General features: G+C 47.0%; 3 protein-coding genes and 3 non-coding genes across 6 annotated transcripts; 4 read left to right on the forward strand and 2 right to left on the reverse strand.

The window, feature by feature from the left end:
- Positions 1–17,901: 17,901 nt before the first annotated feature.
- On the reverse strand, positions 17,902–61,628 carry VNN1 (vanin 1). The gene is made up of 7 exons (XM_056856489.1): positions 61,416–61,628; positions 61,200–61,330; positions 39,444–39,636; positions 37,933–38,230; positions 34,270–34,643; positions 18,840–19,010; positions 17,902–18,021 (listed from the first exon to the last, which is right to left on the reverse strand). Exons 1-7 carry the CDS (start codon positions 61,626–61,628, stop codon positions 17,902–17,904), a joined length of 1,500 nt encoding a protein of 499 aa, XP_056712467.1.
- A 12,218-nt stretch (positions 61,629–73,846) lies between these two features.
- On the reverse strand, positions 73,847–102,728 carry SLC18B1 (solute carrier family 18 member B1). Its single transcript, XM_056856610.1, has 13 exons — positions 102,621–102,728; positions 98,959–99,054; positions 93,948–94,021; positions 93,113–93,260; positions 88,465–88,621; positions 86,090–86,226; positions 85,243–85,344; positions 83,983–84,074; positions 80,193–80,288; positions 79,074–79,148; positions 75,781–75,874; positions 75,641–75,690; positions 73,847–73,952 (listed from the first exon to the last, which is right to left on the reverse strand). Exons 1-13 carry the CDS (start codon positions 102,702–102,704, stop codon positions 73,886–73,888), a joined length of 1,272 nt encoding a protein of 423 aa, XP_056712588.1. The 5' UTR covers positions 102,705–102,728; the 3' UTR covers positions 73,847–73,885.
- A 16,720-nt stretch (positions 102,729–119,448) lies between these two features.
- Positions 119,449–123,806, forward strand: RPS12 (ribosomal protein S12). The gene is made up of 5 exons (XM_056856477.1): positions 119,449–119,492; positions 121,315–121,431; positions 122,541–122,643; positions 122,942–123,043; positions 123,720–123,806. Exons 1-5 carry the CDS (start codon positions 119,479–119,481, stop codon positions 123,780–123,782), a joined length of 399 nt encoding a protein of 132 aa, XP_056712455.1. The 5' UTR covers positions 119,449–119,478; the 3' UTR covers positions 123,783–123,806.
- LOC130484046 (small nucleolar RNA SNORD101) lies at positions 122,126–122,205 on the forward strand. Its single transcript, XR_008933686.1, has one exon. It is a non-coding gene; the product is annotated as a small nucleolar RNA SNORD101 (small nucleolar RNA).
- On the forward strand, positions 122,786–122,874 carry LOC130484050 (small nucleolar RNA SNORD100). The gene has a single exon (XR_008933690.1). It is a non-coding gene; the product is annotated as a small nucleolar RNA SNORD100 (small nucleolar RNA).
- LOC130484049 (small nucleolar RNA SNORA33) lies at positions 123,433–123,566 on the forward strand. Its single transcript, XR_008933689.1, has one exon. It is a non-coding gene; the product is annotated as a small nucleolar RNA SNORA33 (small nucleolar RNA).
- Positions 123,807–143,683: the final 19,877 nt, after the last annotated feature.

The raw sequence follows: 143,683 nt of genomic DNA on the forward strand, positions 1-143,683 counted from the left end.
TCCTCAAACTGATGGTCAAACTGAACGTGTCAATGCTGTACTTGAATGTTATTTGCGTTGTTATGTTAACTACCACCAGGATAACTGGGTGGAACTGTTACCTTTAGCAGAATATGCCTACAATAATGCCATGCATCAATCCACAGGTTTTAGCCCGTTTTTTGCTGTGTATGGACAAGATTTCAGTCCCATCGCTCCTACAGATGATGTAGAGGGGGAGGGGAACCCCGACATTGCCTCCTGGGCACACGCCCTCCGTACCACTTGGCCCTGGCTCGTTAGCAACCTCGACCGGGCCAAACGTAAATACAAAGCGCAAGCTGACAAACATCGCTCCCCCGGGGGTGATCTGCAAGTGGGTGCTTTGGTTTACCTTTCCACCAAAAATCTCCGTTCCACCCAACCGTGCCATAAGCTCAGCGCCAAATTCATTGGCCCTTTCCCCATTACTCGGGTCATAAACCCTGTCACAGTGGAACTGGCTCTCCCCAAATCCTTGAGGCGTGTGCATCCTGTTTTCCACATAAGCCTCCTCAAACCCCATGTTGCTTCTCCACGGTGGCATCCGGACCCACCCCCTGCGCAACCCATCATGGTGGGGGGGGAAGAACACTTCGAAGTCTCCAAAATCCTTGACTCCCGCATTCACCATGGCAGTCTGCAATATCTAGTTCGTTGGAAACATTTCCCCCCTGCCTATGACGAATGGGTGCGCGCACGGGACGTATCCGCCCCCGACCTCGTCGACGCCTTTCACATTGCTTACCCGAACAGGCCAGCCCCCTTGCGAACTGGGAGGGGGCCTTGAGGGGAGCAGAATGTCAGGCTGCTATCTCGGTTTCGTTATTGCCTCTGTCTCTGTGCTGTGTTGTCTGCTCCCCAAGGTCGCATGCCTAGGCCTGGGAACTCAGCTCCTGGGAAACTGTATTCATGCGTGTAATCTCCCGCCTTGCCTGCCTTATAATATCTCCCAGCTAGTGAGCCTCTCAGAGCTGTCATTTTATCCGTTTGCACTGTATGCCTATTTGATCAGTAAAAACCATCTGTTTGGACTCTATATGACTTTGTGGTGATTTCTGGTTCTGTGGGCCAAGGGCTGACAGATACCAAGTGATGTGAGTCATCTCCCATGATAGATTGTAAGTATATTTTGATGGGCTTTCAGCTTTGAAAACTGGCGACTGTCACTGGATGTTTCAGGAGAACTTGTAATGCTGCCCAGACATTTGGGAAGGCATCAGTTCAGTTTCATGGATGTACTTGCAGGGCATCTCTTGGTAAGCCTTTTCTAGGAGGTGGAATGTGCTGGAGATGGTCCAGCTCTAAACAAACATCTGCATCATTGATGTTGGAGTTGCCGCCATCACTGAGGGCTCTGTGTAGATCCATACAGTGGATGGTGTCTCCTGTGGTAGCTTTTCAAAGTTGTACAAGAACAACTTTGATTGTACGTGTGGACATCACCAAATGGCCAATATAAAAATCAAATAGATTATATAATAAGAAGCAGAAGATGGAGATGTTCTATTGTTTCTGCTAAAACAAGACCAGGTGCTGATCATGGTACAGACCATGAACTGCTAATATTGAAAATTAGAATAAAACTGAAGAAAAACACCAAAAAATTCATAGCGCCAAAATGCAATCTAGACAACATTCCTAAAGAGTTTAAAGACCATATAAAGAACAGATTTGTATTAGTAAGTTCAAGTGAACATGAGCCAGAAGAACTATGAGGTAAAACCAGAGATATTATCAAGGAAGAATGCACAAAAACTATTCCTGTAGCCAAAAGAAATGAAAAGCCTCAATGGATGACTGACAAAACTCTTAAAATTGCTAAAGAGAGACAAGAAGCAAAAGTTAAAGGTGACAGAAATAGAATCAGAAGTCTAAACGAAGCATTCCAGCAACTTGCACATAGAGAAAAAGAGAACTATTATAAAAACCAGTGTAAAGAAATAAAAGAGAACGACAAAAAAGGAAGAACAAGAGATCTGTTCCACAAGATCCAAGAAATCAAAGGGAAATTTAAAGCATGGTTAGGCACGCTGAAAGATCAATGTGGAAATACATTCACTGAACAGGACAAAATAAAGAAAACATGGGAACAATACACTGAAGAACTATGCAGAAGAGATGAAAGGATGACAGATTCCTTCCAAAAAGAATCTTTTGAAGAAGAATCTGCAGTTTTAGAAAGCAAAAGCTGCACTGAGAGCAATTAGGGGAAACAAATCATCAGGAGCAGATGGGATATCAATAGAGCTATTCCAAGCCACAAAAACCGAGTCCATCAAAATATTAACAAAATATGCCACCAAATATGGAAAACAAAACAATGGCCCACAGAATGGAAATGCTCGATCTACATTCCAATTCTGAAAAAAGGAGATGTTAAAGACTGCAGCAACTATTGGACTATCATTTTAATTTCTCACACGAGTAAAGTAATGCTAAAAATCTTTTAACAAAGACTGTCAACATATATGGAACAAGAAATACCAGATGTTCAACCTGGATTCAAAAAAGGAAAAGGCACTAGAGATCATATTACAAATTTATATTGGTTATTGAAGCATACAAGGGAATTCTGGAAGAAAATCAGCTTGTGTTTTATAGAGCATTTGACCTTGTGGCTTATGAAAAGTTATGATTGGTTTCAAAAGAAATGGGTGTGCCACAACATCAGATTGTCTTGATGAGCAACCTGTACTCTGGACAAAAGGCTACTGTTAAGACAGAATATGGAGAAATGGCTTCTAATTGACAAAGCAACTGCCCTATGAGGAGCGGTTAAAACATTTAGGGCTGTTTAGCTTAGAAAAAGGCAGGTAAGAGGAGACATGATAGAGGTCTATAAAATTATGCATGATGTGGAGAGAATGGATAGGGATAAACTTTTCTCCCTCATAATACTAGAATGCAGGGTCATCTGCTGAAGCTGAAGGGTGAGAGATTAAAAACAGATAAAAGGAAATATTTCTTCACACAACACATACTTAAATTGTGGAACTCCCTGCCCTAGGATGTGGTGATGGTTGCCAACTTGGAAGGCTTTAAGAGGGGAGAGGACACATTCATAGAGGATAGAGCTATCCATAGCTACTAGTCAACATGGATACTAGTCATGATGCATACCTATTCTCTCCAGTGTTAGAGGAGCATGCCAATTATATTAGGTGCTGTGGAACACAGGCAGAATAATGCTGATGCAGTCATATTGTTTGTGGGCTTCCTAGAGGCACCTGGTGGGCCGCTGTGTGAACAGACTGCTGGACTTGATGGGCCTTGGTCTGATCCAGCATGGTTTTTCTTATGTTCTTATGAAAAAGGTGTTGGACAAGGATGTATTTTATCTCCCTTCTCTTCAGTCTATATGCAGAACATATAATAAGGAAAGCTAGATTAGATCTAGATGTAGGTGGAGTGAAAATGGGTAGAAGGAACATTAACAATGACACTGTGAGGGTCTCTGTCTATGTGTCTCTGCTTCCCATCACCTGCTTTGTTATCAGTGAACTCGTAAAAGCAGTTCACACCTTCTGGTCTCAGGCGCCAGGCCTGATTGCCCCGAGTATCTTCCCCCCCGCTGTTCTTCCTGTCAGTACTCCCTCAGGCCGATGCGGCCTTGGAAGTGTGATAGCTTCACCAGACTTCCTGGGACTCGTCTGATGTTTTGTATTATGCCAAGCTTGTAACTTCCCATAACAATAAGTGTGAACCCCAGTGCCCCAGTGCCCTGGAGTCAATATATTCTGTAAACCCGAATAGCCCCTCATTTGCAACTTTCTACCTGTGCCTGTCTCATCTCCTGATGTCTTCAATAAATCCTTTGTTTCTTTACCACCGTCTGAACATTTGATTTGGAGAAGCAAACTCAGAGAGAGGGGATCTCTCACATTAAGTTGCAAGTCCTTGCCTCTCGGACTGCTGCTGTACCTTTTGGGACAGAATGCAAGGCGACGAGGAAAACACCCCTACTACCCCTGTGGCACCGAAGGAACCGGTGGTGCCGGAGAAACCGGACCCCAAGGAGGAGGGTGCCAAGCCAAAGAAACCTCGGGATCCCATCCCCGACCAAGGCCAGGACGGACGTCCCCGAGGACTTTTCAACAATTGGCTGGACTCCCCCAAGGGTTGGTCTCTCTCCCGAACCGCGGCGAAGGATCGCCGATTAGCCTTCCCCAGCACGGGACTCGAAGGGGACCCGGCACGCAAGGAGGCCCTGATGGAGGAAGAACGCAAGCAGTGGCAGGAGGATCGCCAAGCTATGCAGGAGCAGATGGAGACCATGCAGCGTGTGATGGGTGAGATGGCAGCGGCCCTTGACGCACTGAGAGTGCAACCGCCCGCCGGCAATCTCCCGGACGGGGCACCGGCAGCCCCTCCCGCACCTCCTAGCCTCCCGTCCCGTCGGGACCTGAAAGTCACGTATGACGGTTCAGGGGACCAGTTGACCTTTTTCATGGTCCAAGTGGACATTTTTATGCGAGAACAAGGCCGAACCTTCACTTCCGAGGAGTCCCGGGTGCAGTACGTGGCTTCCTTACTGCAAGGGGAGGCGGCCGCCTGGATGGTGTTGCAGTATGAACTCCGCTCGCCGGTGCTGCGAACCCTGGACGAGTTTATGGTAGCACTCCGAAACCGCTTTGAGGACCCGACTCTGGGTGAGCGGGCTAAAGCCTCCCTGATGCAACTGCGCCAAGGGACCAAGTCGGTGGCGCAGTATGCAAGTGAGTTCCAGTCACTGGCCAGCCGAATCCTGGACTGGAGTGAGGCCACTTTGGTACAGTGTTTCAGGGAGGGCCTCAACCCGGACCTCCAACATTGGGCCTTTATGCAAGGGAACCCCCCGGATGTGGAAGGTTGGGTTCGCCACGCTGCCGACATCGAGAATCGCAAACAACTTCTGACCTTGTCCAAACAACGCATTGGACGAGACCCGAGACCCCGGAGCGACCGGGGCCGAGACTTCCGACTGGGGGGCAGCGGGGGTCCCTCGGCCGCTGAACGCCGCAAGCGTTTTGAGACCGGTGTCTGCCTGACCTGCGGAGGTAAGGGACACTTTGCGTCGCAATGCCCCTCTCGTTCGGGCCGTCCCAACCCCCCACGCCAAGCCCCGACCGAACCACAGAAGGCGGCTGCCGAGGACCAGCCCCGCCGCAGGAGCGGACCACCGGGCCGACGTTCCGGCGCACCCTCCGCTCTCCATGCGCGCCCCCAGGACGGGGTCTCCACTTCTACTGGCCCAACGGGGTCCCGGATTACAAGTACTACTTTTGATTCGGACGGGTCCCCGACCGCCACCACTCCTTCCCCCTCTTCCAGCGAGGAGGAGGAGTGGGAACAGCCGGCAAAAAACGCCGTCGGTCTGCTGTAGAGGGGGCTCCGCAGCAGACCGCCCCTGTTGTTGTGCAAGGAGCTCCACCGATGGTAAGCGCCCAAGAGGACAATGTATATGTGCGTGTTCACCTTTCCCTACCAAAAGGGGGTCCCAGTTTAGAATTCCCCGCTTTGGTTGACTCGGGGTGTGCCCGCACCATGATTAGTGAGGACACTGCCAAGAAACTGGGAGTCCGGCACAAGCGGCTTCCGGGGCCCCTCCGTTTTTCCCAAATGGACGGGAGTGATTTTAAACGGGGCCCGGTGACCCACAGAACTGCAGCCGTGATTATGTCCGTGGGGGAGCATTGGGAACGCTTGTATTTTACCATCGCCCCTATAGTAACCCCTGTGGTGTTAGGGATGAACTGGCTACGGGGACACAACCCATCCATCGACTGGGTTGAACGGGTGCTCTCGTTTCCCGAAAACCCCTGTAGGTTACATGACAAGGAACGGGTTGTCCGGTCTCCGGCCGCCGCTGTGGTAGGGTTCCCCCCCCCAGCCACCGTTCCCCCTCAACTGCCCACTGAATACTCGCAGTTTGCGGACGTCTTTGATGTTAGGGAATGTGACGAACTACCCCCCCACAGAGAGACGGACTGCGCCATCGAAATTGTGGGGGAAGGCAAACTGTCTAAAGGGAAGATCTACCCCATGAGCCCTAGTGAAAAGGCGGTATTACGGGACTATCTGGATGCCAACTTGGCGAGGGGTTTCATACGCCCTTCCAAGGCTCCTTATTCGGCCCCAGCCTTCTTTGTGAAGAAAAAGACGGGAGATTTAAGACTGTGCATTGACTTTCGTAGGCTGAACGCCGTCACCCAGTCTAACGCTTACCCTCTCCCTCTTATTCCCGACCTTCTAGCACAATTAAAGGAGGGCCGAATCTTCACCAAACTGGACTTAGTGGAAGCATACCACCGCATTCGCATTAAAGAAGGAGACGAGTCCAAAACAGCCTTTTCCAGCTGTTTTGGAATGTTTGAGTACCTAGTCATGCCTTTCGGACTTTCGGGGGCTCCCAGTGTGTTTATGCAATTAATTAATGAGGTTTTACATGATTTGCTGTTTCGGGGGGTGGTGGTATTTCTCGATGACATCCTTATTTACTCTGAAACCATGGAAGAACATGTGCGCCTAGTGCGAGAAGTGCTCCAGCGGCTGCGGGAGCACAAACTGTATGCTAAGGTATCCAAATGTGAGTTCCACCAACCTTCCATTACATTTCTTGGGTACGTGATTTCCCACCAAGGGTTAGAAATGGACCCCGCAAAGGTACAGGCGGTGCGGGATTGGGAACCCCCCACTACCCGCCGCCAGCTTCAGCAGTTTTTGGGATTCGCTAACTTTTACCGAAACTTCATTCCCAACTTTGCCCAAGTTGCGCTTCCTCTCACTGCCCTGTTGCGTACCAAGGACAAGGGGGCTAGCGCCGCGCTTCCCTCAGCCCGTTTGCAATGGTCCCCCCAGTGCCAGCAAGCTTTTGAACGTTTAAAGCTGCTTTTTTCATCCGAACCCGTTTTGGCTCACCCGGATTGCACCAAGCCTTTTGTGGTGCAAGTGGATGCCTCGGATGTGGCCATGGGCGGGGCCCTATTGCAGAGGGATGAAGGGGGGCGGTTGAGGCCATGCGCCTACTTCTCCAAAAAGTTTTCCCAGTCCGAAATCAACTGGGCTATTTGGGAGAAGGAGGCGGCGGCGGTCAAACATGCCCTCACCATATGGAGGCACTTTTTCGAAGGTGCCGAACTGCCGTTTGAAGTGTGTACCGATCACAAGAATCTCGAGGCTCTCAAGGGAGCTAGAAAGCTCAACGCCAAACAAATTCGGTGGGCCCAATTCTTCGCAAAATTCCGGTTCACCCTCAAGCATGTCCCTGGCAAAGAAAATGCCCTAGCCGACGCTTTGTCACGACTTCCCCAGTATCGCAACGATTTCGATCGCCCAGTCGACTCCCTGTTCACTCCCGAGCAGCGAGGGGAGGTTCCTACCTTAGCCGTCACTACCCGGTCCCAAGCCCAACGACCCGAGACCCCCCCTACGCTCAAAGGTATCCCGGAAGCCTTCCAACAGCGGCTCCGGGACGCCTCCTTACAGGAGGAGGAGCACCATCTCCTCCCCACTGGCTTGGAACGAACCAACACCTGGTGGGTGCAAGGGGGAAAACTATATGTCCCATCCTCCCTTCGCAAAGAGGTATTGGGACTTGTACATGGTGCCAGGTTGGCGGGTCATTTTGGTTTCATAAAAACTCTTCACCTGGTACGAAGGCAGTTCTGGTGGCCCGGTATGAGATCCGACGTAGAGCTGTATGTGCGCAGCTGCCCCACTTGCGCCACAGCTAAAAAACGGATGGGAAAACCCCCAGGGCTTCTCAAACCGCTTGAGAACCCCTCCCGTCCCTGGGAAGTCATCGCCATGGATTTTATCACCGACCTACCTCCAAGTCAGGGAAAGACGGTTCTCTGGGTTATCATGGACCTCTTTTCCAAACAGGTCCATTTCGTTCCATGTGCAGGTCTTCCTTCAGCCCAGGGCTTGGCTAAACTGTTCGTCACACACGTCCTCAGGCTACACTCTATCCCGAGGAAGGTCCTCTCCGACCGGGGGGTCCAGTTTGTTGCCAAATTCTGGCGAGCCTTCCTAAAGCTAATGGGGGTGGAGGAACAGGGCCTTTCTTCCGCCTATCACCCCCAGACGGATGGTCAAACTGAACGAGTAAACGCGGTGGTAGAATGTTATTTGCGTTGCTATGTAAATTTCCACCAGGACGACTGGGTCGACCTGCTGCCATTTGCCGAATATGCGTACAACAATGCGCCTCATTCCTCTACCGGCTTTAGTCCCTTCCAAGTAATATACGGGACGGAATTCGGTCCTTTCGGTTCCGCTCCCGTCACGCCTGATCTCCAGTCCACCCCTGATCTTCAGGAGTGGATTCAGGTAGTCAAATCTACCTGGCCATGGCTGCTCAAGAATCTTGAGAGGGCAAAAAGCAAGTACAAGGAACAGGCAGACAAACACCGGTCTCCGGGATGGGAACTTAAGGTGGGGGAGCAAGTCTATCTGTCCACTAAAAACCTCCGCTCTCTTCGTCCCTGTAAAAAACTGAGCGACCGTTATGTGGGACCCTTCCCCATTACCAGAGTAATCAACGAGGTTACCGTGGAACTGGAACTCCCAAAGACCCTCAAGGGGGTCCATCCAGTCTTTCATATAAGCCTCCTCAAACCTTATGTGCCAGCTCCCCAGTTCCACCCCCCTCCCGCACACGAGATTCCTACCGTGGTAGGGGGGGATACCCATTTGGAAATATCCAAGGTTTTAGATTCCAAATGGAAGAAAGGGAAACTGTTTTACTTTGTTCGTTGGAAAAACCTTGGGTCCGCTCACGACGAGTGGGTGGCCGCACCCCACATGGCGGCCCCTCGCTTGATCCGAGAATTCCACCTCGCTTATCCCGATAAGCCTCGCCCTCTCGAGGACCCGGGAGGGGGGCCTTAAGGGGGGCAGAATGTGAGGGTCTCTGTCTATGTGTCTCTGCTTCCCATCACCTGCTTTGTTATCAGTGAACTCGTAAAAGCAGTTCACACCTTCTGGTCTCAGGCGCCAGGCCTGATTGCCCCGAGTATCTTCCCCCCCGCTGTTCTTCCTGTCAGTACTCCCTCAGGCCGATGCGGCCTTGGAAGTGTGATAGCTTCACCAGACTTCCTGGGACTCGTCTGATGTTTTGTATTATGCCAAGCTTGTAACTTCCCATAACAATAAGTGTGAACCCCAGTGCCCCAGTGCCCTGGAGTCAATATATTCTGTAAACCCGAATAGCCCCTCACTTGCAACTTTCTACCTGTGCCTGTCTCATCTCCTGATGTCTTCAATAAATCCTTTGTTTCTTTACCACCGTCTGAACATTTGATTTGGAGAAGCAAACTCAGAGAGAGGGGATCTCTCACAGACACCAGATTACTGGTAGACAATAATAAAGACTTGAAACAACTATTAATGAAGGTTAAAGCAGAAAGTGCCAAAGCAGAATTACAGTTGAACATCAGGAATACAAAATTAATGACTACTGGGGAAATGCACAACTTTAAAGTTGACAATGAAGAAATTGAAATTGTTCAAGATTCCTTCGCTCAATCATCAACCAAAAGGTAGACTGTCTGCAACTGAGAAATCAGAAGGAGATTGAGACTGGGAAGGGCAGCCATGAAGGAGCTGAAAGAGATCTTAAGTGTAAGGATGTGTCACTGGAGACCGAGATCAGGATAATTAATTCCTTAGTATTCTTCATTACTATGTATGGGTGAGAAAGCTGGAAAATGAAGAAAGCTGACAGGAAGATAGTTGATTCCTTTGAAATGTGGTATGGGAGGAGAGTTTTATGGATACTGTGGACTGCAAAAAAGATTAATCAGTGGGTTCTAGATCAAACTCAAGATCACCAGGATTTTTTTTTTTAAATGTCACTCTGCAAAGAACCATCTTAAATAAAATAAGGGTAATATTACTGCTGCTGCTGCTACAACTACTATTAATTATAAAAATCCAGTGAATCCAAATAATAATCAGTGTTTTGTCAAAATGCTACTAAGACCACTGGCATCATTGAAGTTTCCAACTCTGCTTGAAAATGAGCACACCAAACAGCGAGGGAACTGTTAAATATATTAGAATATAACTTCAGCCTCGCCGCACATCTCTACAACTTTAAAACAAACAGTTCAGAACATTTTGCTGATATATAATTAACATAGGTTTATTACTCATTGTAAATGCTTGAGTAAATCATATCTTTCCACATTCAAGACTGCTAAGCTGATTAATTAAATGCTTTTTAAAAATATTGCAAGCTAACTATCATGAGTTTTTAGTAGCTTTGTTCATGATGTTACAGATTCAAAAAATTTACATACAACTTGCAAGCATTAAAAAAATTAACTGTCATTATAATTTACCCAGAAGTCCAACCATTTGCATTTTCAGCTCAGTGTCAAAAAGCTTTTGTGGGAAAAACTGAAAAAATCATTTTTGAAAGCCCCAGCCTTGTAGACGAGCAAAAGTACCATTGACAGGTGTGCCTTGTTTGTCTTGGCAACATCCCAAGGTTGTTAAGTGAGGATATTGACAAGAGGAAAGCAGATTTATTCCAAGCAGTCGGGCAAACTGGCTTTAAATAGGTTCAGGAGGAGGGGAGACACAGAAGTACATGCATCATCCCCCCCGATGCCCAGCCCATGCAGGAGCCCGTTCCTTGTGCAGCAATAGGCTGCAAGGTTAAAGGGGGCAGGCAGAAATGTAGCCACTTGCCTGGAAGTGGCTCCATTTCCACAGCCCAATTGCCCACAATGGGTGGCCCCAGTGAGTTTCGTGGCTGCTTGCTTTGCTCTTCCCTCAAAATCAGCTCAGAAACTGCAACTAGTTCAGAATGCCATGGCTCAGCTATCAACAGGAACTAGACAGAGTATGCATATAACTCCCATTCTGAAGATGCATCGTTGGCTTCCCATCTGATACCAGACTCAGTTTAAGGTATTGGCTATCACATACAAAGCCCTTCATGGTCTTGGCCCCTCTTATTTGCGGGACTGCTTCTCTTCCTATGCTCCACGTGACAACCTTGCTCATGTCAGCTGGGGCTTCTGCAGGTGCTAACCTCCAAATGGGTAAAATCAACAACAACTCATACGCGTGCTTTCTCTGTTGTGGCGCCCACCTTGTGGAATGGCCTGCCCAAGGAGGTCAGGAATGCTCCCACTCTCCTGGCTTTTTGCAAACTATGCAAACCTGAATTATTCAAGAGGGCTTTTCCACATGTGTAATGGGGTTGTGGTGCACAAAATTGTTCACAAACCTGGATTCATGAGTGGGACAGTGGTCTACACTGGTGCATATAGCTTACTATAAGTAGGATCCTATTATGTAATTTCTGTATCACTTAATGTGTCATGTTAATACTTCAGTTCTTTCAGGGGTTCCAGACTTCTACAATCACAGTGCCTTATTTACTGAACATCCCATTTTGTTGATTATGCTGACTCACTATTGGGAATTTTACCTTGGGTTTGACGCTCCCTTGACCCACACTTTTCTGATTTGAATTCTCAAAATCCTATGCATGGTGGTCGTTTGCCCCAAAGAAAGTCCTGGAGTATCAGGAGTAAGTTTTTGTGCTGCAGAATCACCAGCACAAATCTGGAGCGTCTGAGTCCTTGCCCCTTGAAAACATTGCTTTGTAATTGGCTGTAGTTTTCAAAAGTATGTACTCAAAGGGATGACAGGATAGCCCACTGGAAACAATGGGAGAGGCTGGAAGGCCCATTGAAGATCATGGGGACCAGGATTGCCAATTGACTTACATCAGCTCCATTTAAATACATTACAGTACAAAAACAGTTGCAAAGAAAATGCAGAATTGATTTTCCATTAAGGTCACTTGACCCAGATAGACTACTCTGGCACTGGATTGACAGCCCCCAGAGTGCACCATCATTCCACTCTGGGGCTGTCATTCTGGGCTAACTTATCTTAATGGAAAATCCTGTGCACGGACAAGGCCTTATGCATTAATTTAATCATGGAAAGATGTGCATTCATATTTTAAAAAAATGTTATAAAACGAACTCAGAAAGTTCCATCCACTTTCATTTGTTTTGGAACAAATATGAATAGGAATCAACTTCCCATTGGTTTCAGTGTGAAGAACTTTTTTTTTCACTGTTAACTTTGTTTTCCATCCAATTTAGATAGGTTTTTCACCCTTTCTCCTTCAAATTTCAGATACATAAAAAAGGTCCCAGTTTTATAAACAATTAAAATAAGGCTCATGAACCAAAGAAGAAGAAGAAGAACAACAACAACAACTCAGTAGTATATCGAAAGCTACTTACACAATTACTTTGAAATATGGGGAGATATTTGTTTTCTTCAAAGGGATTCTCATGTAAACAGGAAGCATTTAATAAATCATCAAAGTAAAATAATCCCTTTTCTTCAAAGGGATTCTCATGTAAACAGGAAGCATTTAATAAATCATCAAAGTAAAATAATATTTTCTTGTGGTCAGAGGGGGAGAGGGAGAGACAATAAGGACAGATCCAAATTGGTTGGAAAACAGAAAATGTTTATGATAAAAATATGTTTTCTACTGAAAGCAATTGAAATGAAAATGAATGCAACATCCCACTTTGATTCAAGGCTACTGTAGATCACCCTCTTTCTTCAGATAGTCATAAGTGAAAGCTTTTGTAGAAAAGCTCACTGGTCCACAGAAAAATTCCCAAAATAAAAATTGCACTACCTTTTTTATTTGGACCAATCAATGTATTTGTGCAAGCTTTCAAGTTTCCCAGAACTCTTCATCAGTACAAAAAAGAGGTGGGACAATCCCTGTGACTGCAGAGTCTTACAATGGAATATTGGGAAATTGTGGGCTTAATTGGATTATTTACTATTATATGCAAACAAATTTCAGGCAACCTCAAGGCTATTGGGACAAAGAACTGGAAAAAATGGCCACATCCTCTCTGAAAAGAGGAAACCCAGCCATCCATAATATTTAATTAGCCTTTTCTTGGCCAGTTTTCCTTTTCCTTTGTAATGGTGTTAATTCACAGAGCTCTTAAGTGACATTTCACCATTGACTAATTTATCAGCCAGGAATCATTCAGACCTTCCCCTTGAGTCACTTAATTTCTGTCAGACTCCTACAGTCTCAAAAGTTTCCATTCAGTCTCCATCTTTCTGAAGGACTGATTAGACACACTTATACACATGGAATCTAATTTACCTAGTGTGCTCTACCCTCAATACAGACTTTTTATCATTTGCCTGTTTTTTTATCAAGAGGAAAATTAAGAAGTTTGCTCACTCCCAGAAACAGATCCCAACTTAACACATCTGCTCTTCCAAGAGTCAGGCCTTCCCTGTAAACTGCCTGCATGTTTCTCAACATTCCATCAGCTGCTCTCGGTAAGCTGATAGCATGTTGCTTCAACAGGAGACGTTGAACCTAGTTGTCAATCTTTCCAACTGGATTTTCACTGACCATGAACTAAGGCAGCAGGAAAAGAGGAAGACCCAACAAGAGATGGATCGATTCTATAAAGGAAGCCACGCCCCTCAATTTGCAAGATCTGAGCAAGGCTGTTAAGGATAGGACACTTTGGAGGTCATTGATTCATAGGGTCTCCATTAATCAGAAGCGGCTTGACAGCACTTAACACACACACATGAACTTAGGTTTGGGCTGTGTTCCCAAACCAAAGTATTCTGCATTCCAGACTTGAGTGGTTATTTTTAAACTCATACAGCTGCTTAAACTAAAAGATCATTTTAAATCAAATGATACTAGGACTACCACCTTCAAACTTAAATCCACATTTGTTCCATCAGTAAACAATTGCCTCATCTCCACCTTTCACTTTCTAGTACTTAGGGACTTACAGCGCATTACTGAGCTTTCGGTGCGAGGGGATGGCGTGGCAGAGGCGCTCACTAAAACCTTGAAAAAAAGCCTTTTTGCAGCTTTTTTCTTTTAAAATGGGGTTTTTTGCCCCATTGAGAACATCGAGGCTGCACCAGCTAAAAAGCAGGAGCAGTCTTGCTCTTCTCCCCGCTGACATACCAAGGGTGAAAGGGGACAGGAGGCTGCCTACAGGCAGCCCCGCCTCCCAGAATGCCCTGGGAACACCCCCAGAATGCCTTCGGAACGCCAGCATGGGCCTTTATGCTGGTGGGATGCCGGCAGAAGGCCCCGCTGGCATCCCGGGGCAGCCAGGCCTCCCCACCAGCGTTGGAGCCACTTACGGTGGGGTAAGTAGCCTGGATGCCGGCATGGGGGCCCCCAAGCTGGTGCAGCCCCTTCCTGGCCTCCTGAGGTCTTTCATCCTCAGAAATCAGAAATGTGCTGTTAGAACATCTAGAGGAGAGAAAAAGAACTGTAGAGGGTAACTTCAGTGCATAGGATTGGGAAATCATTAATAACCTGGCCAGTGATACCTCAATCACCATTAAACAGGCCGACAAGGGTGGGGCTATTGTTGTATTAAATACAGAGGACAACATATAGCAGAATTTAAGACAACTTAGGGACACATCATGTTACCAAAACTTATCTCAGGATCCCACTCCTTCTGTCTCTCTCACCATTCAGACTGTGGTCAATGAGGCTTTAGCATTAGACTATATAACTAAGCCCAAGGCAGATTTTTTGATTAACTTGCATCCAAGGATGCCTATTTTTTTATACATTGCCAAAGATCCATAAAGACATCAAACCTCCCCCAGGGCAACCTATCATTTTGGGTTCACAGGCATTTTAGAACCTATATCTCAGTATTTAGAATACCATCTACATGGGTTTTCTACTCAGGCTCCTTCTTTTGTTGCTGATACACAACAATTTATTCAATACATTGAGAAAGTCCAAATTCCAATGGATGGTGTGCTGGCTACGTTAGACATAAGTTTATTATACACCGATGTACTGCTGGAAGTAATCTGTACACAGATCATAGACTTATTAAATATGAGGACCTCCCTAGATCCACCTACACATTTTTTGGTTGATCTCCTTGACATTGTTTTTGAGAGCAATTTTTTTAGATTTGGAGAACAGATTTATTTACAAGTAAAAGGGGTCTTGATGGGGTCTGCCTGCACCTCATCGATTGCCAACATCTATATGATTCATTTTGAAAACAATTTCTTTTTTTTTCTGAGAATTTGTTTAAGGCACATATTTTAAGTTATAAACGATATATGGATGATTTATTTTTCATTTTTGATAATTTGACTACTTATGTTTTTTTAAATTGGATTACTACCAGGGATTACCGTATTAGGTTTTTGGGACAGGTCTATTGCAAAGAGATTGCATTTCTCGATCTTATGATCTATATTAAAGAAGATCGGACTTTAGGTGTACATCCCTATAGAAAAAGCACGGATAGGAATGCACTACTACATAATGATTTTTTTCATCCAACAGACCTTAAAAACAACTTACCTTACAGGCAGTTTCTCCGATTGAAGAGAAATTCATCTTCCATGCAGGACTTTGTCCATTCAGCATCAATTTTAACTACAGCATTAAGATCCAGAGGTTACCCAGCCAAGCAAGAGACAGGGCAGAGAAACAAGAAAGGTCCGCTTTGTTTATAGATAGGAACAGGTCAGGAAATGAGGTTATAACCTCATCTCTGCAGTATACTTCTTTAGCTATGGACATTAGAAAAATTATTCATAAACATTGGCATCTGGTTAGTACTATACCAGGATCCAGCCTTACACCTAGGTTTGGACTTAGAAAAACATTGTCCTTGAGGGACAAGTTAGTCCATACAGATATGATCCATAACAATATAGGAACTATGCCCATCGGACATTTCAAATGTGGGGGCTATTTAGCCTGTCCCTTCTCACTTCCTGTTAAAGAGTTTAAGTGTCTAAATACAGGGTTCTGCTTTAAGCTACGTCAGTTCAGTAACTGCAATACCAAGAATGTGGTTTACATAATACGATAACCATGCGATCTCCTATATGTTGGGAAGACCTCTTGATCCATTAAACATAGGATCGGCGCACATTGCTCAAGAATCAGAAACGGAGTGATGGAAGTTCCTCTTGTGCAGCATTATAGGGAATTAAGACACTCTGATATGGACTTACAATTTTTTGTCGTGTGGTGATTTCAGGAAAACCATATGTGAGGCAGAATGTAGAAAAGATTTTATTACAACAGGAAGCCAGATTTATCTTTCTTTTTGATACTGTGATCCCTAAGGGCTTGAATTCCTTATTTGACTTAACATGCTTCCTTTGAGGATGTAGCTTCAAGAAGTGTTGAGCTATGGGATGGAACATACCTGTTAATAAGTTAAGTCTCCAATGGTAGGCTTTCAATGTCACAGGCTTACATGCCAATCAATGGAAGACTGCTAGTGAGCGTCTCCGGTTAAGTGGTATGTAATTTACAGCAGCATTATTTACTGTCATGTATGTAGAAGATATGTGAATTTGTCTTTGGATGTGTGTTTGTTATGATTTCTTATGATGCATTTATCAGATTTATGAACAAAGCACACCTTGGAAACCAATCTGGGTCCGGAAACATATGAGCATTATCTTGGAATATTGCCAGAACCAGGAGAAACACGACTGATGAAGGCTGTATGAAATGGGAGAATACCAGATTCCTATCTTGCCTTTCGCTTTGGTTTTTGCTTCATCGACTATTGCACTTCAAAGACTGCTTTGGTTGTGGCTCCATCTACTGCTGCGTTTTAAAGACTGCAAAGCATTTCATTGTAGTCTGTGGTTTGTCTACTATTGGGCCTTTGTGAAAGTTAAATGTTACTGAATATTCATAGCAAGAATGAATAAATATCAACTGAGAACAAACTGCATAATGGTGTTTATGAGAATAATAGTTACATATTAAATTCATAGTACCATTTAAGTCAATAAAGATCCTATATGTGAAAGAGAAAGATAAGGGCTGGTAAATGCAAAACTTGGAGATTAATAGTTTAATCTTATATTAGCAATCATAAAATGAAAACAGCAGTTCAGAGATTATTTCAGCAGTTAGAAGGGTGAGTTCCCCATTGGAAGGAGATTCAAAAATAGATATCAAGAAAGATGCTATCAGGCTTAGCCAAAGCTATTAAAAAGTATACATTACCAATACAAAGCTATGTTTTATTGATGAAAGACAATTACTTGAATGTGGCACTGATCCTAATGTCAATTTTGAAAACTAAAATCAAAATGCTCTGGATCCTGTGGCATGCACACATAAGAACATGTACAAGTTCTACTTTTTCCCACCCACTCACTTCCCTCAGCAGCACTTGAGACCTCCAAGAGAATGATGCTGGAGACTACAGTTGTGTGAAAAGCCACATGGCCCAGTGAGAAAGGAGATCCAAGCTGGCACCACTCATGTTCCAATAGCATTTCTTATAATACCAGAAGATGCCAAAAATAAGTCAACTTTCCATCTTTTCCTGGAAATGTTGCCAGTGTTTTATTGCTCTCTTTAAGAGGAGGCAGGGAGCTGTTCCTTTTGACAGCAGAGGACTTGCAATAATGGGTTTAAATTGTGGGTGGAAAGGTACCAGCTGGATATTAGGAAAGAATTTTTTACAGTAAGAGTTGTTCAACAGTGGAATCCCCTACCTAGGGAGGCGGTGAGCTCCCCCTCACTGGCAGTCTTTAAGCAGAGACTGGACAAGCACTTGTCAGGGATGCTCTAGGCTGATCCTGCATGAGCAGGATGGCCTGTATAGCCCCTTCCAACTCTTATGATTCTATTATTCTACTCACATTTCATAACTGAGAAGGGCTTCTACAACAAACCTAGTTTGTCTTACAATGTAATAAAGACACTGTTCATCATTACTTCTTCTGGCATACAACCCTCTCAGAACTTAAGTAACAAGAGACATACTACCAGTGACTGGATGAATGTTACAGAATGCTGGTGGGTAAAGTTAATGCAGGGCAATCTCATGGGGAGGCTGCCTGTGGATGTGGAGAGTCCTTTTCAAACCATCTCCCAAAAAGAGCCACAGATAAGACCGGCTTTGACAGGCCATGATTGCTTATCAGACGTCCATCAGTCAGTACCTAGGGAACAGAACAATTAGATGAAAATTGTACACGTGGAAACATGTTTGTATGAAAGACAACAAATCATCCCTGTGGATTGCCACAGGACAGGGCCATGCTCAGAGGTGTAATCCCTGGCAGTTCTCAGGGACAGGAACGGAAAGACAACCTCTCTTTACCTGCAACCCTGGAAACCTATTGCCAGTCAGAGAAGGCGATAGTAAGCTAGATGGGCCAATGGACTGACTCAGAATATAAACAAGTTTCATATGTTCATGCAAGTTCAGTAGCTTGAAAGCAACTGCTGCTTATTGCCGTCCCTGCCATGCAGCCAATGCAACTATCTCTAATATGCAAGAGGTTCCATTTACATTTCTATGCATAGCCAACTTCTACAACACAGTCCACAAACCAAAAAAAGGAGATAAGATTCATAACTCTCCCTTTTTTTCCAGGAGGAAGAACTGGCCAGGAACAACAGTCTGCCTAGTTTACTTGCTTGAAACAAAAGTGATGTCACATTCAAAACACAGGATTATTTTAGTGGTGAGCAGAACTGCAGCTTGTTTGCTATTGCTAGCAAGTATGGCAGACAACCCATTTCTCAAATGTAGGGCAGTTAAGTGCATCACCCTCAACCTACCTCTACTGTCTCAACAGAAGGTACCAGAGACCAAATCCCTTCCCGCCCACTACAGCAGGATGCTTTTTAGGACACGTAGAGCTAAGTACAAAGACACAGATACTGAAAGTTTAGGAACATTTCTGTTTTTGTACATATATGTATATTTAATAACAATCCTCCACTGAAGTTTGAAGTTTTAGTTCTTTTTTACCTCAAATTCTCCTGGAGCCAGCTGCGTTCCTGTCAGCAAGACTTCTGGAAACACGTAACTAGTATTAAATGTACCACTGAGAGAAAAATAGTCAAACTTGGTACGAGCAGTATCTACTCCCTGCCCACATGATTTCAAGTCTGTGGTATTACACTTCACTAGTGTACATATCTATGGGGGGAAAGAGGAAAAGGGATATTTAAGACATCTTTAAGAAGAAGAATAGCCTCATTTACATAGTGTGGCAAAAATACTTGCCATACCATTTTAGTAGGTGCCAGAGGGCTTTGGAACAGTACACTGTTTTTTTTTTTAAATAAACATCACTTGTGTTAAGATTTAGGCAAATCCTATAATTTTCAGATAACTGTGCCAGTTTTAAGTACGTTTTAGGACACAGCAGACTATTCTTTCTACAAGAATGAGTATTTTGATGCCTCAATCAGGAAACACAGGGATTACTCTTTGGATAAGCAAAGGGCTGTGATGCCTTTTTGTTTATACATAGGATTATGCTTTCTTTGTAATATATATATATATATAATTCTGTGACATTGCTGGTTGGACTTAGTATTTGCATGGTGCTTTGCTTGATTAAAGAAAAACAAACTCAAGATTTAATACGTTACTCAACACGAGACCACTTGGTGGCACTATGGACTATTAAATTGGTCAATGACTTAAGCAGGCCATTTCAGTATCACCTTAATTCTCCAAAGAATATTAGGAGTTAAAATATCATTTCTGTCCTTTAAGCATTGATTCATAAAATGGGGCATGTCCTGGTATCATACATGTCTCTACAGGTAATTCTAAAAAATCCCAAGGTGCTACAAGAAACTTTTGAGAACAGACCCCTGAATACTTACTGTGATGGTTCCTTCTACTCTGAGGTAAGGAGGGCATCTGGAGAGATGGGTGATTCCCCTTCCTGTAGTTAGGGTAGGCAGAATCAACTTTCACTTCCTGTTCCTGCCCGGAATCGCCTTCTCTCTTCAGTTTTAATACTTTCAAAGCTAGGACTCTGGCAGAATAGTTAAAAACTCGGCAGAGCTAAGTGTCCACGTGGGCCCCATAAATAAGGGATCATGACAGGAATGAAGATGAACAAGTGTCAACTTTATATAATATCAACAGTCAACAATTAATAAAGTCAGAACCTGTTAACTTAAGAACAGTGCAACAAGAACAGTGCAACAGTTGAGTGCCATCAAGTGCCTTGGCATGTGATCTTGGGGATAATATACCCCTTGAGCAAGCACACTGTTGTGGGTTGGGGCCCCTACCCAATCCATTAATGCTTCATCCTTCACTCCAGGTGGGGACCAGATGCCCTCCTTACCTCAGAGTAGAAGGAACCCACACAGAAAGTATTCAGGGGTCCATTCTCACTCTGAGGGGGAGGGCATCTGGAGAGACGGGAGGTCCAAGAGCTCCAGCATCCATCAGGTGGGATTGTTCTTCGTCTGTGCTGGAGCACTCTGCGGCCGAAGGCTGCGTCTGTGGAGGAGTAGGTGTTCAGATGGTAGTGTCTGACAAATGTGGACACTGAGGACCACGTGGCAACTTTGCAGATCTCCACCGATGCCTGCTTGTCGGACGCCGCTGATGTGGCCATGCTCCTTACAGAGTGTGCTGTGATACCCTCAGAAACTGGGACATTGCAGGCCCTGTATGCTTCCTCAATGCAGCTTTGCAGAGTGCAGCTATAAGCCATGCTGGATAGCCCCTTGTCCTTGCTGGGGCCAGAGATGGAGATGAACAGCGAGTCTGTCCTCCTAATGGGCTGTGAGCAGCAAGGTATATGCATAGGGTGTGCCTGAGGTCTAGGGTGTGCCACCCTTCCTCTCTAGGGTGCTGAGGCCTGGGGCAGAAGGATGGAAGGTGGACCTCTTGTTGCCTGTGGAATGTGGAGTTAACCTTAAGGACAAAGGTGGGATCTGGTCGCAGGACCATTTTGTCCATGTGAAAGACGCAGAGGCTCTTTCTTGCAGATAGGGCTGTGAGCTCTGAGACCCTGCGCGCTGAGGTGACGGCTGTGAGGAAGATTGTTTTCATGCACAGGTATTTCAGTGTTGTCTCCCTCAGTGGTTCCAAGGGGGGCCTGGTCAGAGCTGTCAGCATGATGTGGAGTCACCATGTGGGAAATCTGTGTACCACCAGAGGCCCCATCTGTGTGGCTCCCCTGAGGAAGGAGATGACGTGGGGTTGCCTCGTGAGCTGATGGCCCTCGAGGACTGGGTGGATCGAGGCGATGGTTGCAACATGTCTGCGGAGCATTGCAGGTTTGAGGTTTTGATGTATCCCATCTTGCAAGAACAGTAGGAACTTAGAGATGGTGGGGTGTAGCAGATCAGCCTGCTTTTGCCTGCATCAGTGCTCAAAGGCCTTCCATGTGGCGTTGTAGATGCATCGAGAGGATGGCCTGCGACATTCCAGGATGGTGTTGATGACGGATGGATCATATCCTAGATCTAGGAGCCTGCGCCTCTCAAGAGCCAAGCGGTTAAGTTCAGCCAACCTGGGTCTGGGTGTGAGAGTGGTCCCTATTGGAGCATGTCCCATGAAAGGGGGATTCTCCATGGGTCCTGGATCAACAGCTCCCTGAGGGTCACATACCACAGTCTATGGGGCCAGTCCGGTGCTATGAATATGACCGTGGCCCTCTCTTGACGGATCTTCCTGAGGGGCTTGGGGATTATTGGGAGAGGTGGAAAGGCGAACAGCAGTCTCCTCGGCCACGGTGACATGAGGGGGTCGATTTGTTCTGCCTGGTAGTGGGCGAACCTCGTGAAGAAGAGGGGCATCTGATGATTGGCCGGGGAGGTGAAGAGGTCTATGATCGGGTCCCAAAGTGCTTGGTGACCTGCCTGAATGCTTCTTGGCTCAGGGCCCACTCCCCTTGGTGTTTCTCTGCCCAGAAGAGGATCTCTTCTGCTTCCTTGTGGAGTGTCAAGGACCTCAAGCCACCCTGCTTGTTGATGTGTGCTTTGGCCATGATGTTGTCCATCCGGATCAAGAGGAAGGGTTGTGAGCGCCCATGTATATAGCCCATAGTTCCAAGCGGTTGATGTGCATCTGTTGTTCTGTTGTGGTCCATTTACCCCGGGTCAATTGTTGGCTGATGGTGGCCCCCTATCCGCCCAAGTTTGCATCTGTGAAGACCTGTATGGTGTGGTCGTGGATGTAGGGTTGCCCTTTGTTGAGGTTTGAGGGCTTGGACCACCATTAGAGACTGTTGAAGTGTCTGGCATGGTTAAGCACAAGTTCTTCTTTTGCAAAATCAAGTTTTAAAAGGGTTTGAGGAACCACTGTAGTGGTCGTGCATGGAGTTGAGCCCAGGGTACCGCCCCTATGCATGCAATCATCATGCCTTGAAGCTGTGCCAGGGTGGACAGACCTGTGGACCTGGATCTGATCACCTGCTTGGCAAGGTGCGAGATTTTGGTGATCTTTTCCTCGGGCAGGAGGAGGGTGTTCTTCCGGGTGTTGATGATCATGCCCAGATGGAGGATGCGCTGAGTCAGAGTGAGAGTACTCTTGGTGTAGTTGAGGAGGTACTGATGTTGCTCCAGTACTTTGATCACTCTGGCCGTGTGGCTGATGGCCATTTGTGTGGTGGGAGTGCAAACCAGAATGTTGTTCAGGTAGGGATGAATGTGGATGCCCTCCTTCCTGAGGAGTGCAACCAGGGTGCTGAGGACTTTGGAGAAGACCCATGGGGATGACGATAGACTGAATGGGAGCACCCTGAACTGGTAGTGTTGTGTCCCATGGGCAAAGTGGAGGAACCTTCTATGTGAGGTGTGAATTGGGATGTGTAGGTATGCTTCCGTTAAGTCGATTGATGACATGAAGGTCCCGGGCCAGAGGGCTTCCACGATGGATCGCAGAGTCTCCATGCGGAAGCATTTAGTCTGGATAAACTTGTTGACCAATTTGAGGTCCAGGACGGCGCACCACTCTCCATTCTTTTTGGGAACAGTGAAAAAGATGGAGTAGACTCCAGAGGACCTCTATTCCGGAGGGACTGGCTCAATGTCAGCAATGCTTTGAAGATGCTGGATTGCTTTCAGTGTTCTTTCCTGTTTTTGTGGTTGGTTCAAGGTGGGCGACAGGACAAAACGGTCTGGCGGGGTCTGGTGGAACTCGATTTGGTAGCCCACTTGAATGAGTTGTCTGATCCATTGGTCCAGATTGGCCTCTTCCCACTGGAAGCAGAAGAGTTGAAGTTGCCTGCTTACCTGGGCCAGGCTGGCATCACTGCCACTTGGGTTTGGAGAAGCGGTCGGGCTTGTCGGGTCTCTGGTACTGGCCAGGCTTGTGGAAATGGTTTCCTCCTCTGAAAGTGCCCCATCTGCTGGGCCAGGGCTGGCATTGAGATTCATGACCTGAGCGTGGCAGGGCATGAAAGGATCAAAAGAACGGAAATGATGATGAAGATGAGCACCTGTTGTCCTTCCTGAGACTGAATGACATGGCTTTCTTCTTTTCTCAAGTTTCCACCAGGATTTACTCTAGCTTGTCCCCGAATAAGTGTCCGCCCTGGAATGGGTATGCCAGGAGGATGGATTTGGAGCCATAGTCCAGCTGCCATGCTTGAAGCCACAATGCCCATCTGGAGACTGCATTGGAAGCCATTGCCCTTGCCCTCAGGGACATGGAGTCCAGTGTGGCATCTGACAGGAAGGTAACGGCCTTTGAGATTCTGCTGAGGCCCTCTGCTGCCCTGTGGTGCTCTAGTGGTAAGAGAGTGGCCAGCTTCCTTGTCTAGACTATGGTTGCCCTGGCAATTAGGGTTGCCGTGGCTGAAACCTGAAAGGATATGGCTAGGCCTCATGAGTTGTTTTCACTGCCAAGTCAGACTTCCTATCTTGGGGGTCCTTGAGCATGCCCATGCCATCCTTGGACAGCAGTCCAGATGACTGTAGTGCTGCGATGGATGCATCCACTAGTGGGGGTAGGAGCAGCTGCATGGTGTGAGGAACTAGGGTGTACATCTTCCTGGGCCCCCCTTGGGAAAATGTTTGTTGGCCAGGGGTTTTTCCCATTCCTTATCCAGAATGATTTTGAAGAATTCTGGACAGGGCATGGCCTTGGATGGGTTGTGCTTGCATGGAAAGAATTATTTGGGCCCCTTGGGCCTAGACCCCTCTTTGGCTTCCTCCCTCTGCTCGGCTGGTTCAGAGAGATCAAGTGCCATAATGGCCTTGGTGAGGAGGTTTTGGTATTCATCTGCTGGGAAGAGTCTGGTTTGTTGCTCTTCTGGAAGGAGGTCTTCCTCATCTGAGCTCAACTCTCCCTCCTCCCTGTCTGACCCATCGTGGGGTAGGGAGGTGCCTGGGCTGTAGGGGGGGGTCGTGATAGGCCTGGGAGATATCTGGAGACATGGGCCAATGCTTAAGGCACTTCCTGCTTGTGCTGGGCCCTCCCCCCCTGAAGGAAAGGGAACTCCTCCCTAAGTGCCCTTCTCATCAGTGCCAGCAAGTCCTCACTTTGCGGGCCCCCTATGCCCTCGAAACTGGTGGCGCTGTGCTCATCAAGTTCCAGTGTGGTCTGGCCTGGCCGCTGGTTCTGGTGGTGGCTCCCAGGGTCCTTTGTCCCTGCATGCTGAGTGGGCCACTCTGGCCCCTTCCGGGGAGTCCTCCTCATGCTGTGCCTTCTTTGCGGCTTTTGCAGACGTTTCCGGCTTCTTTTTCTTTCACTTGCTGGCCCAGGGATCTTTCTCCTTTGTGCAGCCACTGTCGCAGGCACTGGAGGGGTGAGTTGCCATCTGCCGCGTGCTCCCTTCCGCTGTGGCACCATTGCACTCACAGGGAAGCTGGGTGGCTGTCCGCCGCTTTGTTCCTGCAGCTGCTGAAGTCCTCTCCTCCTTGTTGCTGCAGCCACGGGCACTGGAGGGGTGAGAGGCCATCTGCTGCGTGCCTTCTTCCATGGTGCTGCCATCATGGCTGCAGGAACTATTGGCCACCATCTGTGCTTTTCTCCCTCCATGTCGCCGCACTCGCAGGCGTGGGAAGGTTGTGAGATCGTCTGCCGGTCATCTCTCTTGTGCCGAGAGCCTTGCTCAGCTGCTGTCCATGCTGTGGGGACAATCCCAAGCATGTGGTCCTCAGGGATGAGGAACTCATTGGCTCTGGTCTCAGCCGTGGCCATGTCTTGTTGGCAGGGAGGCGTAGGTTGTAGGGCTCCCTGCTGTTCCAAGCCTCTCTGCGGTCCCTCTGGTACGTCTCTTCTTTGGAGAACAGAGGTGGGTAAGAATGCTGAGGACTCTGCCTCCACATGGGGTTGCTTCTCTGGAGCAACCACAGGTGCTGCCTTCCCCTGTGCGAGGCAGGAGGAAAACTGGAGAGGGCGATTCTGGGCAGGAAGAGGCCTACCCTGACTACAGGAAGGGGAATCACCCTCTGCTCTCCAGATGCCCTCCCACTCAGGGTGAGAATACAAGTCTTACATTCTAATAATGAAGTTGGCCAAATCTTTGGATACTTAAATCTGATTACTGGAGTTGTGAATGGGCAAGACAGATCTTTCTACAAACCTGAAAAGGGCCCCAGATTTGCAGAAAAATGTGAGATCTAAAAAAAAAAACCATGCACACATGGGAAGGGAGGTTAAAAAACCTGAAAATGATAAAAGGAGTGCCTCTGGCTTTAGGCAATGGATTCCCTCAGTGGCTTTTTCTAGGCAACCACAGCATTTCAGGCTTCAGTTTCTCTCAGCAAAAAACAAGGGTAGGGGGCAGGGTCCTTTCTAGGTCTATTTTGGCCTTTGAGGGAGGACTCACTGGGAACAGGCCTAGGGTCGCCAGCTCCAGGTTGGGAAATAGGGTTGCCAGGTCCCCCCTCCATTGGCGGGAGGTTTAGGGGGCAGTGCTGAGGTGATTGTGGTTTGGGGGTTGGGAGTTTGAGTGCTAAATCAGCCATGTCAATGCAGCACTTCTGGGGTAAACTCATAACTCTGAGGATAGAAGGTTTTGGGGAGGAGAGAGGCCTCAGCAGGGTATAATGCCATAGAGTCCACTTTCCAAAGCAACCATTTTCTCCAGGTGGACAGATCTCTATTGTCTGGAGTTCAGTTGTAATTCCAGGGGATCTCCAGGTCCCACCTGGAGGTTGGCAACCCTAGGCCTGGCAACAACCTTTGGGTGAATGAATACTACCTGACTTGCATGACTCAACTAGGCCTGGCTGCTTGCTACAGTTGAACAGCAGCCACCCTATGAAAGCCAGTATGGTATAGCAGCTAGATCTTCAAAGTAGTTGCACCCTCCCAAGCAGAGAGTAAGAGTGATAGGGGACAGCATGAGAGAGAAAGTGACAGGCATGGGGGAGAGAGATTAAGGGAGAGTGAGAGACTGAGATAGGGTTGTGCATATCGATAAACCCAAATTGAAGATAAACCCAAAATTAGCAGTTTCTGTAATTTTTGGGCTTGAAGAATCGTTTACTGAATGCCAAAACCTGGCAGTCTACCCGAAGCCGAATAGCCAAACCCGAAAAAGCCTTTGCTCAGAAGCACAGCTCTGTGCTTTCTCCCCCCTTTCTCTCTCTCTCTCTTTTTTTGACTGGTTTTGTTAGGGCCCCATAGTTGGGGCCGTGTAATCGGAGGTCGGGGTCGTGTAATCAAAGCCAACTTTGTCTGACCAACGGTATATCACCCAACAGAACATTAGTCTGCATATCAAAAGAGTCATTTAAAAGATGTGATATACCCTCCAACTAAAAGCACCAGCTTCAACAGCTGCTGACCACCAGGCTTCCAAAGGAGACTCCCTCACCTGCGCAGATGCGCAATCTCCTTCAGACAGCCTCCGTGGTTGAGACTTCAGCCAGCTCCAATATCACCCCCCCTCTTGAAAACCTGCTCTGAAACTGAAGGTTGCCCTGAGTAGAGGCTTCATTTCCCTGTACTATGACCATCACTGTCAGCCCTTGGCCCACAGAACCAGAAATCACCACAAAGTCATATAGAGTCCAAACAGATGGCTTTTACTGATCAAATAGGCATACAGTGCAAACGAATAAAATGACAGCTATGAGAGGCTCACTAGCTGGGAGATATTATAAGGCAGGAAAGGCGGGAGATTACACGCATGAATACAGTTTCCCAGGAGCTGAGTTCCCAGGCCTAGGTATGCGACCTTGGGGGGCAGACAATACAGCACAGAGACAGAGGCAATAACGAAACCGAGATAGCAGCCTGACATTCTGCTCCCCTCAAGGCCCCCTCCCAGTTCGCAAGGGGGCTGGCCTGTCCGGGTAAGCAATGTGAAAGGCGTCAACGAGGTCGGGGGCGGAGACATCCCGTGCGCGCACCCATTCGTCATAGGCAGGGGGGAAATGTTTCCAACGAACTAGATATTGCAGATTGCCATGGTGAATACGGGAGTCAAGGATCTTGGAGACTTCGAAGTGTTCTTCCCCCCCCACCATGATGGGTTGCGCAGGCGGTGGGTCCGGATGCCACCGTGGAGAAGCAACATGGGGTTTGAGGAGGCTTATGTGGAAAACAGGATGCACACGCCTCAAGGATTTGGGGAGAGCCAGTTCCACTGTGACAGGGTTTATGACCCGAGTAATGGGGAAAGGGCCAATGAATTTGGCGCTGAGCTTATGGCACGGTTGGGTGGAACGGAGATTTTTGGTGGAAAGGTAAACCAAAGCACCCACTTGCAGATCGCCCCCGGGGGAGCGATGTTTGTCAGCTTGCGCTTTGTATTTACGTTTGGCCCGGTCGAGGTTGCTAACGAGCCAGGGCCAAGTGGTACGGAGGGCGTGTGCCCAGGAGGCAATGTCGGGGTTCCCCTCCCCCTCTACATCATCTGTAGGAGCGATGGGACTGAAATCTTGTCCATACACAGCAAAAAACGGGCTAAAACCTGTGGATTGATGCATGGCATTATTGTAGGCATATTCTGCTAAAGGTAACAGTTCCACCCAGTTATCCTGGTGGTAGTTAACATAACAACGCAAATAACATTCAAGTACAGCATTGACACGTTCAGTTTGACCATCAGTTTGAGGATGGTATGCACTAGACAATCCCTGTTCCACCCCCACCAACTTGAGGAAAGCTTTCCAAAACTTAGAAACGAAACCACTTCCGCGGTCACAAATTATTTTACGCGGAAACGAATGTAAACGAAAGATATGCGTCACGAAGAGGCGGGCCAGTTTCTGAGCAGAGGGGATCCCTGCGCATGGAATCAAATGTATTTGCTTAGAAAACAAATCAGTAACAACCCACAACACAGTTTTACCCCCACTGAGAGGGAGATCAGTCATGAAGTCCATAGCAATCACTTCCCAAGGTCTGCTGGGCGTTTCAAGAGGTTGTAGCAGTCCCGGGGGTTTGCCCTGCGATCGTTTCGCAGCGGCACAAACGGGACAGCTGCGGATGAAGGAGTCAATGTCGGAACGCATTCCCCCCCACCAGAACTGTCTGCGCAATAAGTGAAGGGTCTTCAGAAACCCAAAGTGCCCAGCTGTTTTGGCTCCATGAGCTAAATGTAAAACGTCCTTCCGGAGAGCTTTGGGTACATACAATTTTGAGTCTTTGTACCAGGACCCCCCTTGTTCCAAAACACCAGGAGGTAGGGTATGAGCGGAACGTTCTAAAAGGCACTGGTCCCGAAGGACAGTTAAAAAGGATTCGGAGATGGGGATTTTGGAGGGAGCCCCCCCGTCGGTCATGGAGATCTGAGAAACAGTTATAGGGCTAGTGCTTACGTGCGGCGGCGCGCAGACTGCAGGCGGCTGAGCGGTCGGAGGGGTAGGAGGGGCGGGAACTCCGGTCTGTTGCGGTGGCGGCTGGGCAGCCGGTTGGGCTGGCGGAGCTTGCGAGTTAGGGAAGGTGTGCTGATGCTGGGATCGGGTTTGCACAGCCAGCATAGGTAGGGCCCCACGTTGCATAGGGGTGAACAGAGAGTTGGTGGGTCTTTCGAGTTTTACCGGATATTGTGGTAAACGGGAGAGGGCATCCGCGAGAACGTTCTGCTTCCCAGGGACGTGCTTCAGGGTGAAACGGAACTGAGCAAAGAACTCCGCCCACCGTTGTTGTTTCGCCGATAGCTTATGGGACCCCGTGAGGGCAGCTAGATTTTTGTGATCGGTCCAAACTTCAAAGGGTACTTTAGACCCTTCCAAGAATTGCCGCCATAAAGTCAGTGCATGATGAACTGCAGAGGCCTCTTTCTCCCAGATGGGCCAGTTTAATTGAGCGTGCGCAAATTTTTTTGAAAAGTAAGCGCAAGGGTGAAGAAGACCGTCCGGTCCTTGCTGGAGGAGAGCCCCTCCCATGGCTACATCGGAAGCATCGACTTGCACAATGAACATTCGATTTGGGTCTGGGTGCCGTAGCACCGGCTCCGAAGTGAAGAGGCGTTTGAGGGCCAGAAAGGCGGCTTGGCATTGCTCAGTCCATAGGATTTTTGCGGAGGGCAAGGCAGCCGAGCTTACTTTTCCCTTAGTTTTCAGCAGGTCCGTAATGGGTAGAGCCACTTGGGCGAAGTTAGGGATGAATCCCCGATAGAAGTTTGCAAATCCCAGAAATTGCTGTACTTGCTTACGGTTGGTGGGGGGAGTCCAATCGAGGACGGCTTGGACTTTGGCGGGGTCCATGCGAAGACCTTGGTGGGAGATGATGTATCCCAAAAACGTGAGTTTGCTTTGGTGAAATTCACACTTAGCTAGTTTAGCGAACAGTTGATGGTTACGCAGGCGTTGTAGAACTTCCCTGACCAGAGTCACATGCTCGTCCACAGTTTTCGAATAAATGAGAATGTCATCTAAGTAGACCACCACCCCACGATATAGAAGGTCATGTAGGATTTCATTGATGAGTTGCATGAAGACCCCCGGGGCCCCTTTTAATCCGAATGGCATTACAAGGAATTCATACATTCCGAAACAGCTAGAGAAGGCAGTGAGGTGTTCATCTCCTTCGCGGATACGGACTCGGTAGTAGGCTTCCACCAAGTCTAATTTAGAGAACACACGGCCTTCCTGTAATTGTCCCAAAATATCCGATATTAATGGGATAGGATAGGCGTTGGTCTGGGTAACCGCATTGAGCTTTCTGAAGTCAATGCACAGGCGAAGGTCGCCCTCTTTTTTCCGGACGAAAAACGCGGGGGCCGAGTTTGGGGCATTCGAAGGGCGAATGAACCCTCTGGCGAGGTTTTTGTCCAAAAAGTCCCGGAGGACAGTGCGCTCGGAAGCGCTCATAGGGTAAATCTTACTTTTGGTTAATGTGCAGTCCTTTACTACTTCAATCGCACAGTCTGAGGCCCGGTGGGGGGGTAAGGCATCACATTCCCTAAGGTCGAAGACATCTTCAAAGTCCCGGTATACAGCGGGTAGAGCCGGTGGTACTGGGGCAGTAGAGGTTAATGCTGGAACGGGCGGAAATGGCAGAGCAAAGTTTTGCCGATGCTGGTCGCAGGTGGGACTAGCGAAAGAGATAGTGTTTGTTTCCCAATCAATACTGGGACTATGTCCTTTAATCCAGTTAATTCCCAAGACCACTTCAAATCGGATAGGGGCTATAGTGAAGTCTATTTGTTCCCAGTGGGAACCAATTCCCATTGCCACCCCTATGGTGCGGTGATCAACTGGACCCCCCTGGAATTGGCTCCCGTCCATTTGAGCAAATTGGACGGGGGCGGGTAAAGCCTCTGAGTCGGCTCTGAGGGCAGCAAACGTGGCTTCGCTTATGAGAGTGCGACAGCAACCGGAGTCAATTAGTGCTTTGACGGGGATTTGTGGACCTCCGTTAAGTTGTTGTAAAACTGCATCCACGTAGACGGTGGAGTCCACTTCTTTGATTTTGGTAGGAGCATTTGGTTTGATAGGAAGATCCTGAGAGGTCTGTGGAGATGCTCCATTCACCACAGACCGGAGCCGTTTTTTGACAAGTCGAGGGGAGATTCCAGGTTTAAGGCTGGAGAAATCCAAGGGTTTTCCTCATCCGAAGAGGGAAAGCTGTCCCCCAATGGGGCACTTGTAATCCGAGACCCGGCGGGGTCGTTGGAAGCAGGCAGGGAGGCTGGGTCCCCGGCATGGAGTGCAGAGGGTGTGGGCCTTCCCGGAGCTGCGCTGCGGGTGGCCGCGGTGCCTCTGCGTGGTGGACGACCTCGGGCGCGGGTTGTCGTGCTGGGACGAAATAATTCCTGGCGGTGTGGGCAAACGGCTGCAAAGTGGCCCATTTCTCCGCATGTAAGACAGGCACCCCTCTGAAATCGGGCTTCACGTTCCTGGAGCGGACGTGGGGGATTTCGTGGGACGAGCAGTGGTGCCTTGGGTTGAGGCTTTTGGGTGCCCTTCTCCTTGTGCTTTTGACGGACGAGAGAAATAAAGCGGCGGCGGCTTTCCACTTCCTCGGCTAATAGGATCCAGCCTTCGAGGGTATCGGGATCGCCCCGCATGTAAGACCAGTTCAGAATGTCAGGATGCAAGGCTTCCCTGAAATGATGGATTAGGGTGGTCTCGGGCCAACCTACAATTTTACTTGCCAGTCGCTGAAATTCATCGGCAAATTCCCGAACTGTAGCAGAGCCTTGTTTTAATTGTAAGAGTTCCGTTTTGGCTCTTTCCCCCAGGAAGGGGTCCTCAAACCTCCTTCTCAGGGCAGTCATGAAGTTGTTGAGGGAACGAATCGCACGAGAGCGGGTGTCAAACTGGAGGACCATCCAGTCAGCCGCTTTGCCTGTCAGGAGGGAAGCTACGTACCGCACCCGGCTATCTTCCGTGGGGAAAAGTTGACCTTGTTCTCGCATATAACTGTCCACTTGATGCAAGAAACAAGGCAAAGTCTCAAGAGATCCGTCATACGTAGTCCTCAATTTGAGTTGCTTCCAAGGGCCGGGCGCGGGTTGACCCGGTTGCACGGGTGGTCCGGGCGGAGGAGCAACAGGAGCTCCAGGAGGCAAGGGTGGAGCAGGCACATTAGCAGGTGGTTGCACGGGTGGTCCGGGCGGAGGAGCAACAGGAGCTCCAGGAGGTAAGGGTGGAGCAGGCACATTAGCGGGTGGTTGTACGGGTACCCCCTGACCCGGTATCGGAACGGGCTGTCTCTGAGCTATCAGGGTTTGTTGTAATTGCCTGTTCTCTTGAAGCATAAGTTCCATTACTTCCTGGAGTTGATCAACACGGTCGGAGAGCTCCCGATTCTGGGCTCGTAAAAGATGAACCTCCTCACTTGGGCCACCAGTAAGATGAGGCTTACTGGTTCGGAAGCTCGTGGCCCATTGAGAGCTATCCCCATATAAATCCTCGTCTTCAGACTCATCTGAGTCTCGACGTCGGTCAGCCAAACGGCGTGCGCGTTGGGTCGCACGCGACGGGACAAACGCCGGGGGAAAAGTTAGACCTGATAGTCCCAGTACATAGTCCTTGGGGCGCGTGTCCACGTTCGCCTGATTCCTAATCCTTGCTGCAGCCGCCCTGGCTGCTTCCGCCGCCTCTCTCTCTCTTGCGACCCTAGCCGCTTCGGCGGCTTGCTGATCCGCAAGAACTTTGGCGTTCTCAAGTCTTAGGGCAGTCTCTGCCGTAATGCGCGGCAAAAGTTCTGTCTCGAGGAGCAAGAGTATGGGGTCAGGTTCCCCGCCCAGCAGAGGTTGTACTCGAACCGCCAGTGCGGATGCCTCGGCTCCAAACGTCGGGGTCAAAACTTGAGCCAAGGTGGCTACCGGGGTGTCCTTTGTACATTCCACAAGGAGAAGAGCGGTGCTAATAGCGACTCGCTTGGCCTCAGCCTGGCAGCTGGCCGCATCCGGGATCAGGGAAAAACCCTCCGGCGGGGCTCCCGCCATGGTAGAAAGAGTTTGTCGAGAAATAAGATTATCCAAAAGTCCAGTTAATATTTGTAAATCCTCAGTCGCCAATCGGGCATCGTCCAGTAATTGATCCAAGTCCTGAAGATCTAAACGAGCATCAGTATCCTCCGATGTTAACATCCAGAGACGTCCTGTAAGAGATTGCCACTGCGCCTGTACCAGTCCCCTCAAGCGGCAAACCTCTCGGGTCGTCCGGAAAAGTTCAGCGATTAAGTCTTGTAACAGAGTAGGGTCCTCTGAGAAGGGCTCCAGGGTAGTAGATCACCTGGAGAGCTGCACAGCTCCCATCCAAGTGGCAGGCGAACCCCCCTGGGCTCCAGCCTGGCTAGGAGAACGGTGAAGATGAGAGATAGCTGTCATAATGTCAGCCCTTGGCCCACAGAACCAGAAATCACCACAAAGTCATATAGAGTCCAAACAGATGGCTTTTACTGATCAAATAGGCATACAGTGCAAACGAATAAAATGACAGCTATGAGAGGCTCACTAGCTGGGAGATATTATAAGGCAGGAAAGGCGGGAGATTACACGCATGAATACAGTTTCCCAGGAGCTGAGTTCCCAGGCCTAGGTATGCGACCTTGGGGGGCAGACAATACAGCACAGAGACAGAGGCAATAACGAAACCGAGATAGCAGCCTGACAATCACTTGGAATCAAATTTTTGATGACCACAATAAAGGACTGTTCACACGATGTCATTTGCCACCAAAAGAAATGTTTTCTGTGCCTTATTTCTTTTGCATTTAAGCCTTTTTTCTCAGTTTGGAAGCTCATTTGTATGGACATCATGCAAAGTGACCCAGATATGAAGGCAGCCCCCAGACTTTGAGGTGCCAGGCTGCTAATTGGCTCTTTCCGCAAGTCCTCGGCAATGCTGAACTTCTGAACCTGAAACCAATGGACAGCCCAGCTTGAAATGCCTGGATGATGGGGGCGACCCCTTTGTGGGCCCATAAAATTGGACCCCCTGTTCCAAAGTTCACCAAACTTTGGCGACCCTCCAAGGAAAGACCTTTGCAATCATGCAAATTTGGGGACTCTACCTCCAAAAATGCCCCCCAGGAGCTTCGAAAAAATCCCCATAGACTATAATGGGCCTGAATTTTTCGGTTAACCTGGAAATAAACTGAATACCGAAATTTACTGGTATGGGCATTCAGTTTATTCCAGGTTTACAAAAAAAAAAAATCTGGCCCAATAAACCTGAACCCAAAATTTACCAAACAATTTTTTGGCACAACCCTAGACTGAGAGAAGTGGGGGAAGAGGGGAGGAAGCAAAGGTGGGGGGAATGGGATAGCTGCTTCAGCAAGTTTCTTGAGGGTCCCCCCTTATACCTTCCTGTTTGTCACAAAGGAAGAATGTACCAGAGAACTGACAAATACAGCACCCCTCATTTGTGAACTCATGCTTGTCCATTATGTCTGTGAGTTTTGTCAAGTCGTGACATATAGTGACCCCAATCTTCCTTGGTGGTTTCTCATCCAAGAACCAAGCCTGCTCAGCTTCTGAGATTTGACAAGATGGGGCTATACACCCATGCCACCTTCCCTCCCATACTTATCCATTACATCCCACTAAATTCTTTACCTGTAAATAATATTCTCCTTCAACCACATGAAGTCCATCAAAAACCCCAAATGCATAAACTTCGTCATTGCACTTTTCTGTCATCTTGTAGCTCAAGTGGCAGCAGAGGCCTTTCTGGCAAACGGTATGATTTCCTGCTTCTTGAGAAAGTTCAGTGAAGGTGAAATTATCAAAATAAATGGTCCCAGTGAATACTTCAGCCTGTGGAAAGAAGTGCTCGGGCTCTGAAGCATACAAGCTCCAGTTGACTGGGGTAGGATACGTGGGGGACTGGCAGGGGTGTGCATCAATTTCTGCAATGAGGAGACGGCCTTCTTGAGTTTCCATATCGAAGTGATATGTCTTGGCGCCATTAGGTGTAAAGATACCACTTCCTGTGGATGACAGACAGAAAGAGGTTGGAATCAGATCTGGTTTAGCCAGCAAGGTGTAGTGGTTAAGAGCTATGGTTTGGAGTGGTGGACTCGAATCTGAAGAACCGGGTTTGATTCCCCACTCCTCCACATTAGCGGCGGATGCTAATCTGGTGAACTGGGTCTTTTCCCCCACTCCTACATATAAGGCCAGCTGGGTGACCTTGGACTAGTCACAGCTCTCTCTCAGCCTACACCTACCTCACAGGCTGTCTGTTGTGGGGAGGGGAAGGTGACTGTAAGCCGGTTTGATTCTTCCTTAAGTGGTAGAGAAGGTCGGCATATAAAAACCAACTCCTTCTCCTCCTCCTCCTCCTCCTTCGTCTTCACAAGTGAACCAAGTTTTAGAGTGGGAATCCACAAGGACTTGCAGGGGGCATCTCATTTCCCCCTCCCCCACTATTTCCTCAAAGCTCCCACGGCCTTTCCCCTTTTCCTGCTTCTTTCTCTCCTTTTAGGGTTGCCAGCCTTCAGGTGGGGGCTGGAGATCTCCTGGAATCATAACAGATCTCCCAACTACAGAGAACAGTTCTGTAGAGTTGCCAGCTCAAGGATGTGAACTTACTGGAGAGTTGGGGGTGGAGCCTTGGGAGGTGAAGTTTGGGGAGGGAAGTGACCTCAGCAGGGTACAATGCTATAGAGTCCACCCTCCAAAGTAGCCATTTTCTCCAGGGCAACTGATCTCTCATCTGGAGATCAATGGTAATTCCAGGTGATCTCCAACAGAGGTTGGTGACCCTAATTCTCATTGACAAAATGGCTGCTTTGGAGGGTGGAGTCTATGGCATTATACCCTTCTGAGGTACCTCTTTTTCTCAACCCCCACCATCCTCTGGCTCCATCCCCCAAATCTCTAGGAATTTCCCAACCTGGAGTTGGCAAACCCATCTCCTTCCCACTCAACAGCCAACCAACCTTTATTTGCTCCTCTGTCTGAAGTTTCCTCTCTCCTCCCCCTCCCCTCCCAGCAGCCTCTAATTAGGAAAACTATGGCCCAGTTGTGTGGTGCTGGCCACTGGGCAGGCCCACTTGGATGGTAGGAAACCCTCAAGGACTTTGGGGGGGGGGACAGATCACTTCCCCCTGTATCCCCCTCCCCACACTATTTTCTCTTTCCTTCCTCCTGGCAACCACCATTGCCTCTTTCCCTGCCTTATTCTCTCCTTCTCAGTCATTCACCAACCTGCTTTTATCTGTCTCCCATTTTCAGCTATATTTATTATTTCTTTACTTCATTTATACCCTGCCTTTCTCCACAAAGCAGGGGACAAAAGCAGTTTACATTATTTTCTTCATTTTTATCTGCACAACAACCCTGTGAAGCAGGTTAGGCTAAAAGTATATGACAGGACCAAAATCACCAAGTGAGCTTCCATAGCAAGATAGTTATTTGAACCCGGGCATCCCAGACCCTCCTCTAAATTTCTAACTGCTACACCATACTGGCTTTCATAAAATCATAGAGTTGGAAGGGACCACCAGGGTCATCTAGTCCAACCCTGTGCACAATGCAGGAAATTCACAACTCCCCCCCACACACACCCAGTGCCCAGAAGATGGCCAAGATGCCCTCCCTCTTATGAACTGCTTAAGGTCATAGAATCAGCATTGCTGACAGATGGCCATCTAGCCTCTGCTTAAAAACCTCCAGGGAAGGAGCGCTCACCACCTCCCGAGGAAGCCTGTTCCACTGAGGAACCGCTCTAACTGTTAGAAAATTCTTCCTAATGTCTAGATGGAAACTCTTCTGATTTAATTTTAACCCGTTGGTTCTGGTCCGACCTTCTGGGGCAACAGAAAACAACTCGGCACCCTCCTCTATATGACAGCCCTTCAAGTACTTGAAGATGGTTATCATATCCCCTCTCAGTCTTCTCCTCTTCAGGCTAAACATACCTAGCTCCTTCAACCTTTCCTCATAGGACTTGGTCTCCAGGCCCCTCACCATCTTTGTTGCCCTCCTTGGGACATGTTCCAGCTTATTGGTTACTATTGAACAGTAGAAAACAGCCAGGTCTAGTTGAGTCATGCAAGTTGGGTGGTATCAAGTCACTTAGAGGTTGCTACCAAGCCTAGGGTTGCCATCTTCAGGTGGGACCTGGAGATCTCCCAGAATTACAACTGAACTTCAGACAGAGGTTTGTCCCCCTGGAAAAAAATGGCTGCTTTAGAGTGTGGACTCTGTGGCATTATATTCAGCTGAGACCTCTCTCCTTCCCAAACCCTTCTGTCTTCAGACTCCACCACAAAATCTCCAGGAATTTCGCAACTTGGAGCTGGCAACCCTAGCCAGGTCCGAAGGAGTCCTCCCCCCAAGGCCAAAATAGGCTAGTTTCCACACTAGCAACAAGAGTGGTGCTGCACAGGAAAATCCCACATCATTGCACCTTCCCCGTCCTCCTTTCTTCTATCTGCACAGCATATAAATGGAGGACCAACTTTTAGCTTGATTAACAGCAACAGTAATTGCCTGTGACAGAAATGTCTTTTATGGCAAAGGTCACATCTGCAGTAATCTGGCCTAAAGCTCTTTTTAGGTACAACTGTGTTAGACATTGATTTTGTAATAGCGTAATAGCCATGACAGTTCTGAAAAAATCATGGGAACTGTAGTTTTATGGGAGTGCTGAACATCCTATCAGTCATATCTAGTTGGTACTTTGGGGCAAGGGAAGAACTGGTGTTTTGCGAATCAAAGCAGCTTACAGGAACCTGGATCTTTTAATCAATAACTTTGGGACATCATTACATTTACCCAGTTTCTTCTTTCATTCTGCACATCAACTTCACATCTGATGAAGGGAGCTTTGACTCTTGAAAACTCAAAGCCCAAAAAATCTTGTTGGTCTCTAAGGTGCCGCAGAACTGGATTCTAGATGTTCTACTGCAGACCAACACAGCTACCCTCTGAAGCCAACTTCACACCTTTATCTCTTTTTGTACATTAGAAGTATCATTATATAGCTCAAAATCTTGTCACAATGGCATGTGTCCCAAAGTCTTGTCATACAGCTGACAGACTAAAGAGCTTGAATGAAGCAAACATTTTGTGTTTGCCTTGTTAATACAAATAGATAATGTATTATGGGTTTCTTTACAGGAGTAACCTCTGAATTTTCAAAAACCACACTACAAATCCATATTTTTATTCAGCAATTAACTCATGTGTTATCTCATTGCTCCTGATTCTCATTTTAGCATTGGCAGATCTAGCCCTTAACCCAGAGGTTTAATTTAAGGTTGTGATTACCAGTAAAATCCAAGGAAGGTTTGTGTATATTCGCTGATAAAAGATTGACACGCATTCCCATCGCCCAAGCTGAGTGGAACTGAACAGCAGACAACAGTGGAAGACCATTCGACCAAGCAGTTGGAAAGAGGATTGTGTCCACCTTGAAGACTTCAACAAGTGATATGGCCGGTTCGCGGAAATTAAGTATGTCAGCACAAGTGATCACTCCGAATCTCCCAAAGGAGGTGTTGAAGCTGACAAACTGTGGCTCCTTGGCAAAATCAAAGTAGGGTGTTTCCGGCTCAAAAAGATTGTACTGTTCATAAGACAAAGAAATATTCTTAGAAGAAAATTGCTCAATGGGGATGAGTGAAAAAATCAGTCTCGGTAGCATGACTCATGTTATTTTTGGCAGAATGTTTTCTTTACAAAGCTATGAAAGCAATAACTGATTAACAAAATGTCAGTTCTTGAATCCTTCTCCAGTGATGAAGCAGTACAAATATGGTGCTTGTTTGTCCACATGGACTTCCTTGCTTAGTTCAATGAGAATGCAGTTGCATGCCACTAAGCAATGCACAGATGCTCCTCCTCCAGTTAAAATGCCCTCTCATGCAGGTCTCTGCTGTGCCCACTGGAGTTCAATCTTGGTTTGGGTTGTGAAAAGGGAATACATTTTGCTTTTAGTTTAAATACAATGTCATTTTCTGGGCAGAAAAGATCTTGTCCCTGTGGTGCATGCCCTGGTTATATCTAGATTAGATTACCAAAATGCGCTCTCTGTGGGGCTGCCCTTAAAAAATGCTTGGAAGCTTCACTTGGTTCAGAATGCTGCAGCCAGGATGTTGACTGCAGTGGGTCACAGGGACCGTATCACTTAGGGTTGACAACCTCCAGGTACTAGCTGCAGATCTCGTGCTATTACAACTGATCTCTAACCGATAGAGATCAGTTCCCCTGGAGAAAATGGCTGCTTTGGCAATTGGACTCTATGGCACTGAAGTCCCTCCCCTCCCCAGACCCCGCCTTCCTCAGGCTCCACCCCCTAAACTTCCCACTGGTGGAAAAGAGGGACCTGGCAACCCTAATATCAGTCCAATCTTGGCCTTTCTACACTGGCTCCCAGTTTGTCTCCAAGCCCGATTCAAGAGGCTGGTGTTGACTTTTAAAGACCTACATGGCTTGGGACTAGCATACCTGAAGGATGGCCTATTCCCTTACCCTTCCTGCCTGCCTTGCATTTTAATTACTCTTTTATGTGTTTTTAATATGTTTTTAATATGTGTTTTTAATATATATATTTGTTTTGTTTTCACTGTTAGCTACCTTGGTAGCTCTGATTTGGCAGCCTGGCTTTGCCAGGAAAGGGCGGGGTATAAATCAAACCAAATAAATAAATAAATAATAAAGGTGGCTTACAAATTTTGTAAATAAAAATAAATAAATATAATAATAATCATATGAATTTACATGACTTACATTATTTACATGAGAGCACCCAGTAAGTGAACCAACCAGTCTATTTTTACCTTGTGGTACCGTGCCAAAAATTTGCCTTTCGTATCATAGACCACATCTGTGTTGTATTGATAGTGACCATCCTTGGGACACTTTGGATCAGTAGAATCACATGACTTCTTGTCCCCCATGTTAGCAACCACATAGATGGAGTAGTTTCTTGCCATGCAGCTGAGTCTTTCTTGCACTTCAGTTGATCCAAATCTAACATGTAAAGGAAAATAATTGGTATTAATTGTGTCCGGGTTTGGTACACACAAAGTACCCACAAAGTCTCAGGCCCTCAGGGTAGCATCAGGAGGGGGGAGGACTGGGAAAGCTGTTTGCTTGGCCCTGACCTGGAGCAAAGCCCAAAGGCACACCAAATGGGACTGCTGGCCATGCCAAAGAGATGGCTGGGCCCACTGCCCTAGCAACTGGCTCCTTCTCTGACAGCTGTCTTGATGGAAGCCACATTGGGCCAACTGCCAAATCTTCAGAGGGCAAACCTGGAAAGTGTAGCTATCCTTCAATGGGGGAGCAAGGGGAGGGAATGGAAGTTCTTGTGAGTGGCTATTTAAACCTCCAACAAGAGACAGCGGAGGACTCACCTGCCTGTTTCTCAGGCCCACCTAGAGATACTGAGCCAGGGGGTTAAGAGAGTAGAAAGGTGAGGAAGAGGAGGAGGAGGAGGGCAAGGGTGCAGAAGATCCTCTCCTGCCCTGAGCTGAGGCCTCAGGGGATAGCCAGGAGGGTTAACCATCAGAGCACTTTGTAGTCGGTTTTCCTGAACCAGCACTAATAGTCAATGAAAATTCCTGGGGGGGCAGGGAGATAATGGAACTGTGACATTTCATGAACTTTTGAATGCAGAATGTAGTTGATTAAAGGATAACATTCAAAGATAGGCCCGATATGAGACACTGCTTTAAGGGTGGTTATGGGGAATAAGAAATGCAATATGGCTAAGCTGAAAAGCATTGGCTGACACAGAAAAAGTTTTCAAAAAATTTAAAGCAACACCAAAACTGTGCTGCATTACAGTTCACTCTTGACAGTTCCCAGCAGGCTCTTCATGTGACAAGGTAACAGATCAAAGTCTGGTTCTCTTATGTACAAAATTTATATCCTGCTTTTCTGCTCCAGAGCCACTGGGACATTTCATAATTAACATACAACCAAATTAAACTAAAACTAAAATACTTAAGGAGCCCTGTGGCGCAGAGTGGTAAGCTGCAGGACTGGAGTCCAAGCTCTGCCCACGACCTGAGTTTGATGCAGACGGAAGTTGGTTTCAGGTAGCCAGCTCAAGGCTGACTCAGCCTTCCATCCTTCCGAGGTCGGTCAGATGAGTACCCAGCTTGCTGGGGGTAAAGGGAAGATGACTGGGGAAGGCACTGGCAAACCACCCCGCAAACAAAGACTGCCTAGGGAACGTTGGGATGTGACGTCACCCCATGGGTCAGGAACGACCTGGTGCTTGCACAGAGGACCTTTACCTTTTTAAAGCCTCACAAAAAGCAATTAAAACATAGGGCAGGATGACAGGGTCCCTTAGGGAATGCTAGAGAAAACAAAGTCTTCATGGGCTGGCATTAGACGGCGATAGAATGTGACAGATGAATATCCCTGGGAAGGGAGTTCCATAATTTTGATGTCACGATGAAGAAGGCCTTCTCTTGAGTTGCCACTCATTTGCCTCGGATGGCTAGGGCACCCAAAGAAGGCCCCTGAAGATGATCTCAGTGGTTAGGTGGGTAGTCCTTAAGGTATGCTGGTCCCAAACCATATAGGGTTTTTAAGGATCAACACCAGCACTGACACACAGGTACTCATGCCACCATACACATTTCAGAAAGAATTAGGGTTGCCAGCTCTGGGTTGGGGATTACCTGGAGATTTTGGGGGTGGAACCTGAGGAGGGTGGGGTTTGGAGAGGGGAGGGACTTCAATGCCATAGAGTTCAATGGCCAAAGCAGCCATTTTCTCCAGGGGAACTGATCTCTTTCACCTGGAGATCAGTTGTAATAGCAGGAGATCTCCAGCCACCACCCGGAGGTTGGCAACCCTACATAGAATGCTTTATTTGAATACATGGTACATCTGCATGTATTCATATGTGAATACACTCTGTCTCTGGGGTCCATTTACCCTTGGTCCGCAGCAGCTGGATCACAGAGGCATAGACATACACATATACAGAATGTTAGTGCACAGCGTGAACCACCAGCACTGTGGTAGAACTAAGTGCTATGACCCTAATAGGGTACCCATTTGCCTGCTTATGGCAGGAGACCAGGTAATTGAGTCCCTTGCTCCCTGATGCTTACCTAATCAGTGGGTGGGTACTGGGGCCAAAGTAGGGTTGCCAGCTCCGGGTTGGGAAACACCTGGAGAATTTTGGGGCAGAGCCTGAGGAGGGTGGGGTTTGAGGAGGGGAGGGACTTCAGAGTCCAATTGCCAAAGCAGCCATTTTCTCTAGGTGAACAGATCTCTATTGACTGAAGATCAGTTGTAATAGTGGGAGATCTCCAGCTACTACCTGGAGGTTGGCAACCCTAGGCCAAAAGAGGGGGCATGATTACCTGGCATTCTATGGTAAGATTACCATAGAGTTTCTGGCAATCCCTAAAGCTACATCTGTCACTTCCCAGTAGCTCTAGGAATGGCCAGAAATTCTGTGGTCGGATTTTCCTGTAAGTAGATGTGGCCTTATTTTTCTTCTTAATTTTACTCATGGGATACTGCCCCCACCACCACAACCCTCCTGCCAAGACCCTAAGCATATTGATGCAACTGGGCAAACAAACTTTGTGGAGTGGAAGTTGCAACAAGAACAGCTTAGGTTATACACTTTCCTGTTCAACTTGTAATAGAAATGCCAGGTAAGGACGGGCACATTTACTGCCAACTCACACAAACCAGTGAAAATCTAACTCAAGAACATATTTATTTATTTGGTTCATTATCATTCCATCCTTCCAGTAAAGAGCTCAAGAAGGTAATTTTCGCTTCCTTCATTTATCCTCACACCAACCCTGTGAGATAGGGTAAGACTGAGAGAGAGTGACTAGTCCAAAGACAGCCACTAAATTTCATGGCAGGCAGGGATTTGATCCTGGGTTTTCCCTGCCCTAGTCCAACATTAGCCACTAAACACTACTGTCTAAATGAACAATGATGAGTTCTATATATCTGAAACAGTTGCATTATTTCTGTACCCCCAAATAATACCTATTTATATTTAAGGCAGTTAAGAACTCACAGTTGTTGATAATACTATTAATAGTTATTTTTGTCTTTAAAATTATTTATATTTGTTTTGGACTCTAGTCCTATATGTGTCAGGCTTCAACAACACGTTGCGTTTCTTGTAAAGGGACTCCACTCCAGATGTTACAGCGAGTTAGAAGTTTTATTCAGAAAGTCAGCGAGTTCAGCAAGTCGTAGAAACTTAAGGCTAGAATACAGGCATGGGGAAAACTCAGTACATATATAGGGTAAATACAATGGGATTGATTAGGTTTTAGAAACAATGAAGCAATACAGTAACTAACTGCCGGTAACGACTTAAGACAATGCATACAGGAATTTAACGAGTGCAATAACTGGTTGATCTTCCCGGGCTCCTGGCATTGTTCTGCGGGACCCGGTATCAGATCAGCGATTACTCGGGTGGGTCCCCATTTAGGTGCAGATGCCGGGCGGGGGTCCGAGTGCAAACAAGGAGGGACGGAGTGCACAAAAAACTCCATTTTGTTTGTGCGGGGAACCATCTTGTTTTTACCCAGTGTCTACAGAGAGCCTAGCTGACATCTCACCTCCCCAAAGACCCCCTCCCCGGGTTTCCTGGTTTGTCGGGACAACTCCAGTGGAATTCAGTGATCAGGATGGGGGAGTTTACGTGCACCGTGGAAACCCATTCTTCATGACTAGAGTTCAGGTGCTTCCAGTGTACAAGGTATTCCAGCTGACCCCTTCGCAGTCTGGAATCCAGGATCTTGGAGATTTCAAAGTGCTGTTCCCCTTGGACCATGATGGGGTAGCAGCTGTAGGTTCAGGATGCCAATCGGGGGCGGGCAAAAAGGGTTTCAAAAGACTAACGTGGAACACCGGGTATACTCCCTGTAAGGTCTTAGGGAAGTCCAATTCTATGGTGACCTCGTTTATAACCCGGGATATCGGAAACAGACCCACATACTTCTGGCACAACTTTTTACATGGGCGCAAGGACCTTAAGTTCTTCATGGAGAGATAAACCTTTTCCCTGACCTTAAGGTCCCACTGGGGCGCTCGGTGCTTATCCACCTGTACCTTGTATTTCTCTTTTGCCTGATCCAAATGTTTTATTAACCAAGTATTTCTTACAGTGTTAGCCCATATGGATACTTCCGGGGGGTCCCCCCCGGGCGGGAGAGGAACAGCCCCCAAAGGATCGAACTCCATCCCATAAACTGCTTTGAACGGACTCAAGCCAGTCGCGGAGTGTACAGAGTTGTTGTAGGCATACTCCACTATTGGTAGCAGGTTGACCCAATTGTCCTGGTAGTAGTTAGCAAAACAACGCAAGTAGCTGTAAGCACTTGTTAGTCCTGAAAGTCCAAAAGCCACATCAAGAGACAGATAGTTCAAAAGAGTTGGTTTATTGGTAACAGGTATGCAGAGCTTAGAAATCAAAAGGCAGGAACAAAGGGGGATGGGGGAGCACTTGGTTATATGGAGAATTACAGACACAGTACAGTCATATCATGATAATACAGGCAGTTGGAGGTACCGGGCTCCCATGGGCTTCAGACCCTGGGAAGGAAGGCAAAGCAAAGCCAGCTGGTGGCTGCACTGATAAACGGCCTTGAAGCCAGAGTCGAAACAAGGAATGCAAAGTCAACCTGACATTCTGCTCCCCTCAAGGCCCCCTCCCACCTCGGGGGGCCAGCTTGTCGGGGTAGGCGTGATGGAATGCGCGCACCAGTCAGTTGGGGGGCGGAGACATCGCGGGAGCGTACCCACTCGTCATAGGCAGAAGGGAAGTGCTTCCAGCGAACAAGATACTGGAGAGAACCATGATGCAAACGAGATGATGTAAGCACTTGTCCTATTGAGAACCACAAACCACAGCAGGAGACGAAGATGTCCAAAGAAGCTGGTTTAATGGTCGCATAGGTAAGCAGAGCAAAAGAACCTAAGACAGCAATGGGGCAAACTGGCTGGCACTTATATAAAAGCATTGAAAAAGGCATTCAACAGTACAGTACAGCTTCATGAGATTACAGATTACAAACAGTACAGAGGCGCCGCGCTTCCCACGGAATACAGTCGGCTTCAAAGAAACCAAAAATGCAAAACAATCCTTGAAAGCAAGTTGGTGAGAAAACGAAAGGAAACTAACTGAGATACAGGCCTGACATTCTAGGACCGTAGCGACTTCAAAATGTTCCTCCCCCCCCCCCGACCATTACCGGCTGCTCAGGAGGCGGGTCGGGATGCCAGTCCGGGGCGGCGACGTGAGGCTTAAGGAGGCTCACATGGAATACAGGATGGATGCGCCTCAAAGTTTTAGGCAGGGTTAGTTCCACGGTTACAGGATTAATTATCCGAGCAATAGGATAAGGACCCACGAACTTGGCACTGAGTTTTCCACACGGACGGGTAGACCGTAGATTCTTAGTGGAAAGGTAAACCAAATCTCCAACATTAAAGTTCTGGCTGGGGGAGCGGTGCTTATCTGCTTGAGTCTTGTATTTTCCAAATTTTTGACCAGCCAGGGCCAGGTGGTATGGATAGCCTGAACCCAAGACGCCACATCTTCACCCCCCTCCTCCCCAGAAATAGCGATTTGGCCAATGGGACTGAAGTCTTGACCATATACAGCATAGAATGGACTGAAACCAGTAGACTGATGAAGAGCATTGTTATAAGCGTATTCAGCAAAAGGTAACAAGTCAGCCCAATCATCCTGATGGTAATTGACATAACAACGTAAATAACATTCCAAAACAGCATTGACACGTTCCATTTGCCCATCCGTCTGGGGATGGAACACACTAGACAATCCCTGCTCCACCCCCACCAACTTAAGAAAAGCCTTCCAAAATTTGGCAACATAACTACTTCGCGATCCTGAGGGGGCCGCGTTGGTCTCCGCGGGCAGGGAATCGACGGTTTGGGGGGAGGTTTCTGGCTGCTCTTCTCTTTGGTCCGATGCCGGACCAGGGAAACGAATCGGCGGCGGCACTAATGTCAGGTTGACTTTGCATTCCTTGTTTCGACTCTGGCTTCAAGGCCGTTTATCAATGCAGCCGCCAGCTGGCTTTGCTTTGCCTTCCTTCCCAGGGTCTGAAGCCCGTGGGAGCCTGGTACCTCCAACTGCCTGTATTATCATGATATGACTATACTGTGTCTATAATTCTCCATATAACCAAGTGCTCCCCCATCGCCCTTCGTTCCTGCCTTAATGTAAGCACTTGTTAGTCCTGAAAGTCCAAAAACCACATCAAGAGAGATAGTTCAAAAGAGTTGGTTTATTGGTAACAGGTATGCAGAGCTTAGAAATCAAAAGGCAGGAACGAAGGGGGAAACACCCCATCAGGTGTTTATTCGTGGCACATGCTGGGCAAGACTTTATAAAACCGTTGATGTCCTGGCGCATTCCTGGCCACCAGAAACGATGTCTCACCAGGTGCAGGGTTTTGACAAAACCGAAATGCCCTCCCATCTTGGAGCTGTGGCTCCACTCCAATACCTCTCGGCGCAGCTTCTGGGGGACGTAAGTTTTACCCTCCGGGTTGTTGTTGTCCTCTTCCCTCCAAGGAGACCAGGACTTATCCCCTCGCTCCTCCTGAAGGGCTTCCTCCCACCTATCTTGGATGGCCGTGGGAAGGTCCCCTGGGGTCACCAGGGATCGGGGGTAGAGCCAGCCTCTCCCTGGGGGGTTCCGGGGTGGAGCCGCCGCACGGGCTTGGGCTCTGGTCAGAACTCCTGCACTGGCCCCCTCCAGGTCCAAGCCTAGGTGTTCTGGGTAAAGAGGGACCCCACCGGCCATTCGACCTTACAGTCGTATTGCGGCATGCGGGATAAGCCGTCCGCCAAACTATTCTCCCTACCCGGGACGTGCTTGATTGTGAAGCAGAACTTTGAGAAGAAGTCCGCTCACCGGAGTTGTTTACCCGACAGTCTCCATTGTCCTAAGATGGCCTCTAGATTCTGGTGATCTGTCCTTCCAAGAACTGGCGCCAGATCATGAGGGCATGCTTAATTGCCATGGCTTCCTTCTCACCAATTGGCCAGTTAAGCTGGGGACTGGAGAATTTTTTTTGAAAAGTAGGTGCAGGGCCTAAGCACCCCCTAGGCGTCCCCCTGAAGAAGTGCACCTCCCATGGCCTTATCTGAAGCGTCCACCTGAAGGGTAAATGGGTGAGAACAATCGGGGTGGGCTAGGACAGGTTCTGAAGTAAAGCGGCTTTTCAGCTGCTCAAATGCCGCCTGACAGCGGTCGTCCCACGGCACCTGATAGTTAGCAGCTGTAGCCTCCTGTCCCTTCCCTTTGGTTTTAAGGAGGTCCGTGATGGGAAGGGCAACCTTGGCAAAGTCCGGGATGAAACTTCTATAAAAATTGGCGAAGCCCAGAAATTGTTGGACTTGTTTGCGATTCCTGGGGGGTTCCCAGTCCCGGACCGCCTGAACCTTCTCGGGGTCCATGATCAACCCGTTGGGGGACACAACATACCCAAGGAAAGACAGTTGGTCCTGATTGAATGCACACTTACAAAACTTTGCATACAAGTGGTGTTCCCGCAAGCGGCGCAGTACCTCCCGTACCAATTCCCGGTGTTCTTCCGGGTCCCTGGAGTAAATTAGGATATCGTCTAAGTAAACGATTACCCCTTTAAATAGTAAATCATGCAAAATCTCATTAATTAGTTGCATGAAGCACGGCGGAGCTCCAGACAACCCGAACGGCATTACCATAAATTCAAACAGACCGTAACAACATGAGAAGGCTGTCTTCGCCTCATCCCCCTCCTTTATCTGGACCCGGTAATAGGCTTCTGCCAGGTCCAGTTTAGAGAACACCCTGCCTTCCTGGAGTTGACTTAGAAGGTCAGGGATGAAAGGGATGGGGTAAGCGTTAGTTTCGGTGACAGCGTTAAGCCCCGTATAGTCCACACACAGTCTGAGGTCCGAAGTTCCCTTCTTCTTCACGAAGAAGCAGGGTAATGAAAACGTGGCCTTGGACAATCGTATGAACCCCCGGGCCAAGTTCTTATCAAGGAACTCCCGTAGAACATTCTTCTCTTGGAGGCTCATGGGGTACACCCGGGCTTTGGATGGCCCTTCATTAATTCAATGGCACAGTCCGTAGTGTGGTGAGGGGGCAATAAATCACAGTCCTTCCCCTCGAAGACATCTACAAAGTCACTATATTCCGGCGGCAGCGTTGTAGGCTCGGCTGCAGCGGCATCCCCCCCATCTACCCCGGGCATGTCTTCCCTGCCATGCCATTCACACTGGGGGAACCCAAACACCACTCGGCGCTGTACCCAATCTATGCTAGGGTTGTGCCCCGCTAACCAGTTACTACCCAGGACAACCGGGTATGAGATTCGAGGAGCCACCGTGAAACAGATGTGCTCCCAGTGGTTTCCCACCCCCAACAGCACCGGGCGGGAACGCAAATGGACGGGACCCCCCTGTAGATCACTGCCATCCATCTGATGGAAGTGAAGAGGGTGGTCAAGTTCCTGAGTCCCAACCTGCAAGCGGTTGATTACTTCCTGGTCAATCAAAGTCCGGGAGCACCCAGAGTCCAACATTGCAACCACCGCCATGAGATCCCCTCCCCAGGGATTCCGCAACACAACGGGGAGCAGGAGGGTGTCCCCCTGATCACTCACCCAGTTCAGAACAGGATTGGTGACACTTAAGGTAGCCTTCCGTGCTGGTTCTTTCACAGAAAGCCCTCCTCATTTTTTGTCGGTGATGAGTCCCTGGAACAGCAGTGATGTTCGCAAGGAGCAGGTGCCGGGTCTGCGCGCAGAGCAGCCATCCCGCATCAGGTGATCGTCCCCTCCGCTCTCCTCTGGTCCGGGCCCCGGGTCACTCCGCCAGTGGTCTGGTCCGTTGGCCCACTGGGACATTTCGCCGCGAAGTGCCCCATCTTCCCGCAGCGTAGGCAGGCTCCTTCCTTAAGGCGGCATGCTCTTTCCTAGGAGAAATCGCCCCGGTTCCCTCCATCACGGCAAGGTTCAGTCGTGGCGCTCCCCTTGAAAGGGCCCCAGGAAGGTTCCTTAGCCGGACGATCCTTGGAGAACTGGAGCGTCTGTTTACGGGTCTCCACTTGCGCTGCCAGCCGGATCCACTCATTGATCGTCCCTGGGTCTCTCAGGGTTAAACAGTCGTCCAACACTTTCCAACGCAGTCCTTCGCGTAAGTGTTGGACTTTAGTGGCTTTGCTCCACTCCCGGATTTTGCAAGAGAGGGACTGGATTGCAGCTCGCCTGGGAGGAACGGGTGGTGGTGTCTCTGCGCCGGTGGGTGATTGGAGCCCTCTCACCGCTCCTAGTGTCACCGTCATGTCCCTCTGCAGGGCTTGCAGCTGTGCTTGGAGATCCCGGTTCTGGAGGGTCAGTGCACTGTTCTGCTCTCGCAGCAAGGCTATCTCTTCTCTGGAACCGAGGACTAAGGTGGCCGGAGTGTGGATGGTCAAGGGTCTGTCCCACCGGTCAGTCATTATCCAGTCTCGGCTCTGTCCTCCTCCCTCTCTGTAGAACTTGGTCAGCGGTCCTCGGTACAAGCGGTCAAGGTCAGGGTCTGTCGCCCGCCGTCGGGAGACCCTCCTGAAGGCACTGTCAGTCCAGGCCATACACCGTAGCTTGGCGTGCATCTGTAGAGAGGTCCACGCCAGCTTCTCAGCGAACTCAGACGGGCGCCGTCCCGGGGTTGCTTCTTCCCGGTTTCCCCCATCGAGAGGGGTCGTTTTCTGCCAGTCCCCCTGGCAGGGTTCCTTCTCCGCTAGGAAAGGGTTGTTGGACCAAGCGGACATCTTTTCTTAGTACTAACTATTACGAAAAAATAAAACAGTGATTCTAGCCTACTGTCAGGCTTCAGCAACACATTGCGTTTCTCGTAAAGGAACTCCACTCCAGACGTTACAGCGAGTTAGAAATTTTATTCAGAAAGTCAGCGAGTTCAGCAAGTCGTAGAAACTTATGGCTAGAATACAGGCATGGGGAAAACTCAGTACATATATAGGGTAAATACAATGGGATTGATTAGGTTTTAGAAACAATGAAGCAATACAGAAACTAACTGCCAGTAACGACTTAAGACAACGCATACAGGAATTTAACGAGTGCAATAACTGGTTGATCTTCCCGGGCTCCTGGCATTGTTCCGCAGGACCCGGTATCAGATCAGTGATTACTCAGGCGGGTCCCCATTGAGGTGCAGATGCTGGGCGGGGGACCGGGTGCAAACGAGGAGGGACGGAGTGCACAAAAAACTCCATTTTGTTTGTGCAGGGAACCATCTTGTTTTTACCCGGGGTCGACACAGAGCCTAGCTGACAATATGCTTTGGAGAAGTGATGCAAATACACGATTCTTGATTTCCTCAGTCCTCCTGCCTATCATAAAATATGAGTTTAAGCATGGAATATCCTGTTCCCAGCCTAGAGGTGGGGCCTAGTGACAGAATAGCCCACTTTCCTCATTTGCCTTTGCAAATCATTAATAATCTCTCCTTCCAATTGTGGTCCTTCTGTTGTATCACACTGGAAAGTACACCTTGCTGAATCAAGAGTCAGCTCTGTGTCTTACTAATTGCTAATGAAACCCAGTCAGCAGTTGTGCACACAGGCTGCTAAATTCCAATTTATCTGCAAATTTTGACAAACCCAATTTTGTACATACATACCTACGCCGCCAATTTGTATTAAAACTTGGTTTCAACAGATCCAGCAAATCAACTTGCAAAAAACCCTCTTGAAAACTAAATTTGGTGGATATCAACTCATTTATATAACCTCTGTTTAAGCAGCCATCTCTAATACCTTTAATAATGGTTTATGTTTTAGTAATAGTGTATTTATAGGATTACACCAACACATACAAAATACAATGATTGGCTTTTACAGAGAGCTGAGTTTTAGAGGTCATCCAAGCATGTGGTGTAGTGGTTAAGAGCAGTAGACTCTAATCTGGAGAACCAGGTTCGATTCCCCACTCCTCCACATGAAGCCTGCTGGGTGACCTTGGGCCAGTCACAGTTCTCTCAGAACTCTCTCAGCCCATGAAGAGGCAGGCAATGGCAAACCACCTCCAAAAATCTCTTGCCTTTAAAACTCCACCAGGGGTTGCCATAAATTAGCTGTGACTTGACCTCACACGCACACACACGCGCGCGCACACACACACACACACACACACAAGCACTATAAATTAAGGCAATCAAGACACTACGTGTGGAAAAGTTATCCTTATACTGCCATCTACTGACAAACAAATGGGCAAACTGTCAGCCAGGGCATCCATTCGTGCCCCGGTTAAGCATATGTTTAGTATCAAAGCCACTTCCTTTCCCGTGGAAAGTTGAGGAATCGGTGTGAAGACCGGAGGTAGCGATCTCCACTTCAAAGTAAGCCTTCCAATGGTAAAACTGCTATCTGCTCTCGAGGTGACAAATACTCTTCCTTTGATGTAACTTACCCTTTCATGTCCTACCAATGATGTAACGAAATGTATTGTATGTTCCCTATAAAGATGCCCTGTATTCCCCATACCTGCATTCTGACCTTAAGTTCGTTAGACCTACTGACCCGTTAGCTTTTCTTAATAAATCTTAAAACTCTCTGCAATGTCCGGAGTAAAGTTTATTGCTGAGACACAATGGGTTACTAAAGCCTGACAGTAGGTCATAATCTCCAAGCCTTCTTTTTTATTTTTGTGTTTAGGAAATAGTTAATATTAGTATGTCTATGCGATCCACGCACTCGCTCCTCACGGGGGAAGAAATCCTGATTGATTTTGGTCAGGAGAAAGTGACCCCCGAGCAGCGCCCGTCTGGGCTTACTGGGATGTCAACGTGGACCTCCTTGCCCACGCAAGCAGAGCAGCGACGGAGAGTCGGGGCCGATGAACGGGCGGCATCGGACCCTGGCGGCGGATTCTACCAGGGGTCACTAACCGCCAAGTAAGGTGAAGAGGGGGAACGAAAACGAGGGGCCGTACCTACAGAATGGTTGGAGGAGCCCTCGCTCACCCGTTCCCTGGTCACACCAGTTGTCATCGCCTCGTAGGAAGTTGCCCTGCTTTGCGGCCAGAACCAGATGTTGGTTCTACAGAATCGGGACCTGCAGACATGAATGGACGCACTGCAGAGGGACTTGGGTACTGTTCTGGGGGAAGTGAGAGAGCTCAGACAGACCCCGCAGCAACCCCCAGCAGGCTCTCTGGCCGCCACGGAAACACCCATCAGTAGAGAGGCACCATCGCCCAGGCGACCTACCGCCAGGGATCTGAAGGTGTCCTTCAACGGATCCAGCACTCAGCTACCCCACTTTCTCCTCCAAGTGTCCAGGTTCATGAAGAATCAAGGGGAAACCTTTCCTTCAGAGGAGGCCCGGGTCAGATACATGATCAGCCTACTGGAGAGGGAAGTGGTAGAATGGGCAGTAACGGTGGCCAAAACTATGCCTAGGGCCTTGAAATCCCTGACAGAATTTATGTCTGCATTGCACAGTCGTTTTGAGGATCCCCACAGTGGGGAAAAGGCTAAGATTGCCATGCGTCGTTTGAAGCAAGGAACCCACTCCATAAGTGAGTACGCTCAGGACTTCCAATCCCTATCCTGTAAGATAAGGGAATGGAGCGAGGCCACTAAGGTCCAACACTTCTGAGAAGGACTGCGTTGGGAAGTGCTGGACGGCTGTTTGACCCTGGGAGATCTGGAGACAGTAGAGGACTGGATTAAATTGGCGGCCTTGGTGGAGAATTGCAAGCTTACCCTCCAGTTCTTTAAGGACCGCCCGTCAAAGGTAACCCCCGTGGCTCCCACCAAAGGGGGCAACACAGCGGAACTGCGGCGAGATGGAAGAAACCGAGGGACTTTTAGCCTGGATAGGGCGCGCCGCTTCAGGGAAGGAGCATGTCTCCAGTGTGGAAAGATGGGTCACTTCGCGGTGAAGTGTCCCGGCACATCGGCGGAAGGGTCTGGCAACCGAGCTACCCAAGAATGAGAGTTTATGCCACCTCGGGCCCAGGATCGTAAGACGGCTGAGGGGACTACCGGCCGGCGCGGGACGGTGGCTCTGCAAGTGGAACCGGCAGACGACTATAATCTTCTGGATCTTTACAGTGAGCCCTAGCCGGCAAAACACGAGGACAGCCTTCTGTGAGTGAGCCGGCACGGAGAGCATCCTCGGGAGAAACCAAACCGGCTCCGATTAGGGTGAGTGACCATGGAGAAATGCTGCTGCTACCCTTTGTGTTACGGAACCCCCGGGGATGTCAGGCCTGCTTTCCTCTGCTCTCAGCAGCCTGTCAGACTGAGAATGTTTTGATTTCGAGGCCTCTCAAGGTCGTGCCTGCTAACTGTTGAATTCCTGTTCCAGCACTATCTCCCGTGGGAACGGCTCCTTGTTGGGAGGGGGGTTACTGTGACCCATTGTGACTCATGCTTTCCAATATAGGCCTTGTACTGTGCTACCCGTTCCCAGTCGTGCCAATTTACCTGTTAGCTCTGTAAACCTGTAGGTTTTCCAATAGATCAACTCTCTTTTGGACTCCTCGTCTACGGATGTTGTTTGTGGGATTACCACGGGGACAAGTGCTCACATTTTGGCACGACTCTTCCTCTATTTTTACCTGCCTGGCTGGAGCCCTGGAGGGCTCGCCACGGTCTCGGATTGGAGCAGGGAATATGCTCTCCGAGTGAAATACCTGTGGCTGGAGCCCCGGAGGGTTCGCCTAGGTCCTGGGTGGGAGTAGAGACAGCACTCCCCGGGTAGAGGGTTTCTGGCTGAAACCCTGGAGGGTCCTGAACCTTGGTACCCTCTGTTGGAGCCATTGGACGAGTACCCCGACGACCCTTCTTTGCTGACTGACATTCTTGCTGAGGCGCTGTGGACTGATGCGGAGATCAATCGCCTGATTGTACTCATTCGAGTTCAGTGGCATCGCCTGGCTGACACGACCCTTTGGATGGACCCCGACGCAGATCAGAGTGCCCAGCACGACCTCCGAATACTGGACAGTTTGGTGGAGGAAGTTGGACTGGCGCAGGAGGATTTAGCAGCCTTGACCCGTTTGTTAGCGGGACTAACTGTACGTGAGGAGCAACAAGAGCTGGTAGCAGCCCCGATCCGCCCCACTCCACTCCGATCCATGGCGGGAACACGAGCGGAGGAGGTCCCGATCCCAACCACTCCTGATCCCAACTTGTGCTTGAAAGAAGCACGGGATGTGGCGACCCGGAGGGCCTTACTGTTTGCGGGGCTGACCTCGGCCATGGTGGCTGAACTCACGAAGCATTTAACCCCTGAGTTTGGAGCAGACGCTGCTGCTCTGGCAGTTCGGGTTCAACCGTTATTGGACCTAAAAGATTCCTCTGAACTCCTCCTGCTTCTAGAGCAAGAAGCTCTCCCGATCGTCACCACAGCGATCACCGCCAAGCTCGAGGCCGACCAAGTGCTCTCTGACCAAAAGCGAGCCGAGGAACAGTTGCGGGCAGCGGATGTGGCGGCAGCTTGGGCACGGGCCAAGAAAGAAGAGGAGCAACGTTTGGCTGCTGTTCGAGCCCGCACGGTCACGGACGCGCATCCCAGAGACAGCACAGGATTCGGGTTTATCCCCCCATTTCCCCCGACTTTTGGCCTGTCTCGCAACGCGCAACGCGCACGTCGGCTTGCGGGTCGCTTGATCAAACTGGACTACTTGGATGAGGAGGACCTGTATGGTGAGGGACCCCACTGGGCTACTGATCTCCGGGTTAGCCAGTCCAGATGCATGGGGGGAGCAGGGGACGAAATGCATCTGTTGCAGGGCCAAAACCTGGACTTGAACGATCGTGTGACCCGTCTGCAGGACCAAATGGAGCAATTACTCCGAGAAAATGAACGTTTATGATGAGCTCAAACTACCCCAGTCCAACTCTGCCAGCTCCATGACCACAATTTCTGCTGCTGAGGGCACCACTTCTCCCTCCAGGACAACCGGCCCAGCCGCCTCCAAGATTTCCAGCTCAGCCGGCCCCCGGAACTCCAGTTTTGCCAGCCCCAGGAGAACCGGTTTTGCCGCCTCCAGGGCAACTGCCAATGCTGCCCCCAGCGCCCCCTCCCATACAGTGGAAACAACCTCAGTTAAGAGTGACCTACGATGGCTCAGTTGAGGCCCTACCCTGTTTCCTACACCAAATGGACAGTTATATGTGGGAACAAGGGCAGCACTTTCCCACCGAAGACAGCTGGGTGCGTTTCGTTGCCTCCCTATTGACTGGAAAAGCCGCCGACTGGATGGTCCTCCAGTTTGACACCTGGGCCCGATCCATACGCTCGCTCAAAGAGTTCATGCGAGCGTTACGACAACATTTTGAGGACCCTTTCCTGGGAGATGTCAGGTCTGTGTTTCAGTTAGTTTCGTTTTTCCACCATCTAGCCCTCAAGGTTTGTTTTGCATTCTTGGACTCTTTGAAACCGACAGTAACCCGTGTGAACCACGGCGCCTTTTCGCTGTTTGTAATCTGTAATCTATGAAGCTGTACTGTGCTGTGAATGCTTTTTTTCAATGCTTTTATATTATCCAGTTTGCTCCATTGCTGTCTTAGTTTCTCTGTGCTTTGCTAACCTATATGACCAGTAAAACCAGCTTCTTTGGACAATTTCATCTCCTGTTGTGGTTTGTGGTTCTTGTTAGGCCAAGTGCTCACAAGAGAGAAGGCCAAGGCAACCCTCCTGCAACTTCAACAAGGCTCTACACCAGTGCGGGAATTCGCAGACGAATTCCAAAGACTCGCAAGTAAAATAATGGACTGGACCGAGGCTACCTGTATACATTATTTCCGGGAAGCCTTACATCCTGAGATATTGAACTGAGCTTATATGCAATGAGACCCAGACACTCTAGAAGAATGGATCTTACTAGTGGAGGAGGTAGAAAGTCGTCGCCAATTCATTTCGCTGGTCCGACGTCGAGCCAGGGAGGAGGGCAACCAAAAGCCCCCTACTAAGACTGCAGCTCCTACACTGCAGAGACCTGCTCTACCCTTGCAAGATAGCGAGTCTCAGTTTCAAAGGGGAGCCTGTCTCGGTTGCGGAACCATAGGCCACTTTGCAGCAGCCTGCCTGCTTCGACCAGACCGGTTGGTTCCTTCTCGACTGGATGGACCGCCCTGGAATCGGGGGCAACCGCAGTGCCGAGGCGCCGTGGCCAACCGAAGCTCTGCTCCAGGACAGACCGCACCATTGGTTCTCCATGTCGGAGATGCGCCTCGCGAGCCCATCGGGGCTCCAGATTACAAGTGCCCCACTTGGGGACAGCTCACCGTCTTCGGATGAGGACAGGAACTGGGACCCCCCTGCTTTGAACCTTGAATCTCCTTTGGATCTGTCAAAAAACGGGCGGGGTCTGCGGTGAATGGAACGACACCGCAGACCCTCGCAGCTATCCCTGCAAAACCCAAAGCTCCGGTGAAGGTGAGTGAGATCGAAGAGACTGTGTATGTGGATGTAGTGTTACAGCGCCATAAAGGGGACCCCCAGTTACAAGTCAAAGCACTCATAGACTCTGGATGTGCCCGCTCCCTGATCAACGAAACCACCTTCAAAGCGCTCAAAGTCAAATCAGAAACCCTACCAGCTCCCATCCAGTTTGCCCAAATGGATGGCAGTGATTTCAAGGGTGGGCCAGAGGATCGTTGCACCCGCGGGGTGGCGATGGGCATTGGCCACCACTGGGAACAAATTGACTTTACCATAGCCCCTATCAGATACGAAGTGGTGTTGGGAATTAACTGGCTCAAGGGACATAGCCCTTGTATTGACTGGGGGGCTGGAACTATAAAGTTCTCTGATCCTAACTGCGACCAACACCGTCTCAAGGTGGCTGTTGTACCTCCGTTAACCTCGGCTTTGGTCTCAGACATCCCCTCATCCTGTCCACTACCTGTTGAATATCAAGACTTTGCAGACGTTTTTGATGTGCAGGAATGTGATGTACTGCCCCCCCCCCACCGCCAACCAGACTGTGCTATCGAAGTAGTGGGGAATGAAAAACTGCCTAAAAGTAAGATTTATCCCATGAGCACTTCCGAACATACCGTGCTACGGGAATTCTTGGACAAGAATTTGGCTCGAGGTTTCATCCGGCCATCTACCGCCCCTTCTTCGGCCCCTGCTTTCTTTGTGCGCAAGAAGACGGGTGACTTGCGCTTATGCATCGACTTTCAAAAACTCAATGCAGTCACCCAGTCCAATGCCTATCCCATTCCTTTGATCTTGGATCTCTTGGGACAATTGAAGGAGGGGCGTATTTTTACAAAACTTGACTTGGTGGAAGCCTATTATAGAATCAGGATTCGGGAGGGCGATGTACCTCTAACAGCCTTTTCCAGTTGCTTTGGCATGTATGAATTCTTAGTGATGCCTTTCGAATTAAAAGGGGCCCGGGGGTCTTCATGCAATTCATTAATGAGCTCCTACATGACTTGTTATATAGGGGCGTGGTGGTTTATTTGGATGACATCCTTATTTACTCTAAAACTATGGACGAACACGTTGCCCTGGTAAGGGAAGTATTGCAACGCCTCAGAGATACTTCAGCTTTATGCTAAAGTGTCCAAGTGTGAATTTCACCCAAAACAGTTAACCTTACTGGGCTATATAATCTCACACCATGGACTCACTATGGACCCTGACATGGTGCGGTCGGTAACCAGTTGGGAACCACCCTCCACCCGTAAGCAAGTTCAGCAATTTCTTGGGTTTGCTAACTTCTACAGGGGTTCATCCCCAACTTCGCTCAAATTGCACTCCCCATCACGGATCTCCTTAAGACTAAGGGAAAAGGCAGTGCCGCCGCGTTGCCCTCCACTAAGATCAATTGTACTTTTCTGATGTGGTGGTTGGTCATAATTAAAAGTTATGACACAAGCACTGTTTTGGAGTTTAGTGTTAAGCATATTATACTTTCTGATATAGCCTTAAAGGGATTTGATAAATGCCCTGATTATCAGGCAGTATGGATTCAGGCACACCTCTTTCATGTTGACAGAATACCTGTGCAGCAGTAGGGCTGTCAATTTGGTTCGTCCTGAACTGAAAAACAGCTGAATTTCCCCTGATTCGGCAGTTTTTAGTTCGGATGGAACCGAATTCAAAAAAGGCGGGGAAATGGGGAGCCGAATTCAGCGAGTTCGGGGTGTTTGGTGAATAAATTTGGCAAATTCGGGGTTCGGCACAGCAGCATAACCGTCAGTTAGTAAGCAGCATTCTCCTGTGGCCAAGCTGGGTCTTCTTCCCCACCCTTAATGTGCATCTCTGACAATGGGGGTTTGGAATTAGCAGAGCTTGCCACCCACACCCAAAGCTCCCAGCCCCGACAAACAGCTGAGGTGCGGGGAGCAAGGGCGGGGCAGGTGCGAAGAAGACAGAACAGAAGACATCCACAGTAAGGCCCATTTTGGGGCTTTTCTCTATAATTTTTCTCCTCTGTGTGTGTGTGTGTGTGAGGGGTATGTGTGTGGGGAGGGAGCAGTTTCTGTGGGTGGGGGGGAAAGCCAAAGGGGGCTTTCACCTGTTCTGTGGGGGGGTGCCCGCTGATGGAACAGAAGACATCCACAGTAAGACCCATTTTGGGGCTTTTCTCTATAATTTTTCTCCTGTGTGTGTGTGTGTGGGGGGGAAGCAGAGTCTGTGTGTGGGTGGGGAGGGAGCAGTTTCTGTGGGTGGGGGGGAAGCCAAAGGGAGCTTTTGCCTGTTCTGCGGGGGGGTGCCCCCTGATGGAACAGAAGACATCCACAGTAAGACCCATTTTGGGGCTTTTCTCTATAATTTTTCTCCTGTGTGTGTGTGTGTGTGTGTGTGTCCCCACACACACACAGGAGAAAAATTATAGAGAAAAGCCCCAAAATGGGAAGCAGAGTCTGTGTGTGTGGGGGGAGGGAGCAGTTTCTGTAGGTGGGGGGGAAGCCAAAGGGGGCTTTGGCATGTTCTGTGGGTGTGGGTGTGTGTGCCCCCTGAGTCTCTCGCTCCCTGGTTTGGTTGGGGGGGCTTCAGTTGTGTGTCCTCAGGTTTTCCCTCATTCATAAGATCAGTTAGGCCTATTTTGATGCTTGCTCAAAACTGGTTTTCAAATTGTGACTTAAAGAATGCATTTGCCTGGTCCTGAGTCCAATGCAAAAGGGGAAATTCCACCCCCTCCTGCTCCTTATGCATAGCTAGCTGCCTCTGTCCCTTTCCATGGTTTGCAAACTCCCAGGTGTCAGGTGTTGCTTTGCATGGTTGCAAACGTGTTGCTTTGCATGGTTTGCATGGCTGCAGATGTGTTGCTTTGCATGGTTTGCATGGTTTGCATGGCTGCAAATGTGTTGCTTTGCATGGTTTGCAAACTTCTTTGCACCTGCCCCGCCCTTGCTCCCCGCAGCTCAGCTGTTTATCGGGGCTGGGAGCTTCGGGAGTGGGCGGCAAGCTCTGCTAATTGCAAATCCCCATTGTCAGAGATGCACAGTAAGGAGGGGGGACCCCTTTTGGACCTCTACCCCCAAAAATGCCCCCCCAGAGCCGCAGAAAGGCGCGATTGTGTTTTTAATGGCTTTATTCAGCCGAATTTTTCCCCAAACTCCAGATCTCATGCCAAATTGCACGGACCTGAAGCAGGGGAGTTCGGACTTCGGCATTTCCCGAATAAAAACTGGCAAATTTTGCCGAATCCGAATTTTACCCAAAAAAATTTCAACAGCCCTATGCAGCAGTCAGGACACTGATCAGATTAAAGACTAAAAAAAGAGATAAGCCTAATTGCCTTGATAGCTGAGAAAGAGAGAGACAGAGAGACTATTTTAGAAGAAAAGCTAAAAGACATTCTGTAGACAAAGAGAAGTCCCTTAAAAAGGTCCTGTCTTTACAGTCCTGTCTAGCTAGAACCTGCTGCCACCTGCAGGATCCTCTTTCTTCTTCTTTGCACACAAGACACTGCTATATTCCAATATTTCAAGCAGGGGCAGCCCCACTTATTTCAGCAGGAAAAAACAAGGGATCACAGTGTACAAAATGGACCAAAAACACATTACACCATGAAAAACCCCTCACATAAACAAGTATTGGAACAAGAAAAGCAAATTGTGGCCAAATAGTGAAAATGTAGGCAGAAACAGAATGTAATGTTTATAGTAGTATAATACAACAGAATGTTTACAGTGGTAGGGTACAGGAATCTGGATATGCTCCTGTTTCTTAAATCTTCTTCAGCCAGAGCCTAATTACCAATACACTGAAGGAATATCTCAAACCATGAAAAGGGAGTTCTGCCAGACTTAACTGCTTCTGAAGATTTAATGATAGGCAGGAGCACAAATTTAACCAAAACTAAACATGTTTTTGAGAGCCAGTCTGATATAGGGGTTAAGGTGTCAGACTAGGAACTGGGAAACCCAGGATCAAATCCCCACTCGCGTCATGGAACCTTGCTGGGTGACCTTGGGCCAGTCACACACTCTCAGCCCTGACCCTGGCTAGTATTTGGATGGGAGACCACCAAGGAATACCAGGGTCATGATGTGGAGGCAGGCAATGGCCAAAACCACCTCTGAATGTCTCTTGCCGTGATAACCCTACGGGGTCTCTGTAAGCCAGCTGTGACTTGATGACCAAAGGGGGGGAAAAACCACATGGTTTTGGCCCAGTTATTTCAGCATTATCCTTACTAACAACAACAGTGCAAGTGGCCGACTTTCAGGTATGATTAGGGCTTTTGATAGTTAGGCAAATCCCTAGGTATGCAGAAACAGCTGACAATGACTGGGCATGCTCATTTCCGTCTAGGCATTAGGAAGAATTTTCTAACAGTTAGAGTGGTTCCTCAGTGGAAAAAGCTTCCTCGGGAGGTTTTTAAGAAGAGGTTAGATAGCCATCTGTCAGCAATGCTGATTCTGTGACCTTAGGCAGATGATGAGAGGGAGGGCATCTTGGCCATCTTCTGGTCACTAGGGGTGTGGAGGGGGGAGGTAGTTGTGAATTTCCTGCATTGTGCAGGGGGTTGGACTTGATGGCCCTGGTGGTCCCTTCTAACTCTATGATTCTATAATTCATTGCCCTCCGAATGTTGAGAATCACTTAAAGAGGGGCAGAGGGAGATGGGGAAACTGGTCAGCTCAACCCCCTAAGACCCTGGAAGCAGTTTTCCACTCTCTCCCAACTTCCAAGATTCTTGGAAGATCTTTATGCCTTAATTAAATCACAATTTTAAAAATGCAAGGTCAATCTACTATGGAATGCTTAGTGTGCGGTAAGGATTTCATGATGCCTTTTGGCACTATTACAGGACATACTACTGGTGTGCACTTTGTTTTAATTCGCTAGCCTATAACAAATACCATCCTGGAGGTACTCATGAACAGTAATGACACCAGTTGGAATGTATACTCTGTATGTAAACTAGCAGGAAAATCTACTTACAGTTCCAGGATAGTACATGTGAGTGATTAATATCAGTTTAGAAATTAAACCACATTACATAATTTTCAATATGCATCAAAGAAGCTCTTAAGTTCTCTCACTAAACATAATGGATGAAAGAAAATACCTTTTGGGGTCAATACATGGAATCCAGTTTACTTGAGGATCTGGTATATCCTCAAGATAAGGATATAGAGTTTCTCTCTTGAAGACCCAGCCATAAATGCCATCCTCAGGCAACACAATAATGTGGGAGCCCTATAAAGACACCAATGCAAACAAATTATCCACTAGAACAAATACTGTCATCTAAACAGTACCAGATACAACCAGTGGGTATTACCAGTGCAGCAGCTGTTTTGGTGGCTTCTTCTAAAACATCCAGATTTTTGTTCATCTGCTGCACAGCCTCCTCTCGCGTGACAAGTTTTGGAGTTGCTCCTGTTAGTATAACTGCATGCTCATAGACTGCAGCAACATACTTTTCCAAGGCAGAAGCCTTGGGGACAACTCCAGTCAGAAATATGATACAAATAGAAAGCTGGAAACGAGCCATGCTTATTGAGTCGGTTGCTGCAACTGAGAAAAATCACGGGCTTCCTTGGGATGCTAAAAAGGTAACAAGTGACTGAGTTACTTTAGGAAAATCCCATGTCATGAAACAAAGTCTCATTTCCAGGAAGTCAATTATGGTGAAACACTAGCAATCTGTACTCCCTTAACCAAGTGCTTGCATAAGAGGAAAAATACATGTCCTAACACTGGCATGTGTTTACTTAAAAGGAACTGTACCAAAGGTGAAACACAGCATGTTATGCCAAGGTAGACACAGACAATGCTTAAGATGGATGGAACAAGGTGTGCTAGAGTGCTTGGGTGAAACCACAGATAATTCAGCTGCCAGTTTTGTGCTGGTCTAACCACTTCTTAGACTGCCCGGGAATTTGTATATGCTGAAATAAATTTAAAGTCAGACAAACCATGCTACAAAAGCCAATGGCTGCTGGATACTCCAAAGAGGAAAAATGCTAGTTGGTGGAGCACATTGCAGGAAATGAGGACAACCCTGTTTAATGCCCCCTAAGATTGGGCAGTGACTCTGGCCTTCTCCCAATGTCTCCCCCTTTCACCCATCCTAATAATGCTGTATTACTTTAATAGTGAGGCCCCATGTCAGAGTCATACTTATTTCTGTTCAAGTGTGTCCATTCGCCATGCTGTTCAGCCTGCCAGGAGTCCAGACAGGCTCTTGACATGAGTTAGGCCAATTCCTGTGCAAGTATTATTCTTTCGTTTTGTTTCTCTGCTCGGGTCAAGCTGCCCCGCTCCTTCCCCCTCCCTCTGCTCTGGCCTTGAGCTTCTAGTAGGCACTTTCAGTTGTATTATGGCTTCCTCCTTCCCTCCTTCCTGCTAGGCTTCGTTATCACCTAATTCCCAGGCAGCTTGCCTTTGCACCTGGGATGACTCTGTGCTTAAAGTTATGCTTTGTAGTTTGGTTCGCCATTAGCAGCTTTGAACTCGTGGATTGCTCATGTTGTGTTCCTACGTGCTCCTCAATAAATGTTTACCTGCTTCTGATTCATCTGTCTGAGCAAGTGACTTATTGGGATTGCCGAGGGCAGCTGGAGAACCTCACATTAAGTCCTCTTTGCTCCGGTCTCTGCTCCCATCCCAACGAGCGGGTGGCTATGGCGGGGAATGGAGATGACAAGAAGGAGGAGGACAAGATGATGCCAGCGGGCGGGACAGTGCTGCCAGGAGAGCCTGATCCTGACTCCAAGAAGGACAAGCCGGGGGGGGGAGAAGCCGAGTGGCTCTGGCGCGCTGCCCAAGACCTCCCGTATTAGCACATGGTAGGAATCCCCCCGCTCCTGGGTGTCATCGGGGGTGGACAGTCGGCCTCAGGGGCCAGGAATCTCGGGCATGAGGTTTGAGGATGACCCGGCCCGAAGGGAAGTGGTCTGGCGGCACAAGTTGGAGGAAGAACGCCGACAACTCCGCTTTGAGAAGCAGGAGATGACAGAGAGGATGGAAGCCATGCACATGTTGATGCAAGACATGTGGCGCGAGTTGGACGACTTGTGGCAATGGCAACTGCAGCAACCTCCGCAGCTGGATCAGCCGCTGCCACCGCCGCCTCCGCCTCCGCCGGGGCAGCTGGGTCCTGTGCCCCCAACTCGGCATGAGTTGAAGGTGATGTTTGATGGGTCGAGCAACCTTTTATCTTATTTTCTGATCCAAGTGGACGTGTTCATGCATGAACAAGGGGCAACTTTCCCCCCCGGACAAGAGCCAGGTTCAATACGTTGCTTTGCTGCTTCAGGGGGAAGCGGCGGCGTGGATGCTGCAACAGTACGAACTGCGCTCTTGAGTTTTGAGAAGCCTAGATGACTTCATGGTGGCCCTCCGTAACCATTTTGAAGACCCGCATCAGGGGGAATGGGCCAAGACGGCTGTTTCGCAACTGCACCAAGGGACTAAGTCGGTGGTGCAGTATGCCAGCGAGTTCCAGTTACTCTCAAGTAAAATTCTGGACTGGAGTGAAGCCACCCGAGTGCAGTATTTTCGGGAAGAGCTCAATCCCGAACTACAACACTGGGCCTTCATGCACGGGAATCCTCCGGACGTGGAGAGATGGGTGCGGCATGCAGCCGACATCGAAAACCGTAGGCAGTTGTTGCAGCTCTTGAAGCAGCGCACTGCATGGGAAACCAAGCCCCATGGAGACAGGCCTGGCACCCCAAAAGACTTTCGCTCCAGGTTCGGAGGGGATCTGTCAATGGCAGAACGGAACAAAAATTTTCAGAGTGTTGCCTGTCTCGTTTGCGGAGGCTTGGGACATTTTGCCACTCATTGCCCGTCTTGGGTTGAGAAACCGGCCCCAACCCAGCCAGCAGCTGTGGAAGTGGGGAAGGCGTGCGTCGAGGGGCAGGCCCGCCACAGAAGCGCCCCGCCAGGACGACGGGGGACACCCACAGCTCTGCAGCTTCAACCGGGGCAAGAACCGACAAAAGCTTCCGGCTCATCGGAGCCGCGGATTACAAACCAAGCAACCGGCTCATCGGAGCCACGGATTACAAACCATGCCTCCTCCTCCAGTGAGGAGGATGAGTGGAGCCCGCCGGCAAAAAACACAGTCGGTCTGCTGTAAAGGGGGCTCCACAGCAGGCTGCTCCAGACCTTAAGCAGGGAGCTCCGGTGATGGTAAGAGATCATGAAGACAATGTGTACATTGAGGTAGCCATCGTGTTACCTAAGGGGGGGCATGTTGCGAGTACTGGCCCTAGTTGATTCCGGCTGTGCTCGGATCCTAATGAATGAAGAGACTGCACATAAGTTACGGGTGAAGAGGGTGGAATTGCCTGAACCCATTCAGTTTGCCCAGATGGACGGTAGTGACTTTAAGGGGGGGGGGCGGTCACTCATAGGACAACCTGAGTTGCCTCGGGAGTTGGGGAGCATTGGGAACAGCTCCATTTTACTATAGCCCCCTCTGTCAAATATCCCATTGTGCTGGGAATGAACTGGTTACATGGTCATAGTCCGTCCATAGACTGGAAAGCTCAGACTATCACTTTCTCGCAAGCTCAGTGTGACCGACACAGCAGGGAGGTGGCGTTCAAAGAACAAGTGGCCACGTTGCAAGAGCAGCCATCAGCGGAGGCTCCACCGCCCCGACTCCCTAAGGAATATGCACAGTTTGCTGATGTATTTGATGTGCGTGAGTGTGATGAATTACCTCCCCATCGAGCCACTGACTGTGCAATTGAAGTGATAGGAGAAGGCAAACTCTCCAAAGGGAAAATTTACCCTATGAGTCCTAAGGAAAAGGCAGTGTTAAGAGACTATTTGGACACCAATTTGGCAAGGGGGTTTATATGTCCGTCTTCAGTGCCTCACTCAGTGCCCTCTTTCTTTGTAAAGAAAAAGCCTGGTGATTTGCGACTCTGTATCGATTTCCGCAGACTCAATGCGGTCACACAGACTAATGCGTACCCCCTTCCGCTTATTCCAGAGCTGCTTGCTCAGGTGAAGGAAGGTCGCATGTTTGCTAAACTTGATTTAGTAGAAGCCTACCATCGTATTCAGATCAGGGAAGGTGATGAACACAAGACAGCCTTCTCTAGTTGTTTTGGAATGTTTGAGTATTTAGTCATGCCGTTTGGCTTGACGGGGGCTACGAGTGTCTTCATTCAAATGATCAATGAGGTGTTAATGACTTGCTGTTCAAAGGAGTAATTCTTTATTTAGATGATATTTTAATATACACCAAGACCATGGAAGAACATGTGGCCTTGGTGAAAGAATTTTAGTTCCAGCATCCCTTAGCTAAGGCATTCTATAAACTATAACTAGTTTAGTCAGTAGTTCAATAGGCTATTCAATTATAAATGGTACTGTACCCTTGACTGACATCTGTTATAGTTAATGGATATGACTTTGTCTATCTTTGTCCAGCTGTTTGTCCAGCTGTATGTCCAGCTGTATGTTTTGCTTAATCGGCATCCCTGCAGCTGTGACCTTTAATGATATGAAATGATTTTAATAGCAAGTTACTAGCCTTGAGCTTAATGCAGTCACAGGTGTTCCAGGTGTTCCAATCTATGAAATGACATCATTTCTGTAACATATTTCTGTCCTCATGAAGCCTAATGGGACATGCTCTCATATCAAAATCCTGTTCACATATGATAGCCCATGACAGTCCAGGTTGACGCCTCGGTCGTGGCAATGGGGGGTGCGCTTCTACAGCAGGGGAGGGACGGTCTTCTGTATCCTTGCACTTACTTCTCTAAGACGTTCGCGCAATCCCAACTCAACTGGCCAATCTGGGAAAAGGAAGCGGCTGCTGTCCACCATGCCCTTAAGGTGTGGAGACAATTTTTGGAGGGGTCTAAAGTCCCTTTTGAAGTATGGAGCGATCACAAGAACCTGGAGGCGCTCACGGGGGCCCGTAAACTGTCCACGAAATAGGTACTCTGGGCGGACTTCTTTGCGCAGTTCCGCTTCATATTAAAACACATACCAGGGAAACAGAATGTCCTGGCTGATGCTCTATCCAGGCTTCCCCAATACCCAACCAAGGTTGAATGCCCCAAGGAGTCCCTGTTCACTCCTGCTCAAAGAGGTTTGCTGCCCACTCTAGCAGTCCAAACTCGATCGCAAGCCCGGCTCCCGCCACAGCCTTCACAGGGGGGTGGCAGTTCAAGCCCAACCTCGCCAGTCGGCCTGACCGCACCACCCCCCTCGCCTCCTTCGCCAGCTCTGCCTGCACCCGGCCACCCTGGCAGTCCAGCCACCCAACCCCCCTCGGGGACATCCCCTCCCACCAGCACGGAACCCACACCGCCAGATGGGATGGATCTAACAGACTTTTTTGGCCTCGCTTCGTTCCGCTTGCCAACTCTCTGCGCAAACCCTTCCCTCCGCTCTGACTGAATGTGGAGGTTTTTGGTACAAAGACTCTAAGCTGTATGTGCCTAAAGGGCTACGGAAGGAAGTACTACAGCTAGTTCATGGAGCCAAGACCGCGGGGCACTTTGGGTTTCTAAAAACGCTACATTTGTTACGGAGACAGTTTTGGTGGGCGGGCATGCGAACTGATGTGGATTCGTTCATCTGCAGTTGTCCAGTCTGCGCTACTGTTAAAAGGGCCCAAGGGAAGCCTCCCAGCTTATTGCAACCGTTAGAGACCCCCACTAGACCCTGGGAAGTAATTGCTATGGTCTTGATGACTGACCTCCCCCTCAGCGAGGGAAAAACTGTACTCTGGGTAATCACTGACCTGTTCTCTAAATAGGTGCATCTCGTCCCTTAGGCAGGCATCCTGTCCACCCCAAAACTGGCCTGCCTCTTTGTGTCACAGGTCTTCCATCTACATTCCTTTCTGCGCAAGGTAGTGAGCGACCGCGGAAGTAACTACATGGCTAAGTTTTGGAAAGCTTTCTTAAAATTAGTGGGGGTGTAACAAGGTCTCTCAAGTGCTTTCCACCCCCAAACTGATGGCCAAACGAAACGAGTGAATGCTGTACTAGAATGCTACCTGTGCTGTTATGTTAACTATCACCAGGATGATTGGGTTGAATTGTTACCCTTTGCTAAATATGCATACAATAATGCTGTGCATCAATCCACTGGATTTAGCCCCTTTCAGGCCGTTTATGGGCAAGACTTCGGACCCATGAGCCATAACAATGTCTCCAGGATGGAGGGGGGTGAAAATGTTGCTGACTGGGTTCACGTGATTCAGACAACCTGGCCTTGGCTGGTACGAAACCTGGAGTGAGCTAAATGTAAATACAAGGCTCAAGCTGATATACATCGCTCACCAGGCAAGGACTACTCAGTGGGGGACATGGTTTACTTGTCCACCAAAAATCTACGGTCCAACCGCCTGTGTAACAAACTCAGTGCCAAGTACGTGGGTCCCTTCCCCATTGCTCGTATCATTAACCCAGTGACTGTGGAACTTTCACTCCCAAAATCACTCCGGCGGATCCATCCTGTCTTTCATGTCAGTTTACTAAAACCACATGTACCTTCTCCTGAATGGCATCCTGAACCGCGTCCTGAAATACCGGTGATGGTTGGGGGGAAGGAACATTTTGAAATTGCAAAGGTCTTAGACTTGCGTAACTTAGACAGTTGCATCAATATGCTTAGGGTCTTGGCATGAGGGTTGTAGAGGGGCAGCGGGAGAAAAATAAAGCCTCGTCTACTTACAGGGAGTAAGGCTGTGTTGGGCATTAGGTAGCGAGCTTTGTTACATGTCAGACAGTTAAGGATTAATAATGAATGTATAGATGCTGACCAGTTCAAGGAAATGATGTAATGTGTTAATTAACCAAGTGGTCAGTGAGTATCCATTGCAGACGTGTTTGTTTGTCACGTACACTTGCAATCTGCATTTTTATTGCTTTCCTACTTCCTTTGTGTAGAAGCGAAAGCAGTATTCTGTTACCTTTTGGATACCAACCTGAAAGGATGGAGAGGCAACTTACTCCTTTAAGAATGCCTACTCATGTGTAAGCTTAGTACCTGCCAGAAGCATCTGGCAAGGTTAGGAAACTTAACCATGTAGAATGGATTATTTTTTTACTCCCAGTGAACCCTACCCTTGAGTTAATTTAGTAAAGATTGGTTTTTACTAAGACAAATGACTTTGTCTGTTATTGTGCGTGAGTGACTCACTTTACTTTCATTAAGCAATAAGCAACAATCCTATCCCTCTGAAATCGGTAGCAGATGAATAAGTCAGTTCCAGAACCTCAACAAATTGGTAGCAGAGGTCAGTCGGTTTGGACGGTTTGGGGTTATTGGTTATTGAAGTAAAGTCTCACTGCACATCTTTTGAGTTGGGATTTTTCACTAGAGATGAAAGGATTTTTACAAACGCCTAAGGGAACTTTTCATGTGCAACGGACGACAGGGAAGATCAACCACCGCGCTTGTAACCCTGAGGAGAGGAGCTGTGCGCTGCAGGAATGGGAGAGAATGGAGAGCAAGCCACATCGAGCACAAACCCGGGAACCGTGAGTTCAAACGTTAAGGGGACCCAATCCATGGCCATTCCATACATCAGACAAACATCTTTTCCCGTATGGAAAAGGACTGTTGAATTTGCATTTAAAGCTCTGGGGATTCAGCACGTACTAAATGAAGATGCCCCAGGAGATACTGGGAGTGAACAGTTTAAAACCTTTGAGAAAGCTGATGCGCAAGCTATATGCCTGCTAATTAATGCAATCACCCCGACAGAATCAAGCATCATATTGAGTAATAATACAGCCAAAGAAATGATGGCTGTGCTTAATGAAAAGTATGGAGTTTTGTCAGATAATCAGCTGATGGCCCTCAAGGCAACATTATTCTCAAGTAGAATGCCTGGAAATATTACTCTCCTGCAACACCTTAAAAACATGCAGGATTTGGAATCACAGGTGAAATTTGCAGGAGGGGAAGTGAGTGAAGCAGACTTTCTTACAATCTTTATTGGGAGCTTGCATCCAAAGTTTAACGCGGAGAAGAGCAATCTCTTAGGCAGAGAGAATTTAACTCTTACTACTTACTGCTCTTAAGCAATTTGAAACAGACCGGAGCCGAGAAGATGAACTATCTCATGGAATGTCTGTATTACATGTAAATGAGAAAAGAGGAATTAAATGTTTTAACTGCGGCAAACATGGGCACAAGTCTTTTGAATGTAGACAAAGGGATTCAAGAGGAGGAATTCCCCCCCCCTCGGCCAAGCCAAGTGGAAAAGCCTGCCAATTCTAGACAAAGGCAGGACAGACAACAGCGCCAGTCAGCCACAAGAGGGAGCCACAGCCAAAGCAAAACTAAAAGATCGCATGAGCTTACAGCTTAAATGGTAACAAATGAATCTAAGAATGTTTTCTCAGCTAGAAATGATTCAAAGTGTGTGCAAAGGTTATTGCTTGACTCTGGAGCGGAGTGTCACACATGTGGAATAGAGGAGGCATATGATAACATGGACCCTTGCAATGAAACCCTCATTATGGCAAATGGTGAAAGATATATGTGCACTCAGAAGGGAGAAGTTTCAGTTTCCATCCAAAGCCTTTGTGGAACTGTTATGGATCTTAAGCTGCAAAATGTGTTTTATTTGCCAAACTCTAAGGAATGTTTACTATCTGTGAAAAGGCTAGTGAATGCTAATTTCCAAGTGACAATAAGCAAGGACAGATGTTGTTTATTTAACTCACAAGGCAGAGAATATGAGATTCTCTCAGAAGGTTCTCATTTTTGCTTGGAAAATGTTGCAGATCAGATAGTGGACTATAGTGATTCTGAGGACAGTGCTAATTCTGATGAAAATGATTTCTGTGAGGATGAAGATGATGGAAATGTTGATGAGGAAACAGAATACTTAGCTGCTTTTAATGAAGGACTGACAGAGCAGAAAGCTACAGATTGTGCACATAGAGAATGCTTGTATGCGTGGCACATGAAACTTGGCCACAAAAACCTTAAGTCTGTGAAACAATTGCTGATTGATTGTGAAGTGCCGGTAAAAGAATGCTTTAAGGACAAAGAACATTGTGAAACTTGTCTCAGGGCAAAAGGGACTGCTCCTAGGCATGTACAGAGACCAAGCAATGTTAAAGCAGAGATTTTAGAAGAAATACATTCTGATTTGATTGGCCCACTCAAGCCAACTGCAGGAGGGGCAAAATATGTTCTGCATTTCATAGACAGTGCAAGTCGTTATGCTTACGTCTACTTGTTGAAATCAAAGACTGAAGTAGCTGAAAGATTTAAAGCTTATGTTGCTCTGATGAGGAATAAGCACAATAAAGGAATACAATTGCTATACACTGATAATGGGACTGAGTACCTTAATAGTGAAATGAAAGAGATTCTTGAATCTGAAGGAACAGAGCATGCAACCTCGGTTGCATACACGCCCAAGCACAATGGATTATCAGAGAGATTCAATAGAACTCTGACGCAAAGTGCAAGATGTCTTTTGCTACAGGCAGGCTTACCTTACCCCTGCTGGGGAGAATGTGTAAATACAGCAGCCTACCTTTACAATAGGACAATTTCAAGTGCTATTAACATGACTCCATATGAGAAATGGAATGTCAGAAAGCCTAGTCTGAAACATTTGAAAGCTTTCAGATCTCGTGTATTTGAATACATCCCGAGAGAGAGAAGGGGAAAAATGGATCCTACTTGGAATTTGGAACTTGGAATTCTTGTTGGGTACCATCCCCAATCAAGAGGATACAGAGTTATGGATCTAAAGACTTATAAAGTACAAGCTTTGAATGCAGTGTACATAGATGAGAGAGATGTTATTAATAACAAACAAATTAATAACTTTGATGATCCAGAGGTTTGTGAAGAGGAAACCAGAGAGATTCCATTTACAGCATGGGAATTCACTCCACCTGCTTCTGCGGAATGTCAAGAGACTGCAGAGACAAAGGGGTTGATCCTAGTGCAGATTCTCAATCAGTCAAAGGAACAAAATAATGGAATTTCTACAATTCATGAACATGAAGGAGTGCAAAACCAAGAACACTCCACTTGACCCTTCATATATGGATCTAGACAAGCACTTGTCAGTGATGCTCTAGGCCAGTGGTTCCCAATGTGGGGCACACACCCCACAGGGGGGCAATTTGATTTTTAAGGGGGGCAATTCAAGAATGAGTTATTAACAGTGAATTCTTTGCATTTCTTATGGTTCTAGGGGCCTCATATACAGTATATAAAGATATATTGTGACATACACATTTTTTAAATTAAAATCAGAATGTACATGGTGGCAATGGAGAGGGGGAAAGCCCGCTAAGAATTATATGTCACAGGGGGGGCATCAGGATTTTAGAGATGCTTAGGTGGGGCATGGCCAAAAAAAAAAAAAAAGTTGGGAACCACTGCTCTAGGCTCATCCTGCATTAAGCAGGGGATTGGACTAGATTGCCTGTATGGCCCCTTCCAACTCTATGAATCTATGATTTTTTTCTCTCCAAACCAGTTCAGTCGAAATAATCAGAAATTTTAACCTCCACCCAAGGGATCCTCCCTGCTAATTACAGTTAATTTTACAGGTAATTAAAATTCTCACTTGCAGGCATAACAAGGTGGAATAACACTGGAAAAGGTTTTTTTTTAATCAAGTAGGAGATGAGGAGCGAGGGATTAAACAATCTGATTAAACAATATCAGAGACCATGAATGAGAGAAAAAGCCTGAGCCCTTCCATGCCTTAATCTAGTATCTGAAGCATTTTCCCCCAGTCCACCTCTGATACTGGAAGTAAGCCCATCTGGGATAAAAAAATATTTCAAGCACCACATGAAAGTATGGGAGGGGGCAGAATTCAGGTCTCCTTGCTAGGCTGTTAATAGATCCACCTCCCCCTTTCTTTACGTGCCTTTTCTCTCCCCTCACCCCCAACTAGGGCTAACTACAGTATTGGGGAACGGGAGAAATTTGTAAAAAGGAAATGGTGGGGCTGCTTTTACTTGCTACTAGAGACATCTCAGAGGTTTTATTCTCACTGATTTTGGTTACATGGAGAGATCTCCAGTCTATTCTTATCACAGATCTCTCACTCTGCGTGAGTTTCATGTCTTTCACTGGGAGGAAAGTGTTTGCCTATATATCTTATTTTTATCAAATAAATAATATAATACCCACAATTCCTAGTATATTGTTCTTGAGGCATTTTCCACTATGAAAATTAAAGCATTAATATAGCAGAGGCTTCATTCATTGTTATGCAGCCCACTTTCTAGTTTTCCAGAAGATACAAGCAAAATGCTACATTAGAGAATTCCCACGTAGATATATTGTTTAGCATAGGTGAAAGATAGCCACTGCCTCCCAAGATGGAAGTACACCTGCCTTTTCCCCGGCATGCAGGTTCAGATCCAGAACTGAGAACAAAATAGTGTATAGAAAGGACCTATTTTTTTTTTTAAGCTCTTGGTGAAATGACTGACAGAACATAGAAATGCAATCTAAGTATTATCTGTGGAGATGATCTTCTTCAATAGGAAGATCTGCTAACGTTTCTGGCTGGAAGAAGCCATTGTCAGTCTGCTTGCCTTCTGGACCAGTCTCAATCATTGCTACCCCTCTCACCTGTCTCAACTTGCATGGTACAGACACTTCCAAATATTACCAGCTGTCATTTTTGGCAATCAGATTTAATACACTAACAAATGGAGGCAATTTGGTTTGAATTTTGTTTATTTAAAAATGCCCATCTCTGCTGTTTTTCCCATTACTAATCAGCACAGTCCCCATGTGCTTTGTTGATGAGCAGAGTCACCTTTCTTTGCACTGGAAAACAAAGCTGTGCCTCTGTGATGTAGCCAGCAGGAGGAAGGACCATAAACTATCCTCTGAGCATTAGCAAATGAAAAAGGTGATGGGCCAGCTGCTACATTTTGAGAAACTCAAGCCTTAGTGAAGGCCCCACTTGAATCCAGTCATTGTGTGAATATGAGAACATATTCACCATAGACTTTTCTTTTAAAATTTATAGTCCTGGTTCAGCATTTCTTGAATCACAGGGACTTTTAATACACATCTGGAGCTCCATAACTCATTTCAACAAGCGCAACCCAGAAACACCAAGCAACAGATTTCAGTGGAGGGAAGTGTTCAAAACACATCCAAAATGGATGTATGTGTTGCACTGTGCTTTTTACCAAAATACACATCTGAGTACGCACAGTGCTTTGGATCAGAGGATGTATGCAATATAAGAAACCAGGGTGTATTACATGTGTACCACAATGAAGAACAATGCTGTTTGGGTTAGTACTGAGGGGAAACAAGGTAGAGAGAGAAGCGATTTTATTTATTCACTGTAGTGTTTTATTCTTTTACTCTTGGAGTCATGTACATAGTTTTAAATCATCAACATAATATTCCATAAAAAGTATTAACAACATTTACTAGAATAAGTTATACTTCTGCAGAAACTGGACCAGCAGATTTATTTAGTCTGGACAATGGTGGTGTTAAGTACAAAAGTAGACTATGGAAGATTTGGCCCATTGTACTATATATTAATTTCACATTGTGTAAAATATTTCTCCTGTACATATACTCTTTGATATAGCCACTTCAAATAACTCACCACAGGAATGCCCAAAATAGAAAGGCACTAATTATCTAAATGATGGAATGGTACATTACAGTTGTAAAGGCTTCAGAATTCTTCACAGGGTAGTATAAGAGGGCTCCACACAGCCCCTTATGAGTGAGTTATGCTTCTAGGCCACGCAAAATTAGATTTGAACCGCTGATAGGGAAGATTTCCAACTATGTTTCACTAGATAAAAGATGAGCTCTTTCTTCCTCTGTACCCAGCACGTCTTGCGAAGAGGATCTTTGTGGAAGTAAAAATAACAAAAGTTAAAAAATAGTCAAGATTCTGAGTGTGTCTTTGCAGACTTGACCAAGATAGAGAAAAAAACACAGTGCAATTTTATTCCAATCTTCCTCCAAGGAGCTCAGGGTGGCATCCATGGCTCCCCCTTCTCCATTTTATCCTCACCACAACTATGTAACTAGACTGAATGTGTATGACTGACCAACGGTCACGGGGTGGGGGTGGGGGGATGGACACTAGCACACAAACATTATGAGAAAAAAAGTCTTCACTTAGTCATGTTTTATGAGTACAGAAAACAAAGTTTAGTGATTTTTTGCATTTGTGGCAAATGTACCTGCATTGTTACGTGCTGTTCTTAGTGCCATTTTCCTATTTTTTGCCCTTATTCTTTTGCCTTTGATTTATTCACACTGCCATTTAGCCTTTTTAGTGGTGATTACATATGGTTTTGTTGATAGCACTATGTTTCATGTGGTGACATTATAGGTTGTCCCTTTCACTTCCTGGTCTGCCAGGGATGAAGGCGTGGGGTATCTTGCCACAGGCCAAGATCAGGCCAAGCTGGAGCTGACTCTCAATGTTGCTGCAAGGAGCTGTCTGGGGTTTAGTATGAACTAGGAGAGGAAGGCTAGAGCTCAACTGAAGGCTTATGTAGGGAAGCTGATAACCCCCCTCCTTCCTGCAGCTTGAATTGGTTCCTGAATCCTGCAAAAGTCTAGAGAATGGTGTTGTCCTTCCACCAGGGACTAGAGAGTGGGAAGCCTTGAACTGCCAGGCATATGATTCTTTGCCAAGTCCTGGCTTTGGCTCTGGGTCACCATGTCCTTTGTTCCTGGGATTCTGGGGGACTACCTGCAGTACTGGAAGTAGATGGGGCCACTCAAGAGTTTCCTCCTCTGTTTGCTCCACTGGCTTTTGAATGAAAACCTGCTGTGGTACAAGGAGCATCAAGTGTAGTGGGTACCATGAGGAACTTATTAGCCCTTAAGGAGTCTTCATCCCAGGTTAAGGTGGGGCCAGAACAAGTCCTGACACAGATGCTCAGACACACACACACACCTACACAGAGTCACACAGGTTGTCACAGCCAATAGAACACATATAAACACACAAAGCTGCCCTATACCACATCAGTCCATTGGTCTAGCAAGGTCAGCACTGCCTACTCTGACTGGTAGCCTGGCTCTCCAGGATCTCACCTATTACTTGATCATTTTAACAGCAGATGCTGAGGACTGAAGCTGTGACCTTCTGCAGGCCAAGCAGATGCTCTACCACTGAGCCGTAGCCTCTCCCTTAAATGGCAGTGTAGACACATATGGCCAAGTCCAGTGATGGCAAAATAGTAGTAGGAAAAGAGGAAATGGCATCAAGGAGCAGCAATTAAACAGCTTCAACATAATATGAATGTTGGATAAGAAAAATATATTTTTTTCAGTAATTTTTTGATTCCATCCTACATACATCATCTCCTAGCAAATATAGAGCTCAGAGAATAGGAGGGGCAGACTGAATCATAATGCCATTTCAACATATTCAGCTTGCCTTTGGATGAAGCCAAAGAAACTGAACAATTTGGTATTAGATGCTGGTGGGCTATATGGAAAAAAAATTCAAAACATGAGTCTGAAAATATGTTACTTTGAATACAGTTTTAAGGGGAAGAGTAAGATTCACAGTACCTTCTTCTACATGAGGCCTCATAGATATAATAAATTCCAATAGCCAGTCCCTTAAAAGAAAGCAGCCTGTTAGTACACTGGAAATATCTCAGATACAAACACAGTAAAAAAGATCAATCCAGGAATATGGCTCTACGTACACTCAGCAGTGGCCATCCGCCTTGTATGGCTGCAGCCCACTCAAAACCCAGCTTGTCATTTAGGAATCCACCGAATGTTGGTCCTACAAAAGACCTGAAAAGAACAGAACAAAGCTGCCAAATTTAACATAGGGAAAACAAAATACATTGACATTGCTTGGGATCCCAAGAATTGCATCAGTAGTCCCTGTAGTGCAGTACAGGCCTTTTACCAATGAGTATGTCCATGTCTCTGACAGACAGAAGTCTAGAGAATGGCTGCTGCTGTTGAGTGTGGGAATGAGGAACAGGCAAACATCATGGCCATTCCAGTTATGCATGTCATGATTATCTGTTGATTTGCAACAAATCAGCTGACATCAGGATGGTCCATCCCCTTCCACTCGTACATCTATCTGTAGCACCAGCAAGTCTTTTTACTTCACATAGTTGGTTTGGAACAATTAGGAGCATTATTTCACATGCTCATGTCCCACAAAGTCTACCTGACAATTTATTTTCCTCCCTCAGACTACTGGCTCATAAAAACCAAAGATAACAGGCTGAGAATATAATGCCATGTTGCTCCTGGCAAACTCAAGAGAAAAGTATACAGCTTTATTTTGCATATTGGAATTAAGTGGAACATATACACACACAGAAAGATAAGAGTTATCTTTCTATTTGAAACTGCACTTGGAGGAAATGCAAGCCACAAAGTGGAGTCTTTGCAAAGGAAAGTCAGAAAATGGGATACATACAGTGATGGCTAGTGAAGTGGGGCAAAGGACAATACATGGCTGCCATCGCTGAATGACAACCAAGAAACACCAGTTCCATATTCTGACTGTTTGCTGTCATGGGAAGACGGCATAGGCAGTAAAGTGGAAGCATTCTGCTGGTAAACAGTCAGCAATGCTGAGCGTCAATGATGTCATAGGCCCACACATGACAGGGTGCTCTTGCTGGTCCTTCACCTGCAATGAACTTGCAATAACCCCTGACAGCTCCCCACTGGTGAGGCTATGGGTCTCCCTCTCCCCCTTAGAAACCACTCAGCAACAGCCATTTTCCCTTCTCTAACCCATCTCACCAGCATCTCTTAGTTATAGATGTGTTAATGTTCTGACCAGGAATGACCAAGTAATATGGCCTGGAAAGGATCAAATGCAGCTTTGTTTCGGGGATAGCTCTGTCTAATTGTAGGTACATCTGCCACATGCTGACAATGCCCATAGGGAATAACAGATCTCACGCCCTTCACAGGGACCATATCAAACCATTTCATGAATTGGAGACCTGTGCGTACCTTCCATAACTCCATTCAGCCTATGCTCTCTGCTTGGTCAAGGAACACCAGTTTCATGCTCAAGTTCCTTGGCAGAGCAGAGGGAGGCGGGCGGGAAGGCAATATGGGAGATGCCTACAGGCCTCCATTCTTCATAATGGTTTGGGAGATGCCATTGGCCATAATATCTTGGCAAGAGACTAAAGGGATGGGCGAGGAAATCAGATTCTGCGATGTCCCATGGAAATCTTTCCACATGTGGCCGCTGTGCCTGCAATGGGCTGGGTGGGCCCATGTGCATTTCTAGAAACAAAAAACCTTTTGACATATTCAAAATGAGGCTTAGAAGGCTAGCAGAGTTTGAAAGGGCCCTTTTGATTTGTTCCTCTCATTCCTCCCCCACTGTGAATACTTAGCATTCAGATATTTATATTTAACATTTCAATGGTTTCTCCTGTAGCTTTTTTTGGGGGGGGGAATATTTTGCAGCTGTTATTAAAATCCACAAATGAGATTGTTAGACTGAAAACTACAGTATTCACATATTTTAAAAAGTAATAATATTCAGCATCATCACACAGGCAGAGGCCAACAGCCACAACAGAGTCACACCATTCCCCCATTCCTTGCCATTTAATGCAAGATGACAGCCTGGGAGCCCAATGTTAGGATGGCAGCTCCTTAGTGGCTCACCTTTCAAAGCAGAAAACTATGGACCTGATCAACCACCATCATAAGACAGCAGCTCTGTAATGCCAACTGCTACCCTATGAATGTGATGACATGATCATTTGTGCCTCGGACTGCCTTTTTAGCTTAGCTTGGCTGCTGCCGGATGCCCTCAGACAATGTGCCTACTGAAGTTTCTGTCTTTTTATATGGTTTTCTCAGATGAATTGTGGCTCATCTGGGGAATACACAGGCACAACTCAGTTGTTGCTCGGGATCCAGATATTCTCCCTCAGATAAGAACATCCATTTCAGAGGGATATATCTTCAGTAGTCAAACTGCAAAAAAAATTGTTGCTGGAAAACCATGTCTTGAAGGGAGAATAAAACACCTCACCATTCACCACGGTCACTTTATGAACCCAGGAGGGGGAAGTTCATGCTAACTCTACCTCCCAAGCAAGCTGCTTTACACGAATGAAAAGTGATAGCAGGCCTAACTCTCCAGTCCCAGCACTGCATTAATGCTTGGATGAAATCACGAGCGATTAAAATGTGAAATTCTTTGCCAGAGGATGTAGTGATGGCCACAGGCAGAGACAGCTTTAAAAGGAGATTAGACAGATTCATGAAGGACGTGTCTGCCGGTGACTATTAGCCATGGTGACTAAAGGGAATCTCCACCTTCAAAGGCAGTAAACCTCTGGATACCAGTGCCAGGGGGCAACATCGGGGGAAGGCTTGAGCCTCTGCACCCAGTTGTTGGCCCTCCAGAGGAACTGGTTGGCCACTGTGTGAGGCAAGATGCTGGACTAGATGGACCCTCCCTGGTCTGAGCCAGCAGGGTTTTTCTTGTTTCTTATGTCACAGAATGGGGAAGTGGAATTAAAGGACTTCCCACACCTCCCTACTCTGTTGTTCTTCATCCATGCTCCACCTTCACAACCCACTTATTCAGCTGAACCACTGTAGCGCAAAGACATGAGGCTCATCCTTCCTTTCCGATCACCTGCATCCAAATAACGCAAGCCAATGAATAAGTGGCCTCAGTTTGTTCTTTGCTCACTTTGCAACAATGGAATATGAAAATTATTTAGCTTCTCCCAGATTTGACCAATGTCTAGCAAATGCCCTAAGACCACACTGGAATGCACCACAGCACAATTTTAAAGTACGTTCAATGCAGTGCCAGTCCAGGACAATCAGCCTGCTCCTTTCACCAGCTGCTGGGCAAGAGCTGGAGGCAGAAGATCCAAGTTTAGTGTGGAGAAGGGGTGAACATCTTCCATGTTGGTCATACCTTATATGCTAACTGAAAATAATCAGGACAATTGACACGACATGACTTGCTACATACCCAAGTGACCACAATCCATTGAAGAGTCCTGAGACCAGTCCTAACAAGCTTAATCCTTCCTCAAACCCATTCTCACTGCAGACAGAAAGACACAAGCAGATTATTTGCATAGTTATAAATTGTTCGTTTGCAACTACTCCAACATTTGGTGACTGGTAATTTAACCACAAGGTGGCAGAGTCTGCAGCAGAGCTGGCCGATTCAAGTCAGAAAAGAGCACTGCCAGCTCCCCCCAATTGTTCTCCCTGCAAAAATAACAGGTTTGTGGAGCATTGCCCATTTACAGGTGTGGTGATGGTATTCAGAATGTACCGTGCTGTTGTTCCAACACAGAATTAATAGAGCCTCTTGCTCAGAGACAGACAGCTTACCACCCTCATAACTCATAATATGCCCTGGACTGCCCTAATCAATTCTGCATATTTAAACAATCCTGTCATTAATTTGATTTTTTAAATATGTTTTGGGAACCGCAATTTAAGAAAGATGTAGACAAGCTGGAACGTGTCCAGAGGAGAGCAATAAAGATGGTGGGAGGTCTGGAGACCAAATCCTGTGAGGAAAGGTTGAAGGAGCTGGGTATGTTTAGTCTGAAGAGGAGAAGACTGAGAGGGGACATGATAACCATCTTCAAGTACTTGAAGGGCTGTCACATTGAGGAGGGTGCCGAGTTGTTTTCTGTTGCCCCAGAAGGTCGGACCAGAACCAACGGGTTAAAAATAAATCAGAAGAGTTTCCATCTAGACATTAGGAAGAATTTTCTAACAGTTAGAGTGGTTCCTCAGTGGAACAGGCTTCCTCGGGAGGTGGTAAGCTCTCCTTCCCTGGAGGTTTTTAAGCAGAGGCTAGATGGCCATCTGTCAGCAATGCTGATTCTATGACCTTAAGCAGATGATGAGAGGAAGGGCATCTTGGCCATCTTCTGGACATATAGTAGGGGTCACTGGGGGTTTCAGGGGGAGGTAGTTGTGAATTTCCTGCATTGTGCAGGGGGTTGGACTAGATGACCCTGGTGGTCCCTTCCAACTCTATGATTCTATGAATAGCTGTATATCAAAGAATAAAATCTGGTCATGCCCCCCCCCCCCAAAAAAAAAGTTTCAGGAGAAAATTACTTACTATGCACAACCGAGTATCTCAGGGAATGCTGGGATACCACTCATTGCAAGGGAAAACCCAATGATGACTAGCATTAGAACAAAGAGCCACAGTTTGCTACAAAAGAAATATTTTAAAATAAATGAGACAGTTAAGAAAGAATATTCCACTATCGTCTTAATTAAACTGTCTACAGTCCACGGCTTCATCAAACTGATCATTATTACTTTTAGATTATCTTCAATATTTAACTTATTTGTCCCCATAGTCAGTAGATTTCCATTCTACCTGCCAGGGCTGCAAATTCCAGTGGGACACACACAGTCTGTTACAGCAAGGCAACAAATGTAGTCATTTGGTGTCTTAAAGACAAAACTAACTTACTGAAGTATACGGCTGGGCCTCCACTTGGCAAAAGTTCTCTGTATAACCTTTCATTGCCGCTGTGAATGCAGATGCACTTGCAGCAGCAACAGAGACCGACACAATAGTTCCCCCCCCCCATAGGCTCCTTGTGTTAAACTACCACAGCTGCCGTCTCCCCTCTAAACCACTTGGAGGGCCTTCAATTAAAAAAAAAAAATCAGCAAGGGGTAGATCCCTCCTGTGCAATCATGTTATGATGATTTATTGCCATCTGTTGCTCCTCTGAATCCCCAGCTTTCATTTTTTAAGTTAGTTTCTAGCCCTTTTTGTTGTAGAAATGTAATACCATCTCCACAATGAAAAGGGCTAAAGGCTTCCCCATCTGCTTGCATTGTAGAAGCAGTTGTTTGGATGCAAATGACCAGGAAGGGAAGTGCCTCATATCCTATCATGGCAATAAATTGTTATAATGCTATTGTTAGGGTTGCCAGGTCCCCCCTCTTCTCCGGGGGGAGGTTTTTGGGGTGGAGGTGAGGCAAAAATTGCCCTGACGCGATTGTATCACTTTCGGTTTACACCCGGAAATGCCACATCGCAAGGGGCCTTTTACCACTCAAACTGGGTAAAAGTTTGAGTGGTTAAAGGCTCTGGGTGTCAACCGGAAGTGATGTGCCGTGGTGGGCAGGGTGCGTGCACACGTTGCCCACCAACCCTCAGCTGGTCGGCGGGCAGCCAGGTGGATTGGCGGGGGTTTGCCCGCCACCACCTGGCACTTGGCAACCCTAGTTATTGTGCTGTAATGATCTGGCAACTGCTGATTTTTTTAAAATAGCAATTCCGTGGTGTTTTCATGAACCCCACTGAGCTGGCTGTGGACCTGACTCAGAAGCATCCAAGGAGCCAGAGGTGGGGTCTGGGGGAGAGCAGGAAACTCTGGAAGGCCCCCCACAGGGCAAATGTCCCTGAACCATCTGCCTAGAACTTGCCCTTGAGAAGCCCTCCACCCAAGGTTGCCAGCTCCAGGTTGGGAAATACCTGGAGATTTGCGGGGGGGGTGTGTGGAGCCTGTGGCGGGTGGGATTTGGGGAAGGGAAGGACTTCAATGGGGTATAATGCCATACAATCCCTCCTCCAAAGCAGCCATTTTCTTCAGGGGAACTGATCTTGTGCCTGGAGATCAGATGTAATAGTGGGAGATCCCCAGCTACTGCCTGGAGGCAGGGCCATCTTAACACATGGTCACGCTGGGCAGTTGCCCAGGGCCCCCACGAGAAAAGGGTCCCATGCTAACCTATGTATGTTGTGGCTTGCTGTCAATGAATAAATAAATACTATTTAAAATGTAAAGGTCCCCTGTGCAAGCACCGGGTCATTCCTGACCCATGGGGTGACGTCACATCCCGACGTTTACCAGGCAGACTGTGTTTTACAAGGTGGTTTGCCAGGGCCTTCCCCAGTCATCTTCCCTTTACCCCCAGCAAGCTGGGTACTCATTTTACCAACCTCGGAAGGATGGAAGGCTGAGTCAACCTTGAGCTGGCTACCTGAAACCAACTTCGGTTGGGATCGAACTCAGGTCGTGAGCAGAGCTTGGATGGCAGTACTACAGCTTACCACTCTGCGCCACGGGGCTCCTAAAATAAATGCTATACTAAACTATAAATATTATAAACGATAAATACTATGTTATATTGTTCAAATGTTTGTGTTGATTAGTCTTTGCTGTACAGCATGTTTTTTTTTAAATGTTTAAACACTGATTTTGTTGGAAGTACCAATAAATATATCTTCAATTTTATCAACCATTTACATTCTTATTCCTGTGAGTGGTTGTGTAGGTGGGTTGGGGCCCCCCAGTGTGCTGCTTTGCCCGGGGGCCTAGAAGGCTGTTAAGATGGCCCTGCCTGGAGGTTGGCAACCCTACCTCCACCAGGACTTCCCTCTGTCCCCCCAGGTCCTGGGGCAACAAACCACAGTCCAGGACTTGGTCCACAAGCCAACCAGACTCCATCTCCACCTGGCAGGAGCTACAGGCAACTTGTGCCCAGCAAAGGCGCAGTGTGCCAGGCTGCCAGCCCCTGCTCCACCTCCTGGGCCAGAGCATGGTGGATGTAGTCCTTTTGCAAGATTCTGGCCCATTTAAGCCTGGCAGGTGCTGCTTCCAGAGCAGGTAAAGCTGCTGTCCTCGTCCTATTTAAGCCGTGGGCTGGGCAGGGAAAGCTTGCTGGATCAACTGGCTCACTGGGCATAAGCCTGCCTTCCCTCTTCCAGCTCCTGTTGATGCTTAAGCCTCGCTGCCCAAGCCTTGAGACCTGTCTGGCCCTGCCTGCTGAATACAGGACAAGTGTGTAGGGGGTGGCACCTGAGGCAACGGTGCCATTGTGGGTGTGATACCTTCCTGTCCACCCAGCACACAAAGGTTATTTGACTATAGTCTTTCCAAACCAGGAGAAAACCCAGAAAATCAATGATTGGAGGATGCCACCATGTGGGTGCTCCAGTTCTGATGCCAAACCGGAACAAAATCTTAATGGAAGCAACCTAAGTTTTCATGGTCCCCTTTGTCAGATGCATGAAATGAACTTTCAGTCAGAGAGATATGCACTGCAGAAAGAACGAACAGTGGGTTAACAGCCCATGAAATGCAAGAGGCATCGTTGATGGTAATTGTACAACAAAAAATCTGAAAGTATGCAAGAGACAAAAGGGGACCATTCACAGCAGCTATAATCGGTGATAACAATTTAACCTAGTTATGTTACATGATTTAACACCAGCAGTGGTTAAGAAACATGTCAGCTCTGTCCAAGCCAGGGCTAATAGTGTCTTAAACTTAGATACCATGTGACAGAGAGCCAGTGTGGCACAGTGAAGACTGCTGGACTCGGAAAGGGTTCAAATCCCAGCTCAGCTGTGAAGCTCAGTGGCTGACTGTGGGCCATCTGATAAAAGGGGCTTCAGCCCACAAAAATCTATGCTTCAATAAATCCGTTTGCCTTTAAGGTTCCACAAGACTCTTTTGGAGGGGGGGGGCTTTAATGCAACATACAAACATGGCCACTCCACTCTAATTTGCACCAGTTATATATGTGTGTGTGTGTGTGTGTGTTACTATATCACTATGTATGTATGTATGTATGTATGGTGAATAATTCCCTTTCTCACACATTTCTCATTCAGAGGCAGGGGTCACTCCAAGTTCAATGGGACTTAATGCCAAGTATGCAAGTAATTTGCAGCCTTGGATTTTTATTTTTCAAAGTGCATATGCTTCTAACCATCTCCAACAACAACTAGTACAAAAGAGGGGAAAAACGCAAATAGCGATGTGGCAAAAGTCACCTGTTTTAGCACCAATATGAAGCCTTTGCTATGGATGTTTTGATACATAAAAGCTTCAGGACAGGCAACCTTCATGTTAGAGAGACCCCTGTGCATTCAGTACCTTTCAATGTGCAAGACGGGAGCTGGTCCTAGCAGAAAATAGCACAATGATGTCACTAAGCCTCCAATGACCAGCAGCCACTTCCTTAAAGGCTGCAAGGAATAAAGAGATTGCTGAGGAACTCAACCCAGACCAAAATATCATGTTTAGACCAAATAAAACTGTCAAGTAAGCTGCCAGGAAAGAGAAAGAAGGTGTTTAAAAATATTGCTTCCCACATTCCAAGAACGGTGACATTTAAGTTTGCACTTGCATGTGGAAGCCTAGCTCAAAACAAAGCCTGCATCCATTCTCAGAATTCTATTCTCCCCACCACCACCCCATCTTTGTAATTCTAGCTGGAGTTTAGTAGTGCAATTTTAAATCTATATCACAACTGCTTTTCCAGACCTACTTGCTTGCAGAGAAAGCCTGTACACTGAGGACGATTCTGAACCTTTCTCTCTTTCACACACACACTCAGTGTAGTAGCCAATTCTGAAAGTGCTTTCTAGAGTACACCCAATATTCCCTCAGGGCATACAAGGGAAAGAAAGGTAATGGTAGATGAGCTACCTTTATCTTTTAACTGAGGAGCCCCTGATCATCTTGCAGTACGAAAACCTCAGCCTTACAGAGAGAAAAAGCAGGCAAGCTTGTTTAACTTTAGTTGAAGCCTGCATATGAACACGAGAAAATGCTATGTACTGTATCATACCACTTGCCCAGCCCAGTACTGTCTCAAACTGGCAGTGGCTCCTCAAAGTCTGAGGAAGATGCCTTTCCCAGCCCTGCTACTTTACTTCTCCATGCAAATTAAACAGGCTACAGACTAGCTCTGTAGTAACTCTAATGGGTCTAAAAATCTTTGCTATTAACTGTGCTTCATCTCTTTCATATTATTTGATCCTGCCAGAAGGTACTTTACCAATGAGTCCTTAGACCAAGTATGGGATTAAACATGTTAAGACTTTAGAAAAAGTAATTTATACCATTCAACCTTTGCAGTGCATCAGTTGCAACTAGGGTTGCCAGGTCCCTCCTTGCCACCGGCAGGAGATTTTGGGGGCAGAGCCTGAGGAGGGTGGGGTTTGGGGAGGGGAGGGACTTCAATGCCATAGAGTCCAATTGCCAAAGCGGCCATTTTCTCCAGGTGAACTGATCTCTATCAGCTGGGGATCAGTTGTAATGCTAGGAGATCTCCAGCTAGTACCTGGAGGCTGGCAACCCTAGTTGTATAAAACAGCGGTATGACAAGGATGCAGGAACCTTTCTACTCACAGGCTTTTTATCACTCAGAAAACCAAGTAATGGTGACGATAAGGAATAGGAGAGGGCTAAACCTAGAAACACTAATCCCACAAATCCAACTGGCAATTGGAACTACGGAAAGAAGGAAGAAAAGAGACATGTTATTCCACATGAATGGCGTTTTATGACCCCTTGCCAAATTCTGTCAGCCCCACTCCATTATTCTTCTTACTCTGATGAAACAACCAAGACTGTCAATTAATTTCAGTGAAAGGCAAAGTAAGGCACACACATACTGGCTCCATTGCTGAAAGAACAAAGAAATTTTGGATGAAATTGTGGGAGTTGTGCACAGTGTGGATAGCTGGTTCAAGCTAAGCCTGGGGGGACCTGAGTTCAAATCCTTGCACAGCCATGAAACTCACTGATTGCCCTTAGGCCAGTCACTTTTTCTCAGACTAACCTACCTCACAGAATTGTTGTGAGGATAACAAGAACTGCAAAAGCAAGAACTTCTGACAATAAAGTATGATGTTCCCACCTCCAGGGGCATCCCAAAATGCCTCCCAAAATACTATTCCGGGGGTCCCCTGTCCATTTCCACAGGAAGGGGGAGGTGGGAAAATCATGCTCCATAGGTTGAAGTAAAGGAAATGGGTTGTATTTGTGGAAATGTTAGTTTGGATCCAACCCTAAGAACGAACGAAGTCCAAACAAGAAGCTGCCACTAGGGCAAATAAAGGGTTGCTTTTGCCAGTGAGTCCCCACCGCTATCTCACCAGAACCCTTATAAAATCTAATAACCTAATCTTATCTAATACTTTAGTATAAAAGACAACATGTACTTGATATGAGTTTTTCTCCCAATAGCACCTACTTTTTCCAAGACAAATAGCGACATTGTTGGATCTAGAAAGCCCAAAGATGCACTTAGGGCAAATATAGTAAGACAGAGGAGAAAAATTTTGGGAATAGTGATAAACTTCCAGAAAGACTCTTTACCAGGCGTTGAATCTATAACAAAACAGTAAGAAAAAGTTATCTTTGTTGAAGGTTATCTGCAGGTCAATTTACAACTTTCTTTTACAGTATCATGATGGGGTACCTCAGGCAGCCAGACTGCGCTTGGCGTACATAGATCTAACTTCGTTGATTTTTTTGCATGAGTGAAACAACACTGCTTTAGAAGTGTCAGCATGAAACATCAATGATTGAGCTTTTGTTGTCTCCTCAGGCCCCTGCTGGCTCCTAACCTGTCCTTTGGCTTTCTATACCCACCACAATTTGATTACTGCTGTACTTTTGGAGCAGACCAAGAGGACGGCCAAGTCAAGTAACACAGTGTGGCATACCACCATTGGGCATCCATGCCAGACGTTGCCTACACCTGGAGTATATATCATCTTTTCCCAGGCTGTGATTGTTCTTCACGTATGGCTATGACCACCAGGTTTTTTTTTTAATTCAACCCTTCACTGTATTTAATATGACTAATTTGGATGGAAAAAATAGTAGCAGCACAGGTTCTTGATAAATACAGGGCTGGAGGCAGAGTTTTTAAGAGTTGAAAGTGGCATGATAAAGGCATCTTTGCCCTGGCTATGCACTTACAGTCTCTTGCCTTGTCACCATCTCAATTCAAGCAAGTTTTCATTATTTTTGGAACACAACAATGGCCAACTTGTTAACAAAAATAAAAATGGAGATAAATGCACATGGACAATGATATCTCCTTCATGCCATCTTCAACACTATGAAAACAATACTTTCTTTCCCCATCCTTAACATACTTCAAAATTTTCTCAAAAAACAAACAAAACAACAACGTACAATTGAACCATCACCCACAACAAGCAATGGGGCTTTTAAATTATGCTTTCCATCAGCTTCCCATTCCTGTATTACCTTATTGCAAATTGATCTTTGAACTTCTGACAACGGCTAAGGGGTTAGACCAGTGGTTCCCAACCTTTTTTTGACCAGGGACCATTAGGACTTTTTTGTTCGGTGCAGGGACCCCAAGGTTCAAAATAAAAATTCCGAGAATTTGAAAATAAACTTTAATCATAACTGTTAGTTAAACATTAAACTTAGAATAATATTTGAATATATATTTTTCTAATAGAGAACTTTTAATTGAAAATATTTATTATGGGTTTATAACTTTGTTTTGCGGACCTTAATTTAGTTCTCACGGACCCCTGGGGGTCCATGGACCCCCGGTTGGGAACCAGTGGGTTAGACGGATGTACAGAAAAATGCCCCTGGGGCACATGTACAGATTTCAGTGCATCCATAGTACATCTTTATGGGTTGTGGCCTCTGGCCACCATTATCAGCATAGCACACTGAGGCAGAGTTTGACTGGTTCAATGCTGCATGTTGAAGAATGGTTTGGCCAGCATGTGTCAGCTCAAGCACTCTCCCTCCCTTTCTCCACCCTGGCAGTGAGCTACAACCTCTTGAATTTGAGCAAACCACAATTTGCCATGACAATTTTGGCAGAAAGGGGGGGAAGAGAGAAAAGGTTTCACCACTGGGGCTCCCCAGGCCAGCGTTTAGCCCAGGCTGCTGCTGCCCTCCTGAGACTGATGTCCCTCTGCTCCCTCCTTTTCTGGTAGTGTCATCATGGAAGAGAATCACAGAGTTGGATGGGGCCATATAGCCCATCTAGTCATCATTACATCTAATGGAAGCAACCAGATATGCAAATTTAGGATAGCCAGCTCTGGCTTGGGAAATTCCTGGGGATTTGGAAGTGGTGTTTGAGGAGGGACTTCAGCAGGAATATAATGCCATAGAGTCTGCCCTCTAAAAACTGCAATTTCCTCCAGGGAAACTGATTGCAGGTCATCTAGAACGGTGATTTCACAGAACTCCAAGTCCCACCTGGAGGTTGGCGACCACATTACCTAAATTAGAACTGGAAACCACGGTTGGAAGTAGGTTTCTATAGAGGGCACATATAGACCATAGTATGATCATCTGGCCACCATAAGCCAGGAAGCCAGGGAAGGAACTGGAGCATATAATGGAAAGAGGAGGCACGGCCTCAATGACCAAATGTGTTTGCATTGCCTGTGAACTAGGCTACAGTCCTGTTTTTAATGCCATATTTTTATATGCAGCGACAACAGACTCCAGGAAAGGAATGTCACGAGTTGGTCAAATATACAAGGTTGTTTTTTTGGTTGTTGTTTTTAGCCTGACCTACCCAACCTGAAACCATAAAGAAACAAAAACCATACCTACCATATCTGGGTAAGAGATATATGTTCAGAGGCACCATAATCAGCACTACACATCCAAGGGCAATGAAAGGGATTTCATAGCCAAATGACTGGTACAAAAAGCCACCGATCGGTGGACCCAACACTAGTCCCAGTCCAGTAAAAATTTCAAGACTGCCCTGGGGGGGAAAAAAATGCCAAAGAATTATCAACAACATGACATTAAAATCACAAGTTCAATGACGCAGGTGTGGTGTCACATTGTTGTGTCCAACCTAGGACTGGGAACACTGGGATTCAGGTTCCCATTCTGCAATGAAGCTCATTGGGTAATTCTCAGTCTAACATGCAACAGGGTTGTTGTGGGAATAAAAAAAGGTGGAGAGAAATGATTATGTACATGGCTCTGAGCTCCTTGGAGGAAGGGAGGGAATAATAAGATACCTTTTTGTTAGGACCCCAAAATTGCCTAGGTGGGGAGATGCAGCAGTGGGGGATATTAAATGATTCGAAAAACCGGTGCAATACTCATAAGAAGTTGCCAGTATAGTGGTTGACAACTACCAGAATGAGGAATAGCTTGGGCGGTGGACTCTGACCTGGAGAACCGGGTTTGATTCCCCACTCCTCCACATGAGCTGCGGAGGCCAAGCTGGTGAACTGGATTTGTTTCCCAGCTCCTACACACAAAGCCAGCTGGGTGACCTTGGGCTAATCACAGCTCTGTTAGAGCTCTCTCAGCCCGACCTACCTCACAGGGTGTCTGTTGTGGGGAGGGGAAGGGAAAGTGATTGTAAGCCGGTTTGTTTCTTCCTTAGGTGAGAAAATCGGCATATAAAAATTAAACCTTCTTCTTCTTACCTTTGAATGAAGACTATAAGAGTACAAATGTGTACTCAAAAACTTCTAGAATTGTTTTTTATGCAATCAATCTGCATTTCAAGACAATGAGATACTGGTTTCTTCAAGTAAAGAAGAGAAGAAGGGGACATGGCACAGCACTAGTACTGAGGATACTAAAAATTCCACATCCCCGAACACCACCATGATGCAGATTATTTAGTCTTGACTTTTTATGATTTAATAGGCCATCACACTCAATTAGAAGAGCTGAAAGGTCAAATCTTCAACAATACAGGCTTTATCCAATTATTTTCATGCATGCTTCCCACAAAAATAAGCACTTTGTTGAATTTTCTTTCAATAATACAGACTTTATCCAATTATTTTCATGCGTACTTCCCATAAGAATAAGAACTTTGCTGAATTTTTCCTCTCCCAGAATGTGACAAAGTTCCAGTGGGGGGTGTGGATAGGCTTGCCACGCCCTGCAGCTCCACCGGCGGGAGCTTCGCGGGGCCGTGGCCTTAGCGCGCAATGCGCCTACGTCACTTCCAGTTTAACCCGGAAGTGACAGGGACGCTCTAGCGATCCCGGCCAAAACTCTATTGTTTCTACAGAGTTTTAGCCGAGGGTGCTAGAGCGTCTGCGTCACTTTCGGGTTTACCCGAAAGTGACGCGTGCGCTGTGTCTTTGCGTGCGTGCGCCGCATCCACATGCATGTGCCCGCAGTGCCCGCCGGCCCTCAGCTGGCAGTAGTTTACCCGCCACCACCGGGCAATTGGCAACCCTAGGTGTGGAGCAGTTCTCAAGTGAACACACACTTCCATCTGATCCTCCAGATTGTATACATGTTCTAAGATGGCCAACAGCCAAGGATCTTACATGAATTCCTTCCCCCACAATCAGCAAAAATAGGAAGCCGTTTTTATTTATTTAGTTATTGCATTTTTATCCTGTCCGGAACAAAATAACATCATCAATATTCCAATTTAAAATACAATACATCATAATAATACAATAAACTATAATAAAAAGCTTATATCCAAAAAATACACAGATTAAAACCAGAAAGATCCAGATGGCGCCTTCCATACTAGTATTGGTAGAAGAACAGTCAGGTGAGAAGGAGGAATAGGGAGGGCACTCTTGGAAAAATTTCTAGAGCTACTCTTTGTCACTTTCAGGTTGTATGTGGAAGTACAACCTGGAAGTAAACCGTAAACTCCTGCCGGCAAGCTCCGCTGCCTACCACCACTCCATGTGGCAATGGGAGGACAAAAAACAAACAAACAAGCGATGCCTGCCACTTTGCAAAGTGACAAAGAGTAGCTCTAGAAATGAATGGAAAATGTACCGTAGAGTTTACGGTGATTCCTACACCTACCCTTTGCCACTTCCAGGTATAACCCATTAGTTTCCATTAATTTCTAGAGCTACTCTTTGTCACTTTGTACCTGGAAGTGATACAGCAATGTCAGCGAGGTCAGACCCACCCCATCCCCCTGCTCCCAGCTTCCTGCTGGTTGCCTCAAAACCCTAGTCTCAAGTCCCTTGCAAAGGAGTCCCTTATTTCCTGATCAGGGAAATTCATGACCTGAAGGCGACAGAAGCAACTAGTTAATGGCTAGAGAGGGAGTGGTGCTAAAGAAAAATATCTTTAAGCCACAGCTTAAAGAAAATAAGAACTCTGCTTCTGAAAATGATAGACCAGGCTGGATATACAAAAAAAAAAAAAAATCTGGAGGCTCTGGGCAGGGAGGGTTGCCCCTTTACCTGGTAATGGCGATGAACACCTCTGTCCCCTCCCCTCACTAAGTGAAGCAGTGAAGGAGAAGGAAAGGGGGGGGGATAGAATATGGAAATCACTTTTCAAAAAGGAGGTGATGTCATGACACTCTAGGACTTTCAAAAATCTCTATGGTAAACTCATTTCTAGAGCATTATGATATCCCTTCCTGTTATGAATAAGGAAATGACTTCAGGAGTTTCCCAACCTGGTCCTGGCAACCCTGCCCCCCATCCCTCGCTAGTGGCCAGGGTGGACCCGGCAACCCCATAGCCCTTCCCCCACAACATTTCGGCTTTAGCTGGAGGAAGGAGGCAGGGACGCTGTCCTCTTGTGCACAGGGCTCCCGGGCACAGAAAATTTAGATGGGATCCAATCATTCATACTGAGGTCACATCTTGCAAAAAAAACCAATAATCATTCTGCTTCACCCTATTTACCAGTGCTTTGGCTTTGGTTTGTGCACATTAAGTATTTTCTAAACTAGGAGACCGTCAGCTATGAGGCTGAGAATCTTGTTTTGACAATTTTTGGAAATTAGGATGAAACCCCTTCAGTGGTGGCTGTAAGGTTAAGTGTACCGTATATACTCGCGTATAAGCCGAGTTTTCCAGCCCAAAAAAAGGGCTGAGAAAACCCAACTCGGCTTATACGCAGGTCGGTAGGTGGAGGGGGGGGGAACTTGCCGCTGCCGCTGCCACCTGCCCGCGCGCCTTCTCTGCAGGTGGGAGGCGCAGATCTGTCCCCCCCCCCCCCGCCAGGCTTCACGGGGCTTCCCTGAAGCCGGGCGGAAGGTCTTTAAACAGATCTGCGCCTCCCACCTAGGAGGCGCAGATCTGTCTCTCCCCCCCGCCCGGCTTCATGGAAGCCCCGTGAAGCAGGGCGGGGGGTCTTTAAACAGATCTGCGCCTCCCAGCTGTCAGATGCCTTCAGAGGAAATGTATAGAGTCCCAAGGAGTTCAAGTGACCAATTCATTGCCAGTTCAGTCTCTAGCAGCAAGTTGTATCCCTTAATTATCTTGATTAATAGCTAATGACACATTTAGTATTCACATTTTTGTCTCCTTTTCCTTTAGTTTTTAGTTTTGGTCTCTAAAATCCAGTAGCCATGACTCTTGGAAGCTTGGGGGGAAATTTTGTAGATAGTTTAGTGTGTTGGATAAGGGGCACAGGTTACATTACATTATCCTGTCCAGGTTACATTATCCTGTCCTGGGGGGGGGGGGGGTGGAATCCTATGATTTATTTTGTGCCCCATATTTCTACTCTTCCATGGTGATTTAGGCTGTTATTGAGCATACTTGGCGGGGTGCAGTCTAAATTTTAGTCTTAAGCTCATACATACGGAAGTACCTTCCATTAATATGAGAGGCTTCTAAATAGTTGTGTTTAGGATCAGGGTGTTCGCTTTCCTGTGATTATACTCTAATTTATGCAGTCAAAAAGATGTGCAATAAAAGACCTTGAATATTTTTGCTCCCTCCAAATAATAATAATACTCCTGAGTCAGTGTTCAGATGCTAAGAGAAATACGGTTGTTGGTAAGGAGTAGTCTTATTGTTTCACTGGTCCAATGCAGTTAGATCAGACCTCTTGGAACTCTGTCCCCTCCCCACCTGGCCCGGCTTCATGGAAGCCCCGTGAAGCAGGGTGGGGGGTCTTTAAACAGATCTGTGCCTCCCAGGTGGGAGGCGCAGATCTGTCCCACCCCCCACCCCCCGCCCGGCTTCATGGAAGCCCCGTGAAGCCGGGCAGGGGGTCTTTAAACAGATCTGCACCTCCCAGCTGGGAGGCTGGGAGGCCCCGTGGGCCGCTCCTGGCCCGCAGGGAAGTCGCGCGGGCAGGCGACGGCGGCCCGGTAAGGTAAGCCTGCGGGGGGGGGGGGAAGGGCCTACTTTCCCACCCTCGGCTTATACGCGGGTGCCTAATTTTTTCCCATTTTGGGGGTGAAATTAGGCACCTCGGCTTATACTCGGTCGGCTTATACCCGAGTATATACAGTAATATATTTTACCCTTGCAGCGGTTGGCGTAATACTTACCAGTACTGTAGCTACGTTCTTGGGAAAGGCTTTTGCAAGAATAGAAAATGAGGCCGTCATGGCAGCAGAAAAGCCAACTGCATCAACTGCTCGGACCAAAAAGCACAGTCCTATAAACACCGGCCCATTGGGAGCTTTGTCCAACATTCTAAGGAGGGAAAAATTAAAACGGATCCAGATCCCAAGCTGATTATGCACAAACATTTCAAGTGTGGTCTGATCCTACTCAGGCAGGACCTTCTACTCTTTTGACTGGGTCTTGTTTAATTTATACTCTGCAAAGTAATGCCACACATCTACTAAACGAGGTCAGAAGGCCCAGGAAATAATAACATTCCCCTGGTTTTGTACGAAGTGATGGTCACGCTTCACACATCTAACGAGCCCTAGTCCATGAAAGGTTACGGCACAATAAATGTGCTACTTTTAAAGGTTCCACCAAACATCGGTTTTCTGCTGTACCAAACTAATATTCTCCTCTGGAATATCCAGCCGGTTGCTTTATTTCATAACAGATTGGTGGCCTGTAAGTATTTTATCAGTCACAGGAAGGAACAATACAAAAAGTAGCATGAGTGGCTGCTCTTCATGTTTTGATTTTGTTCATTTTTGCCTGGTTGATTCACTATCATTTTGTACCTGCGCCCATCATGCCATGTCAAAATTCCAAATGTGCCTGCAGGCACAAAAAGGTTGGGAACCCTTACGCTACAAGCGGTTTTCATTCTTAACACCACTCCTGCAACATGGAAAGCATGACAAATATTTAAAAATTTTACATCTAAAAAGATACTACATTGGTAACATGTACAAAAAATCAACAAAATGTACTCACCCAAACAGAATTGTGGCACATCCTGACACAAACATTCCAGAAACAAACATAAATTTTGCTCCAATCTGAACAAGCTGCAATGGGTAGAGAACAATGTCAGAAGTTACATTACATAATCAGAGAGCTTTACAAGAAGAAGAAGAAAAAAGCTGAAAACTTTCCCTGGTCCTCCTCACAGATTTAGAACCAGCTCACTATCCCACCTGAAAATCGACCATTTATGCTTTGGAAGTTTACGTTGGGTTTGCCGCTCTGTAGGTGCACAGTTTATTCATCTGAATTCTCAAAACTCTGTGCATGGGAGCTTTTTGCCCCAAAGATATTCCAGGAGTACCTTGTGATCAATTATGCATCCCCAGCGAAATATGGAGCTTCTGAGTCCCTCCCCCCTGACAATGCTGCTTTGTAATTGGCTGTAGGTTTTTTTTTTTTTTTAAATGTCACCAGCCCCCGCCAGCCCTGCAGCGGGATTCTTTCATTTGTAATTAACCAAGTGGCAATTTTACAGCCAAAGCAGAGACGGGTCTGGAAAAGCACCCCCCCCCCACACACACACACCAATTTGTTTCTGGATATCTCAATGTCATAAGAACAGAAAAACACTCGCAGTGTCATTTCCATTGCATCATTCCATTGGTAATCACAAACGGGGGGAAAGGCTTTCATGCCTATGGGGGGGGAGGGTAGAATCATGCTGGCTGTGTTCATTCCCAATCTGTGTAAACCCTTGCTGTGAAATTGACCAAAAGGGGAGGGGAGGAAATCAGCTCCGCTGTGTTCATTCCTGATCTATGAAATTGACCAAAGGGGAGGGATTCTTTTGTAACTGAGCGGAGTATCCATTTAACGAACAAAGCCGAGAATCACATCCAGGACACAAGCCTTTTGGGGTTTTTGTTTCTTTGAAAGGTACATTTTAGCAATAAAATGTTAAATATATATGAAAGTTACATCGTATGAAAAATCTTAGCCAAATATTACAGATCTGTTCACAATAAAAATTGAAAATACAGTGAAAATACAAAATTCACATACTTTTGGATGAGCCATGCTGGGAAAATTCTTTATACAGAATAGCAGCATAGCAGCATGTCTGGCAAAAGAACTTCCCACCTCTTTACAATTTCTAACTCCTTATATACTCTTTCAAAGCTGAGCTGTCATGAGAACTTAAATCTGTTCCCATCTATTATATCTTTCACATCAAATCTTTCCCAAGGATCAAAGACATCATTCTCATACAAATCATTCTCACAGAAATCAGACAACAATACAAATCAGACAAAATTTCCCCCCAATAAGCATTCATTCTAAACTTCCCATCCGTTGTACCAAGAGTTACGGCTGAATATGTTACGTAGTAATTTCATAAGAATATGCATTTTCACAAAATCTAAAATTTCACAGTAACTCAGATAACTTGATATGAATGGTAACCACAATACATAAACAAATTTTGCAATGAAGTAGTTAAGAACACTTTTTGGGTGCGATCTGTCAACCAATTACAGATCTACCTAACAGTTACAGGATCTAAATCACATTTTCCCAGGTTGTCTACAAGAATATTATGGGGAACCTTATCAAAAGCCAAGTACCCTTGGATGCAATTCATCTGCCTCTGAGGACTTTGTTTCATTTAAAGAAACTAGGTGTTTGTGCACTACCCCAATGCCAATCCTCGGCTGCAAATCCCTTCCCTCATCATGTGTTCTGTTCATGCCATGTTGAGCACTGTTTCCCTCCCTCTTCATCTACTGTTACAATTTCATTTTCTGGATCCCGCAGTGGGCTTATCATGTCCTTATTCTTACTCTGTACATAGGAAAAGAACCCTTTTTTGTTGTTTTATCATCTCTTGCTATAGCCTAAGCTCATACTGAGCATTAGCTTTCCTAACACTCTCCCTACAAGAACTAGTTATTTGTTTATGATCCTCTTTGGTTATAACACCCTCCTTCCACTTCCTAAATGAGTCTTTTTCATTTCTCAAATCTTTAAAAAGTCGTTTATGGAGCCACCCTGGCCTCTTTAGGCTCCTCCCATTTTTCCTTCTCATAGGAATGGTTTGTGATTGAGCCTTCACTATTTCATTTTTAAGAAACTCCCACCCTTTTCCTTCAGTATTTCTGACCATGGGATTCTTCCCAGCATAAGTTTAAGTTTGTTAAAATTAGCTCTCCTAAAGTGCAACCTATATGTCTGACTACGTACAGTTTTCCCTTTCCCCAAGATTGTAAATTCCAAGATTGCATGGTCACTACTACCCAGGGTGCCTACTACTTTAACCTCATCAACCAGTTCTTCCCTGTCTATCCCTTTTAAACAATTTGTACCCCTCAATCTTAATATTCCTATCATGAGTGACATCCCACCAAGTTTCAGTATTGTCTATTAGGTCAAAATCCCCTTCCTGTATTAGAGCTTCAAGTTCTTCCTGCTTGTTTCCCATACTCTATGCATTAGTGTACAGACATCGGAATCTGTGGTTTATGTGCCCTGAGGTTTTTGTTTCTGTACTTACCCACGAGTTTATGTTTCCTTGCATACATGCCACTCCCTGCATATCTTTATTGTTCTCATCTCCAGTTATTGTCATCATACTAGGCTTTAAATTTTTGTCTCACTCCCCTGTAGGATTTAGTTAAAAGCCCTCCTGATCAGGTTTGCACTGCTCTCACCAAACACATTTTTCCCACCCTTGTGAGTTGCAAACCATATCCCGACAGAAGAGCTTCTTCTCGAAAGCATAAGCCATGGTCCAGAAATCCAAACCTTTCTTGATGACACCATCTATGCATCCAGTCATTAATTTGTAGTATTCTTCTTTCCATTCCTAAGCCACGACCTTCGACAGGCAGAACTGACAAAAACACAACTTGTGCCCCCAGGTCCTTCACCTTCTTACCCAAAGCCTCACAGTCTCTTTTAATATGTTCTGGGATGTGTCGGGCAATATCATTTGTTCCCACATGAATGAGCAAGAAAGGGTAATAATCTGTGGGCTTCATGAGTCTTCCTATCCTTTCTGTCACATCCTGGATGCATGCACCTGGTAGACAGCAGACCTCTCGAGACAACAAGACCGGTTGGCACACTTTCGACTCTACCCCTCTCAGTAGGGAATCCCCAATCACCAGAACACACCTCTCCCTAAATTGGGGAGCAGAAGCTCAAGTCCTCTCATCTGTAGGAGCCTGTGAAATTTCTTTCAAGCTTTTGGGGTGGGGAGCCCTTGTTCCAGTGGTCCAGAATCAGTATCAATGGGGAGATGCTGGAACCAATTATTGAGCAACAGAGGATCAGAACGACTCCTGATTTTCCTGCTCCTGTGGGTCACATTCTTCCATGTATTCTCCTGCTGTGTTGGTTGCACCTCCATTTTTCGAGATTCCTTACTCTCCTCCTCCTGTTACCCCCTAAAGAGCGTTTCATGCATTCTGTCCATGTGTCATGGCCTCACCTGTGACAGACTTGGAGGCGTCAGAAGGAGAGCTAGAACAGCTGGCTGCTCCTCCTGAAAATGCAGCAGAGAAGCCGCCTGAACCGGTTGATGGATTAAAGGGGCAGTCACAGGCTTCAACATCTGGGCAGGTTGACAGAGTCCAGCTGGCCTCAAAGGCCAGAGGGGCAGAGACAGCTGAAGATTTAGAGCAAGAAATCATCTCTTACCTGGATCTCCAGAGAGAGAAGCAGCGAAAGCTGCTTACTGAAAAACGACACTCTGCTAGGTTGCAGAGACGTAAAGTGATTGCAACGGCTGAAGATGAAAACGAGTGATGGCAGGACCAAGCTCACTCTGATAACTGGCCAGATTTAAGGTGCAGCAAAACCCAGCTGAAATGTGGATTCAACTTACTGAACTCTGGCTTCAGCTACGCGCCACTCCAGTTACTCCCTTGCCTGACTTCAACCTTAGACTGATTCCTGTCAATGACGCCTGACTTGCCTGTGACCCCGACCTCGGACTGATTACGGACAACCCTTGCTGCTCAGTCTCTGATAAGTACCAGACCTCGGCCTGAGTTCTGGATTGTTTACTGGACTTTGTATTACCCCACTGATTTTTCTATTTAGTGCAGCCGCCAGGCTGCAGAAGTCTTGGCTTGTTTCCTCCTCTGCTTCTTGCCACGCCCCCCTCAGCCCTCTCTGCACCATGCTGCAATGGCAGCCCTGCCCGCCTGACCAGCCAGTACACAATGAACTCTTCACCTTCCTTTATAAAATGGAGTGTGGACAGGCATGCCTCAAGTCCCTGTATCTTCTCCTCCAGCAGGGCTACCAAATTACACTTGTAATTATTGTTACCCTCAGGTAAGAATACAAACATGCCACAGACCTTGCATGTTACTCCCTCACTAGTCACACTACTGTGATCCTTCGCTGAAGTTGTTCAGTTTCTTTCCTGCACTTCTCTGATTGTTCCCCTGACAAACTGCCTCTCAAGGCTCCCTGCTTGAAGAAGCAAAAACACTCAAGACATTAAAAAATGTAGAAACTTGTCAGCTGCTTACAGGGCCCCCAGGCCAGACCCCCAGGCTAAGAGCCCCATGGCAAGAGCTCTCTGGCGAGAGGAGCCTTCTTAATTAAAGGTTCTCAGTCCCACCCCTCAACAGCAGAGGGCGGAGCCAGCAATTAACCCCACAATCACACCAGCCCTCCTCACCCAGGAAACTGCAACTCTTTAGAAACTCTGGGTCCTGCAGACTCTCAGGCCAGCTGCCTCAGCTAGCGAATGGTCTCGGTATTTTTCTTGAGCAGATCTGATGTTTACTCCAGTCACATTCCGCACTATACTTTCTGCATTTCATGGCTTGGCTCTTTGAGCCTGCTGTTTGGGGGGGAAATAAAGGGACTGCACTGTCAGAATTCATTCATAGCATCTGAAAAAGCAGGCTCTAATCCATGAAAACCTATGCTGAAATAAAGTTTTGTGAGTCTTAAAAGTGCCAATAAGACTCCTGAATATTTCGTATATTTTGACAATACAGAAACAACTGAAGATACTCACATATTTGCCCATTATCAGAGAACTGAAGAAGTTGAATAAGGCAAAGCATCCAAAAATGAGTCCAACTGTTGTACTACTAGCACCTTTCTTTTCTGCCTTTAAAAAAAAGGAAATAAAAAGCTTTCAGACACAAATATGCAGAACACAAGCAGCCACGGCATGCGGGAAACAGCGATATACTTTCACAAAGGTTTTGGCCATAGAAATCCAAGTTTAAGGTCTCCCCTTAGTATCAGCAACCAAGGTAGTACAAGCTTATTCTAGGCTGCTCAAGCATATTGTAATACCACAGCCAATCAGTCATCTAATGCTGCACAGAAATCTGCTAATTTCTGCATAAACTGAAGGGGAAAGAATGGAAGAAGGAACATGGGCAGCAATAAACCCACAAAGCATTAAAACAGAGACATAGCTGTGAAAGAACCCAGACATTTATTGAACAGCATCAGGAGCAGGGTTCTGAAGGCAAGCCAGATGAATGGGGTTTCCAGTTCTCTTGGTCTAGCAAGGCTCCTGTGCCTTTGAAAGATTCATTGGCAGGCAACGGAATCATAGGAAGGTTTCCAAGACCACGCTCACACAGCCCGGATAACCTACAAGAACCAATTTCCTATTACTGCATGCCCACGGCAGGTCAAAACAGTGGGTCTGTTTAAGCAGCTTTCTCCAGTGCAGGAGCTAGGCTAGAAAGAGAGCAGGCAACTGCAGCTGTCAGTTGAGTGGTGGTCTGCATTGATGACTGGCTATGTTCAGTGAATTTTTATCTGATTTTTACCTTTAAAGTAAACTTGGGTCTCACATACTTGAAGAGCTGTCACTCCCATCATAAACCTATGTGCCAACTCCAGTAATCAAGATGTCTTCTCCCTCTTGTATTTGTTTACTTCACTTATACCCCACCTTTCTCCCCAATGGGGACCCAAAGTAGCTGGCATCAGTCTCCTCCACCCAGCCTTGGGCCTTTACAGTATGGCTCCCATACTCTGGAATACAGGGACTTGAGGCATACAGCTGTGGCTCCCATACTCTGGAACAACCTTCCTGAAAGTGTTAGGAAAGCTCCTATTCTGGTAGTTTTTAGACAACTCCCTAAGACAGAATTTCTAGTTTTGTGGGTAGCCAGCAGCATGGGGAATACATCCTCTGTTGTTTTATTGGCTTGTGATTTTTTTCCTAAAATGGTTTTTAAGGATTAATGTCAGTTGCTTTGAGTCCTCCTGACAGAAGTGTGGTAAACGTTCAATAAACTTTTGAAATGAGAGGTCAGGCTTCCTTCAAAGCTATCCCCTCTAACCTGAAAGTATATTATACCTGAAAGTATATAACCTGGGAAAGGCGGGGTTTGAGGAGGGAAGGGCCTTCAGAAGGGCATAATGCCATAGAGTCCCTCTTCCAAAGTAGCCATTTTCTCCAGGGGAACAGATCTGTGTAATCTGGAGACTACTGCTAATTCCAGGAGATCTCCACCTCCCATCTGGAGACTGCCAACCCTAATTCCAACATAGAGACCACTCTCTTCTTCAGTTCACCTCACAGATCTTTAACCGAACCCCAGAGTGAAGTGGTTAAAACTGAGTTCTGATAGCAGAATTTCTCTCTTTCACACAAGCTTGGTTCAGACACAATGCATAACCATGGTTTAACTACATTTAGTTTCTGAAACTAAGATATGCCTCACATATTATTATGACGGTTTCATTGCCTTTGCTCTCCCAACAACCCCCAGTCCCCTCACAGAAACACAGCTGATATATTGGTCTGCACTGCAGCAAGGGTGGCACCAGGGAACAAGCCAGGCTATCCATCTTTGTATGTCACAAAAAATTGTGGAGATTATGCTAATTTCAAGCCATGGTACGTGAAGTGGCCCACATTCAGAGGATTGCACTAACAAGAACAGAACCTCAGTTTTGCGTGACATATGATCCACAGGATACCTCAGGAAAACGTGCCATGTGCATCTCATAATGCACATATGGAGTCTTTCAATTTGTACCCCATTGTTGTTTTTGTATTGTAAAATCAAGTGAGATTTTTCACAATACAGAGGAAAATCTAAACCCAAATTTCTTGAATTCAGGGGTGAGAAGTATGCCTGAAAATACTGGAAGTTTGCATCAACGACTGAAGTTAAACCAAGAAGGTCCTAGGTTTTGTCACTGACTCTGCTTCAAACCCTGTCGAGGTTCCATTCGCTGTTTCATTGGTTTCAATTTAGCAGCATATGTTTAGACAATCTGAGGATGATATTCTACGTGAATCCAAATGTGCCAGGCTGGGTAAGTGCTCCCAACTGAATAGCACAAAGGAGAGCCTCATGGAGAGTAAACTTTAACATTGGAAAGGGGGGGGGGGCTGTTCCTGGTTATCAAACAGCACGTACTAGGGTTGTGCACACACACACAAATCAGTAAATTTCAGGTTTATTGGGCCCAATTATTTTCATTAACTTCGGAAGAAGCCAAATACCCATACCAGTAAAGGGGTATTTCAGCTTTATTCCTGGGTTTACAAGTTATAGTCTATGGGGATTTTTTTCGAAGCTCCCGAGGGGGGGCATTTTTGGAGGTAGAGTCATCAAATTTGCAGCATGGCTGCCAGGGACTCTCCTTAGACGGTCGCTGAAGTTTGGTGAACTTTGGGACAGGGGGTCCAAATTTATGGGCCAGCAAAGGGGTCAACCCCATCCTCCAGGCATTTGCAAGCTGAGCCGTCCATCAGTGTTCAGGTTCAGTGTTGCCAAGGACCGGTGGAACGAGCCGACTGGCAGCCTGGCACCTCAAAGTCTGGGGGCTGCCTTTGTAACTGGGGCACATAGCATGATGTCCACGCAAATTAGCTTCCAAACAGAGGCTAAAGGCTTGAATGCAAGAAAAATAAGGCATGAAAAACATTTCTTTCAGTGGCAGTCCTTGTAAGCAATCCTTTATTATAGTAATAAAAAATCTGATTTCAAGAGATGGTCACGGTGCGGGGAAACAAGGCCATTACTTGGGGTGACCTTTTCACGATATCGGAGCCAGCCAAAATCTTGACCATGGGGGCTGTTCTGAAGGAGATGGCTCATCCATGCGAGTGAGGAAGTCTCCTTCAGAAGCCTAGTGGTGTGAGCAGCAACTATGGGGCCTTAACGAAACCAGTCAAAAGATAGAAACATGGGGAAAAGAATAGAACAGTGCATCTGAGCAAAGGCAAACAGCTGAACCTGAAAAAGGTGAATAATTATTCGGCTTTTTGGGGAATTGCCTATTCAGCTTCAAGCAGATTCCCAGGTTTTGGTATTTGGTCTTCCTGAAACCCGAATATTGTTGAAATGGCTAATTTCGGGTTTATTTTCGGTTCGGGTATATCAATATGCACAACCCTAGCATATACTTTTAACACTGAAGACAGCTTGTATGGGCTGAACTTGCACAATTGCAATAGAAACAGCAGCAAGGTGGGGTGGGGATAAAATTTGCTCAACAGTATTATTTTTCTTTTTATGTCCTCTCCTGGACTACTTATTTTTTCATATCCAAAATACACATCCATGGTTATTATTGCACCTGTTATTAAAGATACTGCAGATATCACAAACAGGGAAAATCTGTAAATAGGGTATTTTTTTAATGCTACATGTGATATGTGCATTAGACCTCCAAGTTATACATCCAGTTTACCTCTTTTGGAAAAAAGGGTCCCAGGATTGAATAACAAATCATCGAACTGAAGTTCATAGATGCTGTTGCTGCCATTATAAACATCTGTTCTTTGGTGAGCCTTCTGGATTCTTCTGGTCTATCATTGTCTTAGGAACAAAATACTTCTATTAGAACATAAAAACCAAGGCAGCTGTCAGCCCAGTAACTTTCAAGATAGGAAACAAGCAGCCTGCAAGTGCAGCTTTCACAGTTTAGACAGCTAGTAAAAGTAATACTGAAGTATCAGAACAAATCCTGCTACAAATGGAACCCAATAGATCCATCTGCTTGTTCAGGTCCCAATAATCTGTCCTGTAATACTTAAATAAAACTGCTTACATGTCCAAAATGTAGTTAAAATGTACACTAAAATAAAGCAAGTTCTTTGCATAGATAAATCTCCAGTCTCAATCATTGTTAGTATTTAAAAAATTACTTTCACATATACAAAATAAATTAAAATCTACATTTTAGCTGGATCTTCTAGAACCCTGTGGCACCGTTATAGATATAAAAATGACTGGGTGTTCCACATTTTCAGATCAGAAAAGATTTCTAAACAGGTAAGTTTCAGAAGGTAGCTGTGCTGGTTTGCACAGGAACATTTACATTTAAGTCCAGGAACACCTTACAGGAAAACAAAACAATGGCCCACAGACTAGAAACGGTCAATTTACATTCCAATTCCCAAGAGATGTCAAAGATTGCAGCAACTATTGGACCATCGCATTAATTTCTCACGCAAGTGAAGTGATGCTCAAAATCTTACAACAAAGACTGTCACCATATATGGAACAAGAAATGCCTGATGTTCAAGCTGGATTCAGAAAAGGAAGTGCATTCTGAGCTAGGAGGACCCGCCCTCTGGAGTTTGTTCCAGGGCCTGCACGGTCAAGGGAATAGCCATCTGATCAGATGAGCCATTCCCGGGAACATCGCCAGTGGCTGGTTCTTTGAAATGGTTGTGATTAGTGCTGTGGGCCGGCACCTAATCCACAAAGAACAATGGTCCAGAATATACTCACAGGGCGCTGGAGTTCCTACCTCTGAGAGCACTACAGCCCCTTCCCTTCTCCTGGGGAACCCAATTACTTGTAAATGACAGATCCCAGCCAATAGCCCCTGCATGGTCCCAGGTGCGCCTTCCATCTGGGGTGGGGAAGTCACCTGCCACTGCAGGTGGGGGTTGGGGGCATAGCCCCGCTGGCTCCCCTGGCCCCCTCCCCATCTGTTTGCACCCCACCCTTTGGCCCACTGGATTGGGCTCAGGCCCCCGCTGTGGGGGCCTGCCACTCAGCCTCCTGGGGGCCACGGCACTTCTCCCTGACTGCCGGGGGGCTGCTGGTGCCGGCGACCTCTTTGACCTGGCAGGCTGGAACCTGGCAGTGTGGGGCGCTCGTTGCTGTGCCCATTAGGCTTTGGAGGCTAGATTTTACATGTGGGGGGTTGTTACTGGGGGAACATCTAGCAATGGCCTGATAGTGCTTGCCTCTCCCCATCTGCTCCTACCTCCCCCGCCCATTGCTTCCCTCTCCACAGTGGTTGGGGCTCCCATCCAGCTGATTCCTAACCACCACCCCCCTTGTCTTCTGTCCATGGATCGTGCCCAAGACCAACAAGATTTTCAGAATATAAGCTTTCGAGAGTGAAATCTCCCTTCACCATATATCAGTGAGGGGAGCTTTGATTCTTGAAAGCTCATACCCCCCAAATCATGTTGGTCCCTAAGATGCTGCTGGACTCTAAATCTAGCTGTTCTAAATGGATAAGGTAACCAAGGAAGGCAGAAATACATTTCTACACACACATCGTGGCCATCTTTAGTAAAATACTCCATTCAAGAGACCCTAATGTAACTAATTCAGGAAATTCTTCTTATAAAGCTTTCATGGAAATAAAAGGTCATTCAAAATCATCTGTTTAGAGTTGGCATCCAGACAAGTCATTTATCTTGTCTTAAAGAATGGAGCGTGTGGTAGGAACTAAAATAGCTCAGCACAGTTCTTCTAAAGCCAGAGCAAAACAAGTAACTCCTTTTCAACAGCAAGAGAAAGAATAATGCTGAGATATTGCATAACATGCAAACAGCCAAGAAAGGAGGAGGGCAAGGCAGAAGGGAGAAACCTACCCAAAAGGTAGGAAGCCCATCCCACTTTGGTTAAAGAGACATGTACAGTTAGATGATGAAAGTATCCTCTCCTGGCCAGTTGATTCAGTTGAATTGTTTTCTACATGCCTTGAAAACCCAATGCTGGCTGGCCGTGGCACAGCCAGGGCTGGTGCTACCGTTAGGCGAACTAGGCGGTTGCCTAACGTGCAGACCTCAGAGGGGCGCAGAACTGACCTGAGGGGCACAGTTTTAAGCAGATTAGTTTCTTGAAAAAATGCAACTGACAATTTATATTTTTAATTTTAAGATAAGTACCACAACAGTGCTATGGAATATAATTAATTATAAAGTCTTATAAAAAGTTTTCTATATCCTTTGCCCCCTACCACTTGCAAGAGTCCCAAAGGCACCGGCCACTGCGGTCTGCCTCCCGGGGTTATAAATCAACAAACAGAGCTAATGCACAGGCAGCAGCTGAGGAGAAAACCTATTGGGCTCCCCCCAACCGGGTAAGGGGAATGGTCCTCTCAAAGGACAATCAAGCAGCTCAAAAGGTCACCCTAACATTTTTAACAAGGCATTTCCTAATAGGTAAAACAAATACCAGACAACTGTGCCATAGAGAGGCTAGTTGCAGGAATTGTTAAGGTGAAAAAGATGCTAGTGATTTGTAGATTTTGTTCTTTGAATAACAACAATATGGTATGGCTTTTGGTAGGCAATGTAAGATCATTAACTCTATTAAAAAAAACAGAACCCCTTATGAATTATATCATCCTAAAAGGTAAAGGTCCCCTGTGCAAGCACCGGGTCATTCCTGACCCATGGGGTGACGTCACATCCCGACGTTTACCAGGCAGACTTTGTTTACGGGGTGGTTTGCCAGTTCCTTCCCCAGTCATCTTCCCTTTACCCCCAGCAGCAAGCTGGGTACTCATTTCACCGACCTCGGAAGGATGGAAGGCGGAGTCAACCTTGAGCCGGCTACCTGAAACCAACTTCCGTCGCGATCAAACTCAGGTCGTGAGCAGAGCTTGGACTGCAGTACTGCAGCTTTACCACTCTGCGCCACGGGGCTCCGTATATCATCCTGCTTTGAGATAATGTTGCCAGTCACTGTTACATTTCAAAATAGTCTAGGAGACTAGAAGTTATCCCAGAAGACTCAACGAACTTGAGAGGAGCAAAGCCTCCCTGAAACCGCTCATTTTAAGCTCTCCACGGAGGCAGCTAAAAGAAGCAAGCAAACAAAATAAATAACTGCAGAGAAAAAGTATCTCCTTGTCAAGTACAACATAATTCTCCCTCCTACTGTCTCACAATGAGCATGTTGTGCCAGCCTGGAAAAAGGGCGGGAAAATAGCTTCCAATGCTGCAAAAAGAAACTTTTCAGCAACTTGAGAAAGCAAAGGGAAAAATGCAGGAAACAGCCCCCAGAGCTAAGAAAAGAAACCATTTCATACAGCAAACTGTACCCTAGCAACACCAAGAGGAGAGCCAGAGTGGAAAACACTAACATCTCTACAGCTATTCTGCTGTGTCAGCAAAGAAATGGGCAGAAAGACAGCTTCATGGCTGCAAGAAAGGGGAGGAAAGCAGGGAAATTCCGCTGTTGCAATGTGCAGAACAAGTACAGGGGAAAATGTCTCTGGACTAAGAAGTCTGCAACTGCTTCCACACCTTTCCCTAAAGCGATATGAATGTCCTACTTACAAATCAGCAGTAACAACCCCTGGGACTCAGCAACTGTGGTCATTTATGCACAGAACTCACGTTCGGCTCCAGTCTGACTCAGTTGTCCCTTGGAGCTCTGCACGAGTTCTCCGTCCATCAGAGATTACTTCACTGCGAGCCTGCACAATGTCCGGGTCTTCCGATTCCTCTGCTAATCTGCCTTATCCCTCTAGCCCAGGGGTCTCAAAACTGCGGCTCCAGAGCCACATGCGGCTCTTTGGCCCATTGAGTGCGGCTCTCCGAACTTGGTTCGGAGCCCCTGCTCTTGCGCCCGCTCGCGCCGTGGAGAATGGCCAGATCCCCCTTTCCCTTGCCCTCAATGGTTGGGAGGCTCAAGCCTCCCCTCCCCTCTAGCCGCATGATTGCTGGGTGGGCAGCTCGGCGGTTCCTGCCCCCCCCCCCGCCTATCAGCTGTTGGGTGGGGCAGGCTTCCTTTGGTAGACCTGGCCTCCGGCTGAGTCCCATTGTGAGGCCATGTCTACCCACTGGCTTTCTTGGCGGTAGACCTGGACTCCGAGGAGGGGGGGGAAAGTCCCCCTTCAGAGGCCAGGTGTACCAATTGGCTTCTAAGAGCCTCCGGAGGCCAGGTCTACTGCCAAGAAAGCCAATGGGTAGACCTGGCCTCCCAATGGGACTCAGCCGGAGGCCAGGTCTACCGATAGGCTTTTGTGGAGGTAGACCAGGCCTCCAGACGAGGACTCCGGTTGATGAGGGGGAAATGGCAGGGACTTACCATTTAATGTTTATCCATAAATAAGATCACTATTAAGTATGATATCAAGTTTTATTCAGTGTACCTTTAGTTTTATTAAGTTAATAAACAGTGTACCTACCTAGATATAGTTTAAGTTTAAGAAATTTGGCTTTTCAAAGAAATCTCAATCGTTGTACTGTTGATATTTGGCTCTTTTGACTAATGAGTTTGCCGACCCCTGCTCTAGCCTGAGCTCAGCCCGGCTGAAATCTCTGTGCAGATGGCAAAACCGGGCCACAAAAAGATTGGCTTCTCTCACAGCCAATCACAAAGCAGGATGTAAAGAGGGGGTGGAAATTCAAATACTTCCTGCTTCCTCGGAGCTCCTTCTGAGCAAAAAGAAAGGCATTTTAAAATGGAGGGGTTTTTTTATGCGGCAGTTGGGTTTTTTGGGGGGTATCTTCTCTCACAGTGAGTATTGCAATTACAAAGCAGAATTTAAAGGGGCGGGACTTGGTTTGTGCTTGGATGCTGCTGGTGCAGAGATTCCCAACAGGAAAGCAGTGGCTGAGATGGCAAGCTAAATTAATAAATGGGGAGGGGCAGTGGAGGGAGGACTAATATTCAGGATACAATTGTGGTAAAGTCTTCAAGGGTCCTTCAGTCCACTAGCTGATCTGTTCCACAAGCAACAAAGCCTCGAATGAAGGGTCACGTGACATGGGTTGACATACTATAACCTCAGTGTGGTGAGAATTTTTGTATTGAACATTAGTTTATATTAAATATATTAGTTTATATTAAATATTAGTTTGGGTTAAGAAAAACCAATTTTATTAATCTGTAGCTTATTACTCTATAACTTAGAAGCCATATGAAGACCTGACTTTTAGCTGACCTCAGCTCCAATTAGGATCTTGACCCAAAAGGGCATAGGAGATTGCATTGCTAGGAGCTAGTCACCCAAAGCACATTAAGTGCTCCAAATCATGTTCAGAGTAGCAAGGCCATCTAAACAACAACAAATTGTCTGCTCACGTAGGGGGAGATTGTTTTTAGTACATTGGGTGACGGACGGAACAAGATTTATTGGAGACATGGACATGAAAAACTTATTATGGAACAAGATATTTCTAAACAAATTTAGTCATGATTTGTGGAGACTCATTTCCTCAAGAATTTGACAGGAGGGAGCCATTTGAGACCCTCTCTCACGGTTCAGGCTATAAAAGGCTGGCCCAGATGTCCAGTCCTTTGTCCTTCCCAGGGAGAGACCGTTCTGTCTCTCTTTTGGAATGACCCAGAGCAGCTCTAATTATCTGTCTGTCCGTCTGTGTATCAGTCTCTATGTGGGGTATTGTTAAATCTGTCTAAGTATTATCCTTCTTTCTGCCTTACAACCTTTGTAAGTTCAATAAACTTATATGGTTTACTGCTATGTGTGTGTGGTCTGAGACTGTCCTAAGTACATGGTTTGTGTTTTCCTATTACATTCTCTGGCTTTGCTTTGGTAAGTAGCAGGCAGAGGAGACCAAAAAGATAAAGGGCTCAAGGGAGAGAACTTGGAAAATTCTCTCCACACTCAGTATTGCTCACTCCATGATTGGCTAGCTTCATTTCCATGCGACATGCTCCACCCTAAACCCAACTGTCTCCTGGTCTTGCTTGGCTTGGACTAAGTGGGTTTGTGCTAACTACAGTCCTGGCTTATTCCTGGACTGATCTTAAACTTATGTAGAAAATACAGTTGTTTTTCTAGGGAGCAAGAGGGGGTCTTCCAAAAATTCCTTTTTACTCAGAAAGCAATTGAAAAACAAGAAAATGACTATACCCTTGTTGAAACTACCACTGAGGGATCTGCATGTGGTGCTCATACTACAAATGATATAAACCCTAAGACAGAAGTTCACAGTTTGAAGATATTTCAGTAAAACACACAGAGGAAAAAGACGATTTCAAGGAATGTGAGACTACAACAAAGACTGCAAAAGAAGACGGTATTGTGCCTGGCTTGAATTACAGTGACCCTGCTAACTGGCCTAACTATTGCAGTGATAATTTATGACAGCTTATAGTACAACTTGTCATTCCATGGTACAAGTGAAAAGTTGTACAGTGCTAACAATGGAATTTTTTTGAAGTTTGTAGAATATTTAGCCCTTTTTGATCCTATCATGAATGAACATTTGTGTAGAGTTCAAGATGAAGAAACAATGGTTCACTACTTAGGAAATGATATCCAAAATGAGCATACACAGCTTCTAGCAGGTGCTATAAAACAGAAAATTTTAGCATGTGCAAACTCAGCCAAATATTACTCAGTTATTCTGGACTGCACACCTGCTGTTAGTCATACTGAACCAATGACCATGATTATAAATTATGCTGATGTAATCAAACCATCAGATAATGAGACGTCTGAGCCTGAGGTTATGATAAAATAACATTTCTTGGGATTTGTTCCACTAAAGGACACTGCTGGTGCTTTTATGTCAGGAACTCTTCTTGGACAGCTTGAGGAAATGGGATTAGCAACGGAGAATCTGCGTGGTCAAGGTTATGATAATGGCGGTAACATGAAAGGCAAAGAAAATGGCGTACAAAAGAGAGTCCGAGACATAAGTCCACGTGCCTTTTTCGTGCCCTGCAATGCACACTCTTTAAACTTAGCAGTCAATGATGCTGCCGAGTGTTGCCTGGAAGCAACTAGTTTCTTCAGTTTGGTTCAAAAACTCTGCATTGACTCAGCATTGCATTTCTCAGCTCTGCATTTCTCTGCATTGAGTCAGTGCTGGCAAGTTCTAACTAGTCATGTATCAGGCATAACTGTTAAGCCATTGAATCAAACAAGATGGGAGAGTTGAATCGATGCTTTGAAACCACTGAGATATCATCTTGGTAGTATATATGATGCTTTAATAGAGATCTTTGAAGACACAGGCCTAAAAGGTTTATCTGGAAATACTTCCCGAATTGAAGCTAAGGCCCTTGCTGATGCAATCCGCAAGTTCACGTTTGTGGCATCCCCTGTTACATGGTGCAACATCCTTTTTGAAATTAATCTTACAAGCAGGCTACTACAAAATAAGGAAGCCGATTTAAATTCAGCCACAAGCCAATTGCAAGTGACCAAGAAGTACTTTGTGGGCTGCAGGTGTGATAAGGATTTCAACAAGTTTTGATAAATGCTACTGAGATTGCAAAGGAGCTAGAAATGCTACCAGACTTTGAGACAGAACAAGCTAGAAAAAAGTTAGAAGAGACACCTCAAGATCCAAAGCAGAAATTCAAAGTAGGTTTCTATTATGCTGTCTTAGACATGACCATACAATCTGTTGAAGAGAGATTCCAACAGCTACAACAATATAATTCCCTATTTGGCTTCCTGAATGATATACACAGTATCAACAAAAAATCTTCTGAAGCTGTACTGAAGGCCTGCAAGAATTTGGAAAAACCATTGATGCACAATGGAAACAAAGACACCGAGGCTGAAGATCGGTGCTATGAACTTATAGCAATAAGGCGAAGACTTCCAAAGTCTTTGCTGCCTCAAGGAATACTTCTCTTCATACGGCAACAAAAACTCCTTGATAGTGTGCCTAATGTTTCCGTCGCTCTAAGGATCCTTCTCACACTTCTCAAACTTATACAAACGTACATACGCTCAACGGTGCTGCAAAAAAGACTAGTTGGTTTGGCAACTCTATCAACTGGGCAGGTGCCGGCATCAGCGCCTGACCCAATGGGACCGGTGACAAAATTTGCAAAGGAAAAAAAAAGGCACACAAAATGAGATTTTGATGCGCCTGAAATTGAAACATTCAAGTGACTTCAATTTTAACATCACAATTCATAGGATTGTTCAAAAGATTTGGGTGCTAAAACTTTTTGAACTGTTGGTTAGCCATTGGGGGGGGGGGGGAAGGGAGCAAGTAGCCAGCCTTCCCCGGGCGCCAAAAAGCCTGGCCCGGTCCCTGGGCCCAGCGACCTCTCCCTGGGCGAGGCAGGTCTTTCTCCCCGCCAGACAGGCTCCAGCCGAAGGGGGCAGCGGCCGAACTGGGCCCCGCGGCCCCCTCCGCACGGGCGCGGCGACTGAAACAGGAGCCCCCTCGCCAGCCGCCATTGGACCACCGTGTGAACACCGTCGGAAATTAGAGAGCGAGAGCGAGGGGGGTGGGGGGGGTCCCTTGCAACAGCCAAGAAGGGGGGTGGGGGTGGGGGCTGCCTCTTCACCGCATGCAGCTGCGCACGAAGTCCAAGTAAGTAGAGTTCGCTTTTCTTTGCAGAACCACGGGGCACCCACGCATTTGCCCCGACCAGACCAACGACCCCGCCCGCCTCCGCTCGTCCCCCCGCCCCCGGCTGCGCCAAAACCACCCGCGAGACCCGGGGGGCTGGGATCCAGCCCCCACGCCTTGCGCCCCCCAGCCAGCCCGCTCGCCGGGCGGCGCCTGGCTTCGAGGCAGCTTCCTAAGGAAGGCAAGGAGCCGCTGCACAAGCCCCGGCCGGGAGGCCCCTCGCCATCCCTGCGCGCACGCACGCATATGCCCACCTGCCCGGGCCGCCGCCGCCGCCGCCTCGTGCTCGCCCATCGCCACGAACCGGGCTCGGGCGCCCTCCGCTTCCCCAGCGGCGCTCCGGCTGCCCCGGAGCGGGGAGGATCGGCCGGGAGGACGCTGCAAGCCGCCGCTCCGGCCGAGGCCGCTGGCGACCCGGAGGGAGCAAGGCGAGGGCGAAAGAAACCCGCCCAACCCGTCGCGTCGGACGTCCAAGTCCGGCCGGCCCCGCTCCCCCCACCCCCGGCTGGAAGCCGCAATCGGAAATCCGCTCACTCGGCCACCGGTGCCTCCTTTTTTTGAATTTAAAGCAGTGGTTCCCAACCTTTTTTTGACCAGGGACCACTAGGACTTTTTTGTTCGGTGCAGGGACCCCGAAGTTCAAAATAAAAATTCAGAGAATTTGAAAATAAACTTTAATCATAACTGTTAGTTAAACATTAAACTTAGAATAATATTTGAATATATATTTTTTATAATAGAGAACTTTTAACTGAAAATATTAATTTATTATGGGTTTATAACTTTGTTTCGCGGACCTTAATTTAGTTCTCGCGGACCCCTGGGGGTCCACGGACCCCTGGTTGGGAACCAGTGATTTAAAGGGACAAGATGCCACCCCAGTCCTTCGCAGGGACTGCGCCGAACAGGGCTCCAGCGCTCGTCGGTGATCCTATAAGGAATGCCCCATGCGTGTAATACCAGAAAGTTTTGACCGCGGATCTCACCGCTGCTAAAGCACACCGTGAGACTTACTTCCGAGTAAATGGAGCGTCCGCTTTCCATAACACCCTAAGCATTGCTTTTGCTGGAGCAGAGGATCCTGCCAATACTGGTCATTTATGCACGGGGAGTTTTACCTGAGGTTCGTGGCGGGCTGGACCCACACTTCCCTGCTGGGAATCTCGGCACCAGCCGTCTCCGAGCTCAAATCAAGTCCCCTGCAGCTTTGTAATTGGGTTACTTTGTAGAGCTTACTGTGAGAGAAAATCCCCCCCCCAACCCAAATGCCGCATAAAAAAGCATTTTAAGAACAAAAAAACAAAAACTGGAGCAATCTGAAGGGAAGGGGGGGGATCCAAACGTTGCTTTTAAAAAGCCTTTCTTATGCTCAGAAAGAGGAAGCAGGAAACATTTGAATCGCCGCCGCTTTACATGCTGCTTTGTGATTGGCTGTGAGAGAAAGCAAGCTTCTGTGTCCAGTGCTTTGCCTTCTGCACGGAGAGTTCAGTGGAGCTGAGCTAGAGAGAAGGAAGAGTCAGGTTAACAGAGGAACGGGAAGACCTGGACATTGTGAGGGCTGGCAGCGAGGTCATTTCGAATGGACGGAAAACTCATGCAGAACTCCAAGGAACAACCGAGTCAGACAGGGGGTGAAAGTGAGTCCAAGTACCCATGCATAAATGGCCACTGAGACCTTCTCTGTCCTACAGCAGCTGTCCTATGAAAAATATCAGCCCATTGAAGAGCAGCACATGCAGCCTCCATGTTCTCCACCTTGAGAAGGAGCAAACATATAAGAACAACCTCTGTATTAGAACACCTCCTATAAAATGGAGTCTCAGCTAGGGTTACCAACCTCCAGGTGGTATACTATAATACAAAGGGTGGAGCTATAGTTATACAAATCGGTATTGTAATAAAAAAACTGAGCAACTTAGGCTAACCAATATCACATCAAGAACTATACTGCAAACATTACAAAAATCAGCAGTTACATATCAACCTCAATAATTCATTACACATCAAAGAATCCAACTATGTGGACCAAAGTTATATATGACAAAAATTCTCAAATGTTACAAATTGACAAGAAAATGATGCTTAGTGTCTGATATGCACAAATAATAATTAGCCAAAATACATATGCACAATTAGTGCTTAGCTAGAATACACAGTTGACAGAAAGGTAAGTAACACAGTTCTGTATTACAAGCACATGTCCATAAATAATATATTCTTTGGGATTCTTATTTTCTCTTTACAGGATTCTGGTAAATTTTGTTCTGTTTTGAAACAATATCTTCCTCAGAAGACTAGCATGGACATCTTGTGGCTAATAACACATACAAAATCTTATTAATAAACAGTATTTCAAAATAATCAAAAAATGCCCGTCTCATTTATGTTGTATACTTACAACATGACCATTCATATCAAGTTCTGCTCTTTCATGGCTATTTGCACCCCACCCTTTGGCCCACTTTGAAGTTTAGATCAAACTTTGAAGTTTAGACCAAAGTCCTATTGCTGTTAGGTGGATCTGTAACTGGTTGACAGATGGCACCCAAAGAGTGCTTGTTAATGGTTCCACATACACTTGGAGAGGAGTGACTAGTGGAGGGCCTGAGGGATGTGTTCTGGGCCCTGTGTTGTTCAACATCTTTCTAAATGATTTGGATGAAGAAATAGAGGGGATGCTTATTAAATTTGTAGATGATACTAAATTGGGAGGGGTAGCAAATATAGTAGAAGACAGAGCAAGGATTCAGGATGATCTTGACAGCCTGTAGAAATGGGATAAAACTAATAAAATGCATAAAACTTCAACAAAGATAAATGTAAAGTTCTGCATTTAGACAGGAAAATCAAATGCATAATTATAGGATGGGGGAGCCTTGTCTCAGCAGTAGTGCGTGTGAAAAGGATCTTGGGGTCTTAGTAGACCAAACATTGAACATGAGTCAACAGTGTGATGCAGTAGCTAAAAAGGCAAATGCGATCTTGGGCTGTATCAACAGAAGTATAGTGTCCAGAGCACGTGAAGCTTTACTCTGCTCTAGTTAGACCTCACCTAGAGTACTGTGTTCAGTTTTGGGAACAGCAATTTAAGAAAGATGTAGACAAGCTGGAACGTGTCCAGAGGAGGGCAACAAAGATGGTGAGGGGTCTGGAGACCAAGTCCTATGAGGAAAGGTTGAAGGAGCTGGGTATGTTTAGCCTGAAGAGGAGAAGACGGAGAGGGGATATGATAACCATCTTCAAGTACGTGAAGGACTGTCATAGAGAGGATGGTGCCGAGTTGTTTTCTGTTGCCCCAGGTAGGACCAGAAACAATGGGTTGAAATTAAATCAAAAGAGTTTCCGTCTAGACGTTAGGAAGAATTTTCTAACAGAGCGGTTTCTCGGTTTCCTTGGGAGGTGGTAAGCTCTCCAAGGTTGATAAAAGCTGCTGGCTCCTCTAAAAGCTTAATTAAAAAGATTAAAAAAGTTAAAATGACTCAGCAGTGGAGAGCTGTAGCAAGGACGTCCTATCTCGTCGCCATCTTGCCTCTCGTCGGTAAGCTCTCCTTCTCTGGAGGTTTTTTACAAGAGGTTAGATGGCCATCTGTCAGCAATGCTGATTCTATGACCTTAGGCAGATCATGAGAGGGAAGGCACCTTGGCCATCTTCTGGATATGGAGTAGGGGTCATTGTGGGTGTGGGGGGAGGAGGTAGCTTGGAATTTCCTGCATTGTGCAGGGGGTTGGACTAGATGACCCTGGTGGTCCCTTCTAACTCTATGATTCTATGACTCTATGATTCATGTTGAACTTGAAGCTTTCCGTAGGCTCCTTCGCCTGCAATTCTAATTGGACTATGGACTATAGCCACCCAATCACGGACTTAGCTTCGCCTACGTTCTCATTGGACTATGGACCACAACCGTTCAATCACAGACTTGGTGTGTGTGGCTCCAGGTGGTTGGGATCGGCATATAAGTCGGGGTGTCATACAGTTCACAGAGTTCCAGTAGAGTTCCATTCAGTTCAGCACAGTTCAGTTCTTTGTTGTTAATAAAGCGGTTGTTGTAAATAAAGCTCTGTCTCAAGCCTCGTGTATCACCCACGCATATATAACACTGAAGATCTTCTGCTATTACAACTGATCTCCAGCTGACAGAGATCAGTTCACCTGGAGAAAATGGCCACTTTGGCAATTGGACTCTATGGCATTGAAGTCTCTCCCCTCCCCAAACCCTGCCCTCCTCAGGTTCTGCCCCCAAAACCTGCCACCGGTGGCAAAGAGGGACCTGGAAACCCTAAGTGCAACTGGCATGTGGGACTATATCAGCAGATGCAATTCAATTACACGAGTGTGAAGGTCCTATGCTTTGAAGGGCTTTAAGGTAATACCCAGTATTTTGAATTGAGTCTGAAATCAAACCTTGTAAACACTGAGGCAAATGCAAGTATTTGAGTGCCTTCATATCTCCAACATAACTGTGAAATCTGTTTACTCAGAAGACCCACTGAGGGCTGCAAATATAGTTATTATTCATGTATTGCAACACATCCCGCCATTTTTGCTCAGTGGATCACTTCTGGGAACAATGCAAATTACCAGTATACAAACAACAACATCTTGCTACTGGGAAAAAAATTTCCCCCTGAGCTTACGAAGTCACTGGGATCCTGTAAAGAATGTGTTTGCATAATCATAACAGGAACCTACTGGCCTATGCAATCACAGGGACAAGTCCTAACCTATTTCATCGTTTAAAATCTAACAGTCTGACCGTTGCCTCATAATGCTATTCAAGCACATGAGCACACACGGAACCAGAGCTAAAATCTTTGTGATAGATATGAACAAGCTGTCAGTAGAATGTCATAAACGCTTTAGTTTTAACAGTGCATGTCCTTTCTTCAGTGCTGAGGCACACAGATTTTCACACATTTTAATGCACCACACTCCTGTAAAGTCAATAGAAATTACTAACATGCCTATGCAGATAAGATTTCGAGCAAGTGCTAAAGGCTCCACAGAAAGTTCTGTATCTACTCTCAAAAGCGTCTATTTTTATTATTAGAAAGGTAGCAAAATGTACAAAAGGCAAAGTATACAAATAATTCCAACAAATTAGGGGCTTTGCAAACTCCCAGAATTACAACTGACCTCTATACTACAAAAAGAAAATGGCCGCTTTGGAGGGTGGACTCTATGAATTACACTCCACTGAGGTCCCCCCTTCACCACCCCCACCCCCAGGGCTCTATATTCACATTTCCAGGAATTTCCCACCCCAGGAGGAAAAAAATTTCCTCCTCAAATCCAGTCCTGCATTTCTTTCCTTACAAATTCCAAAGGAAAGTTCCTGTTATAAATTTCAACAAAAGGAGACCATTGCGGACTGCTGGACCCGGGGAGTATTAAAAGGAAAAACAGAGTTTGAACAGATGATAAGTAAGCCAACAGAACATCTACTAGGGAAAATATATAAGCTATTGCTGACATACGACACAGAAGATGAACAAATAAAATCATGTCAAATCAAATGGATGGAAAATTTTAATGAGATTATAACAACAGACGAGTGGGAACAGCTATTTCATAGAAATCTCAAATTCACCTGCGGCCAAGGGATTCAAGAAAACTGGCCAAGGCCAATGGTGCAAAATAGGTAAACATACATTTTATTACTCAAATAAAAATTCCCTATTTGCTCATGACATCTCCAACACGTACTAGATGCATTTTCTTTTTTTCTTTCTTTTTTTGCTGTCAAGTCACAGCTGACCTTATGGCAACTCTGTAGGGTTTTCAAGGCAAGAGACATTTGTAGGTGGTTTGCCATTGTCTGCTTCCACATGACGACATTGGTATTCCATGGAGGAAGTCTCCCATCCAAATACTAGCTAGGCTCAGGGCTGACAGTGTGTGACTGACCCAAGGTCACCCAGCCATCTTCCATGGGATTTGAACCAGGGTTTCTGAGATCCTAGTTTTGACACCTTAACCACTACACCATGCTGGCTCTCATTTTATATTCTATATGGGGTTATATTACCTATAGATTACTTTTTAACAGCTGTCTCTATGCTGCTTCCAAGTTACTCCAAGCAAGAGCATAACATGATTAAACTCCATAGTAAAACGTTGTTGGACTTATTTTGCTACCGAGTTTAATAATTTTATGGTCTCTTGCTTGCCTCGACTCACTTGACTCCAGCTGTTTGAATTTGCCGTGCATCTGCAACGCAGGATTTAGCAGTACTTCCAAAAGGGGTAGACGTGTACGTCTGGTGCAGCAAAATAAAACACAAGCCCAGCGGCACCTTGAAGACTAACAACATTTATTTCAATATGAGCTTTCGTGAGTCAAAGCTCACCTTTTCAGACACGGGGACGTCGTTTTGAGATCCCTCACCTGTAGAGTGATCCCTAGAATTCCCAAAATGATTTCCTCTTCGCATATCTGAAGAAGCGAGCTCTGACTCACGAAAGCTCATATTGAAATGAACGTTGTCAGTCTTTAAGGCGCCGCTGGACTTTTAACAGACTTGAACACCGTGTCTGAAGCACGCTCCCGCCTCCAAAGCATTTGGGAGCGTTTTTGGTGACGCCAGGTTGAAAGAGGAGTTCTAATGCACCCCAAAGCTCCCAGTGTTATGTATCACGGGGTTGGCCCTAATATCACACCGACTCCCCCCGGGTGTGCTGCCTCCCTCCTCCTGCGGCCAGGCTTTTTGTCCACCCGGGTCCCGCCATCATCACCCGTTTCCCCCTGGGTTTGCAGGAAGGGCAGAGGAGGTGGTGGTGTGACAGCAAGGTAGACTTCCCCTGACTATGGAAGCTCCACTGATTTAGCAATTTGTAATAATCTCTTTTCCTTTCTGTAAAATGTATTAGGGCAGCCAGGGAATAGCTTGTTGCTGGGCAGAATCTCCCTGTGTGTCTGTGAGCTAGTAACTGGGGTAAGAGTCATGGAGGGTTACAGTAAACCATAACAAGAACTGGGTGAAACTATTACTCCACTGCCGCCTCGATGTCTGGAGTGTTATCAGCCTACCCTGAATGTTGATGGGTTGTCATATCTTGAATTTGGATAAATATCCCTTCCTCAGTACAATCGGGGCTCAGAGATTTTTACTCGGTAGAGTGCTCTGGGTCGCAGCTGCCAGAATAAACTGTTTTCTTGAATATCGATCTGCAGGTCTCTCTCTCCCCCCACGAACCCCCGTTTTGCCGTATCAGTGGCAATGCCGGGGCGGGGGGGGGGGTTGTTGCAAGATATCCCTCCCTGGATAATCTCGAGGGCCGCCGGGCGGCCTGTGTGCGGAGACCAGTGGCTCCCGCTGCAGAAGCCCAAGCACGTTTCCGGCCGGGCTGTGCGCGGCCCGCAGAGGCCCTCGTCCCGCCCTTGCGTGCCTGGAACGTGAGGCAGGCCAGGCAGGAATCCAACAGGCCGTGTTTCTTCCATGCATCCCGGGAGGCCGCGGGCAGCGGCACCCGCGCCATCCTTGCGGTGCAAAAGCCGCACCGGGGCCACCGCGAACAAGACAGGGCGCGGCCCTGCGCGCCGTGAGCCGCCTGGGGGGCCTCCAGCCCAGCCCGGCCCGGCCGAGCGAGACGGGACGGGACGCCGCAGGGCCAAACCACGCCGTGCCGCGCACAGCCTCTCGCCTCCAGGCCCCGCCCACCTCGCCCGCTGGCCGGCCTGCCTGCCTGCCTGCCTGGACGCGGCGAGCAGCCCTCAGGCAGCCGCGGCGGACGCCCGTGCCCCAGGGGCGCGTGTGCGCGTGCGCGCAGGGGTCCTCGCAGCCTTAAAGGAGCGGCCGGGCAGCCCCGCCCCTTCCTTTCCAGCGTCGACTCGTGGAGGCTGAGAGGTGAGCGGCGCCAAAGGGGGCCGCGCGGTGGGGCGGGCGTGGGTGTGTGTGTGTGTGTGGGGGGGGTTTCCTCGCTCTCCCCCGCCTCACGGTAACGGCTCTCGGTCTTGTTTGTTTCAGCTACCCCGGGCGGGAGCGCCGCCACCAACCATGGCCGAGGAAGGGTAAGTTGTCGCCGAGGAGGGACCCTCTCTAACCCCCCAGCCCCCATCCCCCCCCGGTGGCTGAGGCGGCGGCGTGCGCGCGGGCCCGTGAGCGAGATCCGCGTCGCCGGCGCCACGTGTCGGGGCCTCCGCGTCGCCCCAGTTTCAAACTTCCGGCCGTTACTCCCCGCGCTAAAGGGAGAAGATGGCGTCAAGCGCTTCATTGGGTGGGGGGTGGCGGCGCCCCCCCTCACAGGTTCAATTCGTTAGTTGTTCTCTTGTCGGCGTGGCAGGCGTGGGTGGGCCACAGCCCACTTCGACAGAGGCGTGTCACCGTTGTTCTCAGTGGGATCTTTATAAACAGGAAAGCCATGAAATGCAAAAACTGAGCATCGTCAACCTGTGAGGTTTATGTGCCTATTGTGCCTATGTGCAGGATACGGGAGGAACAGAAAAGCCACATTAACGCTGTGACTGCTCTCCATCTTGTTCTATACATGGTCGCCAAAGATCCCATATCGTTTTTGTGCACATGGCTTTCATGACCCCAGTCATGACTACCTTTGGGGTAGTTTGCGGCCTCTTTGGCCAGCAGAAATAATGGTAGGTAGGATCTAGCACGTTGCAATTATCTACATTAAATCCAAGCAAATATAGGAGAACTCACAAGTATGTCTGTAAGGATTGTGCATGACGTCATGAAACCAGTATGCACAAAAAGTCCAGTGTCTAGGGGGGCTGTGGCGTGGAAAGGACAGGAGAAACAGATCAGAACTGCCAACCATCAGCGCAACAGTTAGGTGGGGGTTATTTTGCCTCCACACTCTGGCTTTTCCCCATGTCTCTCCCCCCACCCCCACCCCAGTTGTGTGACTTTTTGTCCCTTTGGGTCCCATGATTATCAGATCTTTTCTGGATTTGCACAACAAAGAGTAAAGTAGGAGTTTTCCATGGATACTTACTATCTATTGAAGTATATCTGATGAAGTGGCTCTTGGTCCACAAGATCCTAACAGTTTGGTTTTAAGGTGCCACGTGACCTTTTCGCCAGTTGTGAGGTGCTCCTTACAGCGCACATGTTTTGCCATAACATGTGATTCCCATCTCTTCCTTCTCCCAAGTTTTAGTTCCCTTGTTGCTGTCCTCCTTGGCTTCCTAGGCCTAAATGCACGGGGATGTGAGAGGTGCTGCTGTACATGCATTACACATGAACTAATTTTTTTGCCATTAATAATGCACATTCATGCTCCACCTTCACATGTTTTGTCTTTCTAACAGCATTTCTGGTTTAGGTCTGAATACTAAATACAGACTGACTAAGTGGGTTCCTTTTCATGGTTCTTTATTCACCAGAGGCTTGTGAGACAACCTAGCAGTGTTCAGCAGAGTTAATTAGGATAATAAAATCCCAAACAGACAGAAGAAAAGCGATTTTTGGAGCCATTTTGATGTTACAACCAACTTTTTCTTTGTCATGCATTTCAACATGGCTTCCCATTATTGTGTGCACCCTCACTCTTCATCTTGCATAGAGAGTGCAATATAAAGTGTCCTGGTTTGGGAACACTTCAGTCAGAGTTCCAATTTGTTATGTCCTTATGCTGATGCTTAGGCAAATTGGAGCCCCCCCCCCCCGACTTCTAATCCATAATATAATCTTTACCCATTATAGCTAAATTCAGAGCACCTCAACTGGAGGTAATCATACCCTTTGATGTCAGATGTTAGGGCCAGAAAGTCTTCCTGTGAGCTTGCAGAGTGAATGGAGCTGGCTTTTGTTAAAAAAAAAGTAAGATGTACCTTTGTGTGATTCAGCAAAGCTGTTTTTCCATTCCATACCTAGCATTGCTGCTGGAGGTGTAATGGATGTTAACACCGCCCTTCAAGAAGTGCTTAAGACCGCACTTATCCATGATGGTTTAGCCCGTGGAATTCGTGAAGCTGCCAAAGCCTTAGACAAGTAAGTGCTGGTTGCAAATTAAGTATATCCTTATACAGGTGCCTCCAGTTAGTATATAGAATCTCTTCAGGCAAGTTCACTGGTGTGGGGGGGAGAGTTTGGGAGTAGGTCTTTGACTTGTGTGCTTCCATTGTTTTATATTACACAGGGCAATATTTGAAGTAAATGATCATGTGTTATAATTTAAATGTGATATTTTCCCAACACTTGGTTTGGGCAACAAAATGCAGGTACATTACTATTGGCAAGGTAAGAAGAGGAGTCCCGTGGCGCAGAGTGTTAAGCTGCAATACTGCAGTCAAAAGCTCTGCTCACGACCTGAGTTCGATCCCGACGGAAGTTGGTTTCAGGTAGCCGGCTCAAGGTTGACTCAGCCTTCCATCCTTCCTAGGTCGGTGAAATGAGTACCCAGTTTGGTGGGGGTAAACGGAAGATGACTGGGGAAGGCACTGGCAAACCACCCTATAAACAAAGTCTGCCTAGTAAAAGTCGGGATGTGACGTCACCCCATGGGTCAGGAATGACCCGGTGCTTGCACAGGGGACCTTTACCTTTTTAAGAAGGGTAGCCACAAGCTGTCTAAACAGGTTTACTGAGCTTAACGTTTTTTGGGCTTCCATGTTAAGCAAAACTAACTGTTCGGGCAACTGTGTTTTTATAAGAATCCCTTTCTAGAATATTGCCTTATAGCAGGGTTTGAATGATGACTGTTTTTAAAAAAATGTCGGATACCCCTTCACTCCTATTATGAGTGAAAACAATAGTCTGACAAACCTATAGATGTAGGTTTTCTTGAGTACCAAGTTTTATATTATGATATGAGATTTGGTTCTGAACAGCTGTGCTGAGGTGTCCCTGTGTTCTTATTGGTAAAAAAGTATACCAACTTGCTGTAAAATATTGCTGTCAGAAGGTCTCTAGTACCTTAAGCTTCCATTTTAAAATGCAGCAATTATGGAAAATTCACTAGTGTGATACTTGTGCAGTGCCTTGGGTCCGAAAAGGCAGTGGTTATTGTCATATTGTACTTTCATCCCATTATTGGGGAAAGTAAGGATTATGTGTGTTGTTGTTGTTTACATGAACATCTTCCTTGATACTGTTTTCAGACGCCAAGCCCACCTTTGTGTTCTTGCATCCAACTGTGATGAGCCCATGTATGTCAAGCTTGTTGAAGCACTTTGTGCTGAACACCAAATCAATCTGATAAAGGTGAGTAAGGATAATACATCTGCTTAAAATTACTAATTAAACCCCCCCCCTTTTTTCAGGTTTTGTAAGATCCTTTGAAATCCACTTCACTGAATTCTTCAAGACCAAAGTTGGTGTCTGCTGGTTTTTTGTTACTACCTATACTGTACAGTGATGATAACATGGCTCCCTCTACTGAGATTTGTGAGGAAAGCAACCATAACTGTTACCCAATATATCTGAGTGTACAGCTTTTTTTCAGTGCTTTTATTTTGTTACAGTAGGTGCATTTCTAATAGAATTCATCTGTCTGTGGCAGGTTGATGACAACAAGAAACTGGGTGAGTGGGTAGGTCTCTGCAAGATCGACAGAGAAGGAAAACCCCGCAAAGTTGTGGGCTGCAGCTGTGTGGTTGTAAAAGTAAGTTCCTAAGATCTCTTCTGCTTATAACTGGTCATTAGCATGGAGTGGCGTAATAAATATACTACATACTTTATGATGTGTGCTAAAAATTCGTGGGGTGGGTATAAGTAAACAGAATGACGTGGTTTCAGAGTGGGATGCAGATGAGGGCTGATTGTAGTAAATGATTGAGAAATGGTGGGAAAGCTGGGTAGAAGAAGTGTAAATTGATAGTCATACGTATATTATGTTTGGATGCTTCTCTAATCTTAATGCTTTTTTAAAAACAAGTTGATGTTTAGGTCACCAAACTGCTGCTAATTAGAAAGTGCCCTGCCTTTTGTTATAGGACCAGTAATTAGCTTTCGCATTACCGTTTAGTATGGGTATATTGTGTACTGAATTAATTGCCAGTAATCTAACATCTGCTTAACTTTTTAAGTGTTCTGCAGAAACTAAAAATTATGCTGGCAATACTAAAGCCAGGGTACGAGCCTTGAAGACTTTTTAGTCATTAAGGTCCCAGTAAATGGCTACATTATAGTGTTGTGCATTTTAAATACATTGTTTTTATTTTTAACTTGTATTTTAGTCATTATTATTGTATGTATAGTTTGTCTAGACAGTTTCCCTGGACACTAGGCAAAGTATCCAAATATTCAATAATTGATATTAATATATTGTTTCATTGTAGGACTATGGCAAAGAATCTCAGGCCAAAGATGTCATCGAGGAGTACTTCAAATGCAAGAAATGAACAAATAAAATATTATGAGCCTGACTATGTTTGCTTTTTGCTGGGTTTTAGATAGCTCTTTGGAACTACTTTCAGAGGACAAATTGGTTTCCTTTCAAGGTATTGGCTTGGGAAGTTCTCTATACTATCTATCTTGAGGGGGTTTTTAAACAAAAAACTTTTCTGAAAGCATTGAGAAATTGCAAGCTATAAATGTGGGTTTTTTATTTGAAGACTGTATGTCTTGATGTACAGAAAATTGTCTGAATTGGGCTTGAATTTGAGAATCACATCTTTAAATGGATGTTTTGATTTGCTCCAGCTGTTTTATGGGCTCATTCATGCAACTAAGAAGTTCACTTTGAATACTCAGTCCCATAATCAATATATCCAATTTTCAATATGGACCTATCTCTGAATACTTAAATGCAGAAGTTGGAATTGCAAACAGATGAGGTCTTTCGACAATCATGAGAAGAGCCCCAAGTTTTCAGGAAAAAATACAGTAGGGGGCTTAAACCTCAAAACAATAGAAGTAGTGCCTGTAATTTTAAGGATTTTTTGTGGGCATTTGGAGGGTAGCTAGGCAACTACAACAGTATTGCCAGCCTTCAAGCATTGGTTTCTGTCAGTAAAAAGTGGGGCTGTTTTGGCCTCTGAGGGAAGTATCCGCCAAGCAACTCTCTACCATGTAACTTGTATGATTCTCACTACTTTTCAGAAGGTTGCAATTGTAACATGGGGTAGTGAGTGCAACCATAAAATGGCTGTCAGAAGAGGCAGAGCCATGTGTACAGACGAATCACAATTTCAAGAGGGGAATTTTAAGAATACACTGAGTAAAGGAATGAGAAAATCGTAACACTGGCAGTTACCTCTGAAAAATTAGTTTAACAGCACCAATCAGCAGACCTGGAAGGCCGTGGCTCAGTGGTAGAGCATCTTGGCATGTAGAAGGTCCCAGGTTCAATCTCCAGCATCTCCAGTTAGAGGGACTAGGCAAGTAGGTGATGTGAATAGACCTCTACCTGAGACTGGAGAGCCGCTGCCGGTCTGAGTAGACAATGACTTTAATGGTCCAAGGGTCTGATTCAGTATAAGGCAGCTTCATGTGTTCAAAACACCCACCTGGTTCCAGTACATTTTAAAAACACATGGTGGGTACTACCTTGGGAGCCCCTAGGTTACAGTGTTGGACTAGGATCTGGGAGACCCAGAGTTGACTTCCCACTGCTGTGAAAGATGGTTGAGTGACCTTGGCCCAGTCACTCAACCTTGTTTTCCTCAGAGGGTTGTTAGGATAAAACAGAAGAGGGAAGAATGAAGTTGCTGTTTTGGGCCCCCACTGAGCATAAGGATAAGGGTATAAAAGAATTAAATATAACTGAAAACTAAGGATGGGGAAGGTTGGGTAGGAAGAGGAAAAGGGAGAGGCTGTCCAGGCTGCTAGCAGGGCAGAAAGTAACTAGTGGGGAGCGGAATACAGTGGGAAAAGGTGCCCTGGAAAGTCCTGTCCCAGTGCCTATTGGGATTGCTAGGCCTTCAAGCCTTTGTTAACATCAGTAAAAAGGCTCTTTGGATCTTTAGTGGGAAGGCTCATCAGAGTTCAGACTAGCAACAACCACCAAACCACTTGCATGATTCACACAGGCCTGGCAACTTACTATTGTAGCCACCACAGGAAAACTAGGGTGGCGTAAAGGCTAGAATTTCAGACAAGGATCTGGGAGACCCAGGTTTGAATCCACTGCCGTTGAAGCTTGATGGGTGAGTGTAACACTTGGAATCTAACCTACCTCACAGGCTTGTGAAGCTAAAATGGGAGTGGATGGGAAAAGAGGAAGACCCAACAAGAGATGGACTGACTCAAAGCCCTCAAAATGCAAGATCTGAGCAGGGCTGTCAAAGATAGGACATTTTGGAGGACTTTCATTCATAGGGTTGCCATGAGTCGGAAGTGACTTGATGGCACTTAACACACACACACACAGTGGATGGGAAGGAGAGAAGGGAAAGGGGAATGGATGTGAGGGCTGCCAAAATCAGGGGAAGAGGAAATAATGTGAAGCATCCCTCCCATAAGTCCTTGTGGGTTCCCCACTTAGAAACATGCTGGAGAATAGTGCACATGTGATGTGAATTATTTGCCCATATGTAACTGCGGGCTGAGGCTGCTACAGTCCCATTACATTGGTTATTGAGATCATGCTCATATCTATAATTCTACACTTGATGCCACTGAGTTCTCCATGTTTTCAAATGGATTTTTAAAAATTCAGACATTACCTGAATTTGCCAGTCTTGGAGTTATATGAAGTTATATGTTGGGCATATATCCAGTTCTGGAGAAATCTCACCAATAGTGTAAAAAGGAATGTTCTATTTATTATGGACTGTCATATAAGCAGCAGCCTGATTAGATTATACATAGTATTTATTAAGCACCAAGCTACAAAGACTGAATTGGATTATTGACATCATACATAACAGATATACAGCTTCAGTCAGGCTACTGCTGTGGTCTTAATCTTGTGTTCAACAAAGAAAAATAGAATCATGTAATACTTTTATTGAGGCCAACCCAATTATATAGGACATTGTGGAAGTATTTGAGTTCTATAGAACTCTTCACCAGGCAAATGTTATAAAAATTGAAAAATGGTGAAAAACTTTATAAATAAAACAAAGCTGTACCCAGTACAAATGTGTTGCTTTCAGGGCTGTCTTTTAGTACATAAGTTGTAAAGTAATAGCTGTGAGACCACATGATGAATCTGAAACTCCCTGATTGAATCTCCTTATTTATTAGCTCGCATTAGCCAATACAATATGGGGATTATCTTTTTTTTTTTACAGGTTGCTGTAAAGTTAGCCAGATAATGTGCATGAAACCCTTTGAATACTTTAGACCAGTGTGTGTGTAAAGTGCCATCAAGTCGCAGCTGACTTATGGTGACCCCTTCTGGGGTTTTCATGGCAAGAGAGTAACAGAGGTGGTTTGCCATTGCCTTCCTCTGCATAGCAACCTTGGTATTCCTGTAGTCTCCCATCCAAGTATTAACCAGGGCTGACCCTGCTTAGCTTCTGAGATCTGACAAGATCAGGCTAGCCTGGGCCATCCAGGTCAGGGCTTAGAGCAGTATAAAGTGTTAAATATTACTGTCCTAGGTAGCTGTGTAGAACAGTCATCACTAGTTGTCAGGATTGTGCTCCTGCACTGTTTGATAACATCACAGTTATATTTTGTCACAGACTTTCCTGCCAAGGATCTCAAAATGGTGTACAAGGTTCTCACTCTGAGGGGGAGGCACCTGGAGAGATGGGTGATTCCCCTTCCTGTGGTCAGGGTAGGCAGGATCAACTTTCACTTCCTTTCCTGACCGGAACTGCCCTCTCTCTTCAGTTTTCCTCCTGTCTCGCACAGGGGAAGGCAGCACATACAGTTGCTCCAGAGAAGCAACCCCACATGAACACAGAGTCCTCACCCTTGTTACCCACCAAAGGGTCGTTACAGCAGAGACAGGGAGAGGCTTCGAACAGAGAGCCTTTCAGCCTACATACCTCCCTGGAAGAAACTGACAAGTAGGGCTGTCAATTTGGTTTGTCCCAAACTGAAAAACCGCCAAATTTCCCCCGATTCGGCGGTTTCCGGTTCGGGATGAACTGAATTTTAAAAAGGTGGGAAATGGGAGGAGCCGAATTCCACGACTTCGGGGTGTTCGGGAAATAAATTCGGCAAATTCGGGGTTCGGCTCCCCCCCGGCGCCTTCACGGGGCTTCCCTGAAGCCGGGCAGGGGGCCCTTTAAACAGATTTGAGCCTCCCGGCCGGGAGGTACAGATCTGTTTAAAGAGCCCCCCGCCCGCTTCAGGGGGCTTCTCTGAAGGCATGCGGGGGGCCCTTTAAACAGATCTGTGCCTCCCCCCCACACGCACCTTCAGGGGGCTTCCCTGAAGCCGGGCGGGGGGGCCCTTTAAACAGATCTGAGCCTCCCAGCTGCGAGGTGCAAATCTGTTTATGTCAGAGGTTGCCTTTCGATTCTTCACCGAATGTCTTCTGAGTCCTTGCCTAGCCATGCTTGGGCTGACCCTGACATGAGTTAGGCCAGTGTTCGCATGTTTGCTTTGATGTTCATTTGCTCTGTTATTCCCACTCCTTGTCCATTCCCCCCTCCCTTGCCTTGGCCTTGAGCGGCTAACGAGCAGCGCCGTGTTTAGGCTCCGTCTTTCTCCTTCCTGCCAAGCACCATTATCTAGTCATTTCCAGGGCGGTTTGAAACTGCACCTGTGATGTAATCATGCTTTTAAGTTATGCCTAGTAGCCTGGCTCCTCATTAGCAGCTTTGAAACTGCACGTTGCCTTAGCTTGACCTGTTGTTTCTACAATAAAGTTTACCTGCTTCTGACTTGGCTGTCTGAGCGAGTGGCTTTTTGGGAATTGCCCAGGTTGGCTGGAGAACCTGACATCAAGCTGCTAATCCTCTTTGCTCCGATCTCCGCTCCAATCCTAACGCTCGGGTGGCTATGGCGGGGAACGGTGATGACAAGAAAGAGGAGGACAAGACGGTGCCGGGTGAGCCTGATCCTGACTCCAAGAAAGGCCGTCGGGAGAGAAGCTGGACGGGGCAGGCGCGGGAGCCAAACCGCGAGTGTCCTGTCTCAGTACTTGGCTGGACTCCCCCTGCACCTGGGTCCCTTCGGGGGTTAACACCATGCGGCGGAAGCTGGCGGTCTCCGGTTTGCAGGAGTTTGATGGCGATGTGGCCCGACGAGAATCCCGCTTACGGCATGTGTGGGAAGAGGAACGTCGGCATCTACAGTTTGAGCGCCAGGAGATGGCAGAACGGATGGACGCCATGTATACCTTGATGCAGGACATGGTGTGGGAGTTGGACGACTTGCGGCAGAGACTGCCGCAGCCACAGCAGCCCGCTGGGGCTGGACAGCCCGTGGGGGCAGGGCAGCCCGTTGTACCTCCGCCGCCACCGGGGGACCACCCTGCTCCAGTCCCTCCGCACTGGCGGGAATTGAAGGTGATTTTCGATGGGTCGAGTGACCTGTTGTCTTATTTTCTGATCCAAGTGGATGTTTTTATGCGGGAGCAAGGGGAAACTTTCACCTCTGACGAAAGCCGGTTTCAGTACGTTGCTTCGCTGCTGCAAGGAGAGGCCGCAGCGTGGATGGTGCAACAGTATGAACTACGCTCCCATGTTTTGCGGAGTCTGGATGACTTCATGATTGCTCTCCGGAACCGGTTCGAAGACCCACACTGGGGGGAGCAGGCCAAGACAGCTCTGCTGCAACTGTGCCAGGGGGCTAAATCGGTGGTGCAATATGCAAGCGAGTTTCAATTGCTTTCGAGTAAAATCCTGGACTGGAGTGAGGCCACCCAGGTGCAATACTTCCATGAGGAACTTAACCCCGAATTGCAGCACTGGGCCTTTATGCAGGGGAACCCTCCGGACGTGGAGGGATGGGTAAGGCATGCGGCCGACATAGAAAACCATAGACAGTTACTGCAAATCTGGAGATTTGCAGTAACTGTCTATGGTTTTCTATGTCTCCACGGGGTTTGGCCTCTCGAGCTGTCCGCTGCTTGACAGCGCGAGAGGCCAAACCCCGTGGAGACAAGCCAGGTACCTTCAAAGACCTTAGGCCCTTCCAGGGAGGGGGGAAGTCCGTGGCGGAATGCCGCAAACGCTTCGAGAGTGGGGCTTGTCTCGTTTGCAGGGGTTTGGGTCACTTTGCCGCCCGTTGTCCTTCCCAAGCTGAGAGGCCGGGACCTGCTCAGCCAAAAGAGCACCGAGGGACAGTCCCGCCACCAGAGTGGCTTGCCTGGGAAGCGGAGTACACCCTCGGCGCTTCACGAACAACCCGACCAGGACCAGCCGAAAGCTACCGGCCCATCGGGGTCGCGGATTACAAATCCAGTGTCCGGCTCATCGGAGCCGCGGATTACAAATTCTGATTCCCCCTCCTCCAGTGATGGGGAGGAGTGGGGCCAGCTGGCAAAAAACGCTGCCGGTCTGCTGTAAAGGGAGCTCCTCGGCAGACCGCCCCAGACCGTGAGCAGGGAGCTCCAGTTATGGTAAGCGAACAGGAGGACAATGTGTACGTTGAGGTCACCCTCACGTTACCCAAAGGGGGACCGATGTTGCCAGTGGCAGCGCTAGTTGATTCGGGCTGTGGTCGGACTTTAATAAATGAAGAGACAGCCCGTGCTTTGAAGGTGAAATGGGTCAAGTTACCTGAGCCTGTTAGGTTTTCCCAGATGAATGGGAGTGACTTTAGAAGTGGACCGGTAACTCATAGGACGGCCCGGGTCGCCTTGGGGGTGGGAGAGCATTGGGAACTGCTCCACTTCACCATAGCTCCCATACAGGCCCCTATTGTCTTGGGAATGAACTGGTTGCAGGGGCACAGTCCCGTTATAGACTGGAAAGAACGCACACTAACGTTCTCACAAGCTCAGTGTGACCGACATAGATGGGAGTTGGTCTTCAGAGAGCAAGCGGCTGCGTTGCTGGATCAGCCGTCGGTGAAAACTCCACCGCCTCAGCTCCCTAAAGAGTATGCTCAGTTTGCCAATGTGTTCGATGTTCGCGAATGTGATGAGTTGCCCCCCCCCCATCGGGACACTGACTGCGCAATTGAAGTGGTGGGGGACGGCAACCTGTCAAAAGGGAAGATGAGTCCTAAAGAAAAGGCAGTATTATGGGAGTATTTGGATACTAATTTGGCAAGGGGGTTCATCCGTCCTTCCAAAGCGCCTTACTCAGCGCCCGCTTTCTTTGTGAAGAAAAAGACTGGTGATTTACGACTCTGTATTGATTTTTGCAGACTCAATGCAGTCACACAGTCTAATGCTTACCCCCTTCCTCTCATTCCAGACCTGCTCGCTCAATTGAAAGGGCCGGATTTTTACTAAGATGGACTTGGTGGAAGCTTACCATCGTATCAGGATTAGGGAAGGGGACGAACATAAGACTGCCTTCTCTAGTTGTTTTGGGATGTTTGAGTACTTAGTAATGCCGTTCGGATTAACAGGGGCTACTAGTGTGTTCATGCAAATGATTAATGAGGTGTTACACGACTTGCTATTCAGAGGAGTGATTGTTTATTTAGATGACATTTTAATTTATACAAAAATTATGGATGAACATGTGGCCCTGGTCAAAGAAGTTTTGAAACGGTTGCGCTCTCATTAACTGTATGCGAAGGTGTCCAAGTGTGACTTCCATCAGCAGTCTATAACTTTTCTGGGTTATATTATGTTGCAACAGGGGCTTGAGATGGATCCCGAAAAGGTTCGGGCCATGGTAGAGTGGGAAGCTCCCACTACTCGCAAACAGTTACAGCAATTTCTCGGGTTTGCGAATTTTTATTGAAATTTCATTCCTGATTTTGCCCAGGTTTCTTTGCCTCTCACCTCCCTACTATGAACGAAAGGAAAGGGACCTGAAGCCGCTTTGCCATCCGCTCAGCTTCAATGGTCTTCTGAATGCCAACAGGCGTTTGATACGCTCAAACAGTTGTTCACGTCAGAACCAGTGCTACAGCATCCAGATTGTGAAAGACCTTTTATTGTGCAGGTGGACGCTTCAGATGTTGCTATGGGGGAGGGGCTTTTACAAAAGGATGAGAATGGACATTTAAAGCCGTGCGCTTACTTTTCAAAGAAGTTTTCACAGGCCAAAATTAACTGGGCTATTTGGGAAAAAGAGGAGGCCGCTGTGAAACATGCCCTCACAATCTAGAGGCATTTTCTGGAGTGGGTTGAGGTGCCCTTTGAGGTCTGGGCCGACCACAAACATCTATAGGCGCTTAAAGGCTCTAGAAAGCTGTCCGCAAAACAGGTTCGTTGGGCGCAATTCTTTGCCAAGTTTTGGTTTGTATTAAAACATGTGCCAGGAAAAGACAATTCTTTGGCTGACGCGTTGTCCCGGCTTCCCCAGTACCGTGGTCAAATAGATAGTCCTGTTGATTCCCTCTTCACCCCAGAGCAGCGGGGGGAGGTTTCGGGTTTGGCCGTGACCACCTGGGCTCAAAGCCGGGTGAAGGACTCCTCCGTGGCCAGTGGACTCCCGGAGGCTTTTCGGGTAAAAATGAGCGAAGCCACTCTTCAGGAGGAAGGAAGCCAGATCCTCCCCCAAGCCATCACCCGCCAAGGGGACCTGTGGTTTCATGGAGAACAGCTCTATGTGCCTGAAACTGTTAGGAGGGAGGTTTTGGAGATGGTTCATGGGGCTAAAACAGCCAGACATTTTGGGTTCGTCAAGTCTTTGCATTTGCTGCGGCGTCAGTTTTGGTGGATGGGAATGAGGGCAGATGTGGATCTGTTTTTGCGCAGTTGTCCCACCTGCGCAACCTCGAAAAAACTCATGGGGAAGCCCCCTGGACTCCTCAAACCTTTAGAAGTTCCGTCTGTTCCTTGGGAAGTCATTGCCATGGACTTTATTACGGACCTTCCTCGCAGTCGGGGGGAAACAGTGTTGTGGGTGGTGACTGACTTATTTTCCAAGCAAGTACATTTTGTTCCCTGTTCAGGTTTACCTTCTGCCCAAAAGTTGGCACGTATGTTCGTTACACACGTGATGAAATATCATGGGTTGCCATGCAAGGTAATTTCCGACAGGGGGCCACAATTTGTGGTGCAATTTTGGAGAGCCTTCCTGAAATTGATGGGGGTGGAACAAGGTTTGTCTTCAGCTTACCACCCTCAAACGGATGGACAAACAGAAAGAGTCAATGCTGTAATTGAATGTTATTTATGATGTTATGTGAATTACCATCAGGATAATTGGGTTGAATTGTTGACCTTTGCTGAATATGCTTACAATAATGCTCCCCATTCGTCTACGGGGTTTAGCCCTTTTCGGGTGGTGCATGGCAGAGAGTTTGGGCCTTTCGGGAACACAGCCCTTACCCCGGAGGTGGAAGGTACAGGAGAAATCAAAGATTGGGTACACGTTGTACAAACCACCTGGCCTAGGCTCCAGAAGAATTTGGAACGAGCAAAAAACAAATACAAGGAGCAAGCGGATAAACATCGTTCACCAGGGTGGGATCTAAAGGTGGGGGATCAAGTGTATCTGTCTACAAAAAATCTGCGGTCTTTACGTCCTAGTAAGAAACTCAGTGAGAAGTATGTAGGTCCCTATCCCATTACTAGGGTGATCAACAAGGTCACGGTAGAATTAGCGCTTCCTAAAGCACTCAGGGGGGTACACCCAGTGTTTCATATCAATCTTCTCAAACCCTATACGGCAGCCCCCCACTTCTACCCTGAGCCTGAGCCTGAAGAGCCTACCGTGGTGGGGAGGGGAGGTACATCTGGAAGTGTCTAAAATTCTGGATTCCAAACTGAAAAGGGGAAAGCTGTTTTATCTGGTTCAGTGGAAACATCTGGGACCGGCCCATGATGAGTGGGTTGCTGCTCCACATGTTGCGGCTCCTCGGCTGGTTCATGAGTTTCACAGTGCCTACCCTCTAAAGCCCCAACCGAGCTCGGATGGAGGGGGGGGGGTCTTAAGGGGGGCAGAATGTCAGAGGTTGCCTTTCGATTGCCTTTTGGTTCTTCACTGAATGTCTTCTGAGTCCTTTCCTAGCCATGCTTGGGCTGACCCGTATAAGCAGTCAGGCTCCTGACATGAGTTAGGCCAGTGTTCGCATGTTTGCTTTGATGTTCATTTGCTTTGTTATTCCCACTCCCTGTCCATTCCCCCCTCCCTTGCCTTGGCCTTGAGCGGCTAACGAGCAGCTGGGAGGTGCAGATCTGTTTAAAGAGCCCCCCGCCTGGCTTCAGGGGGCCCTTTAAAGAGATCTGCGCCTCCCGGCTGTGAGCTGCCAACTGGGAGGCGCAGATCTGTTTTAAGGCCCCCCCGCGCGCCTTCAGGGAAGCCCCCTGAAGGCCCGCGTGGGGGCCTAATTTTCCCCTGAACTCCGGATCTCCCCCGAATTTTGAGGATCTGAAGCGGGGGAGTTCAGACTTCGGCACAGCCCAAATTTAAAAGGGCCGAATTTTGCCGAAGCTGAACTTTACCGATTTTTTTTTCGACAGACCTGCTGACGAGGAATGGCTGGAGCAGAGACTGGAGCCGACGGGTTCCTTGCTCCTGAAGACCACGTGCTTGGGATCATCCCCACGCTGCTGCCAGTGGGCATGCAAGGTTCCCGGCAAAAGAGGGACGACCAGCAAACAACCTCACAGCCCTCGCAGAGGCATGGAGGAAGAAAAGCAGCAGACGGCGGCCCATAGTTTCCATGGAAGATGCTCGGCAAACAGCCGCTCCCCCTTCCAATGCCCATGGCTGTGACGGTAAGGAGGAGAGGACCTCGGGAGCTGCAGGAACAAAGCGGCAGACGGCCGTCCAGCTTCCCTGGTTTTGTTGTGTTTAGGGATTTTTGTTAAGAGTCTTGGCTCCATAGACTTCTCAGTGTGGTTTGTCGTGCTTATCAGTTGTTCTGCTTCTAGGAAGCTTGTTTGTGATGTTGTTTGGTGGTGGTTGTGTAGGGCTTGCTAGTTGTTACAGTAGAGAAGAAGAAAATGGGCTAGGAATGTTTGAGACAATGAGAGGTCTTTTTTTGCACAGCTCCTGGGGGGGGGCATTTTGCAGGTAGAGGTCCCCAATTTTCAGGGTAGATTGCAGGGACTCTCCTTGCAAGAACCCCCAAGTTTGGTGAAGATTGGGTCAAGGGTGCTGAAGTTATGGGTCTGGAAGGGGTCACCTCCTTCCCCCATAGGAATGAATAGGAGCCGGCTCCAATGTTTTTTAATGGGGGAATGGGGGCGACCCCTTCCAGACCCCATAACTCCGGACCCCCTGACCCAATCTTAACCAAACCTGGGGGTTCTTGCAAGGAGAGTCCCTTCAAGCTACCCTGAAAATATGAGACCTGTACCTGCAAAAATGCCCCCCCCCAGAGCCGTGGAAAGCGCCGAATGTGTTAAAATGGCTTTAAATGGCCAAATTATTCAGGAATCTCAAATTTAAACCCGAATTCCTACCTATACCGGTATAGGGGGATTTGGGATTTCCCGAATTCAAAAAGGCCATTTAAACCCGAATCCGAATTATACCGATTTTTTTTTCCAACAGCCCTACCGGCGGTACACAGATTTCCCACATGGCGACTCCACATCATGCTGACAGACCTGACCAGGCCTCCCTTCGAACCACTGAGGGAGGCGACACTGAAATACCTGCGCATGAAAACAATCTTCCTCACAGCTATCACCTCAGCACGCAGGGTCTCAGAGCTCGCAGCCTTATCTGCAAGAGAAGGCCTCTGCATCTTTCACATGGACAAGGTGGTCCTGCGGCCCAATCCCACCTTTATCCCTAAGGTTAACTCCATTTTCCACAGACAACAAGAGGTCCACCTTCCATCCTTCTGCCTCAGGCCTCAGCACCCTAGGGAGGAAGGGTGGCACACCTTAGACCTCCGGCGGGCCCTATGCATATACCTCAACTGCACACAGCCCATTAGGAGGACAGACTCGCTGTTTATTTCCATCTCTGGCCCCAACAAGGGCAAGAGGCTGTCCAGCACGGCAACTACATCGAGAAAGCTTACAGGGCCGGCAACGTTCCAGTTCCCGAGGGTATTATGGCACACTCCGTCAGGAGCGTGTCCACATCAGCGGCATTCGGCAAGCAGGCATCGGTGGAGGAGATCTGCAAGGCAGCCACATGGTCCTCAGTGTCCACATTTGTCAGACACTACCTCCTGAACACCTACTCCTCTGCAGATGCAGCCTTCGGCCGCAGAGTGCTCCAGTGCATGATAGATGATGAACAATCCCACCCGATGAATGCTGGAGCTCTTGGACATCCCAGTCTCTCCGGGTGTCCTCCCCCTCAGAGTGAGAAAGGACTCCTGAATACTTACCGTGAGGGTAAGGAGGGCACCTACTCTGAGGTAAGGAGGGCCCCTGGGCCCCACCCGGGGTGAAGACTGGAGCACTAATGGTTCAGGTTGGGGGGGGCCCATCCCATAACAGGATGCCATACTCAAGGGATAACTTAACCCCAAGATCACGCGCCAAGGCTGGACCTTGGTGACGCTCAACCGCTGCACTGTTCTTGTGTTATTGTTGCACTGTTTTTTTAAGTTCATAGGTTCTGACATTGTTATGCTTAACTGTTCTATGGTGATAGATGCATTAATGTTATATAAAGTTGGCATTTGCTCGTTTTATGCCTCTTGTGATCGCTTATTTACAGGGCCCGCGTGGGCCTCCACCTCCGCAGAGGTTTTTTAAATAGTACCTTACAGCAGAGGTTTCTTAAATATTACCTTACAGCCATTTTCCTGCCAGAGCCCTAGCTCAGAAAGTATTAAAACTGAAGAGAGAGGGCAATTCCAGTCAGGAAAGGAAGTGAAAGTTGATCCTGCCTACCCTGACCACAGGAAGGGGAATCACCCATCTCTCCAGGTGCCCTCCTTACCTCAGAGTAGAAGGAACCCTCACGGTAGGTATTCAGGGGTCCATTCCCTCCATTCATGACAATTCTGTGAGGTAATCTGGCTGAGAGATGGTGACTAACCAAGATCACTCAGGGAGCTTTTGAATGAAAGGCTCTCCAGTCTCAGTCTCAGCACTGTAACTACTACCACACCACATCATATCTCTCTGGTACCTTTCCCAGAATCATCTTAGTACAGGGGTCCTCAACCTTTTAAAGCTGCTTTGGGGATTTTAAAGCAGCATGGTGGGGGCCACTGTGTCAGGCCTGTATCTTAGTTGATGTTTGCTTTCGATTCCCCGCCGACCAGGTTCAAGGACGTTATGCCGAGAACTGTTATGCCTACTGAATGTGAGGGTCTGTCAGCTTTTGCTTTGTGTGCTCCCCCCCCCCCCCCCGGGCTCGTAAAAGCAGTCCAGGCCTTTTGCCTTTCTTTGGTTCAGGCGCTGCGTCCAGCAGGCCCCAGGTTGGAATGTCTCTTCCCGCCATCCTCCTCCCTTGCTCTCCCCGACTCCCTCCCACCAGCTATGGCCTTGGTGTGTAGATAGCAGTAACAAGCTTCCTGAGATCTTTGATGTTCCTGTACCATGCGCAATTATCTCGTAGTTCCCATAACATGTACTTGACATCTGTTTCCCTGTAGGGGTTATAATTCTGCCTTTGTGAAATTGCTAGCACTTGCAACTTTGCCCTTGTAGGGCCTATACTAACCTGAAGCTTCCAATAAAGTTCCTTGTTTCTGCATGACCGTCTGAGCAAGTGATTTTATGGAGTTTGCACCGGGAGGTTGGGAACCCTCACACTGAACTCTGGGAGTTTGAAGCTCTGGGAACACAGTAGAACTGTTATGCCTACAAAACTCTGTTTGAAGCCCTGGGAATACAGCTTTGTTTATGATATGTAATCTCTCGCCGTTTCAATGCTTTTATATTGCCAAGCTTTAGCCAGGCAACTCATAGCTATCACCCTTTCCTTTATGCTCTGTTATTCTATTTGACCAGTAAAGACCAGCTTCTTTGGACCTGATTGTCTATGTCGTGGTTTCTGGTTCATTTGGACCAAGGGCTTACACACTGCAAAATGGCTGCCACAGGCGGATGAGCCAAGCACACATACACAAAAGCAGAAGAAGCCCAAGGGGTGGGGGGATAACATGCAACAGAAGATGACCAGTGGAGGGGGGAAAGGAGAATAAAATACACACAGAGAGAAGATGACCAAAGGAAGAAAAAGTGGCCTGGTGCTCTCCACTGCCTCACAGCTGATCCATTGGTCCTGTTCATAGGACCCTGGATCTTCTCTATTGAGTTATGGGGAGGATCCCCCCCCCAAAAAAAGCTCCTTTAGTTGTATGAAGGCAGCCAGTCACTGGTTCTGCCTTCACACTGCCTACTTTCGTGAAGCGTGAAGTGGGCATCTAAGGAAGTGCCTTTGGGTGCCATGGCACCCGTGGGTGCCACATTGGGGGACCCTGTCTTAGTTTGTGTCTTTTTGTAGGAAGGGGAGAGTAGAAGGAAATGTTGGTAGGGCTTGTCAAAATCTTGCAGGTGAGCTGACCAGCCAATCATGTTTCAGAAAATAGAGCACTGATGGTATGGAGAAGAGGAGGTGGGCATCTATAGCAGTGATAGTGACTCAGGCTCCATTAGGGAGGATCACTGAAACCAGGAACTCCAGGGACCAGTGCTGGCTTGCTCTGTTTAATATTTTGTTGTAGAGTATGTTACAGATCAGGCACTAGTTTTTATTTTCATCAATTGTTTATGGTATAATTAGAGGAATAAATGCCTAATTAAAGTTGTAAAGAATCTGCTAAACTCTGAAAGCAGGATTTTACAAAAAAAAATCTCAAGGTCAAAATGCAATTTCAGTTCCCACAGCTGTAAAAAAGCATATGTGAACTGATGTTTATACTTCGTTGGGTAGAATTTTGGCTGTGAATTTTCCCATGGCTGCCCTAGGTTGCCATTGGCAAGTTGGATTTTGTGCTGTTTTCGCTATTTATAAAAGAAAACCCAATCTTGTTTCACAGAAGCAAGGGTTTCCACACATCATTCCCAGTTACAAGAGTTAGTAAAAGGCTGGAAAACAACATACAGCAAATAAAAACATTAATAAAAAACATACTGGGTGCAGTGGGCCCCCCTCTCTATTATGTTTTTATATTTTCTGTATGTCTGTAAACTGAAACTAGGCAGATAATTTCCAGTAAGCAAAGGTCATCTAGGATTGCATTGTTAAATGCCAACCAAAACTTCAGTGACCTTGAGTAACACAGGACCAATTTTCATGTTGTACCTACAATATATTTTCAAAAAACATAAATTGGCATCCTAAAAATGAAGCTGACTTTAAACTCCTGATTTTTCCCAACAATGTATTTACTTGCTATCTAGAGATATGTGCACAGCCATGGATCTTGTACATATTTATGCAGTTCTAAAAATATTTATGTGTCTAAGCAGGCCATAGCAAAAGGCTGCCCTAAGTGAGTTCAGCTGCAGCCTTTGCATCTAATAAGACAGCCAACCCACTGCTCCAGCATGCATCACTTGAGCTGGCACCTGGGCCTGTTTTCCATGTCACCTGTCAGGTTGCTGCCACACTCATGTGCAAAGGATGCATTGCTTGGTTATGTATCATTCCTGATGAGATTGGGTGGGTGTTAGAATATAACTGCACCATTTGTTCTACACATCTGGGTGGAAGTTTTATATATTGCCAGAGCATAGGAGCAATCATGATGAGTTGAAGCTCTGGTAAAATGGAAAGCAGATCAAAGTTTCACTGAAGTCAGTGAGAAGACTGATCAAGAATGAAGGAGGTCAGGGAATCTCCCTGGGAAGATTTTTCCTTAACCATGGGGCTGCCACTGAAAAGGCCCTCTCTCGTGTACCCACCAGAAGAGCTTATTTCGTCAATGGGACAGTCAAGAGGGCCTCTCCCTGTGATCTAAGTTCCTGGACAAGAATGTATGGGAGAAGATTATGAAACCCCAGTCCCAAGGTATAGAAGGCTTTTAAAGTCAAAACCAACACCTTGTATTGGGCTCGTTAGTGGATTGGAAACCAGTATAATTGCTGTAGGGTTGGGATCACATAACTGGCACTGAGCAGCAGTCTAGCTGCAGAATTCTGCACTCCAAACACTCTTCAAGGGTAGCCCCAAGTAGAGCACATTGCAATAGTCCAGTCCAGGCATGGATCACTGGGGCTTGATCTGATTGAGTCAGGAATGGGGACAGCTGGAACACCACCTGAAGCTGGATGAAAGCACTCTGAAACACAGCAGCTGCCTGATTTTCTAAGGTGGCCACTGTGTCAAGCAGCACTCCCAAGATACGAACCAGGTTTTTAAAGGGGGGTGTAACCCCATTGAAGACGGGAGATCTCAAGTCCCTGGTTTGCATTTCTACTACCCCATAATAGATCTGTTTTGTCAGGATTAAGTTTCAGCTTCTTCACTCTTATCCAGCTCATCACTGACTCCAAGCACCAGTTTAGAATATCAACAGCTTCCTCAGAATTAGGTGGAAAAGAAAGGTAGAGCTGGGTATCATATACATATTGGTGACACCACAGCCCAAACCTCCAGATGACCTCTCCCAGTGGCTTCATGTAGATACAGAATACAGAACCTTTATTGGCATTTACAGTAACAAAACAAACAGGTAAAGCAGCTAGATATGGATCTAAAAAAAGAATGAATACACAGTTCATCAGTAAATTTTATAATAAACAATTAAATGAGGGTTCCCCTCCTTCTTTCTCCCTCCTTTAGGACCTTGGCCAGGAACTCGGCTACTTGAGTGGTAACTTCGAAGCTTTTGTCATCCGATAAATGGCCTATGTTTCCAGTAGTCATTGCAGTAGTAAATTGAGGAAGAGAGCTAATTAAGCTGCATCGAAGCTGTGTGAAAAGTGGACAGTACAAGATAATATGTTGTATTGTGTCAGGTTCTTTGCATTGACACAACATCTTGCTTCACGTGGTATTCCCTTGTATCTACCACTAACAACAGCTGAAGGAAATATATTAAATCTGGCCAACAAAAATGCTCTACGGTGAGAGGGTATAGTTAAGTTAGAAAAATACTGGGCCATAGAGTTTATTTGATAAGAAAGACCTAAAAAACAAGGGGAGCAGATACCTTCAGCACCAGCTTTTATTATTTGGGAATCACTGTCCCATATCCTTTTTTGGATTGTCCTAAAAATATATACCGTATTTTTCGCTCCATAAGACGCACCTGACCATAAGACGCACCTAGTTTTTAGAGGAGGAAAACAAGAAAAAATATATATTCACAAACCTGAGTGATAGTGGGCCTCTTCATTCGTCCAGTAGGTGTCAGATCATGATTACCAGCAGCTTAATGATTACCATACTGCTTAAAGGACCACTATAGGCACCCAGACCACTTCAGCTCAATGAAGTGGTCTGGGTGCCAGGTCCCCCTAATTTTAACCCTGCAGCTGTAAACATAGCAAGGTTAATCCAGCCTCTAGTGCAGTGATGGCGTACCTTTTAAAGACCGAGTGCCCAGACTGCAACCCAAAACCCACTTATTTATCACCAAGTGCCAAGACGGCAATTTAACCTGAATACTGAGGTTTTAATTAGCTTAAATGATTAACAATTTCCTGGTTGTTCTCCAGCATGATGTAGTGGTTAAGGTGTCAGACTAGGATCTGAGAAACCCAGGTTCAAATCCCTACTCTACCATGGAAACTTGCCGGGTGACCCTGGCCCAGTAACACACTCTCAGCCTTGACCCTGGCAAGTATTTGGATGGGAGACCACCAAGGAATATCAGGGTGGTGATGCTGAGGCTGGCAATGGCAAACCACCTCTGAATGTCTCTTGCCTTGAAAACCCCACCAGACATGTGACTTGACAGCAAAACACATGCACACAACTGGCTTCCTTGTCTATTGCTGAACTTATAAAGCTTAGCTCACTTGTCTGGCTAGAACACATTTATCCCACTCTTACCACAAAACTGCAAATGATGACCTTGGCTACACACACACACACACACACACACACACACACGGTGTCTCTTGCTATCTCTGAGGAGTGTTGTAAGGATAAAACTGAGGGTAACTAAGTGAGCCACCCTTAGCTTCATGGAGAAAGAGTAGCAAAAAAAATGTGGAATGGATTTTCCAGTAAGGCTTCTGAGCTTAGCTACATTATTCTGGGATTGGAATGACAGCCCCCAGAGTGCAATGACAGCCTCTGGGACTAGCAGAAGTGTTCTGGGACTGGAATGACCGGGCTGTCATTCCAGTCCCAGAACACTTCTGCTAGTCCCAGGGGCTGTCATTCCACTCCTGGGGCTGTCACTGCAGTTGCAGAATCATTCTCCTAATCTCAGGGGCTGTCATTCCACTCCAAGGCTAGTCATTCCAGTTGCAGAACACTTCTACTAGTCCTGGCAGCTGTCATTCCAGTCGCAGAGTAATGTAGCTAGGCCCAGAGACCTTAATGGAATATCCATGCCACATTTTCTTTGCAATTTTTTGTGCTGTAAGCTATTTCAAAGGAGCGCATGCAAGTCATTGGGCAATCCTGGCTCCCATTATCTTCAGTGGGCTGTGCAACCTCTCCCACTGTTTCAAATGGGCAATCCTCTCATTCATTTTAATACATCCCTTTTCCCAAGCCAGCCAAGGCCAGTGCCTGCCTCTCCTGCGGGTGAGTAAAGGGCAGCTCCTGCCTCTTGCCCAGCCCAGGCTGGGTGGAAAGAAAAGGGAGAACTCTCCTCTCCCACCCCACCCTGCCGCCGCCAGGTTGGAAGGTGAGAGACTCAAAACGGATTAAAGGAAGTATTTCTTTACACAACACATAGTTAAATTGTGGAACTCCCTTCCCCAGGATGTGGTGATGGCTGCCAACTTGGAAGGTTTTAAGAGGGGAGTGGACATGTTCATGGAGGAGAGGGCTATCCATGGCTACTAGTCAAAATGGATACTAGTCATGATGCATCCCTATTCTCTCCAGGATCAGAGGAGAGAATTCCAGCCCAGGCTGGGAGGAAAGAAAATGGGGGGGGGGAGAGAAGAGATGCACTTGGAAACACAGCAGGCTCCAGGTCAGGAGAACTACCCTCCCCCTCCAACTAAGGAATTAGCTTCTTCTTTCCAGCCCAGGCTGGGAGGAAAGAAACGGGAGGGGGGGTAGGAAAGAAATGGGGGGGGGGAGGAAAGAAACGGGAAGGGGGGGAGAAGAGATGCACTTGGAAACACAGCTGGTCGGGAGAACTACCCTCCCCCTCCAACTAAGGAATTAGCTGCTTCTTTCCAGCCCAGGCTGGGAGGAAAGAAACAGGGGGGGAGGAAAGAAACGGGGGGGGGGAAGAGAAGAGATGCACTTAGACACACCGCAGGCTCCAGGTCAGGAGAACTACCCTCCCCCTCCAACTAAGGAAAGTTGCTGCTTCATTTGCAGCCCAGGCTGGGAGGAAAGGAAACGGGGGCGGGGGAAGAGATGCACTTGGAAACACAGCAGACTCCAGTCCAGGTCGGGAGAACTACCCCGGGGACTCGGGGAGAGAGGCGGACTCGGGTTAGGAGGAGCAATTTACCAACCTACCATCTCCTCTAGCGACTAGCAAGCCAACAGTGGAGGCCAGCCATGTGCGACCGCTTTTAAGGAGGCGCTGCCGCTCTGTGTTGGCCTCCATAGTGTACCATAGAGACTATGGAGGCAAAATTATAGAGCGTCGCCATTTTTTTTCTCCTGCTGGAAGTTTTTCTAGAGTCTAGTGCCTCCTTCCCCCCAGCTGGCTGGCGGCGTCCCCTGCTCTGCGCCCCGCTGCCGCTGCATTCGCTCCATAAGACGCACTGACATTTCCCCTCACATTTGAGGAGGAAAAAAGTGCGTCTTATGGAGCGAAAAATACGGTAATTCACTGGAATTGGACAAGGAATCAAGATCAATCCCGAGTGATCTGATCCTATTTAAGATAAGCCGAGACCATCTAGAAACAGTTGAATCAGTATATAAAGCTGCCAATAAACTACTTGGGGGGGATCGAAAATGAGAGCGTAACCAGTATTTGATAGTAGTGATCCAAGCACCAGATTCTATCGTGTGCAGTCCCAGCTCAGCGCACAGAGAAAAATAGCAAACAGAGTTTGTGACGCCAAGAATGCGTCTCAAAAAAACTGCCCTGAGACGCTCCACTTCTTTATTAAAACCCTGGATCCAAACTGGGATTCCATACAAAAGTTGCGGGATCACGGTGGCTTGGAAAATCTGTAAGGCGGCCAGAACAAAATGGTTACCCTTCTTATAGTAAAAACGAGTTATTGCAGCCATCTTATTTTTTGCCAAGGTAAGGGACTGATTACGGTGTGCAATCCATTTTAAATTATAATGAAAAGAGACCCCCAAATATTTAAACGTTTTCACTTGTTCGATTTCTCTTCCCTCAATTTTCCAAACTG

Source organism: Euleptes europaea, chromosome 10, assembly GCF_029931775.1.
Source record: "Euleptes europaea isolate rEulEur1 chromosome 10, rEulEur1.hap1, whole genome shotgun sequence".
Lineage (NCBI taxonomy): Eukaryota > Metazoa > Chordata > Lepidosauria > Squamata > Sphaerodactylidae > Euleptes > Euleptes europaea.

Coding starts and splice junctions, on each gene's coding strand:
- VNN1 (XM_056856489.1), bottom strand. CDS start 61,628: ATGGCTCGTTTCCAGCTTTCTATTTGTATCATATTTCTGACTGGAGTT. Junction 39,637..61,199: donor CCATGTATTGACCCCAAAAG/GTATTTTCTTTC, acceptor TTTACATGTTAG/ATTTGGATCAACTGAAGTGC. Junction 19,011..34,269: donor AAGGAGAATATTATTTACAG/GTAAAGAATTTA, acceptor TTCCCCCCATAG/ATATGTACACTAGTGAAGTG.
- SLC18B1 (XM_056856610.1), bottom strand. CDS start 102,704: ATGTTTATAATGGCAGCAACAGCATCTATGAACTTCAGTTCGATGATT. Junction 80,289..83,982: donor CCCGTCTTGCACATTGAAAG/GTACTGAATGCA, acceptor TTTCTTTTGTAG/CAAACTGTGGCTCTTTGTTC. Junction 75,691..75,780: donor GCGGATGGCCACTGCTGAGT/GTACGTAGAGCC, acceptor CTTTCTTTTAAG/GGACTGGCTATTGGAATTTA.
- RPS12 (XM_056856477.1), top strand. Junction 122,644..122,941: donor ACCAAATCAATCTGATAAAG/GTGAGTAAGGAT, acceptor TGTCTGTGGCAG/GTTGATGACAACAAGAAACT. Junction 123,044..123,719: donor GCAGCTGTGTGGTTGTAAAA/GTAAGTTCCTAA, acceptor GTTTCATTGTAG/GACTATGGCAAAGAATCTCA.